This window comes from Loxodonta africana, chromosome 5 (assembly GCF_030014295.1).
Source record: "Loxodonta africana isolate mLoxAfr1 chromosome 5, mLoxAfr1.hap2, whole genome shotgun sequence".
In the NCBI taxonomy this organism is placed as follows: Eukaryota; Metazoa; Chordata; class Mammalia; order Proboscidea; family Elephantidae; genus Loxodonta; species Loxodonta africana.
In genome coordinates this window covers 9,141,236-9,285,414 of record NC_087346.1, presented here as the reverse complement: position 1 = coordinate 9,285,414, position 144,179 = coordinate 9,141,236, and positions in this window count along the sequence as shown.

Below are 144,179 nucleotides of genomic sequence, written 5' to 3'. Positions count from 1 at the left end.
AGCAATTAGGCTAGACAAAGAAATAAAGGGCATCCAGACTGGCAAAAAAGAAGTAAAATTATCTCTATTTGCAGATGACATGATCTTATACACAGAAAACCCTAAGGAATACTCCAGAAAACTACGAAAACTAATAGGAGAGTTCGGCAGAGTTTCAGGTTATAAGATAAACATGCAAAAATCGTTGGATTCCTCTACGTTAACAAAAAGAACATCGAAGAGGAAATCACGAAATGAATACCATTCACAGTAGCCCCAAGGAGATAAAATACTTAGGAATAAATCTTACCAAAGATGTAAAAGACCTATACAAAGAAAACTACAAAGTACTACTGAAAGAAACTAAAAAGGACCTACATAAGCAAAAAAACATACCTTGCTCATGGATAGGAAGACTTAACATTATAAAAATATCTGTTCTACCAAAAGCCATCTATATATACAATGCACTTCTGATCCAAATTCCAATGACATTTTTTAATGTGAAGGAGAAACAAATCACCAACTTCATATGGAAGGGAAAGAAGCCCTGGATAAGTAAAGCATTACTGAAAAAGAAGAAGAAAGTGGGAGGTCTCACTCTACCTGATTTTAGAACATATTATACAGCCACAATAGTCAAAACAGTCTGGTACTGGTACAAAAACAGACACAAAGACCAATGGAACAGAATTGAGAACCCAGATATAAATCCATCCACATATGAGCAGCTGATATTTGACAAAGGACCAGTGTCAGTTAATTGGGGAAAAGATAGTCTTTTTAACAAATGGTGCTGGCATAGCTGGAAATCCATCTGCAAAAAAATGAAACAGGACCCATACCTCACACCATGCACAAAAACTAACTCCAAATGGATCAAAGACCTAAACATACAGTCTAAAATGATGAAGATCATAGATGAAAAAATAGGGACAGTTAGGATCCCTAATACAAGACATAAACAGAATACAAAATATTACCAAAAATGACGAAGAGAAACCAGATAACTGGGAGCTCCTAAAAATCAAACACCTATGCTCATCTAAAGACTTCATCAAAAGAGTAAAAAGACCACCTACAGACTGGGAAAGAATTTTCAGCTATGACATCTCCAACCAGAGCCTGATCTCTAAAATCTATATGATTCTGTTAAAACTCAACCACAAAAAGACAAACAACCCAATCAAGAAGTGGGCAAAGGATATGAACATGGACTTCACTAAAGAAGATATTCAAGCAGCTAACAGATACATGAGGAAATGCTCTTGATCATTAGCCAATAGAGAAATGAAAATTAAAACTATGATGAGATTCCATCTCACTCCAAAAAGGATGGAATTAATGCAAAAAACACAAAATAATAAATGTTGGAGAGGCTGTGGAGAGATTGGAACACTTATACACTGCTGATGGGAATGTAAAATGGTACAACCACTTTGGAAATCGATCTGGCATTTCCTTAAAAAGTTAGAAACAGAACTACCATATGACCCAGGAATCTCACTCCTTGGAATATATCCTAGAGAAATAAGAACCTTTACATGAACAGATATATATACACCCATGTTTATTGCAGCACTGTTTACAATAGCAAAAAGCTGGGAGCAACCAAGGTGTCCATCAATGGACAAATGAATAAATAAATTATGGTATATTCACGCAATGGAATGCTATGCATTGATAAAGAACACTGAGGAATCTGTGAAACTTTTCATAACATGGACGAACCTGGAAGGCATCATGCTGAGTGAAATTAGTCAGTTGCAAAAAGATAAATATTGTATAAGACCACTATTATAAGATCTTGAGAAAGAGTTTAAACTGAGAAGAACACATTCTTTTGTGGTTATGAGAGGGGGTAGGTAAGGAGGGTGGGAGAGTGTTATTTACTGATTAGATCGCCCAGTGCTGTGGAGTCAATTCAAATGACTGATTAGATAGTAGATAAGAACTACTTTAGATGAAGGGAAGGACAACACTCAATACAGGGGAGGTCAGCATACCTGGACTGGACCAAAAGCAAAGAAGTTTCCTGAATAAACTGAATGCTTCGAAGGTCAGTACAGCAGGGGCAGGGGTTTGGGGACTATGGTTTCAGGGGACATCTAAGTCAATTGGCAAAATAAATTCTATTAAGAAAACATTCTGCATCCCACTTTGAAATGTGGCATCTGGGGTCTTAAACGCTAGCAAGAGGCCATCTAAGATGTATCAATGAGTCTCAACCCATCAGGATCAAAGGAGAATGAAGAACACCAAGGTCACAAGGTAATTATGAGCCCAAACGACTGAAAGGGCTACATGAACTAGAGGCTACATCATCCTGAGACCAGAAGAACTAGCTGGTGCCCGGCCACAACCGATGACTCTCTGACAAGGAGCACAACAGAGAACCCCTGAGGGAGCAGGAGAACAGTGGAATGCAGACCCCAAATTCTCATAAAACGACCAGACTTAATGGACTGACTAAGACTAGAAGAATCCCAGCAGTCATGGTCCCCAAACCTTCTGCTGGTCCAGGACAGGAACCATTCCCGAAGCCAACTCATCAGACATGGATTGGACTGGACAACGGGTTGGAGAGAGATGCTGATGAGGAGGGAGCTACTTGCATCAGGTAGACACGTGAGACTATGTTGGCATCTCCTGCCTGGAGGGAAGATGGGAAGATGGGAGGGTAGAGGGGGTTAGAAACTGGCACAATGGTCATGAAAGGAGAGACTAGAAGTAGGGAGAGGGATGACTCATTAGGGTGAGAGTAAGTGGGAGTAGGTAGTAAGGTGTATATAACTTTATACATGAGAGACTGAGTTGATTTGTAAACTTTCAGTTAAAGCACAATAAAAATTATTTTTAAAAAAGGGACAGGAGTTGGTTGAATGGACACAGGAAATCTGGGGTAGAAAGGAGGAATGTGCTGTCACATTACAGGGAGAGCAACTAGGGTCACACAAAAATGTGTCTATACTCTTTGTATGAGAAACTAACTGCTGTAAACTTTCACTTAAAGCACATTAATAAATAAATAAAGAGCTTTGTAACACTTGTCCAAGCAGGGCAGAGGCCAGGCCAATGGGCCAAGGAGCTGAGAGGCCAAGGGCCAGAAAGAAGCTTGCCTGGAGGCACAGCTGAGAAGAGGCTATCCTGATCGAAGAACCGTAACCTAAGTCGTTCCTGATTCTGAACTGTAATCTGTTACTTTTCTAATGAAAACTATAACTGTAAAAAAAAACAACCCACTTAACCATGTTATTTTGAGGAATAAATTAGATTAGGCTGATGAAAAAAGGAAAACAATATGAGGTACAATAACACTTTTTATTGTTATTATTATAAAAACTACGGTGTTCTTTTTGTTGTTGTTAGAGTGTCTTTGAGTTGTTTCTGACTGCTAGTGCCCCTATGTACAACAGAATGAAACATTGCCCAGTCCTGCACCATCCTCATAATCATTGTTATATTTGAGCCCATTGTTGTAGCCACTGTGTCAATCCAACTCATTGAGGGTATTCCTCTTTTTTGCTGACCCTCTACTTTACCAAGCATGATGTCCTTATTCAGGGACCAGTCCCTTCTGATAATATGTCCAAAGTACATGAGACGAAGTCTCATCATTGTCATTTCTAAGGAGCATTCTGACTCTAAGACAGATTTTTTGTTCTTCTGATAGTCCAAGTTATATTTAATGTTCTTCGCTCACACCATAATTCAAAGGTATCAATTCTTCTTCCGTCTTCCTTATCCATTGTCCAGCTTTCGCATGCATAATAGGCGATTGAAAATACCATGGCTTGGGTCAGGGACACCTTACTCCTCAAAGTGATATCTTTGCTTTTTAAGACTTTAAAGAGATCTTTTACAGTGGATTTGTCCAAAGCGAAACGTCATTTGATTTCTTGACTGCTGCTTCCATGTGCATTAGTAGTGATGGTAGTAATAGTAAGAACAGCAGTAGTAATTAATTATAGTAATAATTAAAGCCCATGTCTTTCATTGTCTGCAATAGGGAAACTCCTTCCCAAATGATTTTTCAGATTTTCTTTTCCATGTTGAACTATGGGTTCTGAATTATTTTTCTCTAACAGCGAAAAAAGCAATAGTAATAAAAATTGTAAATTCTAAAATGTACTAAAAATTTGCTATTGAACACATTGATCTAACTACTTTATGTGTAGTAATTCATTTAATCCCCTACAAAACACTAGTCATGTTGCCTTATTGCCATTAATATCCCCATTTTCCTGAGGAGGTATCTGAGGCTTCTAGATATTAAGTGACTCTTCAAGGTCACATAGCTACTAAGTGGCAAGCCATCACATTGGAACCTATTACTCATTAAAGCTTTTAAATAACAGAATCACTTAGAAGAAAAATGAAAGTTGTGATACATGTAACATTCATGTCCTGAGTTCCATAATGAGAAAGACTAGCTACCCCAAACTTGTGTGAAATTTCTGTCTTGGAATTACAAACAGGAAGGGATTTTTTTTTTTCCTTCCTGTAACAGTATTAAAAGAATACAGCAAGGATAATTCCTATATTTAAAAGTGTATAGGAAATTGAGAGACATCATGATGACTGGGTTCCATTTCTTAGTAAATTGTGTCCCAGGTCATCTGCTTCAGTGAAGGTGGAAGCATGGTATCAGAGTCTTTGAAGACTAGAGAAGTAAGGCATATTTACAAGGTAACTCCATCTTTCAAATAAAATTATGAAATTATATGATATTAATAAATTTACTGTGAAGAAAACTGTAATGTCTGATAAAATTACCTACTTGCCTGCTGATGTTATTACTTCATTGATTCAACCATGAACCAAAAATGTTATTTAGGACGTGTTATTAAAAGAGAGGTTTCTCAAGTCCATTCATCACACTTACAACTCACAGGAATTCCAATTTTATCATGTCATTAAAGGTTCATTTTTAAACAGTGTCTTTAATATTTTAAGTATTTGGAGAAATTTATAAACCATCTTATTTTGGCAGAATCATTTTTGTGAAACAATGATAAATTTGTAAACTTTGAGGTAAAATATATAAAAGTACTCAATACCATTTATTCATCTCATAAGCCCTATTTATTCTTATTATCTTTTTTTTTTTTATCAAGCTTAATATAATTATCACAGAATTTATGGACCATGGTAATAAAGTGCTGGGAGCAGAACTAGGTGATGTTGATATCATAAGAAATAATTTAATTCTGTTTATAAAAGATGAATAAAGATTATGAAGAAATATTATGGGGAGCAAGGAAATAATTTTGTATATGGCCAATTGAACTTTGATTCATTAATTTATCTTCAAAAAAGGGTACAATGTAGTTATTTCTCTCCTAGTCTATAAAATATACCAATTAAACATAATAAATACATGAAATGTCTCCAAAAAATCAAGTTCCAGATAGTCTATTGATTTTTTTGATCTATATGTTTTTGCCCAGGTTCCCCAAATTAGCCATAGCTGCAATATTTGAATTAGTGACAAACTCTTCAAACAAATTATCTATACTCACTATCTCTGTTTCCTTTACTCCCATTCTCTTTATCATCTAACTTAATGTTGGTTTCCACCCTTTCCACTCAAAAAGAATGCTGACTCTTAATTTGTTTCCATTTACCTCCACATCACTAAATCTAATGGGCACGGTTAGTTCTTCATCCAAACTGATCTTTTAGCATTAGAGGGAGCAATCTTTCAGACAGCTCAAAGGGCTGTAGATCCTCACCATTCTTCTCACATAGCCCCTGGAGCATAAAACTGGTGAGGGGAGGGACTTCCTAGTCCCTCACCTAAAATGCATAGTGGGCACATGTGGAAAAGTCTGCACATCTACCTGAGCAGCCTTTTTGAGCATAGGAGGGACTGGCTCATCATGGAACTATTTCCTGTTGTGTTTTATCTGCTGTCTGTGAGTATTTAAATAGCTTTCATGTGCCAACACTTTGTGAGTGTCTCCTATGTGTGGCTCAATCAGACCACATGGGCATAACACCCATAGAAGGGTATATACTGCCATTTGGGATCCTCCACCTAGTAGTCTTGTGGCTGTTTGAGATCTTAGGGCTTCCTTGGAAACAACCTGCTCTGCTTGTGTCATGTATAGCATTTTACACTCCATTGACCTTCTTGAATCAATCTCTTCATTTGGCTTCTACGTCACAACAAATTTTCCTTCTACTTTTCTGAAATCTCCTCTTCTCCTTTATATTATTATCTTGCTCTATGCATACATCATATTTTGCATTTATTTGAAGGTTGGCTCTAGGCCCTCTTCTTTCTCCTTATTTTTTCTCTTCTGTGGTGATAGCTTTAGTGATTGTCATATATAAAATAGCTCTCAAACTCAGGTCTTCATCACATACTTCTTTTTCTAAACTTCTGGGATGTATATTCAACTGCTTACAGTACGTCTTTTCTTGGATTCAAAGGTACCCCACACTCAACATGTACAAAACAGAGTACAAGTTGCCATCTCCAGGCCAATTTCACTTCTAGCAATTTGTATATCAGTAAATGGTCCCACCATTCTTAGAGTTATGCCAACTCTAGACATAATATTCAACTTTCACAGCCAGAATCTTCTTAATTTTCTTTCAATTAATTATTTTTTTTTCATCTGCACCATTGACACCCTTATCCAAGTTATGGTCCTCTCTTATTTGGGAAATAACAATCCTTTCTATCCAAGAACATGGTATGTGGCTTTATTTATTGTAAAGGTTTATTTTATTTAACAAACACTTACATAAAGTTCACTACGATATAACACTAAGTACCAGGCACTATTCCAAATAACTTTAAAATATTAAATTATTTAATCTTCAGGAAGACTTTATAAGATATTTAACATTATTATCTCCACTTGTCAAAGGCTACCAAGCTAGTTTAGGTTAAGCAGGATACAATATCAGGCAGTCTTAACTTCATGTATTGTCTCTTGTTCTGTTTACAAATGCAGAGAATTTAGTACTACCTTTTTTTTTTTTTTTTTTTTTAATTCCTGATCACAAAGAATTTTTTCTGGAGTTAATCTTTAAAATTTTACATAAGTAACTCCCAGAATATTCCAGGTCACTGAAGTGTTTTTTGTGCTCACATCACAAACTCTTACTTGTAATGGAGTCTCCATGCCTTTACAATTGTTACTAACACTGTGATAGAATCTATATATCCTTATTTTAGCAATTTAACTGAGTGGATAACCAAACTATGGTTTTGATCGACTGTGAGAATACATTTTTTTCAGAATATAATGGACTATATATTAATAACCTCAAGAGTCTTTGAATATGTCAACATCCTATTGAATTGAAATAATTTAATAAAAAACTGAAATAATTGTAAATTTTTTTTTCTAGGTTTCCCTCCAAATCTTTAATTTATCCAGATAAAATAAACTATATCACCACCTGAGCTTGTTTTAGTTTTCATCATTTTATGAGAAGTAATAAAGTTTTTGCTTCCCATTTATCCCAACTAAATAATTTGCTTTCTATTTATCCTAACTAAACAGTCATCTGAACAATTTAATTTAGCCTCATATTTCATTTTTCAATGTGCAATAAAATGATTGAAACATAAGTTTTAGATACAGAAAACTTAGAACACTGACCAAGCCATGGAAAAATCAAATCTACCTTTCAATGAAAATGTTCCCTAAACAAGAAGACAGTAATAGTATCTTTAAAGCAGATAAATATTTTCTTTAAGTCCAAAATCCTACAATACAATGTGTTTCAGAACTGCTATATTAACTATTGTTTGAGATAATGAGTTTACATCAACAGGCCTGTACAGTGTAATCACAGATGAGCAGCTCCGGGAGTATTACAAAGACTTTGAGACATCCATGGGAAAATAATAAAAGACTTGGCACTGGAATAGATTCAACAGGCCCTTTGCAGTTAACCTTTCAAAATGCCATTTGAAGCTATTGAAAAGAACCAATACAGTTTAAGAAAAACGTGTCATTATGAAATGCTATTCTAAAAAATAGTCCTGATTGAACTTGTTTTTTTCTATCTGTTACGCATACTCATTCAAGTCTTGTCCGAGGTGGGAGAGTATTACTTTTCTGAAAATGAAAAATAAAGGAAAATGTTTCTTGTTTATTCTAATGAAGAACAGAAACGAGATAGAAGCAGTCACCTCTTCTACCACTATTTCTTAGGTGAATTTTATTTCAAGTTTTTCTCTCAAGGAAATCAAAAAAAAAAAAAAAAGAAACTAACTAAATTCACATAATCAAGAGTGCTAAAAGGTAGCAGTATTGGATTGACCTGCTACTTTGAACTGGTCTTTGATGAATCAAAACTGTTCATTCTGCTCTTTTTAAATTATTATTATTATTTGTATCTAGGAAACAGGAACTTACGAAGTAACTGAAATTAATTTTGTACCAAATAATATAAATAGAGTTTATACACAAAGTAAATAGAGGACAGATATTTTCAACAAGGTTAGTTTAAAAGTTTAGAAGTTCTCAATCATCTTTATCTTGGAAAACATTTATCTTACAAAACTGGAGAGCTCTAATAAAAAACAGGGATCTAAAGAATAAGAGTAGAATAAAAATATATATATATATATTTTTCACCTGAAAGCTTAATATTTTTATATTAGCTAATATTTTGTATTTAAAGAAAACAGATAATGATTTTTTTTCTCTACTTTTTTAATTCCTTATTATCTGTATGGAAAACAAGAAACGTTGAAGGTAGTGGTTATCTATGCCATAGCGTTACTGTCATTGTTTGATTCTGCTTAAATCTTCCTGTACCTACAGGTACAACCTTATCATTGAAACACTAATAGTATACAAAAAGTGAAAAGAACACAGAAGGGTTTCCTAGCAACTCCTGGGATCCATCTAAAGTCAGTTAAAAGTGTATAGTACGTGCAATGGGTGTAAATTAGAGTATTAAAGCTTAACTGTATATTTTTAGATGCCCACTATAAAACACAATAACCTATAAGAGGTGCTGAATTGCTCAAGAAGGAAATCACATCATAGCCTTGACAGCTTAACTGTCATTTAAATAATCTCACTTAAATTCTACTGAAAATGTGTAAGTCCAAGAACCAGAACCAAAGGACAGAGCACAAAATCAGAGCTAATAATGTGTCATCAATCTGGTGATGGTTTTTAGAAGTTTTTTTTTTGCCTCCTCCTATCCTCTACACACATACACTTATCATCCTCACCTGAAAAATGTAAAAAATTACTAAAGAAATATATACATGTTGGTATAAAATTAAGAAGTTTTCTGATTTTATATTACATAATCTACTTTTTGAAAAAATATAGATAAAAGATCTTTAAAGTGGAATATTAAATTACTGTAGAAATTCATCAGCCCCTTAAGCTCCTTAAATCACAGTAATCATAAGCAACATTAGTATAACATGTTTCATTTTAAAAGATATTTTTGCTTATGCTTTTATTTCATATTTACAAAATCTCTCTGAGGTTGTGATTATTATTAGCCCATTTCACAGATGACAGCACCAATTTTAAAAGAGAGATTAGATGGTTCATTAAAGACCAGTTAGCTAATAAATGGTTGAGCCAGAATTTCGTATGAGATGTTCTAACCACAAAGATTTTCTGCTTGTCTTCACATCAACAGGTCACAAATTTTCACAGAAACATTTTGAATGAGGCTTTTAAAAAGACATATCTGTCTTTCTATCTCATGATAAATATGGTTGTAAGTTGCAAAAGCAAGAATCCCCATTAAATAGACTGCCTTAATAACACTGTGAAAATGTTTGCTCTTAAGTCACAAAAGAAAGATTTCAAAACAACGTAATTATAAGTAAATATAATTTTTTTGGTATTTTTGAATTTATATTTAAATATATAAATATAATTTTGTGCCTACTTTGAAAAGGCAAGAAAAAAAATATGAGAAGTCCTAAAAAAAAAAGAAAAAGTGATAGGGCCAGGGTAGAAGTAGTTGAGAAGATTTAGGTTAAGAATGCTATTAGGTCTCATCTTCAGGTTGAATCATTTTCGGGTTTTATTAGTGGAAGATTTAGGCCAAATTTGGTAAACTCCTTAGCCAGCCTGAAGCACATTAGCCAATACCTATATAACCTGCTGCCGTCAAGTTCATTCTGACTCATAGAGACCCTATAGGACAGGGTAGAATTGCCCCATAGGATTTCCAAACAGTGGCTGGTGGATTCAAACTGCCGATCCTTTGCTTAGCACCTGAGCTCTTAATCACTGTACCACCAGGGCTCCAAATACCTGTATATCAAAGGGCAAAGAGTTACATATTATTTTCTTGATGAAAAGCATGAGTGATAACACCAGTTTATCTGCAGGGAGAGTAGGTTTTGGTACATAACATTCCATAGAGGTATAAGAGTTGATCAGCTAAAAACAACATTTTATAATTCTAAAGATAGATGCAAAGATGGATAGAAACAAGCAAAGGAAAATTAATATTTTCTTCTACTATCCACACCAGGAGCCAAACCAGTAGTTTAGAATTTCAGATAAAAAGGGAAAAGGGTCATTGAGATTTGACATTCTGCATTTCATATAAGAGATATAATGAGGGATTTTAGCACTATTATCAGGAATACAACAATCAGTTTTAACAATGGCATAGGTGCCTCCCTAAGCAGGGGTGAGAATGTCAAGAGCTGTTTCGTTTTTGAGAACTACGTTCCTCTTCATAGTCATTTTGATACTCATTTCTTGGAGTCCATGGGCAATATTATTTAAAGCACTCTGAATATATTCATTCAGAACTTCGGTATGTGCCATAAGATCTTCTAATCCTATTTGGGATACAAAAACAGAAGCTGAATAATCATACCTTTGAAACTCAAATCTGGACTAACAAGCTCTTAAGAGGGAGATGTCATCTGTAAGAAGGAAGTCAGTTAACATTTGACCTTGGGTACAGTTCAATCCTGTAGCCCATCTGCTAATCCATCCAGGTGGGAGCAAAGGCCAAAGGTTAGAGCCACATAACCAAGATGTGCCATTTGGGCTAGCCAAATTGTAAGAATCAGGAGATGAGAAACATCTTTATCATAGTATACCCAGCATGGTGTTTCAGTTACTGAAATAGCTGATTCTTACATTAAAGAAGGAAAATAAAAAAAAAAAAGATTTCTAATATCTAGAAAATAGAATATTAAACATTAGTAACATTCTCATACAAACTCTATAATAATCCTTCAGTCTACTCAGTCCTATTTTTGTTGTTATTAGGTGCCATTGAATCAATTCTGACTTCTAGCAACCCTATGTATAACGGAACAAAATACTGCCCTGTCCTTTACCATCCTCACATTCACTGGTTTTTGTGCCCATTGCTGCACCCAATGTGTCAATCCAACTCCTTGAGGGTGTTCCTCTTTTTTGCAGACCCTATATTTTACCAGAAAACCCTGGTGGCATAGTGGTTAAGAGTTTAGCTGCTAACCAAGAGGTCGGCTCTTCAAATCTACCAGGTGCTTCTTGGAAACCTATTAGGCAGCTCTAATCTATCCTACTGGGTTGCTATGAGTTGGAATCGACTCAACGGCAATGGGTTGATTTAGGTGTGGTTTATACTTTACCAAGTATGATGTCCTTCTCCAGAGACTGGTCTCTCCTGATAACATGTCCAATGTACATGGGATGAAGACTTGCCATCCTCACTTCCAAGAAGCATTCTGGCTATACTTCTTCCAAGACAGATTTGTTCACTCTTTTGGCAGTCTATGGTATATTCAATATTCTTTGCCAACACCATAATTCAAAGGCATCAATTCTTCTTCGATCTTCCTTATTCATTGTTCAACTTTTGCATACATATGAGGTGATTGAAAATACCATGGATGGGTCATGTGGACTATAGTCTTAAAAGTGACATCTTTGCTTTTTAACACTTTGAAGACTTCTTTGCAGCAGATTTTCCCAATGTAATATGTCATTTGATTTCTTGACTGCTGCTTTCATGGGTATTGCTTTTAAATCCAAGTAAAATGAAATCCTTGACAATTTTGGTTCCCTGTAATTCTGGATCAGAAGCAGCCTGGAAACCCCATCAGCTTCTACAAAAGAGTTCTAGAAATCTTGATTCAGTCCAATAATATCCACATTTGAAATATCATAGAACTTTTCAGAAGTGTGATGTATTTCACTTTCTGTTGAAATATTTGGGTCAAGCATTTTCAGCAAATCAACAAAGTAAAAACTTATCTATAGATGATAAACTTAAAAATGGCTATGGTTAGCTTATAATAATAATTCTTAAAAGTGAAAGATTTGATGGAAATTAATTATAAAAGTAATGCAAAGCAAAATGAAGTCAATTCATAAAAACCTTTAGACAAAAATATCTCTAAACATAATGCCCCCTGAAGCTGCCCCCTTCACACCCTCAGCCAACTGCTTCCACCCCACAGGTCAGGGAGGACCCCACAGAAACAAGTGATGCACTTCTGGTCTTGGAGGGCTTGGAACCCAAGGCTGAGAGCCAGGAGGCTAACACTTGCTCAGAAGAGTAGCTCAGCAACCTGTGCCACAGAGGAGGAGGTGGTGGCCAGCTTCTGCTGCAATCCTCAGCTCCCAAGTTATCCTGAGTACTCTTCCCACTGAAGGACTTGGTTCCTACAGGGTGCTTGAGTAGAGAGGAACAGCAGTAGCAAACTCCCCCTCCTCCCTACTAGGTCCATCCAGCCACTCATGAGCCCTTCTTGGAAGGATTTCCTCAAAATCCGACTCAGTCACCTCTTTCAAATGAAGTGCTACAATGGTGGCTCTGGTGGTGGGGATAGAGCCAGCAAGAGATCTTCTAGAGAGGGGGATGCTTCAGCTGAGAACCCAACAGATATGGGTGGCTCTGTGGGCTGGGAGCTGGATGTGAGGAGGAAACCCAGATTAATACGCAAAACAGTTAGATAGTAGCTTATTTACTACCGTAAATGTGAAATGTCAGGTAATGAGAGAGTCCATAAGTAAAGAGTAGACATAATACCAGAGCCCTGGTATCTCAGTGGTTAAGGGCTCGACTGCTAATGAAAATGTCAGCAGTTTTAATCCATCAGTTGCTCCTTGGAAACCATATAGGACAGTTCTACTTTTTTCTATAGGGTCACTATGAGTTGGAATTGACTCAATGGCAATGGATTTGGTTTTTCGTTTGGAGGTGTATTATTAGAGACTTATTATTCTATCATACAATTTGTGAATTGCACAACACACAGCATGAGACTGGGTGTTGCATCAGAGATGAGGCAGTATTAAGTATTTATAGTCCAAGGAACAAAGTCAGGGAAGTCCAAACGGTTTTGATAGTCTTTTGAATATCCATAAAAATGTCTCTTGAAACCTTTTCTTTCTCAGAATTTTGTTTGCCAAAGAAGACAAATGATGCAAGCCTGAGGGATTTGAGAGTGTACTGAGCAGGCTTTCAGATAACCAGGTGTATGCTTGCATTAAATGCAGGAGTTAAAGTGCAAGAACTGTTGATTATACATAAATCTACAGAAACAAGCTAATTACTATTTCTAAAGGCTAGATTGTTTAATTATCTTAAACTTTTGCCCTGTGAAACCAGGTAGCATCCATGCTCTTCTGGCTGGGCATAAGTGACTCTGTCTTGTTTTTAGCTTCCACAGCCATAGCTAAGACTTTTTTGGAGAGCAAAATGGAAAATATGGAAGTACTTGTTTAAACAGCCAAGCACTATTCAAAGATACTATGATTGGAGTGACTGATAAGGGAGGTTTTTACACTAGGAAAAATTAAATAAACAAACAAAAACAGTTAATTTTCATTAATAACTAATATATTTATCAGATATTTTCCTTGATTCCTTGACTTTAGTGTAGAGTTGTTTGCTTCCAGTAATGAGAAATAAAGACAGTCATAATAGAACCAAAATGAAATTAACATTTTAAATTATTTATTCTTCCATATTTATGAATGTTTTAAGTAACATGGTTAAGAATCTTTGTGCTGAGTGAGGTGTGGGATAGAAGACATGAGACAAAATGTGATGGAGAGTCCCAGGACTCATAAGTGATTTATGACTGGGTCAATCCTTCTTTGAATTGTGGTTTGTACAATAACTATTTGAGTAAAAATGATCAAATTCACTAATTCTATTATTTTATTCATTCATTTATAAATTTAAAAAATATTTAGTTTTTGAATCAATTCGTATTTATTCTAAAGTATCTCAAATGAACAAATAGGGATTTAAGTAAGGAGACACTTTATTTGAAAGGATTATTGCAAGAAGGGGAAAGATATTATTGCAATAGTGGGAGGGGTACTATTGAAATATGATGAAAACCCTAACCATAATAGCTGCAAGTGTTTCAAAAGTTAGGTAGAAAGAGACTTTCCTTTTCTCAGGAGGAGTAAACACGGTTAGAAAAAAAGAGTGTGGGGAAGTGTAATGAATTGGATTAATTCGTGGAGGTAGTTGTGATGGGACCATAGATCAGAGATTGTTTTACTCCGAGACCAACCTCTTCCTAGAAGGATGTCTTTAGTCATCTAGTGCTGCTGTAACAAAAATACCACAAACAGATGCCTTTAACAAAGAGAAATTTATTTTCTCACAGTCCAATAGGCTACCAGCCCAAATTCAGGGCATAGGCTCCAGAGAAAAGCCTCCATTGTCTGTCTGCTCTGGAAGAAGGTCCTTGTCATCAATCTTCCCCTGGTGGAGGAGCTTCCCAGTGCAGGGGCCCCGGGTCCAAAGGATGCGCTATTCTCCTGACTCTTGTTTCTTGGTGGTATGAGGTCCCCCTGTATCTCTGCTCACCTCTCTCTTTTATATCTCAAAAGAGATTGGCTTTAAACAGAGTCTAATCTTGTAGGTCTCAGCATAACAGCCAATAATCCGTCTCATTAACATCATAGTGGTAGGATTTACAACACATAGGAAAATCACATCAGATGACAAAATGATGGAAATCACACAATACTGGCCAAGCCAAACTGATATGTGTATTTTGGGGGGACACAACTCAATCCATAACAAAGGAGCTCTTACAAAGTGGTGGTATCCAGACTTAGGTTGAATGTGTGTCAGAGTTCAGGGATTTGGGGGAAGAAGAAAAGCTTAACCAAAGTTTGGATGACAAGCGTTTGTTCTCATTGATAAGTGATGACAAAACAGTTCAGCTAATCACATAAGAGGCAGAGAACGGAAGTTTCAAGAATGGGTGCCTGGTCTTCTTTAGGTAAACAAGAGGACATCTTTGAATCTTATCTAAGTCACATAGAGAAAGGTGTTTCTTTGCAATAAGTCATTTCCCAGAATGAAAAGTGGGAGAATTTCTTTCACCGTTGCTGGTTTCTAGGTCCACAGGAAAAAAAAAAAAAAAAAACCAAACCCAGTACCGTCGAGTCGATTCCAACTCATAGCAACCCTATAGGACAGAGTAGAACTACCCCATAGAGTTTCTAAGGAGTGACTGGAGGATTTGAATTGCCGACCCTTTGGTTAGCAGCAGTAGCACTTAACCACTATACCACCAGGGTAAATTCAACATTGTCAAGTGCTTTCTCTAAATAGCATAAATGTTGATCTTTTTGCAATCATCCTTTATTTACACTATGGCATTAAATCAGTACTATGAATACTCATTTTTTTTTTCTTTAATGTGCTTTAGGTGAAAGTTTACAGCTCAAATTAGCTCTCATTAAAAATTTTACACAAAAATTGTTTCATGACATTGGTTACAATCTCTGCATTGTGTCAGCCCTCTGCCCCTTTTGCTTTTCACCCTCGGTTCCCCATGTCTGCTCGTCCAATTTTGTTATTCCTTCCTGCCTTCTCAACTTTGCTTTTGGGCAGATGTTGCCCATTTGGCCTCATATCCTTGATTGAACAAAGAAGCACATTCCTCACATGTGTTATTTTTGTTTTATAGGCCTGTCTAATCTTTGGCTGAAAGGTAGATTTAGGAAGTAGTTTCAATTCTGAATTAGCAGGATATAATCTCAGCGATTCCTCCAGGCTTTGTTAGACCAGTAGGTCTAGTCTTTTTATGTGAATTTGAATTTTTGTTCTACATTTTTCTCCTACTCTGTCCTGGACCCACTCTTGTAATCCATGTCAGAGCAGTTGTGGGTGGTAGCTGGGCATCATCTAGTTCTTCTGGGCTCAGGCTTTTAGAGGCTGTGGTTCATGTGGTCCGTTAGTCCTTTGGACTAATACTCTCCTTGTGTCTTTAGCTTTCTCCTTTCTTCTTTGCTCTGGTTGGGATGGGACCAACAGATGTATCTTAGAAGGCCACTTGCAAGCTTTTAAGTTCCCGGATGCTACTCAGCAAAGTAGGATGTAGAACATTTTCTTTGTGAATTATGTGATGCCAGTTGACCTAGATACCCTCTGTGGCCATGGTCCCTAGCCCTCAGCCCCAATAACTTGGTCCCTTCAGTTTTTTGAATGTGTCTAAGAAACTTCTATGACTTTGCCTTGGTCAAATTGTGCTGACTTACCCTATATTGTGTGTTTTCTTTTCCTTCACCAAAGTTACCACTTGTCCATTATCTAGTTAGTGATTTCTTCCCTTCCTCCTTCCCCTCCGTCCCATCAAAGATTCTTTTTTTCTGTGTGTAAACCATTTCTTCAATTTTTATACAGTAGTCTTATACAATATTTGTCCTTTTGTGATTGACCTGTTTCACTTAACATAATATCCTCCAGGATCATCCATGTTGTGAGGTGTTTTACAGATTCAGCATTGTTCCTTATTGTTGTGTGGTATTCCACTGTGTGCATGCACCATAATTTACTTCTTTATAAGTTGATAGACACTTAGGTTGTTTCCAAATTTTTGCTATTGTGAATAATGCTGCAATGAACATGGGTGTGCATGAGTCTATTTGTGTGAAGGCTCTTATTTCTCTAGGATATATTCCTAGGAGTGGGATTGCTGGATTGTATAGCATTTCTATTTCTATCTTTTTAGGGAGGCTCCGTATCGTTTTCCATAGTGGTTGTACCATTTTACATTCCCACCAGCAGTGCATAAGAGTTCCAATCTCCCAGTAACCTCTCCAATATTTGTTATTTTCTGTTTTTTTGATAAGCGCCACTGTCAGAGTGAGATGGGATCCCATTGTAGTTTTGATTTGTATTTCTCTAATGACTAATGATAGTGAGCATTTCCTTGTGTGCCTGTTAGATGTTCAAATGTCTTCTTCAGTGAAGTGTTTGTTCATATCCTTTGCCCATTTTTTAATTAATTGTCATTTTGTTGTTGAGGTGTTGAAGTATTCTATAGATTTTAGAGATTAGACTGTTGTCGGACACATCATAAGCAAACATTTTTTTCCAAGTCTGTAGGTTCTTTTTTTACTCTTTTGATGAAGTATTTTGATGAGCATAAGTGTTTAATTTTTAAGAGCTTCCAGTTAACTTCTGGTGTTTGTATATCATTAGTTATGGTATATATCCTATTTATGCCATGTATCAGGGGCCCTAGCATTGTCCCTATATTTCATTCCATAATCTTCATAGTTTTTGGTTGTATATTTAGGTCTTTGATCCATTTTGAATAAGTTTTTGTGTATGATATGAGGTATGAATCTTGTTTCATTTTTTTTGCAGATGAATACCCAGTTATGCCAGCACAATTTGTAAAGAGATGGTCTTTTCCCCCATTTAATGGACTTTGGGCCTTTGTCAAATATCAGCTGAATGGATTTACATCTGGGTTCTCAATTCTATTCTGTTGTTCTATCTGTCTGTCATTGTACCAATACCAGGCTGCTTTGACTACTGTGGCTGTATAGTAGGTGCTCAGATCTGGTAGTGTGAGGCCTCCTACTTTGTTCTTTTTTCAATTATAGTTGGCTTATTTGGGGCCTCTTTCCATTCCACATAAAGATGGTGATAAGTTTTTCCATCTCGTTAAAGAATGCTGCTGGTATTTGGATCAGGATTGCATTGTATCTATAGATCCCTTTGTGAAAATTTGATATTTTCACAGTGTTAGGTGTTCCTGTCCAGGACCATGGTATGTTTTTCCATTTACGTAAATCTCTTTTGGTTTCTTGCAATAGTGTTTTGTAGTGTTCTTTCTGTAGATGTTTTATGTTTGATATACTCTTAAGTGTTTTATCTTTGGAAACCCTGGTGGCATAGTGGTTAAGTGCTACAGCTGCTAACCTAAGGGTGGGCAGTTCGAATCCACCAGGCGCTCCTTGGAAACCCTATGGGGCAGTTCTACCATGTCCTATAGGGTTGCTAGAACTCAGAATCGACTCTACGGCACTGGGTTTGGTTTTGGGTTTATCTTTTTACTGGCTATTATGAATGGTATTGTTTTCCTGATTTCCTTTTCAAAGTTCTCTTTCTTGGTGTATAGGAATTCTACTGACTTTTGTATGTTCTCTTGTATCCTACTACTCTGCTAAATCTTTTTATTATTTCCAGTAGTTTTCTTGCAGAATCTTTAGGGTTCTCTATTCATAGTATCATATAATCTGTGAATAGGGATGGCTTTACTTCTTCCTTTCCAGTTTGGATGTCTTTTATTTCTTTCTTTGCGTTATTGCTCTAGCTAGCACTCCCAGCACAATGTTAAATAGGAGTGGTGTTAAGGGGCATCCTTGCCTTGTTCCTGTTCTCAGGAGCAATGCTTGAATACTCAGTTTTGAAAAAAGATCTTTATTTTCATAGGGCTTTGAAAAAATTCTTTCATGTGCACTGCATTCTTGACTCAGGTAGTAGGACCTTTTATATCCTTTTTGCAAACAGAAAGAAGAAAAAATGTAGATTTGTGAAAATGTTGCAGTATGGTTCAATAACCTGCTATATACAGCTTCACTGTGGACTTTATTAGCTCTACCTGTATATAGTCCTGAATGTTTACTGATGTCTTTGCTACATACTCACAAATTTCAAATCCAGAATAGCTCATTAAGGCATTTGTTTGCTTCTGGATGATGAAATCATGCTCATTAACACCTGTGGCTTGCTGATGTTGGTAATATGAATAAACAGAAATCTGTTAAAAGCAAAACACCTGCTTTTAGGGGAAAAAAATGATAGGTAAAAATACAGAATACACATTTTCTAAGTGCTTTTCTTTCAAATGTGTCGATTTTTTACCATTCCTATATTGGTCACTGGCAATCCTATATAAATTTAAATAAAGAGGCATGTTGTATATATCATTATGAATTATTTAAACTGTGATGATTGGGTATAGTTATTTCCTCTAATGACTACCCTTGCAAACAGTGCAAGAGGCATAAATTTGGTGCACGGAAAGACAGATGTGTTTGATAAAATACCATAATATTTATCACAAAAATTTTGCATTTTTTTTCTGGTAACTTTTTTTTTACATAATTTTTATTGTGCTTTAAGTGAATGTTTACAAATCAAGTCAGTCTGTCACATATAAGCTTATATACACCTTACTCCATACTCCCACTTACTCTCCCCCTAATGAGTCAGCCCGCTCCCTCCATCCAGTCTCTCCTTTTGTGATGATTTTGCCAGTTTCTAACCCTTTCTACCCTCCTATCTCCCCTCCAGACAGGAGACGCCAACACAGTCTCAAGTGTCCACCTGATACAAGTAGCTCACTCTTCATCAGCATCTCTCTCCAATCCATAGTCCAGTCCCTTCCATGTCTGAGGAGTTGTCTTCAGGAATGTTTCTTGTCCTGAGCCAATAGAAGGTTTGGGGACCATGACCACCGGGATTCCTCTAGTCTCAGTCAGACCATTAAGTCTGGTCTTTTTATGAGAATTTGGGGTCTGCATCCCACTGATCTCCTTCTCCCTCAGGGGTTCTCTGTTGTGCTCCCTGTCAGGGCAGTCATCGGTTGTGGCCAGGCACCATCTAGTTCTTCTGGTCTCGGGATGATGTAAGTCTCTGGTTCATGTGGCCCTTTCTGTCTCTTGGGCTCGTAGTTATCGTGTGACCGTGGTGTTCTTCATTCTCCTTTGATCCAGGTGGGTTGAGACCAATTGATGCATCTTAGATAGCCGCCTGTTAGCATTTAAGACCCCAGATGTCATGTTTCAAAGTGGGACACAGAATGTTTTCATAATAGAATATTTTGCCAATTGACTTAGAAGTCCCCTTAAGCCATAGTCCCCAAACCCCTGCCCTTGCTCCGCTGACCTTTGAAGCATTCAGTTTATCCCGGAAACTTCTTTGCTTTTGGTCCAGTCCAGTTGAGCTGAGCTTCCGTATATTGAGTATTGTCCTTCCCTTCTCCTAAAGCAGCTCTTATCTAACTAGTCAGAAATAACCCTCTCCCACCCTCCTTCCCTCCCCCGCTTGTAACCACAAGAGTATGTGTTCTTCTCAGTTTATACTATTTCTCAAGATCTTATAATAGTGGTCTTATATAATATTTGTCTTTTTGCCTCTGACTAATTTCACTCTGCATAATGCCTTCCAGTTCCTCCATGTTATGAAATGTTTCACAGATTCGTCACTGTACTTTATCGATGCGTAGTATTCCATTGTGTGAATGTACCATAATTTATTTAACCATTCATCCATTGATGGACACCTTGGTTGCTTCCAGCTTTTTACTATTGTAAACAGAGCTGCAATAAACATGGGTGTGCATATATCTGTTCGTGTGAAGCTTCTTATTTCTCTAGGGTATATTCCGAGGAGTGGGATTTCTGGGTTGTATGGTGGTTCTATTTCTAACTGTTTAAGAAAACTCCAAATAGATTTCCAAAGTGTTTGTACCATTTTACATTCCCACCAGCAGTGTATAAGAGTTCCAATCTCTCCGCAGCCTCTCCAACATTTATTCTTTTGTGTTTTTTGGATTAATGCCAGCCTTGTTGGAGTGAGATGGAATCTCACCGTAGTTTTAATTTGCATTTCTCTAATGGCTAATGATCGAGAGCATTTTCTCATGTATCTGTTAGCTGCCTGAATATCTTCTTTAGTGAAATGTGTGTTCATATCCTTTGCCCACTTTTTGATTGGGTTGTTTGTCTTTTTGTGGTTGAGTTTTGACAAAATCATGTAGATTTTAGAGATCAGGTGCTGGTCAGAGATGTCATAGCTGAAAATTCTTTCCCAGTCTGTAGGTGGTCTTTTTACTCTTTTGGTGAAGTCTTTAGATGAGCATAGGTGTTTGATTGTTAGGAGCTCCCAGTTATCTGGTTTCTCTTCATCATTTTTGGTAATGTTTTGTATTCTGTTTATGCCTTGTATTAGGGCTTCTAACGTTGTCCCTATTTTTTCTTCCATGATCTTTATCATTTCAGTCTTTATGTTTAGGTCTTTGATCCACTTGGAGTTTGTTTTTGTGCATGGTGTGAGGTATGGGTCCTGTTTCATTTTTTTGCAAATGGATATCCAGTCATGCCAGCACCATTTGTTAAAAAGACCATCTTTTCCCCAATTAACTGACACTGGGCCTTTGTCAAATATCAGTTGCTCATATGTGGATAGATTTATATCTGGGTTCTCAATTCTGTTCTATTGATCTATGTGCCTGTTGTTGTACCAGTACCAGGCTGTTTTGGCTACTGTGGCTGTATAATAGGTTCTGAAATCAGGTAGTTTGAGGCCTCCCACTTCTTCTTTTTCAGTAATGCTTTACTTATCCGGGGCTTCTTTCCCTTCCATTTGAAGTTGGTGATTTGTTTCTCATCACATTAAAAAAATGTCATTGGAATTTGGATCAGAAGTGCATTGTATGTATAGATGGCTTTTAGTAGAAAAGACATTTTTGCTACGTTAAGTCTTCCTATCCATGAGCAAGGTATGTTTTTCCACTTACGTAGGTCCTTTTTAGTTTCTTGCACTAGTACTTTGTAGTTTTCTTTGTATAGGTCTTTTACATCTTTGGTAAGATTTATTCCTAAGTATTTTATCTTCTTGGGGGCTACTGTGAATGGTATTGATTTGGTGATTTCCTCTTCGATGTTCTTTTTGTTGATGTAGACTAATCCAAGTGATTTTTGTATGTTTATCTTATAACCTGAGACTCTGCCAAACTCTTCTATTAGTTTCAGTAGTTTTCTGGAGGATTCCTTAGGGTTTTCTGTGTTAAGATCACGTCATCTGCAAATAGAGATAATTTTACTTCCTCCTTGCCAATCTGGATGCCCTTTATTTCTTTGTCTAGCTTAATTGCTCTGGCTCGGACCTCTAGCACAATGTTGAATAAGAGTGGTGATAAAGGGCATCCTTGTCTGGTTCCTGTTCTCAAGGAAAATGCTTTCAGGCTTTCTCCATTTAGAGTGATGTTGGCTGTTGGCTTTGTATAGATGCCCTTTATAGATGCCCTTTATTATGTTGAGGAATTTTCCTTCAATTCCTATTTTGCTGAGACTTTTTTTCATAAATGGGTGTTGGACTTTGTCAAACGCCTTTTCTGCATCACTTGATAAGATCATGTGGTTTTTGTCTTTTGTTTTATTAATATGGTGAATTACATTAATGGTTTTTCTAATATTAAACCAGCCTTGCATATGAAAAAGAATACCTGGTATAAATCCCACTTGGCCGTGGTGGATTATTTTTTTGATATGTTGTTGAATTCTATTGGCTAGAATTTTGTTGAGGATTTTTGCTTCTATGTTCATGAGGGATATAGGTCTGTAATTTTCTTTTTTTTGTGGTGTCTTTACCTGGTTTTGTTATCAAGGATATGGTGGCTTCATAGAATGCATTAGGTAGTATTCCATCATATTCTATGCTTTGAAATACCTTTAGTAGTAGTGGTGTTAACTCCTCTCTGAATGTTTGGTAGAACTCTGCAGTGAAGCTGTCCAGGCCAGGGCTTTTTTTTGTTGGGAGTTTTTTCATTTCCTTTTCAATCTGTTTTTTTTGTGATGGGTCTATTTAGTTGTTCTACTTCTGATTGTGTTAGTTTAGGTAGGTAGTGTTTTTCTAGGATTTCATCCATTTCTTCTAGGTTTGCAAATTTGTTGGAGTACAATTTTTCATAATAATCTGATATGATTCTTTTAATTTCAGTTGGGTCTGTTGTGATGTGGCCCATCTCGTTTCTTATTCGGGTTATTTGTTTCCTTTGCTGTATATCTTTAGTCAGTCTGGCCAGTGATTTATCAATTTTGTAAATTTTTTCAAAGAACCAGCTCTTGGCTTTGTTAATTCTTTCAATTGTTTTTCTGTTCTCTAATTCATTTAGTTCAGCTCTAATTTTGATTATTTGTTTTCTTCTGGTGCCTGATGGATTCTTTTGTTGCTCCCTTTCTTTTTGTTCAAGTTGTAGGGACAGTTCTCTGATTTGGGCTCTTTCTTCTTTTTGTATGTGTGCATTTATCAATATAAATTGACCTCTGAGCACTGCTTTTGCTGTGTCCTAGAGGTTTTGATAGGAAGTGTTTTCAGTCTTGTTGCATTTTATGAATTTCTTTATTCCCTCCTTAATGTCTTCTATAACCCAGTCTTTTTTCAGCAGGGTATTGTTCAGTTTCCAAGTATTTGATTTCTTTTCCCTAATTTTTCTGTTATTGATTTCCACTTTATGGCCTTATGGTCTGAGAAGATGCTTTGTAATATTTCGATGTTTTGGATTCTGCAAAGGTTTGTTTTATGACCTAATATGGGGTCTATTCTAGAGAATGTTCCATGTGCACTAGGAAAAAAAGTATACTTTGCAGCTGTTGGGTGGAGTGTTCTGTATAAGTCAATGAGATCAAGTTGGTTGATTGTAGCAATTAGGTCTTCCGTGCCTCTATTGAGCTTCTTACTGGAAGTCCTGTCCTTCTCTGAAAGTGGTGTGTTGAAGTTTACTACTATAATTGTGGAGGTGTCTATCTCATTTTTCAGTTCTGTTAAAGTTTCTTTTACGTACCTTGCAGCTCTGTCATTGGGTGCATAAATATTTAATATGGTTATATCTTCCTGGTCTATTGTCCCTTTAATCATTATGTAGTGTCCTTCTTTATCCTTTGTGGTGGATTTCACTTTAAAGTCTATTTTGTCAGAAATTAATATTGCTACTCCTGCTCTTTTTTCTTGTTGTTTGCTCGATATATTTTTTTCCATCCTTTGAGTTTTAGTTTGTTTGTGTCTCTAAGTCTAAGGTGTGCCTCTTGTAGGCAGCATATAGATGGATCGTGTTTCTTTATCCAGAGACTCTCTGTCTCTTTATTGGTGAATTTAGTCCATTTACATTCAACGTAGTTATAGATAAGTATGTGTTTAGTGCTGTCATTTTCATGCCTTTTTGTGTGTGTTGTTGACAATTTCATTTTTCTACTTCCTTTTTTGTGCTGAGATGTTTTTCTTTGTAAATTGTGTTCCTCATTTTCATAATAGTTGAGTTTATGTTTGCTGAGTCATTATGTTCTTGTTGGTTTTTATTTTGAATTACGGAATTGTTAGACCTCTTTGTGGTTACCTTAATATTTACCCCTATTTTTCTAAGTAAAAACCTAGCTTGCATTGTCCTATATTTCTTTGTTTTCCTCTCCATATGGCAGTTCAATGCCTCCTGTATTTAGTCCCTCTTTTTGATTATTGTGATCTTTTACATATTGACTTCAATGATTCCGTTTTCAGAGTTTTTTTCTTTTTAAAATTAATCTTAATTTCTTTTTGTCATTTCCATATTTGAGTTGATATCAGGATGTTCTGTTCTGTGACCTTGTGTTGTGCTGGTATCTGATATTATTATTTTTCTGACCAATTTCCTTTAGTATTTCTTGTAGCTTTGGTTTGGTTTTTGCAAATTCTCTAAACTTGTGTTTATCTGTAAATGTTTTAATTTCACCTTCATATTTCAGAGAGAGTTTTGCTGGATATATGATCCTTGGCTGGCAGTTTTTCTCCTTCAGTGCTCTATATATCTCATCCCATTGCCTTCTTGACTACATGGTTTCTGCTGAGTAGTCTGAACTTATTCTTATTGATTCTTCTTTGTAGGAGACCTTTCTTTTATCCCTGGCTGCTTTTAAAATTTTCTCTTTATCTTGGTTTTGGCAAGTTTGATGATAATATGTCTTGGTGATTTTCTTTTTGGATCAGTCTTAAATGGGGTTCGATGAGCATCTTGGATAGATATCCTTTCGTCTTTTATGATGTCAGGGAAGTTTTCTGCCTACAGATCTTCAACTATTCTCTCTGTATTTTCTGTTATCCCTCCCCATTGTGGAACTCCAATCACACGCAAGTTATTCTTCTTGATAGAGTCCCACATGATTTTCAGGGTTGCTTCATGTTTTTAAATTCTTTTATCTGATTTTTTTTTCAGCTATATTGGTGTCAATACCCTTGTCCTCCATATCCCCCACTCTGCATTCCAATTCCTCAATCCTGCTCCTCTGACTTCCTATTGAGTAGTCTAATTTTGTAATTTTATTGTTAATCTTTTGGATTTCTGAATGCTGTCTCTCTATGGATTCTTGCAGCTTATTAATTTTTCCACTATGTTCTTGAATAATCTTTTTGATTTCTTCAACTGCTTTATCAATGTGTTCCTTCGCTTATTCTGTAGGTTTCCTTATTTCATTTCTGAGGTCATCCCTGATGTCTTGAAGCATTCTGTAAATTAGTTTTTTATGTTCTTCATCTGGTAAGTCCAGGGTTGTATCTTCATTTGGGAAAGATTTTGACTCTTTAGTCTGTGGAGTTGTAGAAGCAATCATGGTCTGCTTCTTTATGTGGTTTGATATCGACTGCTGTCTCCGAGCCGTCTCTAAGATATTGTAGTGATTTATTTTATATTTGCTCACTGAGTCTTATCTTGTTTTGTTTTCTTTCCATATACATAAATGGGCTACTAGATTGTGCTGTCTTGATTGCTGTTGCCCTTGAATCACTTATGTCCTATTACCAGCTGGTTTGGGCTGTTACTAGATATATAAGTCTGTTCACTATTCTTGAGTACAATCTGATTTTGGGTCATCAAATGTGTGGTGCAGACTGTCACCTATCCACCTGGAGGAGTAGTGGTGATAGTTGTGTGCACCACATTCTAGTAGCAGCAGGGGTTCACACTCCGGGGGGAGGCAGGATGCTGACAGGCTTCCCCCAAGTGCCAGTGAGGTAGGTGTTTCTCTGTTCCTAAAGAATTGATGCCTTTGAATTGTGGTGCTGGCGAAGAATATCGAATATAACATGGACTGCCAGAAGAACGAATAAATCTGTTTTGGAAGAGGTACAACCAGAAGGTTCCTTAGAAGCAAAGATGGTGAGACTGCGTCTTACATACTTTGGACATGTTGTCAGGAGGGATCAGTCTCTGGAGAAGGACATCATGCTTGGCAAAGCCCAGGGTGAGTGGAAAAGAGGAAGACCCTCAACGAGGTGGACTGACACAGTGGCTGCAGCAATGGGGTCAAGCACAACAACTATTTTAAGGATGGCGAAGGGCCAGGCAATGTTTCCTTCTTTTGTGCATAGGGTCTCTCTGAGTCAGAACCAACTCCACGGCACCTAACCATAACAACAATATTTTGAAATTTTTGATGAAACAGAAAATTTCCTGGAAAATGCAGCTTTTAAATCTTGACCCAGGAAGAAATAGAGCACTATAATAATCCTATTATTTTCGAAAATAGGATGTTTACAAACCTTCCCATTAAAAAATAAAATGAACAAATACTTCAGGCCGAGATATTTTCATCAGTAATTTTGTTTTATTTTTTTTTATTGTATTTTAGATGGAAGTTTACTGCTCAAATTAGTATCTTATTTAAAAATTTATACACGGATTGTTTTGTGACATTGGATGCAATCCCCACATTGTGTCAGCACGCTCCCTCTTTCCCTTTACACCACGAGTTCCCAGTTTTCTGTTCCTTCCTGACTTCTGATCTTTTCCTTTGGGCAGGTGTTGGTCATTTGGTCTCATATATTTGATTGAACAAAGAAGCACATACCTGACATGTGATACTGTTTTTTTTTGTAAGCCCTTCTAATTTTTTTTTTTTTTCCTAATATTTGACTGAAAGATGGGCTTCCAGAGAGGCTTCAGTTCTGCATTAGCAGTGTATCAGGTGGCTATAGTATTGGCGGTTCCTCCAGTCTCTCTCAAACCAGTAAGTTTGGTCTTTTTTTTGTGAATTTGAATTTTGTTCTACATTGTCCTCCCACTCTGTCCAGAATCCTCTGTTGTGATCCCTGAGTTCTCTGGTCTGTTCCATTGGTCTATGTGCCTGTTTTGACTACTTTGGCTGTATAGTGTTTTCTGAGACCAGGTAGTATGGGGCCTCCTGCTTTGTTCCTTTTCTTTAAAATGCAACTTTTCAAAATTGATCCAGGAAGAAATAGAACACCACAAGAATTCTATAATTTTCAAAAACAGAATGTTTACAAATCTTTCCATTAAAAAACAAAGCAAGCAAACAAATACTTGAGTACCAGGTATTTTCACCAGTAATTTTATTATTCATTTTTTATTTTGTTCAGTGAAAGTTTACAGTGCAAATTAGTTTCTCATTCAAAAATTAATACACAAATTGTTTCATGACATTGGTTGCAGTCCCTGCAATATGTCAGCACTCACCCCCACATAAGTAAAGAATTGTTGAAGAAAAAGAACAGAGTAGGAGGCCTCGCACTACCTGATCTCAGAATCTACTATACAGCCACGATAGTCAAAACAGGCTGGTACTGGTACAGCAACAGACACAGAGACCAACAGAACAGAATCACCAATAATTTTAAAGACATAATACCAATTTCTTATGAACTTCAATGGACTATAGAAAAAAAGGCAATGTTTTTAACTCATTTTTTGAGGCTAGAATAACTTTGATATCAAACTGTCAAAAAAATGAAAGTGCCAATGGATCTTATTCATGAACATAATCTTAAAACTCCTAAACAAATATTCACTTACCAAAGATATTTATCAAGAGAATAATAATTAATAAGGAAAAATAATAATATTCTTAAATTGCAGAACTCTCCTAACTGATCTATAGTTTCAATTTAATTCAAAAAAAATTAAAATCCAGAACGATTTTTGTATGTATGCACAAAGGGACAGTCTGATTATAACTAACACTCTTGAAGAAGACAGACAAGATTTGGAAATTTTGCTTTATCAGTTATCAAAACTTATTATATAATAATGCAAATAAGACTTGGTGGCTCTGATGTAAAGATAGACAGATAGAACAGTGGAACAGAGTAAAGAAGCAAGAAACTCACACATACGTCGATATGATCTGTGACAAATGGCACCACAGAAAAGTGGGTAAAAGATAGGCTTTTCAATCAACTCTGTGAGATCAATTCAATATCTACAGTTAAAAATGTGAAAAGTTTATGTGCCTCACTCCATAAACAAAAATCAAGTCCATGTGGCTTGTAGATCTAATTGTCAAAGGCCAAATAACAAAGCTTCTAGAAGATATTATAGAAGGGAATCTTCTTGACCTTGGAATAGAGAAAATATTCTAATAGAGGGAAAATAGGCACCAACATTTAAATTTGGACATTAAAATTAGGAAATTCTCATCACCAGATGATGGTAGTAAGAGCCATACATGACTAGCTACAGAGTGAAATATATTTCAGACAAAAATGACCAAAAATAGATAATACCCAAAGTATATAAAAAACTTTTACAAATTGAGAAACAAAATCAGGTCACCCAATAGAAAAGTAGCTTGATGGGGTACTTCATGAAATAGGATTTTCAAATGACCAATACGAAAAAATGTTCAACTCACAGGTAATCTGGGAAATGCATATTAAAATATAGCAATATACCACTGCCATGGCCACGGAATGGATAAAATGAAAAGGCTGACAATACCAAGTGTTGGTGAGCACGTGAAGTAAGTAGAACTCTTGTACAATGCTGGCACTGTGTATATTATTGTAATTACTGTGAAAAATTGTTAGATATTATCCACTAACTTGTAAGGTATGTATACTCTATAAACAACCCATTTTACTCATGGGTGTATACCCAACAAAAATATGTACCAAATGTCGTATACCATAAGTTCATAGTACTGTTTTACATAATAGCTAAAACAATTGAGGTAGATGTCAGAATAGTGTCTACATGTGGAGTACATGGAGGGGAACGTATTTAGGAGGGCCATAATGAGAACTCTGATATGCTGAACTGATGAAGGAGCAAACTAGAAACATTATGCTGTGTTTTGTTGTTGTTTGGCTAGTTAATTTGATTTTTAAATTTTGTTATGAGGAGGATGATAATCCTTGGCTTTCCTGGTCCTAGTTAGTTCATTCTGCACTTAGGTTCTGGCATTAGACTATCTAGGTTTGAATCTTGGCATTGCCTCTAAATAATTTTATGACCTGGTCCAAGTAACTTAATCTCTGTTGACTTTAGGTTAGTCTGTAACATAGATAATAAGGCTTATTGTTGATTGTAAAGACCAATGAGGTGATACATACACACTTTGCCCACTGCCTAGTTCATAGGAAGCATTCAAAAAATAGTATTTATCATATCTTACATTTTGCACTACTTTTTTATTTCTCACATATCAGCAGACTTTAATTCACCAAACTTTTAAAAAGATCACACTTTGACTTTCTGACACTGACCTCAACCTTCTCTTCTTCCAATAAAGAATAATTAAAATCTTATGCCTAAGAGCTGGTCTCTGAAGTCACACTGACCAGAATGTCAATCCTGTATCTGCTACCAAAAGTCCTAAGCCCTTGTGCAAATAATTAACTTGCACACTTCCATTGTTTGGAAATTTTTCATAGTAATACCTATTACCCTCAAGTTGATTCAGACTCATAGTGATCCTATAAGATAGACTAGAGCAGCCCCATACATAGGGTTTCCAAGGATTGGCTGGTGCATTCAAACTACCGACCTTTTGGTTAGCAGCTGTAGCTCTTAACCACTGTGCCACCAGTACTCCTTCATAATAATAAACCCCATTGCCGTTGAGTCAATTTCAACTCATAGCAACCCTATAGGACAGATTGTAATTGTCCAATTGAGTTGCCAAAGAGAGCCTGGTGGATTTGAACTGTGACCTTTTGGTAGTAGCCATAGCACTTAACCACTACACAACAGTACAGTCTTATTTTTTTTTTTTTAAATAATTTTTATTGTGCTTTAAGTGAAAGTTTACAAATCAAGTCAGTTTCTCACACAAAAACCCATATACACCTTGCTACACACTCCCAGTTACTCTCCCCCTAACGAGACAGCCCGGTTTCTCCCTCCACTCTCTCCCCTGTGTCCATTTTGCCAGCCTCTAACCACCTCCACCCTCTCATCTCCCCTCCAGGCAGGAGATGCCAACACAGTCTCAAGTGTCCACCTGATCCAAGAAGCTCACTCCTCACCAGCATCCCTCTCCAACCCATTGTTCAGTCCAATCCATGTCTGATGAGTTGGCTTCAGGAATGATTCCTGTCCTGGGGTGACAGAAGGTCTGGGCGCCATGAACACCGGGGTCCTTCTAGTCTCAGTCAGACCATTAAGTCTGGTCGCATGAGAATTCGGGGTCTGCATCCCACTGCTCTCCTGCTCCCTCAGGGGTTCTATGCTGTGTTCCCTGTCAGGACAGTTATCTGTTGTAGCCAGGCGCCATCTAGTTCTTCTGGTTTCAGGATGATGTAGTCTCTGGTTCATGTGGCCCTTTCTGTCTCTTGGGCTTGTAATCGTCTTGTGTCCTTGGTGTTCTTCATTCTCCTTTGATCCAAGTGGGTTGAGACTAATTGATGCATCTTAGATGACTGCTTGCTAGTGTTTAAGACCCCAGATGCCACTCTTCAAAGTGGGATGCAGAATTTTTTTTAATAGATTTTATTATGCCAATTGACTTAGATGTCCCCTGAAACCATGGTCCCCAGACCCCTGCCCCTGCTACACTGGCCTTCGAAGCATTCAGTTTATTCAGAAAACTTCTTTGCTTTTGGTTTAGTCCAATTGTGCTGACCTTCCCTGTATTCTGTGCTGTCTTTCCCTTCACCGGAAGTAGTTCTTATCTACTATCTAATGCACCTTCCCACCCTCCCTCCCTCCGCTCTCTCATAACCACAAAAGAATGCTTTCTTCTCAATTTAAACTATTTCTCAAGTTCTTATAATAGTGGTCTTATACAATATTTGTCCTTTTGAAACTGACTAATTTCACTCAGCATAATCCGTTCCAGGTTCTTCCATGTTATGAAATGTTTCACAGATTCCTCGCTGTTCTTTATCGATGCATAGTATTCCATTGTGTGAATATACCATAATTTATTTATCCATTCATCCATTGTTGGGCACCTTGGTTGCTTCCATGTTTTTGCTGTTGTAAACAGTGCTGCAATAAGCATGGGCATGCATATATCTGTTCTTGTAAAGGCTCTTATTTCTCTAAGATATATTCCAAGGAGTGAGATTGCTGGATCCTATGGTAGTTCTATTTCTAGCTTTTTAAGGAAGAGCCAAATTGATTTCCAAAGTGGTCGTACCATTTTACATTCCCACCAGCAGTGTAGAAGTATTCCAATCTCTCCACAGCCTCTCCACAGTTTGTTATTTTGTGTTTTTTGAATTAATGCCAGTCTTGTTGGAGTAAGATGAAATCTCATTGTAGTTTTGATCTGCATTTCTTTAATGGCTAATGATAGTGAACATTTCCTCATATATCTGTTAGCTACCTGAATGTCTTCTTTAGTGAAGTGTCTGTTCATATGTTCTGCCCATTTTTTAATTGGGTTATTTGTCTTTTTGCAGTTGAGTTTTTGCAGCACCATGTAGATTTTAGAGATCAGGCGCTGGTCAGAAATGTCATAGCTAAAAACTTTTTCCCAGTCTGTAGGTAGTCTTTTTACTCTTTTGGTGAAGTCTTTGGATGAGCATAGGTGTTTAATTTTTAGGAGCTTCCAGTTATCTAGTTTTTCTTCTACATTCTTTATAATGTTTTATATACTGTTTATGCCATGTATTAGGACTCCTAACGTTGTCCCTATTTTTTCTTCCATGATCTTTATTGCTTTAGATTTTATATTTAGATCTTTGATCCATTTTGAGTTAGTCTTTGTGCATGGAGTGAGGTATGGGTCTTGTTTCATTTTTTTGCAGGTGGATATCCCATTATGCCAGCACCATTTGTTAAAAAGACTGTCTTTTCCCCGTTTAACTGTTTTGGGGCTTTTGTCAAATATCAACAGCTCATATGTGGATGGATTTATGTCTGGATTCTCAATTCTGTTCCATTGGTCCATGTATCTGTTGTTGTACCAGTACCAGGCTGTTTTGACTACTGTGGCGGTATAATAGGTTCTAAAATCAGGTAAAGTAAGGCCTCCCACTTTCTTCTTCTTTTTCAGTAATGCCTTATTTATCTGGGGCCTCTTTCCCTTCTATATGAAGTTGGTGATTTGTTTCTCCATCTCATTAAAGAATGTCTTTGGGATTTGGATCAGAATTGCATTAAATGTATAGATCGCTTTTGGTAGAACAGACATTTCTATAATGTTAAGTCTTCCTATCCATGAGCAAGGTATGTTCTTCCACTTATGTAAGTCTCTTTTGGTTTCTTGTAGAAATGTACTGTAGTTTTCTTTGTATAAGTGTTTTACATCTCTGGTAAGATTTATTCCTAAGTATTTTATCTTCTTGGGGGCTACTGTAAATGGCATTGATTTGGTGTTTTCCTCTTTGATGTCCTTTTGTTGGCGTAGAGGAATCCAACTGATTTTTGTATGTTTATCTTGTATCCTGATACTCTACTGAACTCTTCTATTAGTTTCAGTAGTTTTCTGGAGGATTCCTTAGGGTTTTCTGTGTATGAGATCATGTCATCTGCAAATAGAGATACTTTTACTTCTTCCTTGCCAATCTGGATGCCCTTTATTTCTTTATCTAGCCTAATTGCTCTGGCCAGGACTACCAGCACAATGTTGAATAAGAGTGATGATAAAGGGCATCCTTGTCTGGTTCCTGATCTCAGTGGGAATGTTTTCAGGCTTTCTCCATTTAGGGTGATGTTGGCTTTATATAAATGCCCTTTATTATGTTAAGGAATTTTCCTTCTATTGCTATTTTGTAGAGTTTTTTATCATGAATGAGTGTTGAACTTTGTCAAATGCCTTTTCTGCATCAATTAATAAAATCATGTGATTCTTGTCTTTTGTTTTATTTATGTGGTGGATTACATTAATTGTTTTTCTAATGTTGAACCATCCCTGCATACCTGGTATGAATCCCACTTAAAAAACATGGCGTATTATTTTTTTGATGTGTTGTTGAATTCTATTGGCTAGAATTTTGCTGAGGATTTTTGCATCTATTTTCATGAGGGATATAGGTCTGTAACTTTCTTTTCTTTGGTGTCTTTACCTGGTTTTGGTATCAGGGATATGGTGGGTTCATAGAGTGAGTTTGGTAGTATTCCATCCTTTTCTATGCTCTGAAATAACTTTAGTAGTAGTGGTGTTAACTCTTCTCTGAATGTTTGGTAGAACTCTGCAGTGATGCTGTCCAGACCAGGGCTTTTTTTTCGTTGGGAGTTTTTTGATTACCTTTTCAATCTCTTCTTTTGTTGTGGGTCTATTTAGTTGTTCTCTGTTTGTGTTAGTTTAGGTAGGTAGTGTGTTTCTAGGAATTCATCCATTTCTTCTAGGTTTTCAAATTTGTTTCAGTATAGTTTTTCATAGTAATCTGATATGATTCTTTTAATTTCAGTTGGGTCTCTTATAATATCACTCATCTCATTTCTTATTTGGGTTATTTGCTTCCTCTCTTGTTTTTCTTTTGTCAGTTTGGCCAGTGGTTTATCAATTTTGTTGATTTTTTCAAAAAAACAGCTTTTGGTCTTGTTAATTCTTTTGATTTTTTTTCTGTTTTCTATTTCATTTAGTTCTGCTCTAGTTTTTCTGGTTTTTATTATTTGTTTTCTTCTGGTGCCTGTGTGTTTCTTTTGTTGCTCTCTTTCTATTTGTTCAAGTCGTAGGGATAATTCTTTGATTTTGGTCCTTTCTTCTTTTGGGATTTGTGCATTTATTGATACAAATTGGCCTCTGAGCACCGCTTGTGCTCTGTCCCAAAGGTTTTGATAGGAAGTGTCTTCATTCTCATTTGATTCTATGAATTTCTTTATTCCATCCTTCATGTCTTCTATAGTCCAGTCTTTTTGAGCAGGGTATTGTTCAGTTTCAAAGTATTTGATTTCTTTTTCCTGCTTTTCCTGTTATTGATTTCCACTTTTATGGCCTTATGGTCAGAGAAGATGCTTTCTAATATTTCAATGTTTGGATTATGCTAAGTTTTGCTTTCTGACCTAATATGTGCTCTATTCTAGAGAATGTTCCATGTGCACTAGAAAAGAAAGTATAGTTGGTTGCTGTTGGGTGGAGTGTTCTGTGTATGTCTATGAGGCCAAGTTGGCTGATTGTGGCATTTAGATCTTCCTTGTCTTTATTGATCTTCTTTCTGGATGTCCTGTCCTTCACTGAAAGTGGTACGTTGAAGTCTCCTACTATTATTGTGGAGCTGTCTATCTCACTTTTTAATGCTGATAGACTTTGTTTTCTGTATCTTTCAGCCCTGTCATTGGGTGCATAAATATTTAATATGGTTATATCTTCTTGGTGTATTGTCCCTTTCATCATTATATAGTGTCCTTCCTTATCCTTTCTGATGGATTTAACTTTCAAGTCTGTTTTGTCAGAAATTAATATTGCCACTCCTGTTCTTTTTTGATTGTTGTTTGCTTGATATATTTTTTTCCATCCTTTGAGTTTTAGTTTGTTTGTGTCTCTAAGTCTAAGGTGTATCTCTTGTAGGCAGCATGTAGATGGATCTTGTTTTTTAATCCATTCTGCCACTCTCTCTTTATTGGTGCATTTAGTCCATTACATTCAGGGTAATTATGGATAGATACGAATTTAGTGCTATCATTTTGATGTCTTTTTTTGTGTGTTGACAGTTTCTTTTTCCCACTTGATTTTATGTGCTGAGTAGATTTTCTTTATATATTGTCCTTTCCTCATATTTGTTGCTGTTGATTTTGTTTCTGCTGAGTCTGTATTTTTCCCTTGTATTTTATTTTGATGAGTAGGATAGTTTGTCTCCTTTGTGGTCACCTTATTATTTACCCCTATTTTTCTAAATTTAATACTAACTTTTATTTCTTTGTATCGCCATATCTTCCTCCCCATATGGAAGGTGTATGATGACATTTCTTAGTTCTTCTTTATTGTTTTAATGTTGTCGTCTTTTATATAATAACATCGCCATTACCGTGTGTTGGCCTTTTGTTTTTTTTTAATCTTGCTTTGTTTTTTTGGATTATCATGTCTGGGTTGACTTCTGGTTGCTCTGCCCAGTGTTCTAGTCTTGGGTTAATGCCTGATTTTATTGCTTTTCTAACCAAAGAACTCCCTTTAGTATTTCTTGTAGTTCTGGTTTGGCTTTTATGAATTCCCTCAAATGTGTTTTTCTGGAAATGTTGTAATTTCACCTTCATATTTAAGAGATGGTTTTGCTGGATATATGATTCTTGGCAGGCAATTTTTTTCCTTCAATTTTTTAAATATGTCATCCCATTGTCTTCTTGCCTGCATGGTTTCTGCTGAATAGTCCTAGCTTATTCTTATTGGCTCTCCTTTTTTGGTGACTTTTCTTTTATCCCTTGCGCTCTTATAATTGTCTCTTTTATCTTTGGTTTTGGTAAGCTTGATTATAATATGTCTTGGTGACTTTCTTTTAAGATCTACCTTATGTGGAGTTCAATGAGCATCTTGGATAGATATCTTCTCATCTATCACAATATCAGGGAAGTTTTCTGCCAACAAATCTTCAATGATTTTCTCTGTATTTTCTGTTATCCCTCCCTGTTCTGGTATTCCAGTCACTCGTAGGTTATTTTTCTTGATAGAGTCCCACATGATTCTTAAGGTTTCTTCATTTTTTTTTTTTAATATTTTATCTGATTTTTCTTCAAATATATTAGTGCCAAGTGATTTATCTTCAAGTTCAGAAATTCTAGCTTCTACTTGCTCAGTTCTGGTCCTCTGATTTTCTATTGATTTATCTAATTCTGTGATTTTATTGTTAATCCTCTGAATTTCTGATTGCTGTCTATCTATGGATTTTTCCAGCTGATTAAACATTTCGTTATGTTACTGAATAATCTTTCTAATTTCTTCAGTTGCTTTATGTGTGTTTTCCTTGGCTTGTTCTGTATATTGCCTCATTTCCTTCCTGATGTCTTGAAGGGTTCTGTATATTAAAGTTTTGTATTTTGCATCTGGTAACTCCAGGAATGCACTTTCATCTAGAAGATCCCTGGATTCTTTGTTTTGAGAGCCTGTTGAGGTGATCATGGTCTGTTTCTTTATGTGACTTGATATTGACTGTTGTCTCTGAGCCATCTATAAGTTATTGTATTGGTTTATGCTTGCCTACTGTGTCGTAGCTGCTTGCTTTGTTTTGGTATACCCCTATGGGTTGCTTTAGTGAGCTAACTTGATTATTTTCACCTTTGGAGCTCTGGCGTCCTGTCCCCAGCTGGCTAGAGGTGTTCTCAGGTATATCAGTCTAGGAGTCCATTCAGTTTTCTTGTATGAATTCAGCTCAGGTTCCCAGGTAGCTGATATCAAGTGTGTGGTATGGGCTCTGTCCTACAGTCTTAGAGGGGCAGGTGTGATTGGCATATATACCGGTATCTGATTGTAGCAGGGGGTCATGCTCTGAACAAGGCAGGGGGCTGAGAGCTGACTCCGAAGAGTCTCTGAGGAAAATGCATCTCTGTTCCCGAGAGGGTGCTGGTGGGTGGGGTCTGCAGAGGGACTGTGGGCACCCAAAGTTTTTGGTTGTAAGTACTGGGAGGTACCAGTTATCTTTGGACCTCTGTTGTGGGTGGCTGGGTGACTTGAGTGGAGGTACCAGTCCTTAGGTTCCTGATGTGGGTAGGTGAGGACCTTGTTTAATATACAAAGCAATGTCAAACGTGAAACTCCCACCTCTCCACTGCACAGCTGAAATGGTTGGAGTTTGCCAACAAGGGCCTATTCTCCTGAAATAGGCCCACACACGTCCATGCAGAAGGGTGAGGTGCTCAAGGTCCATGGACAGTTTATTTCTGGACAGGAGCCGATTCTGTCCTAAGCTCCCCCAGTTAATGGAGCTAGCAAATTATCTTTTCCCCCAGTTGCAAATTTTTTCTTTCCCCAAGGCTGGGAGGATGGCTCTGGGCGCTCACCAGGGTCTATCTCAGGCCCAGGGATTCAGCCACTGAAGCCAGCTTTGGGGGGAGGGGCAGTAAGATATACACAAGTACTTAGATTTTGCCAAAAGCACCATTCTCCTCAGGTTCCGGAGGTGTGAGTGGGCTGTGTGGCTGGCTGTTTCTCCCTGAGGAAACTGCAGCCAAATGCTAGAACCAGCCTGCCACTGCCGCCACTCCGGGAATGGTGCCTGAGGGCTCCCCGCGATTCAGGCCTGGTAACTCCTCTCCACTTCTGAATGGCCTCTTCCTCCCCCTGCCCCTCAGTTGGTTGTCTAAGCTTGACTTTGCTGCTCAGGGTTCCCACCTTGTCACAAATATACTTGTTTTACTTGTTTTTTTGGGTCTTTGTTGTGAAGTGGGCTTGATAGAAGCATCTGTCTATTCTGCCGTCTTGGCTCCCCCTCCCTCAGTACAGTCTTAATGGAGTATAAGTGTAGTTTTGCAATGACAATGATGATTATTTGACTTATAGCAGATATATTACCTTACTGACATTTGATTGTCCAAATTGACATTGACTAATACTACTAATTGGGAGCCCTGGTGTCTCAGTGCTTAAGAGCTTGGCTGCTAACCAAAAGGATTGCAGTCGGAATCCACCAGTCACTTCTTGGAAAGCCTGTGGGGCAGTTCTACTCTGTCTTATAGGGTTGCTATGAGTTGGAATCAAGCGGAAGTCAATGGGTGTGATTTTGGATTGGGATTACTAATTGGATTTTATTGTACTATGCAGAATATCATAAAACAAAACAAAATCTCAGACTAAGAAAGACTATGAAAAAAATTACCTCATGAGAAAAGTAGTTAATAATATGACTTTGTTCTTTATGCATTCCATGAAGTTCCAACTAACAGGTTGTTGAGTATCTAACCATTATCCCAAGGTAGAACTTAACTCTGTCATTATGTAATGCTGCTTTACATCAATTTGCCGTGTGAACAAAATGGTTTGCTTTTTGAAAATATCATGATTGGTAAGGATTTTTAAAATTTTGGAACTAGGAATATATCTATTGTACTTTACTGCTCCTGGACAAGTGCTAAGCATATGGACAGGCAAAATAACTAACTTTCAGCCAAATTCTTGTTTGATGGAACAATGTAATATAACCAAAATAGTATAAAACCAATAAAACAACAAAATTTTACTCTTCAGATATAGTATTCATGTTTGTTCACAAAGTTTTTCCCTGTAGTCTGACAGAATTAAAAATTTTAGCAGACATTTTCAAAACATTGATTACAGGTTATTGTGCTAGATAGGAGGAGACAGATATAAAGATATAAGGTAGCTATACTTTGTGATATAAATCTAATAGAAAAGATTTGGATAATGTAAACTTATCACTCTGATAAGACCAGTTTCTCCAGGCTACACTGAGTAATCTTAGATTAAATTAGCAAAATAAATAAATAATAATGACAATCATGTTTGAAATAATAATAGAAAACTGTGTGAAAATGTTTCTGGATAAATTGCATGGAAATAAATCTCGCTTTCTCTCTCTCTCTCTCATACTCTCACACACACACATATGCACACACACAAACACATACCCTAGAACAAACTTTGAGTTATATAGTTAGAACTCCAGAGTTTCGTTGTTGACCAGCTTTGAGAGATGTAAGTAGATGGCTGAAGTAAGAGCAATAGCAATTATTTGTTGAACACTTACTGTGTGCCACACATTGTTCTATGAGCTTTATGAGTACTATTTCATGTAACACAGCAACATGATTCTCTTAACATCCTTATTCTTACAGAAAAGGAAGCTGAAAAATTTCCTTCGTAGAGTTTGAGAAGGGGAGGCACTATTAAGAATTCAGACTTAGGGCCCCTCTTGTGATAACACATTGATTTCCAATATGCTGACTCCAGACCAACAGCATCAGCATCACCTGGAAGCTTGTTAGACATGCATATTCTTGGGCCCCAACCAAAACCTGCTGAATCACAGATTCTGAGGGTGGGGCCCATCAATCACTTTTAACAAGTCCCCCTGGTGATTGCAATGCATGCAATTGTTTGAAATCAACTGCTATAACCTGTTCTCTTAAACGCAATACTACATTATATTAGATCTTACATTTCCTATGACAGGCATTTCCCCAGACGTCTGTGCTTGAAATAATAGAAATTATTAGAGTACCTATTGTTAGAATGGAATTCAACAATATAATAATCCCCAATTTTGAGGCTCAAACACATCCTTATTGCAAGGGTTCAGTAGATCTTCCTCTTATGGACTATCAAAGGAGAAATCTGTGACCCTGGAAAATATTATAGAGATACTACATTTTTATAGACTGTAATACAAAAAAAAGGAAGTGATTAAAAAAATCAAACTGATTTGCACTTCAGCTGAATGGACAAAATTATTAGTTCTGTCTGAAATGTCTCTAATTTTCTGGGTGTGGAAATCCTGTGTGGTTGTTTAAAATCCATATCCACTTTTCTCATGGAATTATTAATTTAGTGAAGATAAAGATGGAGTGCTCCCTATTATTTTAAAACCATAATTGATCATTATATTGTAAAACTATAGAATAGTGAACCATGAAACCATTGAAAGCATAGAGGGAATTCCAAAAGAAAAATGAAAAATTGTAAGAAAATGAGCATAGGTAAAACATATCTTCAAATAATTATGTGTTTTGTGAGCAAAAAGCGGGATTATCAGATTTTAAATGGTAATACTTATTACATGCTTTTCAGTAAGGAATTGCTTGAAGCATTATAAAAAATTATTGTCCATACTTGTTGTGGCAGTTTGTTAAAATTCCAGTTTTTAATAAGAATACTTTTCTGGAAAGCAAATATCTTTATTGACTTAGGCTATTTTGATCCAAAGTCACTGCAGCTCAGTTATATAACAAGCAACGTGGTCTATCATCAAAATGCAATTTAAATTTTAAGGAATATTTTTGTTTTATTTTCAATATGAAGGGTGTATATACATTTTAAAGCAAATTTTGGGGAATAAATTCTGCTGTATTATTCTATATTTCCAAAATCCTCGTGAGCATATTTATGGTTTAAAATTCCTTTTCTGACCTATAATACCATGAAGGTTGTCTGTTTTGGACTATTTATTATGGTTATAAGCTATAACTAGTGGTTAAAGATACACTTTCCATCCACAATGAAAAGTTTTAGCAAGTAAATGTGGGTCTTAAAATTTGAGATAATCTTATTTACCTGGTAAAAAGCTACAGGTAATAGTTAAGTATAACTCACACTGATGATATAATTCATTTACTCAGTAAATATTATTTGAGCCACACTAGGCATCAAGCAAGGTACTGAAGATACAACTCTGGACAAAAGAAGGCAACTATATTAACACTCTAATACAGTGGTCAGAACCCTGGTGGAGCAGTTGTTAAGAGCTACGGGTGCTAACCATAAAGGTGGGCAGTTTGAATCCACCAGCTGCTCTTTGGAAACCCCACGGGGCGGTTCTACTCTGTCCTATAATGTCACTGTGAGTTAGACTGGATGGCAACTTTTTGTTTTGGGGGGCGCTGGGGGGGGGATTTTAATATAGTGGTCACAAAATTAAATAATTCCAGAAGAAATGCAGATAACTAATAGGTGTAGACCTGGCCAGGTATAAAAGAAAGGCACTGTGGAAAATATGAGGTAATAAACCCCATTTAACAGCATTGAGCTGAAGAGTTTAAAAAAAAAAAAAAAAGGGACCACACAATGCAAGTCTTCCCACTGGGTTCTGTCTAAGATTCCATAGTGTTTATAAATAGAAATAGGTTGGTAAAACCAGCAATCATTATAAAAGAAAAAAAAAAATGTTATATTAGGCATATGTATAGGGTCTTTAAGAGTCTGAATTGACTCGATGACAATGGATTTTATTTATTTTGGGTATAGGGACAAACACAGCAGAGCCAGTGGAGCAATAGATGCTAAGTTGAGGGTTGAAAGGAGCAGTTGAGGCTTTTTAGTAAGAGAAGACAGAAAAGCATTTCAGCTACAGAGAGAATAAAATGTGAAATTACTTGGAGACAAAATCAATTTACTGCATTATTGAGTTTTGGAGGAGAGGTGCTAAGAGTTGAAGCTGGAAAGGCAAATAGAGCCTAGATCATGAAGGGCTTCATAAGTCATGTAGAATTTTATTCTGGGAACATTGGGAAGCCAATGATATAGTTTACCAGAGATGTGACATGATCTGATTTGTACTTTAAAAAGAACACTTTGGCTACAGTGTGGAAAATAGATTTGATTTGCAGACTCAACTGGAGGCAGGGACATGAGTTGGAGACTATTATGACAATTCAAGCCAGAGATGCTGGTGGCATGGACTAAAGTATATTAGTGGAAATGAAAAAGAAATGGACCATTGTGAATCATATGTAGGAGACATCCTTATTCTTACAGATAAGGAAACTGAAAAATTTACTTCATAGAGTATAGAAGGGGAGGCACAATTCAGAATTCAGACTTAGGCCCCCTTGTGATAACCCACTGATTTCCAATATGTTGACCCCAGACCAATAGCATCAGCATCACCTGGAAACTTGTTAGACATACAAATTCTTGGGCCTCAACCAAAACCTGCTGAATCAGGAATTCTGAGGGCGGGGTCCAGTAACCACTTTTAACAAGTCCCCCTGCTGATTGCAATTCATGCAATTGTTTGAAAACAACTGCAAGAACCTATTCTTTTAAACACAACACCACATGCTATTAGATCTGACATATCTACGGAAAATAGCCCCTATGGCAAGCACTGAAATTGACACTCATCCTTTAGGTAACTTTACCATAATAGCAGCTTAAAAATACAGACCAACCTGGTTAATCTTCTATTTAACACACTATGGCACTACATGAAATTTACAACTGCACCTTCCTTGCTTTCGCTGGTGAAAATTGATATATGAGGAGCTCAAAGCCATTTTTTTTTCTTCAGTTTCTTCTCTTTCTACACGCAGCAGAGCAAGATCACACAGTCTACCCTGACCCATAGAGGCTCCCAAATATGAAAGTATTAGTTTTAATTTGCTGAATGATCTTTCACAACTGTTGATGGAAACTACGATAATTAACAGAAATTGCTCAGTGGCGCTCCACCCTTTGAGGGGCACTGGGGCTCGTGCCATACCTGTCATAACTTAGATATGCCTCTGACCTTATGATTGATTAGACGTGGAAGACAAGAAAAACAAGAAAGCAAAAGAAGTCTGATGCTATATTTTCTCATCTTGAATGAATGGGTAGATGGCCATCCCACTTCCCTTAAGGAGCGAGAAGTGTTGAAAATGCTAATCAAGCTTACAATTTATCTCTTATGTTACCCATGAAATTTCTTTCATGGCATAATTCAATGGTTCTAAATTCAGCTTGAGGACATCATATGAAAGTTGTGACTCTACGTAATATGCTCACATAAATCTAAGTAGCACATTTTTCACATTTTATTTTTATGAAATAAAGATATCCTGTAATTGATGCCAAAATAAATTTTGCAGGCACTTGGCAGGGGAGCATTGCAATGAAACTAGCAGAGGGGATATTATGGCATAAATTAAACCTATGTGTGTTTGCATTTTCTTTTCTTTAATGAGAATAGTTAATGAGAATACATACATAAACTGAAAGCCATCTTGGAATCACCAAGAATGGCCTTTACTAGAAAGGGAAGTCGCTGAAGTTCCATTCAAGTTACTGAAGGAAGACTCCTGAGGGAGGGCAAGTTTAAGTCCACAGAATCATTGGATATTTCCCCCTCTAAAAACTAATAAACAAACAAACAAACCTGCTGCGGTCGAATTGATTCCGACACAGAGCGACCCTATAGGACGGAGTATAACTGCCCCATAGTGTTTCCAAGGAGCAGCTGGTGGATCCGAACTGCCAATCATTTGGTTAACAGGCAAACACTTAACCACTGGACCATCAGGGCTCCATTTCCCCCTCTAGAGGATAAGTGTTTGGAGAAAAGAAATAAAACTATTCACTTATTAATCTGTGTATTAAAAAGCACAGGCTTCTTGATCTCTTGTGTGGGTAAAAGGAAAGAATATCTGAGAGTTCCTATGCATCTCTTAGGTAGAAGTTGCTGGAACTAATCTTAGTCGCTAGCAGTGAAGAAGTATTTGAGGCTAATGGCAAAAAAGAATGGCTGCAATATTGAGGCCTAAGCGAATGGATTTGTTCTTCCTTGAAGGACAAGGGGACCTTACTAGGATGGGACCAGCAAGAAATCTTCAAATCAGGAAAATCAAACTACCAGTGTTTGATTTTTCAGCTGAACGCAATGTGGCATGAAGTAACGGTAGCAGGAATGAACTAATCTGACTCTAGTATTGACTGGGCATGTGAAACTGATTTGGGCATAGGAGTCCTGGGTTGTTGGGAAATTTACAGAATCTCAAGTAGGCTGCACTGGACTTCTTATTTATAAAGTATTATGTACATTATACTAATATAGTACACAGTTATGACGAGGGAAAATGAAGATTGTTACTACATTATCACTCTGAATTTAGGTGTAGTTTACATACATAACAGGAATAAGTTTTGATAACATTCTCCACATGTGTACCAGTGTGATGTTAGCAGCACAAGAATGTACCTCTTCCAATGATCTTCTCTGCTCTGGACTTACGTGTACTGATTACACACACAGAAAAAAAGTTTAGTTTAAATGCTTAGCCCTAATTCTGGATAACGAAACATTAAAATGCCTTCTTAAAGAATATATGCTGATAACCTTAAAAAGAAATATTAATCTGATTATAGATTAGTCACATATCAGACAATACAATCCTAGGCAAAAAAATCACCAAATATCTCAGATACTTTGGAGTTTTCTTCCCTCTCCACCCTACCCCCGACTGCTCTAAAAGAGCAGCTGTTGCTACTATTTAATTGTTAATCACTTTCACTCGGGTACTTATCATAGAAAGTAAAAATATTCTGATTTACACAAGAAGACGCTTACAAAATAGAAAATCAGAATAGGAAAAAAAAAAAATACCATGAGCTTAATCAAATAGAAATTAAAGACAAACAGGACGTGGGGAATTTTATGGTGAATGTTCATTTGCATAACAGTCTAAAATCACAAACATGAGTTACAAAATATGGTGAAGCCATGATGGTGTGCCTAACCACCAGTGGCCAGAGGGACTAAGAAAACTCTATAGAACCTGATTGTAAACCAGGCTTCGCCTTAAACCTTCAGATAAAGTAGTATGAATAAATGCAAGAATTTTCTTACTTTTAAAGTTTTTTGTAAGTATATATTACATATAGGAGTTCCTGGGTGGCACAGTTAAGTACTCACTACTAACAGAAATATTGGCAGGTAAAATCCAAAGAGGTATGTTGGAAGAAAGGCCTGGTCATATGCTTCCAAGAGGTCACAGCCTTGAAAATTCTATGTAGCAGAGTTCTATTCTGACACAAAAGGGGTCTCCATGAGCTAGACTGAACTCGATGGCAGCCGGAAATATTATCTATAAAGTATTAACACTTTCCCTAATAATCTGTTATTAAAAGGGAGCCCTGGTGGCACAGTGGCTAGAGTGCTAGGCTGCTAACTGAAGGCTTGGTGGTTGGAATTCCCCAGCTGTGCTGCGGGAGAAAGACATGGCAGTCTGCCTCCGTGAAGAACACAGTCTTAGAAATCAGAGGTATGGCCGTACTCTGTTCTAAAGGGTCACTGTAAGTTGGAATCAATCGATGGCAATGAGTTTTGGATGTCTAAAAAATCCTAAATGCCATTTAGAATTAAACCTATGTTTAAGAAAAAATTACATGAGATTTCTTTGCGCTCAGGTGAATTTTATTTCCTTTTACATCAAAAGAAAGCTGAATCTCAGAAGGGGAATCTTAGATTAAAAATTTACAATATTCTGTATCTATTAAACCCTTCAATGTGCATGCTGATGCAGAAAGATACAGAAAGGTCCGGATTAAGCTATAAACTATATGGGAGCTGAGAATAGCTTTGAAATGTCTCAAATCCTCATCTTACTCAAATTCTTTTACTTTTTTAAACAACCGCACTGTTTTAAGGTTGGAAATTCCTCAACAGAGGAAGGTATTAATGTTAGGAATTCACATAGCCCACTCTTTCTCTTCACTAAAAGTTGCTGCTTAAATGCGTATCAAGGAAGTCTCTTCCAACTTGTCTAGTCACACACACACCCACACACCCACACACACAGAAACCACCCTACATTCCCCTGATCCACACCCACACCTCTTTTCTTTCTTAATTTTTATTTATAAAAATTATTACTACTTGACAATATTTATAAAATTTGCATGTATGCAAGTGTTCTAAAATTGAGGTGGCTGGTGATCTGGGGTGGCTGGTTCAGAGTTAGGCTGGTCTCCATCTTGAAACTTCTGCTTGACTCCATTTTGTTAACCCTACTTTAACCCTAACCACGACTAACCTTCGTACAGGCTTAATCATGTCACTGAGGACAAGCTTAAAGGGTATCAGCAGAATGCTCCCTGGGAATCTAAACACAAATGGGCATCTTGTTACAAAATATCCTCAAGAAATGTTTTGCTTTAAGCAAGTTATTTTAACAGCCTGTTCTTGGAAAATGTAACTTGTAACACCTTGTAACCCACCCCCTGCCCCCATTAGCAGGTACTTCTGCAGTAGGTCATTGTAAACAATCCCCTTAATCCACATAGAAACTGTAGACCAATCCTAGCAAAGCCACAGCTTCCAGATATCCTGCCTGTAACTTCCCGAATTACTTGCCTGCCAATCAAAATATTGTACTCTAAGTTCCTGATTTAGCCCTATAACTATGCATGTGTAACTGCTGCTTCCCAGAGCATTGGCTTTCACTTTATGAGATCTAACGTGCCCCCGGCTTGAGCTCTCATTTACTTTCAATAGATCTCTCACTTTTATTTGAATAAAGTATGCATTCCTTACTCTACAACATACACTAACTTGTTTATTTTCTACCTCCTTCCATCAGGATGTTCACAAAATAGGAGTATAGCAGGGACTTGTTCAATACTAAATATCTAAAAGGTCCAGAACAATACTGGGCACAGGGGGTCATCAATGCAAGTTTTGTTACATATGACAGTCAGCAAGGCATCCTTTCCATCAAGAACATCTCTGAAGATAACTAGTAACTACAGTCTTTTTGATAGCCTCATATGCATGTGAAAGTTAGCGAGTGTGATGGCTAAGGTTGTGTGTCAACTTGCCTGGGCCATGATTCTCAGTGGTTTGGCAGTTATGATGCAGTTTGGCAGGTATGTAATGACATAATTACCTCCATGATGAGATCTAATATAATTACCTCTATGATGAGTTCTGCTATGAGCCTTCAATCAGTTTCCTTGGGGGTATGGCCTGCATCTGGTATATATGGACTTTCTGGCAAAGCTCACTGGCTTCTGCTCTGCTCGGGTCCTATATTTGGTTCATCGTTATCTGACCTCCAGTTCTTGGGACTTGAGACGGCAGCCTATTGTCTGACCTGCCAGTCTTGGGTTTTTCAGCCCCTGCAGTTACGTGAATCAATAGAAGCCTCCAGCCTGATGCCTGACCCATGGACTTGGGACTTTCCAGCCTCTACAACCATATGTGCCATTTCCTTGATATAAATCTCTCTCCTTCTACACACACACACACACACACACACACACACACACGCTTCACTGGTTTTGCTCCTCTAAAGAACCCAGCCTAAAAGAGCGAGGAAGGAAGATAGAAAAATAATTGATGTCTTTGAATTGTTGGATTGGTGAAAAATGCTGAATATACTATGGACTGCCCAAAAACCAAACAGAAATACAACCAGAATGTTCTTTAGAGACAAGGATGGTAAGACTTCCACTAGCTTACTTTGAACATGTCATCAGGAAAGATCAATTGCTGGAGAAGGACATCACTTTTGGTAAAGTAGAGGGCCAGTGAAAATGAAGGAAACCCTCGATGAGATGTATTGACCAGTAGCACAATAATGAACTCTAACATTCCAACCATCATGAAAATGGTGTAAGACCAGGCAATGTTTCCTTCCGCTAAACATAAGGTCACCGTGAATCAGAGCCAACTCGATGGCAATTAGTAGGTATTATTATCATTGTAAATTTTGTTATATTTAAGATGTTAACACTGAGTAATAATTATTTACAATAAATGAAATAAACCCACATTTGCAATGCCAGCCTTCTCTTCCTCATTTTTATTATGGCATGCTAAATATGCATCTCCAGCTGGGGTCTGGTTTTAAAAATTCATTTGTGTTAGTTTTTAGACTACTATTGTCAACAGTTTAAGTTCAGACCATTCCTAGCAATCCAAGTTCCTACACAAACTGGCATTCCCTCTGCAAAGTCAACTCCTTTTCTTCCCCTCACTGACTCTGCTCCAGAAAACACTGGCCTCATTGCTAGTCCTCAAACACACCAGATAAGCTCCTCCCTCAGGGATTTTGCACATGCCATTCCTTTGTTTGGAACATTCTTTTCCGTTGCTGACTCTCTCACCTCTTTCAAGGTTTTACTAAAATGTCGCTCTCAGCGAAAGGTTTCTTTACTACTCTATTTCAAATTATAGCATTACTCCAGTCCCCCAGCCCACCCTATGCCCTTTCCTTACCTTATTTTTCTCCATAATATTAATTTTCATCTGACACGTCATATGTTTTTCTAGTTCATCCCTCACTAGATTGGAGGAAATAACCTTAATGTGTTTTGTTCTCTGTTGCATTTTAGTACCCAGAGAGTGCCTAGCACATACAGGGTGCTCAGTAAGTACTAGTGGAAAAAAAGAACAACAAAAAGACCACTGTTAATGGAGCTCATTATTCAGATGAAGTTCTATACAAATATTGTTTAGTTCAAACATTATTCACTGTTTTGTTTAACTGATGAATTATATTCATATTTTATATGTTATATATATAAGCAGATCCAAAGTTCATACTATGTCATAGAAATTCAAAATCTTCAGGGAATCATTAGGAATTTTACAAAGAGTTCATTGTAATCTTAAGTATATAATATTATCTACCAAATCTCAAGGACACAGTCAAATGCAAAGGCCTTATGAAGACATACACCATCAGAATCTTCTTACTGCTTTTTAAAAGCACCTTATTGGTAATTGAAATAAGGTGGTTAAATATTTCTCTGCAATCTATTATTTACCCTGGGTTATAGTTCATTATTTTCTGTTAGAAATTTTATATCCCTGAGTTATTAGCATAATAGACTATAAAGATTTTTCTGGCAATATGTTGGTAGGAGATTACCCATTGATATAATAAAATGAAGTGTTATAATTTTTATTAACATGTCATGATTCCAGTAATGCAGTAAAACCTTCATAAAAACGTTAGTTTTGATGTATAGCATAGATGAGGGCTGGAGAGTAAATACGGAAAGAAAGTGTAAATGATTTAGTTACATAGATGGCTTCTAAATTAGTCATCAACTCAGGGAAAGAAACAGCATAGACATCAATGTGATTAAACAAATGTGGATGTCTGTTCAGTGAACTGAAGTATCTAACAAGACTGCAAATGTGTATGCCAAATTAAAAAAAGGATACTTTTTAAGCACTTTTATAAATGTGTCCTATTTCAATAATGTATTTTATTTTGGTCACTAACATTTCATTACAATTACATAAATAAAAATAAGTAGAAATTTTAAAGAAAAATAGATAGTACCTCAAAGTTTTGTTGCATTTCATATGCTTATTCCCATTCCTTAAAATATATTTATGCTTCTTACCCTAGCTTTGAACTAGTTAAAACCTAATTATCTGTGTAACTTGTCTGTAGGCAAGGAAAAGAATACACAGATATTTTCCTTGTACTTCATGTTTTCCTGATGGTATTTATCTTCATCATTAACATTTATTATATTTTCATGTTTATAAAGATGGCATAAATTACTTAAGAAACAGTTTTTTAATAAGAGAAAGGAATTAATATAATAAAATCCACCCACATATACATCTCCAGATTTCATCTTTATGGATATTCTATTTTCTTTAAAAATATTTTTATGACTAAAACAACAACAACAAAAAAAAACCCATTGCTGTCAAGTTGATTCCAACTCATATTAACCCTATAGGACAGAGTACAACTGCCTATAGGGTTTGCAAGCAGTAGCTAGCGGACTTGAAACGCCGACCTTTTGGTTAGCAGCCAAACTTTCGGTTAGCAGCTGTAGTTCTTAACTGCTACACCACCAGGGCTCCATTTTAATGGCTACATCATATTTAATAATGGTGTAGCACAATTTTTAACTGTTTTTGTACTGTTATAAATTTTAGTTTTTATTTTTTGTCATTGTAAACAATGTCACAATTAAAATATTTTGACATTGTCTAATTTGGGTGCCTCACAAAACAGAGGCAGGACAAAGGCTTGGGTGAAGGTACTCCATATAACAGGCAAACCAGGAAGCAGTACCAAAATAAAACACATTATTGAAAATAAATAGCACACGCTTATAAAGGTATATAGTAATACTGTCCTCTTTTTGATTTGGCATACACGTTAGTCTTGTTATGTGCTTCAGAGTGAGGTAGGGAAGAGAAAAAAGAAAGAGGGTATGTTGTTTCGATCTACCTCTGGTCTGTCAGTTTGTGGTAATATGGCAGCTTGCCTGTTTCTGTGATGCTGGAAGCTATGCTACTGGTAGTTCAAATACCCAAGGTAGACAGGTTTCAGTGGAGCTTCCAGACTAAAACAGACTGGGAAGAAGGGCCTGGTAATCTACTGCCAAAAATTAGTCAATAAACTCTATGGTTCACAATGGAGTATCGTCAGACTTGCTTGCTTTGGACGCATCATCAGAAGGACACAGCTAGAGAAGGACATCACGTTTGGTAAAGCAGAGGGCCAGGGAGGATGCGGGCGACCCTTGGTGAGATAAATTTGCACAGTAGCCACAAGGATGGACATCAACATGCCAGCAATTTTGAGCATGACATAAGACAGAACTATTCATTCTGTTGTACATAGGGTGGGCATTAGTCCTAGTAGACTCAATGACTGCTATCTATCTCTGTTGACTTGATAACTTCTGTGATTACCTGGGACTGTGTAGAATATACTCCAGAATTATCTCTTCTAAGGACCGGAAGATTTGTCCACTTTGTTCCCCATGATGAGGGTTGTCCCTGCCTCTTTCACTTCCTGGCTGCCCTGGGCACTAGCTGATTCACCTGAGGAGGCTAAGGAGGAAGCTTGAGGCAGCAAAGCAGAGGGTCCTGAGCGGTACTAGAATAGGGTGCTGTCAGCAAGAAAGAAAACGTCTGCAGTAGACGCAGCTGAAATGAGAATGGACCCAAGTAATATAGCAGGCAGGAACATAATTTTGAGCTCCAGCAGAGAGCTCCGTGTGGTGAGAGGTGGGGCAATGGAAGCTTCTGGGACCCTCTGGCCAGGCCTCAGGCACTTGTGACTCCAGCCTGTGACCTGATGGTAGTAGAAACATCTTCCTGGCCAGAATCTCCCAGGTACCTAGAATCCTAGCTCTTCCCAAGGCAGCAAGGCCCTTGCCAGTTGAGGCCACCCAGGACAAAGTAATAGAGTCAGGGCAAGAACACTGGCTATAGAAAGCTGTAGAGGCTGTGAGGAGCCTTGAGGCCCAAGAGTGAAATGAGCTGCCACCTCAACCTCAGTCCACGGTCCTGGGGTGACTGCTGTGCTGAAGGAGGCACCACCCCATTCGGGCAATAAGGGATAGAGGCCTCACCAGTTGGAAGTGAGTGGATCCTGGGAATATACTCCAGAATTGTGTATCTTAAGGATCTGAAGATTTATCCACTTTGTTTACTTTGCTGAGGGTTTCCCCTGCCTCTTTTACTTTCTAGATCCTCTGGGCACTGGCTGAGTGATTTGAGGAGGCTGAGGAGGAAGCCCAGAGGCAGCAAAGTAGAGGATCATGTCAACGGGAAAGGAACTACCTGTGTAACTGGACATTCAGAGGCTGTTTGGTTGTTTGGCTGGTTTTCCTTCTACCAGACCTTGATATTGGAAGATATTGGAAGAGGGAAATGAAAGAATATTGTACACATTGGCTAACAGAAAATATGCCCTACCTGGTGGGAGATTTACTGTCCCTTTATAGGAGCTTTGATTATGTAAGATGAAAGAGCTTCACCTCTGCCAACATTTTAAAAGAAAATGTATTTACTTGCTACATCTAGGCTTTCTAAATGTAAATAGTTTGCTGACAATGTAGAATTGTTGTTGTTAGGCGCTGTGGAGCTGGTTCCTTCTCATAGAGACTCTATGCACAACAGAACGAAACACTGCCGGTCCTGTACCATCCTCACCATTATTGCTATGGTTGAGCACATTGTTGTAGCCACTGTGTCAATCCATCTCACTGAGGATCTTCCTCTTTTTCAGTGACCCTCTACTTTACCAAGCATGATGTCCTTCTCCAGGAACTGATCCCTCCTGATAATACGTCCAAACTATGTGAGACGTAGTCTCGCCATCCTTGGTTCTAAGGAACATTCTGGTTGTACTTCTGGTTATATGTAGAACTAGAATTGGAAAAATCACACACCTTGTAAGTGCCATTTTGCTTCAAAAAAAAAAAAAAATCATCCTTTGGAGTGGACTTTGGTGATTGGAATTGTTAGACCACCTCTAAAAGAGACACCAGGAACAACATAAGTCTGTTTTTCCTGTTGGTTAGAGGAAAAAAGCCTTCAACAGTCTACACTATACAATGCTCAGATCTGCTTGTGCCCTACTTTGTCTGACCTGTCACTGCCATTCTTAAAGGTTGTGGCTGGCTACAGCCTCTAAAGAAGACTTGATAGGAGAATTAGCATAATAAGCAATAGTTCCTGCTTCTAAACCTGGTCCTGAGGTATTATCTAATATTCATCACCTGGCTTCTCTGCCATACATTCTAACTTTTCCTTTTGGCCAATATATCTGATTGTTTGCCAATATATCTGATGGTTTAGGTTGAAATCCTGGTGCAGTCAAGCAAATGTTGCCCCTGAAGGTTACCCTTTTCAGGCAACAGATACTACAACTGCCCATTCACTGTTACTGATGGCTATGGATGTGTCTTTTTCCTAGGAGTGCCCTCCCCAACAAGACCTGTAGTTCAGAAAACTCTAAAGATATAGGAATGGGAAATACAAATACTGCAAGAGGCCACTGAGAATAATAGTTGTTGTTGTTGGGTGCTGTTAAGTTGATTCCAATTCACAGTGATACTACATGACACAAGTAAAACTTCCCCATAGGGTTGCCTAAGTTGTTTTTACTGAAGCAGATTGCCAGGCCTTTTCCTCTGTTGAGGGGCTGGTGGATTTGAACTGCTGAATTTTTGGTTCATAACCAAGCGTTTAACCATTGTGCCACCAGGAATCCTTGGTGATAATAGTAAAAGGAGCTAATTCCACTTTTACACCTTGGATATCCAACACATGTATTCTAGCTATGGGGACAAAGCACTATAAATACATTGGCAGACAGTTTAGTGAGCACACTTCATCCTAAAGACTGCTTCACCCTTGCAGACTGATACCTTAGCCAAGCCCATTCTAATACATGGAAATTCCAATATTCTATCAGGTTGATTGCTATTGGGTGATGTTGCACAAGTGGAGTTAGTTACTATACTCAGTTAGTTACTATAGTCAGTGTAATACCTGTTTTGCCATAAAATGGATCCTTTAGCTAGAAGAGAGTTTAGCAGCATTCCATTGAGTTCCATTAGGTGGTCTGTGAACCTTGGACAGCAGTCCAAGCACAGGCATTGCAGCAAGCAGGGCAAGCTTGGACTTGGATGTTGATTAATTAAGAATGAATTACTGATCCCTTCAGAGTGGAAGGAATCAATGTAATCAACTTTGTACCAGTAACTGATAATTTCTTGAGACTCAGCTTCAGTTCTGCTATAGTCAGAATCTAAATTTAAAACTGCGACTTGACTACTCTTCCGTACCAGTGGTAGCTAGGTCAGCCTTGAGTGGAAGGCCATTCTACTAAACCCAAGTGCAGTTTCCAAGCTGGCTTAGCAGTTACAGTTACAGGGTGAGTCATCCTGCTGACCTGGTTGTTCAGTGGTTCTTTTCGCAGAGGATGCACTGTGCTAGGCATTGGCATGAAACCCAAAGATCCTCATTCTTTCAGCTGATTCCCACTGGCCCCATCACATGACTCACCCCCACATAACTTTTTCTTCAGTCTTTCAATCTTGCTCCTTCCATGTCCTTGAATAACCAATTTAGCTATTCAATCTCACCCTGGAATCTGTGTCTTTTTTACCTCAGGACACTCCTTCCGTACAAAGTAGATGGCCAAGTGAAGCTTTTTTCACTGGGAGGATTTTTCCCATCACTGCCCTCCAGGACTCTCCTGAGTGGGACTGCAGTGGGTCAACATTCTATTTTCAGCATCCATCAACGTATCGCCGGCAGTGGGTTTGGTTTTGTTGGTTTGATCCACATATCAGAATGAGTTGTGACCCAAGCCTGAGTGTTATCTTTCTTTTCCAGCTGATTTTGGGGACCATTCCATGAGGACTCAAATGTAAGCAGATGAATAGGGGTAAATGTATCAAAAACAGCTGCAATATTCATAAATTTTTGTCCTAATTATTTTTTTCAGTGTAATTTCCTTACTGGGTCAAATATTACGCTTATTTAAAGGTATTTTATGTACCGAGTCAGAAAAGCCATGCCAATATACTAAAAATAGATGAAAGTTATCAGTGACTATTTTTAAGTAGTTTTACCTATTTCAAAGGCAAATAATGGTATACACACATTTATATTACATTTAAATTAACAAATGTTTTATTACCATTGATGTTGCATATTTTCTATTCTATGTTTATATTATATATTACAGACTATTTTATATTATATATTCACTGTTCTTTTTTCTGTAAATTGACTTTCCTACCTTTTCTTTTTTTATAGGTTTTTTTTCCTAACTGATTTGAAAATGCGTTTAAGTAAAATTACCATTAATTCCTTTTTATGCTTTGATTTTTCAATAATTCTTTCACTTTTTCTTTTATAACTTCATTTTTCTATGTTCTTTATGTTATGGAAATCTACCTTTTTTGCCTTGAACTCTTTTTTTATATTTTATTTGTAATTTTGTTACAGTATTTATCTATGAATACAACTTCCATTATGATGTAAATATATTTTTATATATTTAACACATTAATTTTTGAAATTCACTTTCGTGTGTGCTGTTGTTTCATATTTGAAAACCAATCCTTTACCTAATTCATTATAATATATTGTATATGTAAGCGTTATGTTTTATTTATTTTATTCTACTTATTTTTAGTCAAGTTCATCAGTGCAATAGTATTTAATTACTTCACTTTTATAATACTTAAACAAAATCTCAGAACAAAAGCTTCCGTCATTTACTATTCAAATTTTCTTAGCATTCCTTGCCTGTTACCTTACAAACGAACTTAACAAGTATGCCAGTTTCCAAACTTTCCTCTCTACTTGACGGCAATGGGTTTGGTTTTGGGGGTTTTACTGAGATTTATCCACTAGTATGCAAACGTGACATTTATTTCTCCTATCTTAAAAAAAAAAAAGAAAAAACTCTATTGACCCTCCTTCACCTTTCACCACATTTCTCTTTCTTTTGTAGCCAAGCTACTTGAAAAAAATTTTTTTTTCACTTACTTTCTCAAATTTCTCCTACCATTTTCTTTTGGACATATTTCAGTCAGGCTTTTGCCACTAAACCGCTAAAACCAAATTCACCAGTTACCTCCGTGTCTCTATATCCAATCTCAGAACTCGTCTTATTTGACCTATTAGCAGCATTTGACACAACTAGGTCTCTCCTACTCCTTTGAAAAAATGTTTCACTTGACTTACAGAATACCACCCCCCCACCCCACGCCACCCCACTACATCACTACTACTTCATCTCAGCCTCATATGGTATTTTCGCTCCAACTCCCCAAATTCTAACATCGGTATGACTAAGTCTCAGATCTTGTAGCATATTTCTTTCCAGTATATACCCACTTCCTTTATCAGCTCTTTCAGTGTCCTGAATTTAAATACCATCTGCATGCTCCAGCTCTTGAAATTTATAGTTTTAGCTGAAACTCTACTCTGATCTCAAAAATCATATATTCACCTAGCTATTCAACATTTGGGACCCTGATGGTGGAATAGTTAAGAGCTCCGCTGCTAATCAAAAGGTCAGCAGTTCAAATCCACCAGCCGCTCCTTGGAAACCCTGTGGGGCAGTTCTACTTGTGTTACAGAGTTTATGTGAATCGAATTTGATTCAACGGCAGTGGGTTTTGGTTTTGGTATTCAACATTTATACTTGGTAACTAGTAAGCATATGGACTTTTTGAAACCAATTTCCTGCTTTTTCTCTCCAAAAAAGAAAACAAACAAACCGAAAACTACTATCTTCCACGACTCAGTCAGTGTTTTCTTTATTGCTCCAATTATTAGCCAATTCCTTTATCCCTGTTCTTTTCTCTGTACCAGTAAATTCTACCAGCTCTATCTGAAGACTTCGTATTGACTCTAGGCTACCATCCTGGTCCAAGCTATCTTCTTTCAGTGAGATTGTTACAAATCTCTGACTAGTCTTTCTGCTTCTTTCCATAACTTCCTTTCACTTCATTCACTACACAGCAGTCACAGTAATCCTGAAAAAGCATTATTAGAGTATGTCATTCTGTCAGGACCCTCCAATGGCACCCCATCTCTCTGAGTAAAAGCCTAATTTCTTACAATGGCTTGCAAGAGCAGACACACTCCAGCTTCCTTTATAATTATGAATTTACATCCTATTACCCTTTCTCTCATTTTCCCCTCAAGAGACTCTAGCTGTTGCTCAAACAAGCACATGCTTGGAACATTTCAACCCTCTGGCCGTTGCACTTATTCCTCCCTCTGTCTAAAATGGCTTCTCCAAATTGTCTGCATGGGTCGCAACTTCACAGTCTTCAGTTAGTTCTTAGACCTGCCTTTTTTCCTACTTGCTTGCTCACTCCCTAATACCATTCCTTTTATTATTATTTTTTTTTCTCACAAAAACTATCACCACTTAACATATATTACAACCACTCTATTTTATGGTCTCTACCCAATTACTTGATTATACCTTTCCTGAAAGAGGAGATTAATATCATTTTAGTAAATCTATTTTTTCAATGACAAGAATAATACCTGGAGTATTTTAGGCATTCAATAAATATTAGTGAATGCAGAATTAACACTGATTATTCTATTTCCCACAGATTAAAAATGTGTGACTAACCTATAGTAAATAATCAATGCATATTTTTGTATTAATGAAAAAATAAAATTTTCTATTTTTCAACATGTTTGTTGGTAGAATACTATTGGACAGATGCTTGCTTTATAAATAAAACTCATGGTTAGTTTTTATACAAATTGAAGACATCATAGATATCTGAGTTAGATATTCAAGCCTCTATAAATTTCTTTCTGAATGTGTTCCATGTTGAAACATTTTCTGTAGAGCTTTTGTGCTAGCCTAGATACATAGAAGAAAGTTTATGCTTTATTAAAAAAGAAATGGCATTTAACCTTCCATAACCAAATGACTCCATATTGAGGAAAGAATATACAGAACTGAAATGAAGTAATAAAAATAATGAGTTATTACAGAGTTTTTTAAAAAATCTTTGTCTCCAAGGTAAATGCAAAAATGAAGGAAAATTTGTCTCTCTTTTAAATTTCACTAGTATAACTAGGTGCTAAAATGATTTATATCAAGGTTTGTGTATTTTTCTCTTTCTTTCTTTTAATATTGAATGAATACTATGTCTTATATACTTAAGAAAGCAATTCACTACTTTGTTTAGGATATTCCTAAAATTGCTACTTTATTTCCTTGTAGAAGGCAACTGGGGGATAACATGTCTTGCAAACCATTCTGCAATTGTGAGACAACACTCCAAATCTGCTCGGTGCTCACAGGTTGTGACTGATTTCTAGATAGCTATGAGGCATTTAGAAAAAGGGGACGAATAACTAATATGGATTACTCCATAAACATCAAGTCCTTCTGATCAGAGCCTGAATACATGTTAGCTCGTGGAGAGTAGCTTTTATTACTTACAAGAATCAGACAGACTACAACAGGAAAAGTTCCATCATGAGCAGTGCCCTTTGACTCAAAAGCTGTCCAGGCAGAGATGACAGCTCTTTCATGTACACCTGACTTTGTGCCATGGGTAAAGTACTTAAATGGAAGCGTACATACTGCTGGTCTTTCCCTGGCCAAGTAAGTCCACTTAGGTGGACTGTAAACTTATGCTTTGTGTGCTCCACTGTACCATAGCTGAGGACACCAAGAAAATTTCCTCTCCTAGTGTAAGTGACTAATTGTATCTTTTTAACTCTGCTAAAAAACATCCTACAGCATCATGCCCCATTGACTTCCTGAAGTGGGGAAGGACTTAGCCCAGAATTGTAATTTTTAATCTTGCTGATAAACACTAGGATTCAGTGGGTCGTGATTTATTCTGAGATCTAAAGATGCCAGCATGGAGAGGAACTGAGAAAACCATGGCTACCTAGCTTGTCTGACGGACTTGCTTCTCATAGCAACTATGACAAGAGGAGGTTGAGGGAACTGAGAGTTTCTTTGTCCTGTAAGAAGACAAAGACAGTATTGGGGTGGGAGACAATGCAAATATTGTCTTTATAAATCAACTTTTAAACAACAGTTCAAACTTCAACCAATTTTGGGGAAGGCACACGATGGAACAGTGTTTTGTTCCATTGTCCATAGGGTTACCATGAGTTGAGGTCCGACTTGAGGGCAACTAACAACAAATATAATTCTACTTCAATGTTCATTAGCTTACTCATGACTCAGTAAAATGTGCAAAGAACTATTGATTAATTATTGTAGGTATTTTAAGTTTTCAAGTATTTCCTTTAATGTTCACAGCAAGAAAATTTAGTCAAGTAGGATATACAAAACCAAACCTTAACTACAATTTAATTAAATGATAAATTATCTTGGCAGTGGCACAAAAGTTGTTCTCAGCAATAAGATTATTTGAAAAATGGACCGCCATGGATTTCTTACTGAACTCTTAACTCTCTAAGCTAAATTCATCATTACATTCAGCAAGTGAACTCCTTAGGTCAAACTTGTCCTAGAAGACCTTGGAAGCTAGTCAAAGACACAAAATTTAAAAAGGGTTTTAAATAATTTAGTATGTCATCTACCAGTGAAAATAATAGAAATCAGATTCTTAGTATTGTGACTTTGTTAACGTAAAAATCCATTTATTTTCTAAAGGAACAGCTAATGTTTCCATGTAAATCATCAAACTTTAGATAGTATTATGATGCAAAAATATAACACAAAGCATAGAGCTTTGAATTACAATTTGAAAGAGATTATTTCAAGATGTTTAGAAACTAAAAACTTTAAATAACGAGACCCAGAGTATTATCATTCACCAATCGTATATTTAAATGACAAAATTATTTTGTCCAATATATGCATCTAAAAACCCAGAACCCAGTGCCATCGAGTCGATTCCGACTCATAGCGACCCTATAGGACAGAGTAGAACTGCCCCATAGAGTTTCCAAGGAGCGCCTGGCAGATTGAAACTGCCGACCTTTTGGTTAGCAGCTGTAGCACTTAACCACTACGCCACCAGGGTTTCCAATATATATGTGCATCTAGCTTGTGTAAATGAATTATGCATAAACGTAGAAAATGTTGAATTTGGTAAAATTAAAATTACTAACGTCCTTTTTAAAACATATGTCATCTTGATAATTATTAACTTATTAAAGTTAATAATGTTAAAATATTACCACAGTAGTAATATTTATTAAATTAAATTTTACTGGTATTCTTCACAATACAACAAAGCCACTAAATGATTGCCAAATATTTTATTGCATTTAATTTATTTTACTAGTTGAAAAATAAATAAATAACTTCGAGGTCCCAAATGTTGAACTTTCTACTTTTAGTTAGTTGAAGAACTGTAACATGTTCTTTATTTGAAATGTGTTTTTTTAATAGTCCCTTAAATGTATTGCTTGCAATTCTTTCAATCTGAATTAATTCAATTAAAAGGAGGTTTCACAGCGAAGGGGTAGAGATACAGAGTGGAGATGCCTGGCCAAATGGCATGACACAGCGTGGCCATCTTGGAATAAAGCCAACAGCCTTGCATGAAGTTCACAGAAAGGCATCTTCATGGAAATCCCAATAGGAGACAGAGTATGGCACAGACAAACTCATGGCTAAGTAAGATCACATTTGCTGGCTGTAACTCAAGAAGGAGCCTAGATTGTCTCACATGGTAATCACAGAAATATGCTTCTACAACCCTCAGCCCTTTGGTGAATAGCATCAAGAATCGCCCCCTCCTGATAGCCCCAACTGAGAGGGACACGTTACCAACTCACCCTATTGCCCTCTTCCATCTGACCCCTACCACACCTGCCTTCACACTCCTTGTCTCTCTTCTCTAGTCTACCAACCAGACCCCAGATCTCCTCCTGCCAGCTCCAGCCCCACCTTGCCATGCTCCACAGCCCCAGCTGGAACCAGCCCATACCCCCAACCCCTTCCCACCAACTCTGGCCCCTCCCTACCATGCTCCATAGCCCTGAGGGGATCAGGCCTGGACCCCAGATCCTTCCCTGCCAGTTCCAGGCCTGTCCTGCTGGGCACCACAGCTCAAAGGTGAACCAGCCCAGACACCAGACCTCTCCCCACCAGCTCTGGCCTGACCCACCAAACCCCATGGTTCGAGTGGAAACATCCCGGCACCCAGACCCCTCCTCCCACAGTCTCTCGCCCTGTCCTGCTGCACACCAGGGTCCTGAGCAGAAGTGACCCACTTCAGCCCATGGTCCCGGGCTCACTTCACACTGCAGACAAACCTCCCATTTTCACCCCTTCACCCCCTGTTGGACATGCCCTGCTGCACCAAAGTTGAGTGGCTGACCCTGAACAATTGGGCAAGGTGATAAGAACTACTGTGCCCACAGATAAGCAAGCAACAAAGCACACCCAGCCCACTCACCCAGACATAAACCAAAAAGAAAAATAAAAAAAAGCATGATGAAACAAACAAATCTACAATCAATAAAGAAAATGATACTTAAATGTCTCAGAGACAGTAGATAATATCAAAACATTAAAAAAAAAAAAAAAAAAGAGGACAAGATGATTCCAGCAACTGACTAAAACAAATACCAGATGACCTTCTGGCAGAAGAACAGTCACTGGAATTACTTAAAGTGTAATATCCAGGAGTCCAAGAGATTTGGAAAGACAGCAAGGAAAACACAGACAAAACTAAGGAAAAAATAGACAAAATCAAGGAAAATGCAGAAAACCCATAGAAGAGTTCAGGAAAATGATATGAGAACAAAATGTAAAAATAGATAAACTACTAGAAATCATACAAGACAGCAATTAGAAATCCAAAAGATAAACAGCAAAATTTCAGAAATGGACAAATAATAAATAGGTTTTATGAGCAAATTTGAAACAATGGAAGACAGAATCAGAGAAATTGAAGACAAATCCATAAATGTCACTTTGAGGAAAATCAGAGAAAAGAATGAAGAAATAAAGATCAGAGCAGAAATAAATGAAATAGAGAATAGGAAAACAGCAGAAAGAATCAACAAGACCAAAATAACAAACTTGAAAGAATCTACAAAACTGACAAACCATTGGCCAAACTGACAAAAGAAAAACAGGAAAGGAAGCAAATAACCCAAATAAGAAATTAAATGGGGGCCATTACAACAGACCCAGCTGAAATAAAAAGGATCATAACAGAGTACTATGAAAAACTGTACTCAAAGATGTGGAAAAATATAGGAAATGAAAACACTCTATATACCTACACTAATACAAACTGAGGTAAGAAGTCTAAACAGGCCCATAAAAACAAAAGAACTCAAAAAGGTAATAAAAAAAGAGAAAACGCCCAACAAAAAGAATTCTGGCCCAGAATGCTTCACTGGAGAATTCATTCAGGGAAGAGCTCACGCCACTATTATTCAAACTATTTCAGAACATAGAAAAGGAAAGGATAATTCCAAATTCATTCTATAAAGCCAGCATAACCCTGATACCAAAAAAGCAAAGACACCACGAAAAAAGAAAATTACAGACCAATATCTCTCAAGAATATAAATGCAAAAATTCTCAACAGAATTCAGACCAATAGAATTCAGCATCATATTAAAAAAAAAAAAAAAAAAACCTCACCACAACCAAGTGGGATTCATACCAGGTATGCAAGGATGTTCAACATCAGAAAATCAATAAACATAACCAACTATATAAATAATTCAAAACAAAAGAATCACATGATCATCTCAAATGATGTAGAAAAGGCATTTGATAAAATCCAACACCCATTCCTGATAAAAAATCTCCATAAGACAGGAATAGAAGGAAAATTTCTCAGCATAATAAATGGCATCTATATAAAACCAACAGCCAATATTGCTGTCTCTGGAGGAAGGTCCTTGTCATGAATCTTCCCCTAGACTAGGAACTTCTCTGTGCAGGAACCCCATGTCCAAAGGATGCACTCTGCTCCTGGCACTGCTTTCTTGGTATGAGGTCCCCAAATCTCTGCTTGTTTCCCTTTCCTTTTATCTCTTGTAAGATAAAAGGCGGTGCAGGCCGTACTCTAGGGAAACTCCCTTTACATTGGATCAGGGATGTGACCTGAGCAAGGGTGTTACATCCCACTCTTATCCTCTTTAACCACAGGAAGAGGTTATGATTTATAATACATAGGAAAATCAAAAAATGGAGGACAACCACACAAAGCTAGGAAACACGGCCTAACCAAGTTGACACATATTTTTGGGAGACAAATGTCAAACCATGACATTCCACCCTTTTGGGGGACCTCATACCACCAAGAAAGAAGCACCGGGAGCACAGCACATCCTTTGGAGCTGGGATTCCTCCATGGATAAACTCTTAGTCCAGGGGAAGATGATGAGAAGGACTTTCCTCTATCACCAAGAGAGAAAGGCTTACCCTGGAGCTGACGCCCTAAATTTGGACTTCTTGCCTACTAGACTGTGAGAAAATAAATTTCTCTTTGTTAAAGCCATCCGCTCATGGTATTTCTGTTATAGCAGCACTAGATGACCAAGACATTGCTCTAGCTATTTAACATTGTGCTGGAAGTCCTAGCTATAGCAGCACTAGATAACTAAGATAAGCAATAAGGCAAGGAAAAAAAAAAAAAAGAGAGGGTATCCAAATTGGTAAGGAAGGGGTAAAACTGACCCTATTCATGGATGATATGATACTATATATAGAGAACCCTAAAGAATCCACAAGAACACTACTGGAACTTATAGATTCAGCAGAGTAGCAAATTACAACACAAAGGTAGAAAAACCCATTGGATTCCTAGCCACCAAAAAAAGAACCATGAAAAGGATATTAGGAATGGAACACCATTTATAATAGTCCCTAAAAAATAAAATAGAATAGTTAGGAATAAATCTAACCAAGGACATAAAAGAACTATACAGAAAAAAAAAAAAAAAAAAAAAAAAACTACTGCAAGGAAACAAAAGACAGTTATATAAATTAAAAAAACATACCATGGTAATGAATAGGCAGACTCAACATTGTGAAGATGTCAGTCCTACCCAAAGCAATCTACAAATATAATGGAATCCCTATCCAAATGCCAACAGCATTCTTTAACAATGTGGAAAAGCTAATCATTAACTTTATACGGAAATGAAAGAGGCTGTGGGATAAGTAAAGCATTATTGAAGAAGAACAAAGTAGGAGGCCTCACACTACCTGACCTCAGAAACTACTATATAGCTATGGTAGTCAAAGTAGCCTGGTACTGATACAAAGACAGGTGCGTTGACCAATGAAACAAAATCAAGAACCCAGACATAAATCTATCTACCTACAGCCATCTGATATTTGATAAAGGCCCAAAGTCTACTAAATGGGGAAAAGACAGTCTTTTTTAACAAATAGCACTGGCAAAGCTGGATGTCCATCTGTAAAAAAATGAAACAGGACCCATACCTTACACCATACACAAAACCTAATTCAAAATGGATTAAATATCTAAATATAAAACCAAAAACTATGGAGATCACGGATGAAAAAATGGGGTCAACACTAGGGGCCCTAATATATGGCATAAATAGGGTGCAAAACAACAATGTGCAAATACCAGAAGATAAACTAGATAAATGGAATCTTCTTTAAAAATTAAACACTTAAAAACCCAAACACTTAGGCTCATCAAAAATCTTCACAAAAAGAGTGGAAAAAGAATCTATGGACTGGGGAAAAAAAAATTGACTATGACATATCTAACAAGGGCCTAATCTCTAAAATATATAAGAAAATCCAATACCACTACAACAAAAAGACAAATGATCCATTCAAAAAATGTGCAAAGGAGATGGACACTTCACCAAAGAAAACATTCTGGTGGCTAATACACACAAGAGGAAATGCCGTCAATCACTAACCATTAGAAAGAAGCAAATCAAAGTTATGACAAAATACCATCTCACCCTGGTATTACATGCGTGAATCAAAAAAACAGAAAACAACAAACACTGGAGAGGTTGTGGGAAGATTAGAACTCTTATGCACTGCTGGTAGAAATATAAAATGCTACAACCACTTTGGAAAACAGTACGCCACTTCCTTATAGAGCTAGAAATAGCATTCCCACTCCTTGGAATATTTCCTAGAGAAAAAAGAGCTGTCACATGAATAGACACACGCACACTCATGTTTATTGCAGAACTATTCGCAATAGCAAAAAGACAGAAACAACCCAAGTGCCCATCAACAAATGAATGGATGAACAAACTCTAGTACGTACACACAATAGAATACTATGCAATAATACAGAACAATGATGAATCTGTGTAACATCTCACAACATTGATGAATCTGGAGGGCATTATACTGAGTGAAATAAGTCAATCACAAAATGAAAAATACTGTATGAGGCCATGACTGTACAAACTCATGAAAAAGTTTACATACAAAAATAAACAATCTTTGATTGTTACGAGGGAAGGGAGGGGTGGGGATGGAAAAACACTTAATAGACCATAAAGAAGTGGAAACTTTGGTGACGGGTAAGATATTAAACAAGACTAGAGAAGTCAGCACAACTTGACCACAGCAAGGTCATGGAAGCTTTTTAGACACAGCCAAACTCCCTGAAGGTCCAAGTTACTGGGCTGAAAGCTGGTAACCATGATCTTGGGGGACATCTAGCTCAATTGGCGTAACATAGTTTATAAAGAAAATGGTCTACATCCTACTGTGGTGAGTTGCATCTGGGGTCTTAAAAGCGTGTAAACAGGCACCTAAGATACATCTACTGGTCCTATACGATCTAGAGCAAAGGAGAATGAAGAAATAAACAAGGAAAAGATTAGTCCAAAGGACAAATGGACCACAACTATCACAGCCTCCACCAAACTGAGTCCAGCACAACTAGAAGGTGCCTGGCTACCACCACTGACTGCTCTGACAGGGATCACAATAGAGTCTCCTGGACAAGTGGGAGAAAAATGTAGAACAAAATTCAAATTCACACATACACACACGGAGAAAGACCAGACTTAACTGGTCTGACAAAGACCAGAGAAACCTTGAGAGTATGGTCCCCAGGCACCCTTTTAACTTAGTACTGAAGTCACTCCTAAAGTTTACCCTTCAGTCAAAGATTAGACCAAAAAACCAAAACAAATCCGTTGCCGTTGAGTCAATTTCAACTCATAGCGACCCTATAGGACAGAGTAGAACTGCCCCATAGAGTTCCCAAGGAGCACCTGGTGGATTCGAACTGCCAAACTTTTGGTTAGCAGCTATAGATCTTAATGACTACGCCACCAGGGTTTCCTAAAAAAAGATTAGACAGGTCTATAAAACAAACAATAACACACATGAGTAACGTTGTTTGTAGTTCAATCACGTATACAAGACTAAGTGGGCACATCAGCCCAAAAGAAAGATGAAAAGAGAGGAAGGAAGAGGAAAACAGGACAAGTGGAAATGGGGAAACTGGGGTGATGAAAGGGAGAGTGTTGACATATTACAGGATTGGCAAACAATGTCTTGAAACAATTTGTGTATTAGTTGTTTAATTTGAAACTAATTTGCTCTAAACTTTCACCTAAATCGCAATAAAAAATGTTTTCAGTTTATAACATATAAGCATATGTAGATTAAGAAGGAACTGCAGTAAATGAAGCTATCAAAATTGTCTTCTTCCTTCAAATTCGAGCAATTTTAGAATAACCTTTACCATCTCTATCATCCTACCATTACTCTCCTGATTCGTCAGATAAATTGGTTAAAATATTTCCTAGTTATATAGTATACAAGTTGTTTTCACACACAGCATCTATTATCTCCTGTTACCTAACACCTAATTAGGTAGCACAGGCCAGGTTTTATTATCTGTGTTTAGTGAGAAAGAACAAAGTTCTAGAAGATGATTTGCCAAATTCAAGCTTAAAGAAAAGAAAGTGCCTAAAACTTGGTAGAGTAACTACTGGTATTGTCTTTTGATTTGAGTGTGTATACAACACTATTAAAATAAACGGTTAAGCAAATAATTTAACATCACAAAGTTAATCATAGTTTATGCACATTCTTATTTTAAGTCAGGGATTTTAATTGGTTTGAACATGTTCAATCATGTCTAACAAAGCAGAACCAGGGCAAACCTGATTTGGGTGATCCAGAACATTAACTGGAATGGAAAAAATTAAGGGTCAAAGTCTTGAAATTTGCTTATGGAAGTAGGGGTGATGTACATAATGATTATGAAGTAAGTAGGCTAATTTCTGTAGATACAAGATAATTAAAAGTATAGGAAAATCAATTAAGAGGTATAGGAAAATCCAGAGTAGGAATAAGTTTGAAGGACAGCAATGTGAATTTGGTTATTTTCTTTCCAGTTCATCAAATAAATTGGAATCTTCTTATCTCCAACAATATTCTAGGAATAGGAAAAAATGAAATTATGTTTTCTGCTCTAAATGACTCCCAGTCTTTTGGCTTGAGTTTCCAAGAAGTCCTCCACTTAGACATGTCCAGTAGTTAGTTAGAATGCACAATCAGAAATCTGGGAAGACATCAAATTGTACTAGAGACCCATTTTGATAACTGAACTCAGGAGAATGAGGTATGTTTCCAAAGGAAAGAAGAAAATGAAGAAGAGAGATCACATTTAGAAATTTAGAAATGCCTAAATTCAAAGAACAATAAGGGAACAGGGATTTATCAAGTATTTACATCATTCATTGAATTATTTTTAACTGACCATCAATTTTCACCAATCAATATCCAAGATGCAGGATATCATTGGGTGATTCCGAGATGAAAACAGAGAATCACAATATAGCCATAGAACCTGAAAAACAGCCACAGTCTGGTCTGGGGTGGCGGTGGTCAAAACTCTAAAGGGGAGCTAGAGAAGATTTTCTGGGTTGTTAGATCCCAAACGGAATCTCAAAGGATGGAAAAGATTATTTGAGTAGATACAAAAGGAGAGGATGCTGTAGGTGATAGGGAGACTAGATGAAGCATTATTCAAGGAATTCCAAGTACTTTCATTTGAATGGACCATATTGAAAAAAAAAAAAGGACTATCGGGTACATTATAAGTCTAATACAAGTCTAAATATTGCACAGTCTGATGATTTGCTTAAAATAATGACTAAAGTTGATTGTTGGCATATGTATTTATGGAATGGTTCATGAAAAGAAGTCAATGAAAACTAATTAATTTATCTTAATGACGTCTTTCTTGTGAATGATGCAATGATTATGCCAATTAATGAATATTTTCTTAAAATATATATTTGAAATACTACATGTTTACATTTTAAAATTTATTATGGCAGTCTAAAGGGGAAAAAAGTCTTAGTGTTGCAATGGTTAAGCACTTAGCTGTTAACCAAAAGGTTGATGGTTTGAACTCAAGCACAGCCTCAGGACAAATGACCTGGTAATCTTCTCCTGAAAAGAGTTACAACTCAGGAAACGCTATGAGGTAGTTCTACTCTGTCCTATAGGGTCATTACTAGCCAGAATTGATGCAACAGCACACAACGACAACAAGGAGGAAAATATAACAACCAGCACAAGCCTATAGGTAACATTCCGGTTGATCAGTAAAATATTGGGAGTGGATATAAAACACATCAGTTTTTTTTTTTTTAGAATTACACTATTCTTAGTAAAATTGCAATGAAATCCTAAGAACTATTTACAACTTCTTTGCAAATATACTGCCAAAGCTTTCTCTAAAACTAAAATTTGGTACAAAAATGTACTTCTTCATGTTCTGTTTAAATGTATTAGAAACAATACTGGAAAATAAATGTTTAAACTTGAATAATTATATTTCCAAGATTGCAACATAATCATATTATGAACTTAGCATATAAAATGAGGGAAAATTAACAGTTGAACAAAAACTGATGTATCACTTCTCTTAAGGTCACAGATATCTCCGGATGGAACTTGGTTTTGGCCTTCAGGCAGAGTGGCCACCTCTAGACGTGTAACATCAACCTTCCACGTAGAGCTGGGCTCCCTATCAGATTGGATAGATTACTTTCAAACTCTTGTCTTTTGAGTTAACTGCAAATAATCGACTACTATATTTAGCTTTTTCTCTCCTACAAGTGTTCCGAATTTGAAAAGTTCTGACCCCTCAACAGCCCTTCAGAATAGGCCATTTGCATCCTACCTACAACTACGGGTATGTCCGAGTGGGAACAACAACTCTATTATAGCTCACACTAGAAGATATTTCTTTTCACTTCTTAATCACTTGGAAATAAATTGATACCAAGTGAGATGACCCCACCATAAAATAACTAAATCAAATTCTTTTGTTATTGTTAGTTCGCTAAAGTTACATAATCATACGCATTATCTAGGCTAACATTCAGTGGAAGGACTTTAGCAAAAGTAGTGAAATCTCTATCAATATGAGCTAAATCATTTCCAGGTTTGTTTTGTTGTTGGTTACTTTTGAACAAAAAAAGAATTTTGAGCTAAAGGAAAAATCGTTTTATATAATTCAATTTTAAATAAATTAAACTGATTCATATATTGCATTAATTAGCCATGTCATCGTTGCCATCAAGGTAATCCCACTTTAGGGCACCTCTACAGCACAGAGTAGAACGGCCCCTAGGGTTTCCCGCATTGGAACCTTTACTGGTCCCGTGGAGCGGCTGGTGGAATAGAATTGTTAGTCTTTAGTTTATCAGCATAATGCTTAAACATTGTGCCACCAAGGCTCCCAACAGATTCTAAATTCAAGATATTGCTGTTCATTCACTTGAGGGCATAATTCTGCAGAAAAGGCAAGCGCATATACTTAGCAAAGAAAAGAAATGCAAATTCCATTTCCTTTCAGACATAAGTCTGAGTTTGCTAAAAGAACCCTAATCACTAATATTTCCATTCTGGATGGCACAGTAATGGGTGGAGATTCATTTTTGCTCTCCAATTCCATACTTTAGATGGACGAAGAAGTGAAAGGGGATCTTAGATTGCCCATGATGCATTTGTTAATTTTTTTCTGTTTCACACTTGGAAAAGCTTCAAGGACAAACGTCTGTGGCTTTACAAAAGCCTGAGGTGGTATAAAGAATTATATGACAATCCTTATGAATACATCTTCCATACTACTTAATAAAAATGTTAGTTCATTTCCTTTCTTACTAAGCATCTATTCTGGCATTCACTGCTGTAAGATTTTTTGAGTTTGAACTAAAGGAAGAAAGGTAAATATAAATTTAATAAAACAGTGAGTAAAGAAGGATTATGTTGTACCATCAATAAAATGTTTCCTTTTTTCTTTTAAACATTAAAATAATATAGTGAAGCATAAGCATTTGATGATAAACATTAGTACTGTTAAACGTATTAAATATGAAAGCAAATAAATACGTTTCCTAAAGCATCAACTTACCATACCTTTAAGTTTAATATCAAGTATGTTAAAAATGGTTAAAACTTAGTAATACGGTTAGGAAGATATTGCAACTGAAATTGGATTTACTTGAATAAATGAAATTCAATGTTATTTTTTCTTTAGGAAATATTAATACTTGAAAATTTTAATAATTAGGTAATGACTATGTATTAGAATTACTGATTAAGAAAAACATCATAATTCTCACTTTTTCATTTTAAATGTCACAATGTTCCTTGTATTTTGTCCAGTTAAATTCCTCTATGCATTTTATTTCAACTCTGTGAACTTCAGAGTTGTTGTTAAGTGCCATTGAGTCAGTTCTGACTCATAGCAACCCTGGACCCTATGTACAACAGAACAAAATACTGCCTGGTCCTGCACCATCCTTACAAACGGGAGTATTCACCATTATTCCTTTAGGGTAGAATGCCCTATAGGGTTTCCAAGGAAGAGCTAACGGATTTAAACTGTTGATCTTATGGTTAGCAGCTGAGCTCTTAACCATTATACCACCAGGGCTCCTTCCAATACCTATAAATATGTTTTTTTCTTTGTTATAAACTTTAGATGAATTAGATTTACCCATAGACTCAGGGGAGAGAAAAAAAAAAATCTTTCTAAAACAATTAAATAAAAGAAAAATTTTTGGCTTTTATCTCACTTACCTTTTTGTCCATAGTACCATTCATCACAGATCTGCTGAAAATGGTCACATTTTAGTATGTGAATAGCTAAAATAAGTCTTTACCTAAATTGGTTTTTGCCCTTTCTTCCCATGTGCCCAGCAAATGTAGTAAACATGGAACAATTCTCTATAGTTTTGCTCTAGATGGCTAGGACACAATTAGTTGGCAGTCCCTGTCTTCATTTCTTTCCAATTTATCAAATATTTCTTCTACATATGCTCAGTCATTGACTTTTCACCTTATCTATACATGTCATGATCTAATCCGGGCAACAGTTTTGTAATGGGAAGATTCCTTCGAATGTGATAAGAAAAGTCTCCTTTCTTTACCACTTTCAGTCCATCTTACTTACCATATTAATTTAATTTTTCCCCATGTCTAAAACTTGCACTGCTTTTTACTGCTATTCATATCAATTATTCAACCAAATTCATCAGATGACTACTTCATGAAATGTACACCCTTTAAATAGACACAACTTAACTCCTGATCTTATATGTAAGTTTTATATATGTATATACACATGTTTTTTGTTCAAAATTAAATTCAAAATGTGTCCACTGTAATTACCTAGTTTGGCATAAGGAGGGCAGGGAGACAACCAAGTATATTTGACATGTATAAATTATAGCTAAGAAATGTGACTAAAAGGGATTTCTACCCTTCTTTCACCTCATTCCCTAAACTATCTGGAGGTCTTTACAACAATAAGACAAGTGCCATAAGAAAAAAAAAAAAAAAACCTAAATTAAATTCAGGTTTATGCTGTTAAGATTCAGTATTAGCAATAAAATGTTTCTTTATATTGAGGTTCAAGTGAATTTTTTAAAATAACATACATACCAAAACAGAGAAGCTTCATATACTTGAACACTTTCAGCAATATTGTTATAAGACTAAACTGACAAACTACACTCAAGCAAGAGATGCTCACCAACAAAGGGTTAGTATCAAGTATGGAAAGTACTCCCACAAATAATTTTTAATCGACAAAAATAAAAAGAGACATAATATGTAAAATACATGAAAATGTACTTCACAAAAGATGAAACAAAAATGGCATTTGCATTTTGAAAATATTCCCAATCTCATTTGTAACAAAGGAAATCAAATTCAAATGATAATAAAAATACCAGCATTTCTCATCCAAAAGAGACAAACTCAAAAGTCTGACAATATTAAGTTTTGGTTAAAACATGGAGTAAGAGGATCTTTGATCTTTTACTGGTAATGCATAATTTAAGTGGACATCTAAATAAGCACCATTAACCTGTAAAGAAAATTTTCATTACCAGAAAAATTGAAAAAGCACATTTCATGAAACCCAGCTACCTAAATAATACATCAGTGCATTTTTAGGTCAGGAAAAAGGAGTTAATACAGCTATCCTCATCAGTATCAATAGATGACTATCAAAACCACATAACTGAGTAAATGAAAAGGCAAGTAACAAGGGAATACATACTGTGCTATTTCTTTTCTATAAAAGAAAAAAATAGATAAAACTGTATATATACATATATGTATATATGCAAATATATAGGCCCGCCATTTGTCTGTCAGTTTGTTGTGATGTGGAGCCTTGAGTGTTTCTGGAAGCTATGCCAAAGTATTTCAAATACCATTTGAGTTACCCACGATGGACAGGTTTCAGTGGAGCTTCCAGACTAAGACAGACTAGGAAGAAAAGACTGCTGATCTACTTCTGAAAATTAGCCAATGAAAGCCATATGGGTCACAGCTGAATATTGCCCAGTACTGTGCTGGAAGATGAGATGTCCAGGTTGCTAGGCACTCAAAATACACAATGGCTGCAACAATGGACTTGAGCACATCAATAATTGTGAGAATGGCACAAGACTGGGTGATATTTCATTTTGTAGTCCATGGGTTGCCATGAGTCAGAGCGGAATGGAAGATAACTAACAACAACAACAAACACATGTATATGTATATATGGGGTATGAGAGTAGTCCCTGGGTCCTACGAATGGTTACATGCTGCTGCTAAACGAAAGGTTGGTGGCTCCAGTCCACCCAGAGATGCCTTGGAAGACAGGCCTGGTGATCTAAAAAAAATCAGCCATTGAAAACCCTGTGAAGGACAGCTCTACTCTGACACACATGGGGTCACCATGAATAGGAATCAACACAACCAAAATTGGTCTGATTTTTTTTTTTTGTTTTGGTTTACCATGTATGCATAACGAAACTATAAATATAAGCAATGAAAAAGTAAAACACACATACATACATATATAGCACTTACATTCATATATAATATATATGTTGTTACCTGCCGTCGAGTTGATTCCAACTCATAAAGACCCTATAGAACATAGTAGAACTGCCGCATAGGGTTTCCAAGGAATTACTGGTAGATTTGAACTCCCGACCTTTTGGCTATCAGCCCAGCCATTACCCATTGCACTACCAAAACTCCATACTATATAGAATCTCATTGACTAACATATTTACATTTGCTATCATAGTAAAAACTACTGGACATAATTTTGTCATCTTCATTTTTATGCCTCTCTTTTCCCTTTATCTAGATCTTTTCTCATAGGGATATGCTGCATATATTTTTCTTTTTGATTATTTGGAATATATAATAATGTGGAATAATACATTTATTGTATATTTCAGTCAGAATATCTATGTATATATATAGAGATACACAATAAAAAAATATATATATATACTATATATATGCTATTTTATTGTATCTGTCTGGGAGAACTCAAACCTCCTATCTTTAGATTAGTAGCCAATCCCTTAACTGTTTGTGCCACTCAGGGACATCTTATTTTTAATTATGAGTGAGAAAAAGCTTTTTTTTTTATTTTATTTTTATTGTGCTTTAAGTGAAAGTTTACAAATTAAGTCAGTCTCTCATACAAAAATTTATATACACCTTGCTATATACTCCTAGTTGCTCTCCCCCTAATGAGACAGCACGCTCCCTCCCTCCACTCTTTTGGTATCCATTCGGCCAGCTTTTGACCTACTCTCCCCTCTCATCTCCCCTCCAGACAGGAGCTAACCACATAGTCTCATGTGTCTACTTGATCCAAGAATCTCACTCTTCACCAGTATCATTTTCTTTCCCATAGTTCAGTCCAATCCCTGTCTGAAGAGTTGGCTTTAGGAAAGGTTCCTGTCTTGGGCTAATAGAAGGTCTGGGGACCATGACCTCTGGGGTCCCTCTAGTTTCAGTCAGACCATTAAGTCTGGTCTTTTTATGAGAATTTGGGGTCTGCATCCCCCTGCTCTCCTGCTCCCTCAGGGGTTCTCTGTTCGTTCCCTGTCAGGGCACTCATTGGTTGTAGTTGGGCACCATCTAGTTTATGTCAACCTTTCTGTCTCTTGCACTCATAATTACCTGTGTCTTTGGTGTTCTTCATTCTCCTTTGCTCCAGGTGGGTTGAGACCAGTTGATACATCTTAGATGGCTGCTTGCTAGTGTTTACAAACCCATATGCCACTCTTGAGAAAAGGTTTTTTTTTTAATTTTTTTGGTATATATTTAAACAACTTGTGTTTGGCGCTCTTACTACAATCTATTTGATCAACAGAATCATTAAATGCAGTATTTCTAGGTTTAAGAAGAAAATGAAAAATATTCATTTATAGGAAAACCTGGTGGCGTAGCCGTTAAATGCTATAGCTGCTAACCAAAAGGTCAGCAGTTCAAATCCACCAGGTGCTCCTTGGAAACCCTGTGGGGCAGTTCTACTCTGTCCCGTAGGGTTGCTATGCGTCAGAATTAACTCGACGGCAATGGGTTTGGTTTTTGTTTTGTTAATGACAGAAATTCATATATTTTCCTCTAGCTATCTGAACTTCTATATAGTTTCATGTTTTCAGATGAACTAGTTTAATACTCAACATAGCTTTTATGTCATGTTTTTATCTGGCATTATATTTTGGCCACAGAGGACGTTGTAATCATTTTCACAATATTTTTAATGGTTGAACTGTTTCATTCCTAAAACTATTTCTTTTTCTTATGGTGCATAATAACATTTTATTATGCTCTTCTGTGCATTTTTATTATGTATTTGAAACATAATCATTTTACTGTCATTCACTTTGTTGATGTCAATATTGAACAATAATAAGAATGTAACGGCCTGTTTTAATAAGGCTATTATAAGCATTCATGTATTATAATCTCTAGTACAATCTGACATTCCTAAGTGTAGGATGTTTTATGAGGAGTAAACAGCTGAGTAGTGCTAAGTTTGTAACCTTGGAGATAAAATTATTGCATATGAGAAATAAGTAATTGAACATGAAACACACTGGTGGTCTCAGCTTTCTAGCTCCTGAGATATGATTGTAAGTCCATTAGGCACTGAATTTCATAAGCAGTTAGTGCTAATGGCTTTGTACTGTAAGACATCCCTGGGTATTTGCAGTTATGGCAATAAAGGTAGGTGATATCAAGGCTACACTTGATAAATCTGACTGACATCTGAGAAGAATAGAGTGAAACAGTAATTGTAAGGTAATTATGGCTAATTCTATACAGGAAGTTATAGCAAGAATAAATTTATGGGTTGAACCATAAAAACATATTTAGAATGAGTATGCAAATGACAAATATTAATGACTATTACGTAACTTTGAAGCAGGTGGTTAGAAGGATTAGAATTCCTGATGAATAGTATATTGCAAGAAACCAGAAACAATTCTTCATAGTTCAATAAAAGAAAAAAGAAAAAAAGAGGGATGAAGTATGTATCGCCTTAGACACTAAAAAGGAAGAGGAGGATCCCCAGGCAATGAAAGAATATTACCTGCAATGACTTTAATGCATCCAAGGGTCTCTTACTAATTATTGTCTTTTATTTTTCTGCTTCATTGCCTCCCATCGCAGTTTAAGTTTTTATATGATCACTTCCTTCTACTAAGAATCATTTACATAATTCATCTCTTTGTGCACACACTAAACCAAACCAAACCCATTGCAGTGGAGTCGATTCCGACTCATAGCGATTCAAGGGAATCCAGTCATAAAATATATTATGTGAAAATATCTTATTTAGATAGAAATTAGACATAGATGATTATAAGACTCTGTTTTTAGATGTAATTTATAAAAACGAAAAGCAAAAACTTAAGAGTAACAATATACAAAACGGGAAAAACACTGAACGTTAATATCAAATGCACTATATAATCTATAAAATGTATTTTACACATTATGTATTATGTATAATACATACATAACATTGATATATATTATCTTATATACTATATAAGATATAGCAGCTCTGGTGGCACAATGGTTTAGGGCCATGTTGCCAACTGAAAGTTTGACAGTTTGAACCTGCCAGCAGCTGCACAAGAGAAAAAACATGGCCGTCTGCTCCTACAAAGATTACAGCCTGCAAAACCCTATGAGGCAGTTCCACTCTGTCATATAGGATCATTATAAGTTGGAATCAACTAGATGGCACACAACAACAACAACAACAACAGTATCTCAAAAGGTGTCTATTAAAGTTGCAATTTACTATGTTGTCCACTAGGAAAAAATTAACACCACTTGTTCTTCAATGTGCCATTCAACTCTATTTCATAAGTGGCTTTTGATCTGGCCTTTCATCACCCCACCACTTGGCTGAAATCAAGTCCTTATTCATTTTTCTTCTCACAAGTGGCTGATTTACACCAATTGTTGACTCCTAGTTACTAAAAAGCATAAAACAAAGCAAAACAAAAACAAAAAGCAAAAAATGTTAATAATGTCTCAGATAGTTAAGTGAAGATACTCTTTGTACTAGACATTTCAAACATACTTATGTGGGAAATATTACAAGACTGTAACAATGCATTATAATTTTCTCATTAGCATTTTGTTCCTTTTGATCACATATATGTCACTAGATAGATGATAGGAAATCTTTCTAAAGTTACTTACACTAAATAACACCCATAGGTCATTGGACTACAGTTCTCTTTTTGAAGGCTGTTAAGAAGGTCTTTTTTAATGGAAAACCGCTTTTACTAACTTCCTGGGATTCCAGAAATGCTAATCAGCAGTTCTATTCTGCAGTACATTTATTACATCCTGACATGCTGAAGACAGCGAGTTACAAATAGAACTGCCTCTTGAAAAATGCTGCTCCGGTGTTTTATAATAAAGTGCACCAATTAGATGCATTCATTAGGACAAACTGCTTGTCTTTTCCCATATTAGAGCTTTTTAAAAAGCACAATGTGTTTCATAGTTCAGCCTGCTCTGTATTATTATTAATTGGAAAGAGCACATTACAAAGTTTGAATTCAATAACTGTAAATACATAATGAATAATGTTACCTTGGAGACTGTCAGGCCTGCAAAAGCCCACTTGGTTGCCTACTCCAAGACACATATAGTACAGATTTCATTCTTTTCCAGAAGGGTTCCCAGATATTTTAGAGACATCATTAGAATAAGCAAGAATATTGGATCATTATTTAAAGTTGTCATTTCTCTTAAGAATTGATTAGGATTATTTTCTAAAACATATTTTAATTTTATTAAAAATGAAGATACATAATCTCACCCCTGCAGTCTTTCTTGTATACATTGCCTTAGAGAATTTTAACTTCCGCTTATAAGAAAATATTCTCATACCAATAGAGTTCTGAGGGCAAAAATTTCAAAAGGGAATATGGAATCAAAAATGTGGAATAAGGACAAGAGTCTGTCCCTTTCAGAACTGGAGTTGGCATAGGATTATTAAGCTGCACTGTGAGTAGAACAGAGCAAGATTGATTGGGCATTTTTTTCTGCTAGAAAGAACATTATTTCTTAGTTTCCTACCTATACATAAACACATGCAGGAGCTGGCAGTACCCAGTTTCTCTCTACTGTGGATATAATTTGCATTAGGACCCTGACCCGAATTATAACTCTTGAGCCATCCATTTGAAGGCAGGAGCACCAGAGATGATAATACTCTTGGCCACTCACTTTTATCTATTCATAATTTATATAGTTTATGTTCTTATGCATTACTGGAAAACGGAAACATTCAGCTCTCAGAATGTTCTTCAATTAACTTCATACCAGATGAAGGGAATGAAGACAAAGCATGTCAGTTAATAGAAAATGAGTAATACTCTAATTTTTAGATATGCTCACAAAAACGTGCCACCCAGGTTATCCACAGTGCTTCTGTTTACAAGTATTACCATTTTTTTTCTTTTTAGTTGTTTTGTTTTGTTAACTAGTGCCCCTTGTTACTTCAGTATGAAACAAATCACGTTTTACTTTTTTTTTTACCGTAATTGCAGCCACAGGTCCACACTAATATGTGACAATGAACAACAGTAAAAAATACATTTAACATGTCACTTCAAAACACAGACTATAAAATCATATTTAAAATTTCATAAATTATAGGTAAATTTTATCATACAAAAAAAACTTTTTTTTTTATATGGAATGAAATCCAACTATAAGAATGTATATGCACTGATGAATTTATGTGGGTTCAAAACATAAAAAACTAGTATGGCTACACTGGTGCATATATAATACTGAAGTAAAACTTTCACAAAATCATAATTATCCTTAATATTTAAGATATACTCTTTTTTGTTCTCTTTTTTCCTATTTTAATATAGATTATTTCATTTTGAAATGTAAACCATAAATCACTACACTGATTTCATGATGCATTAAAGGTCTGTTGTTGCTGTTAGGTGCTGTCAAATCACTCCGACTCATAGTGACCCTATGTACAACAGGAGAAAACACTGCCTGTTCCTGTGCTATCTTCACTATCGCTGTTACGCTTGAGCCCATTGTTGCAGCCACTGTGTCAATCCATCTCTCTGAGGGTCTTCCTCTTTTCCGCTGACCCTGTACTTTACCAAGCATGATGTCCTTCTCCAGGGACTGATCCCTCGTGATAACATGTCCAAAGTATTTGAAACAACGTCTCACCATCCTCGCTTCTAAAGAACATTCTGGGTGTAGTTCTTTCAAGACAAATTTGTTTATTCTTTTGGCAGTCCATAGTATAACCAATTTCTTTGCCAATATCATAATTCAAAGGCATTAATTGTTCAGTCTTCCTTATTCACTGCCCAGCTTTAGCATGCATATGGGGCGATTGAAAACACCATGGCTTAGGCCAGGTGCATGTTAGTCCTTAAAGTGACATCTTTGCTTTTTAACACCTGAAAATGATCTTTTGAAGCAGATTCACCCAATGCAATGCACCCTTTGATTTCTTGACTGCTGCTTCCATTGGTGTTGATTGTGGATCCAAGTTAAACGAAATCCTTGACAACCTCAATCTCCTCTCCGTTTATCATGATGTTGCTTATTGGTCCGGTTGTGAGGGTTTTTGTTTTCTTTATGTTGAGGTATAATCCATACTGAAGACTGTGGTCTTTGATCTTCATCAGTAAGCACTTCAAGTTCTCTTCATTTTCGGCAAATTGTGTTATCTGCCTATAGCATGTTGTTAATAAGTCCTCTTCTTATTCTGATGCTGTATTCTTCATATAGCCCAGTTTCTCAAATTATTTGCTCAGCATACAGATTGAATAAACATAATGAAAGGATACAACCCTGATGCACACCTTTCCTGACTTTAAGCCACAGGGTATCCCCTTGTTCTGTTCAAAGGACTGCCTCTTTGTCTATGTACAGGTTACTTATGAGCACGATTAAGTGTTCTGGAATTCCCATTCTTTGCAATGTTATCCATAATTTGTTATGATCCACACAGTCGAATGCCTTTGCATAGTCAGGAAAACACAGGTAAGTGCTATGAGTTCAAACTGACATGATGGCAGCATATTTACTAAAGTTCTAGACCTGCAATTTAACAAGCATTGCATTAGGTAATAACACTATAACATGAAATATTTTAATAATATTTATAACACTTCTTTTTTATAATGACATAGTGAGAATTATGGTCACACAGAATACCTCTTCTACCATCAACTATGTAAAAAATGGTTTAAAAATATTTTACAAATATTTATTGGACCACCTGTAGACACTATGCAAATTATTTACTGTCATAGCTACATCATTAGCATGGTTATAAAGATTTTTTTTTTCTTTATCTATTTTACCTTACGATCCATAACTTAGTGCAATAATTGAGTTATCCTGGTGAGGAAATTATCAAAATAATAAATTACTTTAACTTGGCTCTAGAGCCTTGTCTTTAGTAACTTGAAATTTTCATATGAGATTAAGTATAATTGAAAGTGTTATGTAAAAAAGAGCTAGAATTTTAATCTTGGAAAATTCAAGACTTTTTCACTTTTTAAATATATTGAATACTGTATGAACTTTGTATGTATTTAGTCAGGCCTACATATTTAAGAGATGTTAATATCATTATATGATAAAATGTCTTTTTTGATATTTATTTTGCTATTATAGTATAAAATTTAAACACCGTATTCTAAATTCTGTAAGATCTAAAAGCTTTTCATTTTAATATCTATGCTGAAATTTATAATATAATGCTACACAGATTTTAAAGAGTTTTATTGATTCAAAAGATAAATATTTCTTTCCTTCATGGTGTCAAACAAAGTCACATGCACATAACTATGATGAAAAAATAACATAACAGTGTCTAACGAGCCTTTATATGTCTTTATATTTGGACATCTTGGAGAAAAATATCAAAAGCAAAACAAAGACATAATTGCTGTCACTTTGAATAAAGGTACCAGAAAGACAGAGTCAAAAACCATCTCATTGTCTACTTACTTTTAGATATCTTTAGTTTTGTTCTTCATGATATAACTGGATAGTTTATAATCCTCTCAGGTCAAGCTCATGCAATTATTACATGGTTTCCTGACATTCTCTCTTACAATATTGATTAAATACATCATTATTTTTAGAGACATGTTTCTTTACCATAGATGTACAAAAAAAAAAGAACCCACAAACACACTCACCTATTGATATGGTTAGGTTCCAAAGGCCAGAATGTTATGCAAAAATCAACATTATGCAAAAATGGAGGATAAGCACACAAGATCACAAAAGGAAGATGACTACATCATTACATAATCACCAAATTACATCATTATATAAGGGCCAAACCACTGAGAACCATGAGTCAGCCAAGTTGACACATGACCTTAACCATCACGGCCAGCGTTACTCTTGCCTCACACCTTGGCATTTGTTACTGCCAGACATATATCATTAATGCACAAAATTGTTGGATAGGAGAATTTTTACTATTGTTGTAAATGCGAAATGTCGAATAATGAGATAGTTACCAAGTGAAGAAAGGATGTAAATGCGTATACAGTAAAGCCACAAGCGGTGTTACAGGTCAGGAGCCCCTTTCAGACTTTCAGAGGAATTACAATGGATTTCATGTATTACGATAATGAGGGTAACTATTTTCACCTGTCACTCAATCAAACCTAACCATATCAATAGGTGACTGTGTTTGTGGGCTCTTTTTTTTTGTACATCTATGGTAAAGAAACATGTCTCTAAAAATAATGATGTATTTAATCAATATTGTAACAGGATAAATAACTGCAGTTCTCTCTGGTCTAAGAAAAGCTGAGTCTTGAGAGCATCCAACAGGCACCAACAGGCCGATGGGTGTAAAGAGCATTGACCCCCATGGGAGCCATGGGGGGAAAAAAGTGAAAGTAGTTCTTGATAAACCAAGGAAACAAATGGTAGAAAAAATAAGAAAACAAAACCTTTTGATGAAGATTGGCTCCCTAAATTTTGTGCAAGGATGAAAGCAAAAAAATGAATATTTTCTGTAAACAGCAAAGAGGGCTTCAATAAACCACGAGGTGACAAAATATTATAAGCAAACAATAGATAAAGAAATATAGACTGCCAGAATAGAAACCAATCCTCTAGCTATAAAAAGCCAAAAACCAAACCCATTGCTATGAGTCAATTCTGACTCATAGTGACCCTATAGGACAGAGTAGAACTGCCTCATAGGATTTCCAAGGAGCGACTGGTGGATTCAAACTGCCGACTTTTGGTTAGCAGCCTTAGCTCTTAACTGCTACACCACCTGGGTTTTCCGTCTAACTATAGAGGGCCATAATAAGAAAATATCAGAAATTTAAATCATAAGCATCGTGTATCATGAATAATTTGTTTTATACAAATATGCTTAACTTGACTAACAGTAAATTGTAAATAATCTCAGTCTTTGGTGAGGGCTCAGTAATGTGTTACAAATACTGTTGACATTGTAATACTATGAGGCCTCTACATGTAACCTCCCTCTGCCATTGTTAATAGATTTCTAGACCAGCTGTACCCCTTTTACTGCCACAATTTCACTTAAGAGTCTGATGTCCAGAGAAACAGACTAGGTAAAAAGCACTGCTCTATGTGGAATTGTTGCTTTCATGTAAGATATTTACCCATAATTTGGCAAATAAAAATAATTTATATAAATCACTTAAACTGATAATGCAGCTGCCTTAATGATCAAAACACAGCGCAGTTGGTTTGAAAGAGTTTTATAGTTTTAAAAATTTACCTCCTTCAAGTTTCTTTCCCTCTAGATTTGTTATGGGTTAAATGTACTGCTCAGAAAATACGAAAACAAAAATATTGATGACGAGAGTAATAACTTTAATATTTGTTAAAAATCCCTTCACTTTGTTTCCAAAACCCAGGTCTTAGTGAAGAGCCTCAGGATTGTTTGCTTGTCTACTCAGAATAATCTCCTTGTATATGTGTCTCTCTGCAGATAATCTTCTTCACTATTGTTATGTCTCTAAATTACAAACAGGATTATGTTTTCATGCCCCTGATTATAACATACGCACTATCTTGTGATAGCCTACAGTATGAGGTTGTACAAGCATCATCTTGAATTGTTTCACCTATTTTAAAGTCCCATTTGCCACAGTGACCACAGCCTGCTTCCTGGCCGTTTTAACTACTCAGCATTTACCAAATACATCTTATTCAATCACGGGTACGTGTTTTGCACACGTTCTTGAATTTTCCTGAAATGCATGTTTCCTAACTTTCTTCCTAAGAAACTGTGTCCCTTCCTTCAAAATAATTTCTATGTGAAACTATTGCATAGTAATTATAAGTAATAAATCTATTTGCATGCATTAGATTATTCAAGTCAAGGAATGTTTTAACTCATTTGTATGTTCCTGTGTGTTCTAAAACATTCAATGATGTTTGGTTGACTCTAATGTACTGACTTGCTAAATTCACATTACCTGCATGACTAGAAGTCTTTAACATCTGAATTTTGTTTAGAAATGCAACATGTAGACATGACAGTAATCAACATTCAAGCAAACCGATGAACAAACAGCACAGATCCCCGCCTGAATTGTCTACACTGTGAGGGCAAATTTAGTTTTATAGAGTCTTTGTTATTGGTTTGCTTCCTTCTTAACTACTTTACTTTGAAAACATATGTCATACCACACATTTATTTCAAAGTCTTTTTCTTGAAATAATGGATTGCTTTGCATGTTAAACCACATTAATTTGCTCATCTCTTCAGCAACTCAGTAACCGTTTGAAATTGATGCTGTCAGTATTGACTATATCAAATTCGAGTTGATTTAATTGCTCACTTACCCAATTGCAAGCTAACCTAAGGTTTAAAATTTTACTGAGATTTGTTAAAGTTACACAGTGCATAAAAAAGGCAGATTACATCCATACTCTGTCAAATCTCTTCAGTATGTTGTTCTTTTGCATATTGACCAATTTTTAGCTCAGGCCATTTTCTATAAGTAATTGCAACATTAATCTCTTAAGAATAGGAGAATAAGAATGATAAGAAACATTCACCTAGAGTGTACTGTTTAAAAAATAATCAGTCCCCAATTAAGCTAGCCATGATTCCCCTTGAAGAGCATGTTTTTTATACTAACGTGTGTAAGCTTATATATTACAAGGTAGATTTATAAAGCTTTCTATATAAACAGAATATTCACATTAAAATTTGGAATTTTTTAATAAATTAACATATTTATCTTTTTCTGTAAGCTTGCATAATGGCTTTTCTTACTTTTTTTTAACTTTTTCTTTTCCAATTTCTCTGCATCTACTAATATAGAAAAATAATAAAATAATATGTATATAGCATCAAATATAATATTTTAAAATTCAAGTATAATTTATAAAATGTATAAAAATAAAACAAAATGTATAAACAAACAAAAACCTCACGCTACTTGCAGAATTTTCTCTATCCAAACCAGTTTACAAGAGCCACCACCAAAATGGAGGTGGCGAGCAAGCAGAGACATCCCTGGAAAACAAAGGGGCCCTGTGATTTTAGTGGCTTCACTGTAGATAGCATAAACAGCAACTAACAACGACACTGTAAACAGCACCAATCTTTGAAACACACTCTTGCAAAGGAAATAACAGATTTGTTGGAAAGAGTATTTAAAATAAACATGAATCTTCTGTGGAGACTTCTCAGCTCTCTTCTCTCTTCATTATCTCTTTTCGAGGACATTCTTCGTAAAATGTTCACTAAATATATATTTGTATAGATACATGTATATATGCAATAGTCTCAAAGATGTAATTATATAAAAGAAAAGGCAACGGACTTATATCAGAGTAGGATTATTCAAAGAAATAATTTAAATAAACCATTCAACAAAACTACAGACAGCATGATTTACTAAATAAAACAATACAAAAAGCAAAGTAAGAGCTCAGTGATGAGACACAGGAATTTAAAGAAAAGATACACCATTTAACAGAACTCAGTAAAGAAACAGAAGAATAAGAAGCATACCAAACCCAAAATCCAAACCCATCGAGGTTACGTCGATTCTGACTCATAGTGACCCTAGAGATTAATACAACAGTAAAAGCAAAAAAAAAGTAATAAATAAGTAAAACCATACAAAATGTTGATAAGGTCAAAAGATTTAAAAGTAAATAAAAGATAAACTGCAGAATTACATGGCAAACAAAGGAGTTTCAATGTGCATAAAAATAATGATCCTGTTAAGAGAACAGACACTAATGGAAGAGAAGAAAATGAGATATTAGAAAAAAATGTTTTAGAAAAACGTATGAACAACTCATTACAAAGGCCTTCTTCTACCCAAGGTGGTATGAGAAAATAAAAGTACAGTAAATTCTTATTAATAATTCAACTTCAATATTAAATAATCATATGAGCAAACAGGCAGAAAAAAATCAGGTTAGGAGTGGTATTAGATAACATCTAATACCACTACCTACAAGGTGCAGGGGAGGAGTGGTATTAGTCTGGCCTCATATTTTTTCATAGTAACACTAAATATCTGAATATAAATGAGCAATATTTATAATGTTACAAAGCAAATAAACAATGGCCCGTGGATTTCACCTCAATCTAAAATTTGCTTTAACATAGAAAGATAATGACAGATCAACTAGATTCAATTTATAAATATTTATCTAGGATTTTTACTTATACAATAGTCATCATTGAAATTATCCCCAAATTGTCTCTGATTTTAAGTGGGCACCATAGTTTTCTAGTATTAGAATTAGGGTTCGATCTGTTTATAGGTTGTAATAGTAAACTTTTGATCTTTTTTCTAAACTGCTAAGCAGGCTATGTAACAAATACCTGCTCATTAAAAGCTTGACAGTGTCTATCAGGTGGCTTCTCGCATTGTTAAGGGACAGATTTTTGGCCAACACTTTCAGTGTCTTCTGTGTTTGATGGCCTATTTATGTTTCACGTCTCTACTGGAGTTAATTGTGGTAACTCAGTTTTTTCCAAATTATCATTGTCATCTAGATTTTCATACAATTTACATAAACACATATTTTATAGATTCATTTATTTTTATTATTGTCAACTTTAAAAAAAATTCATAATATTGTTTACTTGCATTTTCTATTTGTATGCCTTCTTTGGGCTGTGGTGGGTATTTACTATTCTTTTTCTCAATTTTGAGTATCTTTTTAATTTTCTCTATTTGGGGATTTTTTTCAGTGATCCATTCAAACTTCTCCAAAGGAGTTCATTTTTCTTCCAGAGGAGAAGTCATAATAATTATTTTTCCACCTTCCCTTGTACTTAGAGCAGAGACATATCATCCAGGATCCACCAATTGGAAACACTTCCAAGAGAATTTAATTTTGTCACGAGAAAAGTGAAAAAGTAGATCTCATTCAGGCTGTAATTATGTGTAGATGGCTGTGCGAGTGGTTGGCTTTTATGAGCCTCAAAAGTGGTAAGATTGAGTTCTTGGTTTAAAAATGTAAAGGTGCAAAATGTGGTATCTATTGCCTTAAGAAGATGGTGGTGTTTATCTCTCCATCACGCTCTATGGCAAGACTTTGGGTTTTTATTTATTAATTTTTGGAGATGGGCCTTAAGTCCGGTCTTCCCAATTAGTCTGTGAGTAATGCAATGTCTTCAAAAGACTGCTATTATAGACTTATTCCAGAGACAACATATATTGCTTCCAGTTAGGGACAGTGGCTAATATGGAAACTGGTACCTGAAGAACCTCAGGTAATGCTGGGAATGTAAAGGCCTATATCGGGAATGATTTGTTTGAGTTTTGTAAACATCTAGATAGTGCTAAGGTGTGAGATTCCGGATGTTCTCATGAAGTTTTAAAAGTTCTTAAAAAAAATGACCCATTATGAAATATGCACAGAAGTTAGGATTTAGGGAATCAAGTAGCTTCTGACACTGCAAATTATAAAAGTCATTAGAATTCAAGGATTAGGAAGAAACTGCTTCCAACTGCACTAAAAACAAACAAAACATTGACAAATTTTTAAAGGAATCAAATTTCTTATGTCAAAGCATAGAATAAAAACTATGACATTTCTGTAACTGTGTAAAGTAAATCTATTTCAATTGTAGTAAAAGATCTAAAAGAAATTAAAATCAAATTCAGAGTTTAATTTTGTAGGTCTCTGTTACAGACGGGAAACCCTGGTGGTGCAGTGGTTAAGAGCTACAGCTGCTAACCAAAAGGCTGGCAGTTCGAATCAGCCAGGCGCTCCTTGGAAACCCTATGAGGCAGTTCTACCCTGTCCTATTGGGTTGCCATGAGTTGGAATCGACTCAACGGCAATGGGTTCGGTTTTTGGTTTTCTGTTGCAGAAACCCTAGTGGCACAGTGGTTAACAGTTCAGCTGCTAATCAAAAGATCAGTAGTTCGAATCTACCAGCCACTCCTTGGAAATCTTGTGCAGCAGTTCTACTCTGTCCCCTATAGGTCACTATGAGTCAGAAGGAACTCAGTGGCAACAGGTTTGTTTTTTCTAGTTTTGTTTCTGAGTTACAACAACAATGGAACTAACAGCTATTTCTGGACTCTTCTTCGAAAATTAGGACGTTAGTCAGGAAAGTGTAGGGTCCAGATAATTGGATGAGGACACATGGGAGAATCTGGATGACGTGGTGGATACAGAAACATCAAACCCTAGTAAGTTCCTTTTACTACAGACTCAGTCAGTTTTCCCGTTTCTTATGGATGTTTTTCTGATTTGTTCAAAAGCTCTGTAAAAACCTTGATACAGAGTTTCTTTGTAGGTGGAGTAAACACTCATCATATGTCATTCCCACCACTTCTTATTTTCCCAGAATTCTGAGGATGAGAATCCAGCATGCCCCAAAGGTGACTGTTTCAAAGTCAAAATCAGAAGAAATAAATTTGCGTGCTCAAAAAATTTTAAGACTTTGCTAATTAACATTATTAAAAACTTGGAGAAAATGTGTGGGGTTAGTTTTAACGTATCAGAAAGGGGAGAAATACAATATACCATCAAGTCTAAAATATCTATATAGCAAAACTTACAAGGACGTTTAACTTCAGTGGGCTGACTCAGTGTACCACGAGTGATTCTAGTTAATTTTTTGTTATATTAGTGACACTTTGATTCAATTAAAAAAAAAATTGTCATCAAGTCCATTCTGACTAATAAAAAAAGACTCATAGCGACCCTATATGGCATAGTAGAACTGCCCCATAAGGTTTTCAAGAAGTGATTGGTGGATTCAAACTGCAAACCTTTTCGTTTGCAGCCGAGCTTTCAACCATTGCAGCACCAGGGCTCCGATAATGGTCCAGGTAAAATATCAGTTCCACTGAGAGAATTTCTTTGATAGTCTATTTTAAAAAAAGTTTGAGCCATGGAGAAGGCTTTGACTGAAGGCCTCTTTTTAAAGGTAAAAACCCAAAGTTTAAAGATTTGGACTCTAACCATTAGACCTAACAATGTAATTGTAAATTTTGATTCTCCAGCTCTAAATGAATGCTTCGAGGTCTTACTTGTGTGCTTTGCCATGCCTAACTCACAATAAACTAAACGAGTTTAAGCATGACAATACTGAGTATGTCTCTACTAATTTTCTAAGATAAAATCTTAACATCCTAACAGAATAATACAAAAAATAAACAAGTAAATGAGATTATCTAACAACTCACAGCTGATAACAAATCACATTATTTTGCATAATTATATTATTTTGAATAAAGTCCCCAAACCAAAAAACCCAGTGCCGTCGAGTCGATCACTTTAAAATTTTTTTAAATCTTATACCATCATAAACATTTACATATATATTATCGTAAATGGTTTGCATTCCTCTACTAACCTAAAAGTTGGCAGTTCAAACCCACCCAACAGCACCATGAAAGAAAGGACTGGCAATCTGCCTCTTATGACCCCATTGCAATGGTTTTCTTTTTTTCATTTGATAAATATCTATAAATATTTATCTATACTTATTATATAAACAGTCAGTCTACAATGTTTTTATTGAAGTATTTTATCTAATGGTACACAAAACTAAATCAATTGCCTCCCAAAAGAGTCAACAATTACTTTTATTGTATAAACATTCAATTGTGTATCCTAAAATATTTTGTAATTACACTTTTTTTAATGTGCTTTAAGTGAAAGTTTACAAATCAATTCAGTCTCTCACACAAAAACTTATATACACCTTGCTACATAATCCCAATTGCTCTCCCCTTAATGAGACAGCCCGCTCCCTCCCTCTACTCTCTCTTTTCGTGTCCGTTTTGGCAGCTTCTAACCCCCTCAACCCACTCGTCTCCCCTCCAGAGAGAACATGCCAACATAGTCTCAATTGTCAACCTGATCCAAGAAGCTCACTCCTCATCAGCATCCCTCTCCAACCAATCCCTGCCTGAAGAGTTGGCTCTGGGAATGTTTCCTGTCCTGGGTCAACAGAAGGTCTGGGGGCCATGACCACCAGAGTCCTTCTAGTCTCAGTAAGGCCTTTAAGTCTGGTCTTTTTATGAGAATTTGGGGTCTGCACCCCACCGCTTTCTTTCTCCCTCAGGGGTTCTCTGTTGTGTTCCCTGTCAGGGAAGTCATCAGTTGTAGCCGAGCACCATCTAGCTGTTCTGGCCTCAGGCAGATGTAGACTCTGGTTTATGTGGCCCTTTCTGTCTCTTGGGCTCATAATTACCTTGTGTCCTTGGTATTCTTCATTCTCCTTTGATCCAGGTGGGTTGAGACCAATTGATGCAACTTAGATGGCTACTTGCTAGCGTTTAAGACTCCAGATGCCTCTCTCCAAGGTGGGATGAAGAATGTTTTCTTAATAGATTTTATTATGCCAAGTGACTTAGATGTCCCCTGAAACCATGGTCCCCAGACCCCTGCCCCTGCTACACTGGCCTTCGAAGCATTCATTTTATTCAGGAAACTTCTTTGCTTTTGGTTTAGTCCAGTTGTGCTGACCTCGCCTGTGTTGTATGTTGTCTTTCTCATCACCCAAAGTAGTTCTTATCTACTCTCTAATTAGCGAATACCCTTCTCCCACCCTCTCTCTCTCCCCCTTCTCGTAACCATCAAAGAATATTTTCTATTCTGTTTAAACTATTTCTTGAGTTCTTGTAATAGTGGTCTTATACAATATTTGTCCTTTTGCAAATAATTACACTCAGCATAATGCCTTCCAGATTCCTCCATGTTATGAAATGTTTCCCAGATCCATCACTGCTCTTTATCAATGCACAGTATTCCATTGTGTGAATATACCACATTTTTTTTATCCATTCATCTGTTGTTGGGCGGCTTGGTTACTTCCATCTTTTTGCTATTGTAAACAGTGCTGCAATGAACATGGATGTGCATGTATCTGTTAGTGTAAAGGCTCTTATTTCTCTAGGATATATTCCAAGGAGTGGGATTGCTGGATTGTATGGTAGTTCTATTTCTAGCTTTTCAAGGAAGCACCAAATCAATTTCCAAAGTTGTTGTACCACTTTACATTCATACCAGCAGAGTATAACTGTTCTAATCTCTCCACAGCCTCTCCAACATTTATTGTTTTGTGTTTTTTGGATTAATGCCAGCCTTGTTTAAGTGAGAAGAAATCTCATTGTAGTTTTGATCTGCATTTCTCTAATGGCTAATGATCATGAACATTTCCTCATATATCTGTTAGCTACCTGAATGTCTTCTTCAGTGAAGTGTCTATTCATATCTTTTGCCCATTTTTTAATTGGGCTATTTGTCTTTTTGCAGTTGAGTTTTTGCAGTATCCTGTAGATTTTAGAGACCAGGCACTGATCAGAAATGTCATAGCTAAAACTTTTTCCCAGTCTGTAGGTAGTCTTTTTAGTCTTTTGGTGAAGTCTTTGGATGAGCAATAGGTGTTTAATTTTTAGGAGCTTCCAGTTATCTAGTTTTTCTTCTACATTCTTTACAATGTTTTGTATACTGTTTATGCCATGTGTTAGGACTCCTAATGTTGTCCCTATTTTTTCTTCCATGATCTTTATTGCTTTAGATTTTATATTTAGGTCTTTGATCCATTTTGTGTTAGTTTTTGTGCATGGAGTGAGGTATGGGTCTTGTTTCATTTTTTTGCAGATGGATATCCAGTTATGCCAGCACCATTTGTTAAAAAGACTGTCTTTTCCTCCATTTAACTGTTTTGGGGCCTTTGTCAAATATCAACCGCTCATACGTGGATGGATTTATGTCTGGACTCTCAATTCTGTTCCATTGGTCTATGTATCTGTTATTGTGCTAGTACCAGTCTGTTTTGACTACTGTGGCAGTATAATAGGTTCTAAAATCAGGTAGAGTAAGGCCTCCCACTTTGTTCTTCTTTTTCAGTAATGCCTTATTTATCCGGGGTCTCTTTCCCTTCCATATGAACCTGCTGATTTCTTTCTCCATCTCATTAAAGAATGTTGTTGGGATTTGGATCGGAATTGCATTAAATGTATAGGTTGCTTTCGGTAGAATAGACGTTTTTAATAATGTTAAGTCTTCCTATCCATGAGAAAGGTATGTTTTTCCACTTCTGTAGGTCTCTTTTAGTTTCTTCCAGAAGTGTATTGTAGTTTTCTTTGTATAAGTCTTTTACATCTCTGGTAAGAGTTATTCCTAAGTATTTTATCTTCTTGGGGGCTACTGTAAATAGTATTGTTTTTGTAATTTCCTCTTGGATGTTCTTTTTTTTCGTGTGGAGGGATCCAACTGATTTTTGTATGTTTATCTTGTATCCCGATACTCTGCTGAACTCTTCTATTAGTTTCAGTAGTTTTCTTAAGGATTCCTTAGGGTTTTGTGTGTATAAGATCATGTCATCTGCAAATAGAGATACTTTGACTTCCTTCTTGCCAATCTGGATGCCCTTTACTTCTTTATCTAGCCTAATTTCTCTGGCTAGGACCTCCAGCACAATGTTGAACAAGAGCGGTGATAAAGGACATCCTTGTTTGGTTCCTGATCACAAGTGGAAAGCTTTCAGGATCTCTACGTTTGGGATGATGTTGGCTATTGGCTTTATATAAATGCTCTTTACTATGTCAAGGAATTTTCCTTCTATTCCTATTTTGCTAAGAGTTTTTATCATGAATGAGTGCTGAACTTTGTCAAATGCCTTTTCCGCATCAGTTGATAAAATCATGTGATTCTTGTCTTTTGTTTTACTTACGTGATGATTACATTAAGTGTTTTTCTAATGTTGAGCCATCCCTGCATACCTGGTATGAATCCCACTGGTCACGGTGAATTATTTTTTTCATATGTTGTTGAATTCTATTGGCTAGAATTTTGTTGAGGATTTTTGCATCTATATTCATAAGGGATATAGGTCTGTAATTTTCTTTTTTTGTGGTGTCTTTACCTGGTTTTGGCATCAGGGATGTTTTGGCTTCATAAAATGAGTTTGGGAGTTTTCTGTCCTTTTCTATGCTCTGAAATATCTTTGGTAGTAGTGGTGTTAACTCTTCCCTGAAAGATTCATAGAACTCTGCAGTGAAGCCGTCCAGACCAGGGCTTTTTTTGTTGGGAGTTTTTTGATTACCTTTTCAATTCCTTCTTTTATTAAGAGTCTATTTAGTTGTTCTACCTCTGTTTGTGTTAGTTTAGGTAGGTAGTGTGTTTCTAGGAATTCATTCATTTCTTCTAGGTTTCCAAATTTGTTAGAGTACAATTTTTCTTAGTAATCTGATATGATTCTTTCAATTTCAGTTAGGTCTGTTGCAATATCGCTCTTCTTATTTTTATTTGGGTTACTTGCTTCCTCTCCTGTTTTTCTTATGTCAATTTGGCCAATGGTTTATCAATTTTGTTGATTTTTTCAAAGAACCAGCTTTTGGTCTTGTTAATTCTTTCAATTGTTTTTCTGTTTTCTATTTCATTTAGTTCTGCTCCAATTTTTATTATTTTTTTTTCTTCTGGTGCCTGAGGTTTCTTTTGTTGCTCTCTTACCATTTATTCAAGTTGTAGGGATAATTCTTTGATTTTGGCCCTTTCTTCTTTTTGGATGTGTGCATTGATATAAATTGACCTCTGAGCACTGCTTTTGCTGTGTCCCAAAGGTGCTGATAGGAATTGTTTTCATCCTCATTGGATTCTACGAATTTGTTTATTCCATCCTTAATGTCTTCTATAATCCAGTCTTTTTTGAGCAGGGTATTTTTCAGTTTCCAAGTGCTTGATTTCTTTTCCCTGCTTTTTCTGTTACTGATTTCCACTTTTATGGCCTTATGCTCAGAGAAGTTGCTTTGTAATATTTCAGTGTTTTGGATTCTGCTAAGGCTTAGTTTATGACCTAATATGTGTTCTATTCTAGAGAATGTTCTATGGGAACTAGAAAAGAAAGTATGTATGCTTGGTTGCTGTTGGGTAGAATTTTCTGTCTATGTCCATGAGGTCAAGTTAGTTGACCCTGGCGTTTAGATCTTCAGTGTCTTTATGGAGCTTCTGTCTGGATGTGCTGTCCTTCACTGAATGTGGTGTGTTGAAGTCTCCTACTATAAATAGGGAGCTGTCTATCTCACTTTTCAATGGTGATCAAGTTTGTTTTATGTATCTTGCAACCCTGTCATTTGGTGCATAAATATTTAATATGGTTACATCTTGGCATATTAGCCCTTTAATCGTTATATAGTGTCCTTCCTTATCCTTTATGATAGATTTAACTTATAGTCTATTTTGTCAGAAATTAATATTGCCACTCCTGCTTTTTTTGATTGTTGTTTGCTTGATACATTTTTTTCCATCTTTTGAGTTTTAGTTTGTGTCTCTTAGTCTAAGGTGTGTCTCTTGTAGGCAGCATATAGATGGATCTTGTTTTTTAATCCGTTCTTCCAGATCAGTCTCTTTATCAGTGCATTTAGTCCATTTACATTCAACGTAAATATGGATAGGTATGAATCTAGTGCTATCATTTTGGTGTCTGTTTGTGTGTGTCGTTGACTGTTTCTTTTTCCCACTGAGTTTTATGTGCTGAGTACGTTATCTTTATGTGCTGTCCTTCCCCATATTTGTTGTTGTAAATTTTGTTTCAGCTTAGTCTCTATTTTTTTCTTGTATTTTATTTTAATGAGTAGGATAGTTTTTCTCCTTTGTGGTTGCCTTATTATCTACCCCTATTTTTCTAAATTTAAAGCTAACTTTTATCTCTTTGTATTGCCTTATCTCCCTCTCCGTCTGGAAGATCTATGACTACATTTCTTAGTCCCTCTTTATTGTTTTAATGTTGTCTTCTTTTATATAATGATATCGCTGTTACCCTGTTTTGAGCTTTTTTTTTTTTTTTTTCAATCTCACTTGTTTTTTTGATTTCCCTGTCTGGGTTGACTTCTGATTGCTCTGCCCAGTGTTCTAGTCTTGGGTTGATACCTGATGTTATTGATTTTCAAACCAAAGAACTGCTTTTAGTATTTCTGGTAGTTTTGGTTTGGTTTTTACAAATTCCCTAAAGTTCTCTTTATCTGGCAATGTCCTGATTTTGCCTTCATATTTGAGAGACAGTTTTACTGGATATATGACTCTTGGCTGGCAAATTTTTTCCTTCAATTTTTTATATAAGTCGTCCTATTGCCTTCTTGCCTGCCTGGTTTCTGCTGAGTAGCCCCAGCTTATTCTTATTGGCTCTCCTTTGCAGATGACTTTTTGTTTATCCCTAGCTGCTCTTAAAATTCTCACTTTATCTTTGGTTTTGGCAAATTTGATTTTACGTCTTGGTGACTTTCTTTTAACATATACCTTATGTAGAGTTCGATAAGCATCTTGGATAGATACCTTCTTATTTTTCACAGTATTGGGGAACTTTTCTGACAAGAAATCTTTGACAATTCTCTCCATATTTTCTGTTATCCCTCCCTGTTCCGGAACTGAAATCACTCATAGGTTACTTCTCTTGATAGAGTCCCACATGATTCTTAATGTTTCTTCATTTTTTTTTAATTCTTTTATCTGATTTTTCTTTGAATATATTGGTGCCAAGTGATTTATCTTTAAGTTCAGAAATTCTGGCTTCTACTTGCTCAATTCTGCTCCTCTGACTTTCTACTGAGTTATTTACTTCTGTAATTTTAGTGTTAGTCTTCTGAATTTCTGATTGCTGTGTATGGACTTTTCCAGCTTATTAAATTTTTCCTTATGTTCCTGAATAATCTTTTTAATTTCTTCAATTTTTTCATCTGTGTGTTCCTTGGCTTGTTCTGTGTATTTCCTCATTTCCTTCCTGATATCTGAAAGCGTTCTGTATGTTAATCTTTTGTATTCTGCCTCAGTAATTCCAGGAATGCACTTTCATCTAGAAGATCCCTTGATTCTTTCTTTTGAGAGCTTGTTGAGGTGTTTGTGGTCTGTTTCTCCACGTGACTTGATATTGACTGTCTGCAAGCCATCTATAAGTTATTGTATTAGTTTATGCTTGCTTACTGTGTTGTAGCTTCTTGCTTTGCTTTGTTTTGATATGCCCAAATGGGTTGCCTAAATGAGCTAGCTTGATTATTTTCACATTTGGAGGTCTGCCACCCTGTCTCCAGATGGCTAGAGCTGTTATCAGGTATACCAGTCTAGGAGTCCCTGAACTTTTTTTGTATTAATTCAGCTCAGGTGTCCAGGTAGCTGATCATTAAGTGTGTGGTACAGGCTCTGTCGTACAGTCTTAGAGGGGCAGGGGTGATTGGTGTATGTACCAGCATCCAATTGCAGCAGAGGGCCATGCTCTGAACAAGGCAGGGGGCTGAGAATCGACCCCAAGTGTCTCTGAGGAAAGCGTGTCCCTGTTCCCTAGGGCGTACAGGTGGATGGGTTCTGCAGACAAACCATGGGCACCCAATGTTTTTGGTTGTAAGGACTGGTAGGTACCAGTTATCCTTAGACTCCTTTCGCAGGTGCCTGGGTAACCTGAGTGGAGCTACCAGTCTTTAGGTCCCTGATGTGGGTAGGTGAGGATCCTGTTTAATAGGCAAAGCAATATCAAACATCAAACACCCACCTCTCCACAGCACAGCTGAAATGGTTGAAGCCTGCCAACAAGGGCCTGTTTTCCTGAAATAGGCCCACACGGGTCCATGAGGAGGGGAAAGGTGCTCCAAGTCTACAGACCATTTATGCCTGGACAGTAGCTGCTTCTGTCCTGAGCTCGCCCAGTTAGTAGAGCTGGCAAATTATCTTTTTCCCCAGTTGCAGTTTTTTTCCTTCTCCAAGGCCGGGAGGATGGATCTAGGCGCTTAGCAATGCCTATCTGAGGCCCCGGGAATTCAGCCACGGAAGCCAATTGGGGGTGGGGGGGTTGTAGTAAAATATATGCAAATACTTAGCTTTTGCCGAGAGTGCCGTTCTTCTCTGGTTCGGAGGTATAAGTAGGCTGTGTGGCTGGCTGCATCTCCCTGAGGAAACTGGGGCTGAACACTAGTACCAGCCCACCACCGCCACTACAGGAATGGTGCCTGATTGCTCCCTGAGATTCAGGTCCAGTAACTCCTCTCCACTTCTGAGCCGTCTCTTCCTCCCCTGCCCCTCTGTTCATTTTCTAAGCTTGCCTTTGATACTCAGGGCTCCCAGCTTGTCATAAATATACTCGTTTCACTTGTTTTTTCACATCTTTGTTGTAAAGAGGGCTTGCCGGAAGCCTCTGTTCTGCCATGTTGGCTCTGGCTCCAGGAATCTCTGTAACTACATTTTTTAATGTTCAGCAAAGTTAATAAAATAATCAATATTTTCATATTTACAATTTTATATGAGATCATGTTGCTTCAATTTGTAACAAGGTAACATTAGGAAAAAAAGGAACTGAGTATATCACGAAATACAAAAGAAGACATCAAAAGATTTTCCACAAATAGCTACTGACATTAATAAAAAAAAATTTAATTGAACTTGGTAATTATCATTGACATAATGATGTTCAAAGAAAATGTTCCTGAGTTTTACTGATTGTATAGTAAATCATAAAAAATAATGTTATTTACTTTAAGTCAGAGACTAGGTCTACACGTTCCTTTTCAAATACATCTATTTGTATTTGAATGTACTTGTTAACTTATTGGAATCAGTGTTAGTACTATTAGTTTCAGTTATAAATGCAAAAAATATTAACATGTTTAAGTATTAAGTGGTCTTTAAAGGACAATCTTGATTAAAATAATTAAAATCTGATTTAATAATACATTAGACACATTCATAGTATAAAACATGCAATATAATGCTATTTTTGTGATACAAATAAAATATAGCTGTATTTTTGAAAGTTAAACTTTATCATTAGAAGAGATCTCATTGTCAATGATAAAATGGCAACAAAACAACCAAAAAATTAACAATGTCCAAATAAATTACTACTCATTTTTGCATATAATCTGATTTTTTAAATGTATGAACTTGCCCTCCAACACAAATCTACATGGCTATGCAAGCAAATATCAACTTGACTTAAAGAGTGTTGATTTTAAATATGCACCCTTTTGATTTCTCCAATTGTTCATTCACCCTTTAGAGGTTAGTTAATTCAATGTTTCAATTAATAGATAAAGATAATGCGAAGCTAAGAAGGTACTAATTTATAGGTTGAGATATAGTAAGCAAATAGCTGACAAAAGTAAATCTTAAAATTAAATAATTGAAATTTTTATGTAGCTTGGAATCTTATGCAGCCTGATTCCCCCAAATTTTTCAATCATTCAAATTTTCATTTCTTTCTGGGACTCACTAAGAATGCCTATAAATAGAAAAACAAGTCTTACTGCTATCTCTTGTCTAGTTTTCTCATTACTAGCAATTTTTTCCATGAGAAAACCAATTGAGTTTTGTATCTGTGCTCAGAAAGTTTATCTAGCATTGCATTTTTTTTTTCCATAATGAACTTTGATTTAAAAGAAATAAAGCTTCAATTTTAGTGTGAAAATATAGACTGGAATTTTTTAAGTTAGGAAATATTTCTCAAAATACAACTTTCCAGCAACTCTGAGTCGTAGACGTGTAACAATATATTTGAAAAGTACAGTGATAGGCTGTCAAATCAGGCTTTCTAGTCAGACATACAGCTTTTTCATCCACTCATTTTCCCTGTACATTCTCATCAATCAAACACAATACTTGGCTTTATATTCTACCTACAGACTTTTCTGACATTTTTGAATTTCATTATTGTTTTTTTTTCTTTTCTCTTTTCTTTATTTATTTCTCAAATATTTTTGGTTCATGTTCACATACAGAAGATAAACAGCATGTACTCAAGTTCTCCAGAAATAAAAACTAATAAAGACAGACAAGGTGAGTTAGGATACTTTCAGCTACGAATTGCAAGACTCTCCTGAAAATATTTTGAAAGAATATAAACTGTATTATCTCACACAAGAAGAAATCCTAAGCAGGTTGGTTCCGGCATTCTTTTGTGCAAAGACATTATCAAGGACCCAACGTGCTACCTGTGTTATCTGTTAGGCTGGTTTAACTCATGCTTTCTACCCAGCTGATAGAGTTCCTGGTGTCTCATGTAGTCAGAATAACATCCAGAAGAAAAATATTTACTATTTAAACCTTTCTTTTCGTTTAACAAAAGCTTTCTTCAAGCACCCATCATTTGCAGGAAAATTGGCTTGAGGTGATTAGTATTTACTCTTAGAAATTTAGAGGGTACCAACCAAAATAACCATGGTAAAACCTAAAACAGGCACATTGGCATAGAAGTAAGTTTTACTCTTGACTTTTATCTTCTCCTTTGCCTTATATTTCAAATTTAAGAGTAATTTTTAAGAGAAGGAAGTCAGTTTGATAAACACCTGATGTAACTAGTAAAGTATATTGAAGTAGCCTGGATTGAGGGCTCCAGTTTGTTTACAATCTAAGTTTTAAATCATTCAGAGTCCTGATATCCAAACAACAACATCAATAACTAAAGAGTCAATTGTTAGTAACTTATTGGCTACTGCTAGTGTAACTGGCTTAGAGTTTTCAACCTCTCACTTCTCAAAACAAGCCTTCTTTCTCATTACTAATTACTTTTCAATCCACTGGAATCCAATGCTCTTAAGCAGCTTTTGGGAATGCCAAATTTACCAGCCTTGCCTGCTTTCCACAGTTCCCCATCCACTGTTAATATCAAAGCTCCTATTTCTTTATATTTACTGGTCTAATTTTATTACTAAATGTAACACATCATTAAGAGATTTGACTGACCAATAAGACTTAATGTTTTTGGCTGGGAAGCACATTTAAAAAAATCCTTATATTAAATATAATGGGTTTTTAATTGATGAAATTGGAAGGAGAGGTATCTATATGGATGCTCCTCTTCAGTATTTCCTGATTATCCCAAAATAAAGATAGAAGATTATTTCATTTCTGTTGAAAATTTTTTATGTTTCTGATTAATCTCAGATTCTAGAATGCTTGATAAGGACAAAACACTATTTTGACAAGATTTAAGTGAAATTTTTCTTTAGTTTGTTTAAAAAAATTGGTATATTTAATATTCCAGGGTTCATAATTTAATACAGACAAGGAAAAGAATAGAGATTTTGATTGTTGTTACCTGTTTGTTGCTGTTGAGTTTATTCTGACTTATGATGACCCCATGTGTTCGGAGTAGAACTGCTCCCTTGGGTTTTCAAGGCTGTGACTTTTTGGAAGCAGATCTCCTGACCTGTCTTCTGACATGACTCTAGGTGGGTTTGAACCACCAATCTTTGAGCTAGTAGTCTAGTGCTTAATTAAGCATTTGTACCACCCAGGGACTCTTTTTTTTTTTTTTACCACCCAGGGACTCCTAGAGACTGTGAGTAACAGTTGTTAGAATTTGCTTTTTATTATTAAATATCTTGCGTATGAAAATAACAGCACCCTCTTCTGGGTACATGGACATGCAGGGATTTGTCAGGGACACCACCACCAAATTCATAGGATTCATGGTTTTGTTAGGTAGATGACTCTCTTACTCATTGGCATACACACAATGTCAGGTGTTTATCACCTTTCTCTTACGGTTGTTTCATAGCCAAAGAGATTTGCATCATTATAGACAGATTTTATATGCCCTTTCCTTTTTGGCTTCTGACTTTGGACAAATCAAAGACAGGTTAGTTAAAGGGGAAAAGGCTCTACACTTTATTTTTAGTATAGGATTAATATTTAAATATTACATGTTTTACTCTCAGGCGCATAAGTTTTAATTCCTTATTTACAGGCCCAAGAGCAGCGAAATTCACTGGAAGTGAGAGTCAGGATTACAAAGTCATCTCCATTCTCCCTGACAGTTACCTTGAATCCTTGAGCATTCTACAAAGAAGAAAATGCAAGAAATTATAAGTGACTTCTACTTTCTCTTACCCATGGTATTATTTTAAGAATAAGTCTCTACCCATTGGGCCACATTGTAACAAAGTATCATTCCCTGAAGTATGTTTAGAGCATTATTTTGCATTTAATTTATGTGACTGTTATCTCACTGAGCATTCTGTGAAGTCTTCGATGTCAGGCACAGATTATTTTAAAACTCTGCTATTTGCTTTAGCATGTTCTCTCACATAAAATAGGCACTCATTAACTCTCATTAAACTTTCCTTTAGATAATTAAAATAATATAATAAGCATTATTTTTCAACTTCAAGAGGTCACATACTATGCCAATTTCCATTTTAAATTATTGCAAATAAGGCCTAAGATTTTCGATATATTTATTATCTGATATTCCTTATAATAGGGAGAAGTCTTCTTCTTTAAACTAGGGTAAGGTATTATTTCCAACGTAATTCTTTAACCCACATTTATCTGTTAAGCAAATAATTAGAAAATACTAAACATCAACATACTCTTGACTAAGAGTGGAAAATTACTTGTGAAAGAGTGGGTGCAAAAAATACAGATAAAATGATCCAGTGTTTATTTTCAGTTGTGTTTTGGAATTGAGACTTTGAGTAATAATGGCCTTGAATAATTTATAGAAATCATTAATTAAAAGTGTTTTCTCAGCAGACATTTGGTTGATTGCCTAACACCAGCGTTAACCTTAAAGAGTTTTCTAATCAAATTAGACTCTCCCTTCAGATACTGGGTGAACAGGTGATAGGTCCAGGCAGTCAACTGGCTTGGAAATTTTACAAAATTAATTGGATCACTGTTCATATTTTGCAAAATTGCTCTGAAAAAAAAAAAATCAGACATTCGACACATCAGAATTGAGAAAAAAAAAAAGAGCAGCCCCTAAAATTCAGGAGTTGGCCTGTCCATGTCATTGTCTTATCAGGTACAATCTCACATGTTATAAACCTCAGCCAATGTTACCCTGAGACCATAATAAAAGGAGACGAAGCAAAGCCACTTCAAAATTTTGCCTAAACACAAACAAAAACAGTGTTATTGTGACACTCACAAATATAAAACATCCCCTCCCTTGGCCAAAATGAATGACTGTTACCTCTTAACCAGTTATCACTTAATCTTATGCTAGTCTCCCCTTCCTATAAAAAAAAAAAAAGATTTATTGAGTTCCTCGTTCCCAAAATTATCTTTGCTTTCTGACAACATCAGCTCTAGGGTGAACTCCAGCTTTCTTTCATCTTCCTTCAAATTACCCAGTCAAAACTCAAATCCTATAACAGTTTCTATTCCTATAATTACTTCTTACTGGGGAACTCTACGGTTCATTGTAGTGTGTATCTTCCCTCACTACCAAGAGTAATGACTGCAATTAATTTAACTACAGGTGTTTTCTCTGGTGGTCTTTGACTTAAGGACATTATGTCAAAGTGGCATTTTTAAGTAATGTGGCAAAGAGAAAACAGCCGTGGTCATAAAATATATAAAATATGCTTGCTATCTCATTTGAAATGATCTTGTCCCTAAAAATAAACATATGCACACATAGACAAAATTTTCTTCAAGAATTAAATTCAGAGGGGAAAAGAGAAGAAAATGACACAGATTCACCATCATTATAAGAAATAAAACCCTGAGTCAGAGATAATGAGAGGAAAATTGCATGCAAGTATATATTTGTGGGTTTGTGTAAATAGACATTTTTGAATTTAGAAAGAAAAAATAGTAAAATCTGTGTCTTCCTAGGTATTTTCTGCTTATAGGAGCTTGGTAGATGGATATGGTAGGCCGAATAAGCTTCCCCCCATGCCCAGATCCATACTCTAATCCCTAAACCTTTGAATATATTACATTTCTTTGTAAAAGGGGCATTTTTAGATGTAGTTAAGGTTATGGACCTTAAAATAGGGAAATTATTCTGCATTATCTGAGTGATCTCCAAATAAACACAGGAGACCTCAAAGCAGAGAACATTCTCTGGGTGGAAGCAAAAGAAGTGTAGCAAAAGTAGTAGATGGAGAAGTTCAAAGTGAGAGAAAGACTTGATTTGCTGTTACCGGAGGGAACCACCTAGAAAGCATGAAAAGGAATGTGAGCAACATCTAGGATCAATAACTGCCCCTGCAAACCCCACCCCCCTACCCTTCCTACAGCTGGCAAGGAGATGGGAATCTCAGTCCTACAAACACAAGCAGAAATTGAATTCAGACAACAACCAGAATGAACTTGGAAGGGTATCCAGACCCTCCAGGAGGGAACGCTGCTTTGCTGACACCTTGGTTTCAGCTTTATTCAACTCTAAACAGCAGATGCAGATGAGCTGTGCTGTACCTGGCCTTCTGACCCACAGAACTGTGAAGCAATAAATGGGTGTGCTTTCTAGCTGACAAATCTGCAGTATTTTGTCATCACGGAAACACTGGTGGCGTAGTGGTTAAGTGCTACGGCTGCTAACCTAAAGGTTGGTAGTTCAAATCTGCCAGGTGCTCCTTGGAAACTCTATGAAGCAGTTCAACCCTGTCCTATAGGGTCACTATGAGTCGGAATCGACTTGACTTAACAGCAATGGGTTTGGTTTGGGTTTTTTTGATTTTGTCGTCACAGCAATAGAAAACTAAAAATTATGTTTGAAGTCCAGGGCTAAACAAAGCAATTTTTGCTCTGCACCCTTTTGGGAATAACCCTTTTATCAAGAAAAAGGTGACTCTTAAGCTCAATATTTACTTTTCTTCATATGTCCTTTTCCTTGTCTTTAGAATCTAAAATACACTTTTGTAATTTTCTATATAGTATTTTTTTATGAGAAAGGAAATAAAGACATATAACCCCTGCCTTAACCAAGAATGTAGGGAACAAGAAAGGGTTATACACAATTAATTTTTGTGCAAATTAATATATGTGTAGATCCAATTTCATTATACTTAGGCAACTGCATACACAGAGAGAAAACTCTCAGAACTGCTGTAGCAAATCGTGGAGATTAATGAATCCTGAGAAAGACACCAGTCATTTGAACATGATGAAAACAAGGAAATAGAAAATACTGAATCCTAGTTATGCACAGCTATCAAATCCTGAGGGAAGAACTTTGTTGAAACAAATAACTCATAAACAAGATGTGTGTATTACTTCTGAGTATAAACAAACATGAATACATATATGTATACATTTTATACATTTTTAAAAATTAGATTGTTGTTGTTGTTAGGTGCCATCAAGTCAGTTCCAACTCATAGGGACCCTAATACAACAGCAGGAAACACTGCCCGGTCCTGTTCCATCTTCATGATCACTGTTATGCTTGAGCCCATTGTTGCAGCCACGTGTCAATCTGTTGCATTGACAGTCTTCCTCTTTTTTGCTGACTCTCAACTTTACTAAGCTTGATGTTCTTCTCCAGATGTTGGTCCCCCTGATAACATGTCCAAAGTATGTGAGACAATGCCTCACCATCCTTGTGTCTAAAGAACTTCCTGGCTGTACTTCTTCCAAGACAGATTCGTTCATTCTCTTGGCAGTCCATGATATACTCAATACTCTTCACCAACACCGTAATTCAAAGGTGTCAGTTCTTCTTTGGTCTTCCTTATTCATTTCTCAGCTTTCCCATGCGTATGAGGCAATTGAAAACACCATGGGTTTGGTCTTGCACACATTAGTCCTTAAAGTGACAGCTTTGCTTTTTGACACTTTAAAGAGGTCTTTTGCAGTACATTTATCCAAAACAATGCTTCATTTAATATCTTGACTGCTGTTGCCATGGGCATTGATTCTAGATCTAAGTAAAATGAAATTCTTGACAACTTCAAACTTTTCTCCATTTATCTTGAAGTTACTTATTGGCCCAGCTGTGAGGACTTCTATTTTCTTTATGTTGAGGTGTAATTCATACTGAATGTTGTAGCTCTTGATCTTCATCAGTAAGTGAAGGTTGTGTCATCTGCTTATCACAGGTTGTTAATGAGTATTCTTCCAGTCCTGATGCCCCATCTTTCTTCATATAGTGCAGCTTCTGGGATTATCTGCTCAGCATACGGACTAAATAAGTATGGTGAAAAGATACAACCCTGACACATTTCCTGACTTTAAAACGCACAGCATTCCCTTGTTCTGTTCAAACAATGGCCTCTTGGTCTATGCACATGTTCCTCATGAGTATAACGAAATGTTCTGGAGATCCCATTCTTCACAATGTTGTCCATAATTCATTACTATCCACAGAGTCAAATGTCTTTGCATAGTCAATGAAACACAGGTAAACATCTTTCTGGTATTCTCTGCTTTCGTACAGGATCCACTGACATCAACAATAATATCCCTCATTCCATGTCCTCTTCAAGATCAGGCTTGAATTTCTGACAATTCCTGATCAATGTACTGCTACAACCACTTTTGAATAATTTTCAGCAAAATTTCACTTGTGGGTGATATTAATGATATTGTTTGATAATTTCTGCATTCTGTTGGATCACCTTTCTTTGGAATAAGCATAAATATGGACCTCTTTCAGTTGACTGGCCAGGTACCTTCTTGGCATAGATGAGTGCGCACCTCCAGGGCTGCATTCATTTGTTGAAACATCTTCATTCGTATTCTAAAATTCCCCGGAGCCTTGTTTTTCACCAATGTCTTCAGTGCAGGTTGGACTTCTTCCTTAAGTACCATCAGTTCTTGGTCATATGCTACCTCCTGACATGACTGAATGTAGACCAATTCTTTTTTGTACAGTGACTCTTTGTATTCCTTCCATCTTCTTTTGATGCTTCCTGTGTTGTTCAGTTATTTTGCCCATAGAATCCTTCAGTATTGAATCTCAAGGCTTGAATTTCTTTTTCAATTCTTTTAGCTTGAAAAATGCTAAGTGTTTTCTTCCCTTTTGGTTTTCTAACTCCAGATCTTTGCACATGGCATTATAATGCTTTACTTTGTATTCTTGAGCCATACTTTGAATTATTCTGTTCAGCTCTTTTGCTTCATCATTTCTTCCTTTCACTTCAGCTACTCTATGCTCAAAAGCAACTTTCAGAGTCTCTTTTGACATCCATTTTGGTCTTTTCTTTCTTTCCTGTCTTTTTAATGATCTCTTGCTTTCTTCATGTATGATGTCCTTGATGTCATTTCACAACTTATCTGGTCTTTGGTCATTAGTGATTAATGAGTCAAATCTATTCTCGAGATGGTCTCTAAATTCAGGTGAGATATACTCAAGGTTGTACTTTGGCTCTTGCGAACTTGTTCTAATTTTCTTTTACTTCATTTGAACTTGCACACAATTAATCGATCCTTTGTTCCACAGTCAGCCCCAGCCTTACTCTGACTGATGATATTGCTTTTCCATCATCTCATTCCACAGATGTAGTTGACTGATTCCTGTGTATTCCATCCGGCAAGGTACATGTGAATAACCTGTTGTTGAAAAAAGTTATTTGGGATAAAGAAGTCATTGGTCGTGTAAAACTCTATCACAAGACTTTTAGCATCATTTCTATCACCAAGGCCATATTTTCCAACTATGAATTCTTCTTTGTTTACAATGTTCACATTTCAATCAACAGTTATCATGAGTGCATCTTGATTGCATGTTCAATCAATTTCAGACTGCAGAAGTTGGTAAAAATCTTCAATTTCTTCATGTTTCCTTAGTGGTAGTTGTATACATTTGAATAATAATCATATTAACTGGTTTTCCTTGTAGGTGCATGAATATTATTACTGAGAGCATTGTATTTCAGGAAAGATCTTAAGATGCTTTTATTGATGATGATTGCAATGCCATTCCTCCTCAATTTTTCATTCCTGACATAGTACACCATCTGAGCATTTAATTGAAAATGTCTAATACCATTCCATTTCAGCTTACTAATGCCTAGGATATTGTGTTTATGCATTCCATTTCATTTTTGACTATTTCCAATTTTCCTAGATTCATACTTTGTACATCCCACTTCCCAGTTATTCATGGATGTTTGCAGCTGGTTCTTCTCTTTTTGAGTCATGCCACATCAGCAAATGAAGGTACCAATAGCTTGACTCCATCCACATCATTAAGGTTGACTCTAGTTTGAGGACATATCTCTTCCCCGGTCATATGCTGAGTGCCTTCCAACCTGAGGGACTCATCTTCCAGCACTATACCAGACAATGTTCCACTACTATTCATAAGGTTTTCACTGGCTAATTTTTTTTTTTTTTTTCAGAAGTAGACCACCAGGTCCTTCTTCCTAGTCTGTCTTAGTCTGGAAGCTCCACTGAAACCTGTCCCCTACAGGTGACCCTGCTGGTATTTGAAATACTGGTTAGTTTCCAGCATCACAGCAACACACAAGCCACCACAGTACATCAAACTGTTAGATGCATAAATTAGATATTACCCAAAGATCTATATAAGATTCTCCAGGATTTTTTTTGATTACTAACTGGTTAATTTTTTCCCTAAATTATCAAGATAGAAAAACATAAGTTTTATATACTGAAAATATCTGAATATAAAGAGACCTAAGCTAGTGTATGGAAAGGATCACAGTTTTGTCCTATCAGACATAGCTTCCTGTTTGTTAGGTGATTACACAATTGCTGTGCAAATATTTTTAAATTGATTTGGCAAGAGTAAAATGTGATGTTTTACTTAAGAAGACCTTCTCGATTTGTTTTCTGGCATGATATACATGGTAAAATAAGTGAAACATATTTTATTTTTCTTAATTATATTAGAGTTTAATTTCTAATGAAATTATACACCTTTGAATTATGACGTTGGTGAAGAATATTGAATATACCATGGACTGCCAAAAGAATGAACAAATCTGTCTCGGAAGAAGTACAGTCAGAATGCTCCCTAGAAGCAAGGATGACAAGACTTTTTCTTACATACTTTGGACTTGTCATCAGGAGGGATCAGTCCCTGGAGAAGGACATTATGGTTGGTACAGTAGAGGGTCAACAAAGAAGAGGAAGACCCTCAACATATGGACTGATACAGTGGCTGCAACAATGGGCTGATTGGTAACAATGATCATGAGAATGATGCCGGACCAGGCATTGTTTTCTTCTGTTGTACGCAGAGTCAGTGTGAGTCAGAACTGACTCGATGGCACCTAACAACAACACAACAATGAAATCTAAAAACTGCCCTCTCCACATTGAATCTGTCTACAGAAATGTGCTAATTGAGCTTATAGTTTTTTCCCCAATGTTTAGAGATTTTATTCAGCTCGCCATTAAAAAAAAAAAAAAAAACCTGACTAGATTTGTTTAATAAAAGTGGATTTTTTTCTACCTACCAAGTCTGAAAGTTGTGCTTTAAATGTTCCATTCACCTTCTATCTTTTAGCTATAATACCTTCAGCCTGTGGTCTTCTCATGAGTGTGAAGTGTTCACAAAAAAACTGCAACTTTTCCATTTATTTTTCTGCATGACACTCAGAAAGAAGGAGAAATAATAAGCAGGAAATAGTAAAAAAAGAAAAGAAAAGAAAGCTTCCCCAGAAAATTTATGTTTTTTTTTCTAGTTGGCCAGAATGATATTGGAGAGCAGGGTTCTTGCTCACAGGCTATAAATACTGATGAATCCCACGATTGGCAGGCAAGACAAAAGGCTTCTCCTGATTCATGTAGCTGCAGGGGCTGGTAAACTCAAGATCAGCAGGTCAGGGAGCAGGGCTCTTACTCATAGGCTGTGAAGGTCAATGAATCCCAAGATCCATAGGCAAAATCACAGGTAAGCTGCTAGATCAAGTCCCAAGAACTGGAGGTCAGATGAACAGGAGCCAGCTAAAGGATTCAGAGCAGGCAAAAGCCAGCACGTCCACTTATATTCAGATGCAGGCCACACACCCGAGGAAACTCCCTTTCAACTGATTAGCTACTGCCACAGCAGATCCCTTCATGAGGGTGATCAAATCTCAACAGGGAAGTGATCACAACATTGTCTGATTGCCAAAACACTGGATCATGGCCCAGCCTAGTTGACACACAATCTTAACCATCACGCCTGGGCATATATTCACCCATCAAGGGACAAATGCAAGTATTTTTCGTATTTGTTGTTGTCTAAGAAGTACAACATTTTATTGGTGGTTATTACTACTTCCATATTTTTCATCAACCCCTTAATAATTATTTTTTAAAGGTTTAACTGGATCTTTGAACTCAGTCTTCAGGTCTAAAGGAGTTAATGTCTGGTAAGCATATATAGATAAAGTGGATAAATATTTAAGAGATAAATTTTAAAATATGTTAGACTGAAGTTGCATCTACACAACAGTGGGCAAATAGGAGACTCTAAGGAAAAACATGGGCAATCCAAGTGAAAGTAGCAAAGAATTTTTTTTTTTTTTAATCCAGGCATGTGGTATAGTTAATTAAAAAGTATAGAATCAAAAAGGAATTTCAAGTGGATTGTTATTCCTAAAAAACTCAATTTATAGAGAAAGGAAAGTAAAGGGGATGGAAATTAGTCAGCAGTGCCAAAAGTTGAGAGTGTTTGTAATGTGAACTATTGAGGTTAATTATTAGTATACCTACTCCTCACTTATCAATATTGCTAAGTTCTAAACACCAGGACGTTATGCGAAAATTGTTGTTATGTGAAATACTCATATTTTCTGCCCCAACCTCTCCTTCTCCTGGGCCCTAGCCCTCCCAGCTGTGTGACTGCAGCTCCTCTGTACCTGCCATGGTCACAGGCTTGGCCCCACTTTGCTGGCCAGAATCCAAATTCATGCTGCAGGCTACTGGTTGGGCATCCTTGGCAGCCCAGTGCCCCATCTCAGGCTCCGTGGTGCACTCGGTGAGGGAAGCAGGCCACTCCGGCTAGGCCATGAGCAGTGGCCTGGGTTAGAGGACGGCTCCACAGAGGTGAGTGCCGCCTGCACCTTCTCCCACTCTCTGCACCTATCTGCCACTGCCTGCATGAGAGGCAAGCATGGGGCAGAGGGTGGAGTGCACTGGGAAACAGCCAGGAGGAGGGAGGGCAGGTATCACCCAGGACGAGCCAGAACATCTGGCACCTGGAGGGTTCCAGACTTTGGTTAAATACCTGGGGCTGCACCATTCTTCCCTCTGCACCCTGACAAGCTGTGCACAGTGACAGTGCGTGGATTGCCCATGTTAATGTGCAAAATAGTTGGATAGTAGATTTTTTAGAATTGTCCTAAAGGCGAAATGATGAATAACGAGATAGTAAGTGAGGGGTAAGTGTACTTTTATGTTAAGCATGAGTTACTTTTAGGTGTTTGGATGTATGGGAATAGACTGTAGCAGAGAGTGTTGTGTTGGAAACACCCGACTGAGAGCCACCATAGGTAGTCAAAGCCATGGAGATCAATTTATTTACCAGAGATTATGAGCAAAAAGAAAAAAAAAACAAAAACAGAATTTAAAGCTCTGAAGAATAGTCATGAAAGGGACCCGAGAATGTCAATTAGATAACAGCAACAATCAAAATAGCTAACATTGAGTGCTTGTTATGATCCAGGCTTTTTTTTTAAAAGACATTGCATCATTTAACAATAATTTCAATGGTTTTAACACATACAGTTTTAGAGCAGATGAACAAGAATTAAGGTCATGATGTCTGAATGGTATCCAATATATGAACAGATTTTAAAAATATAAACTAGTCAACAATGCCAAAATGCAACAAGAAAAATAAGATGTGGAATAAAACGTGCTCTTAAGTTTACTATATTTCTTCATATTTAAACTAACCGATAAAAGATAATTTCATAAAAACTTCATTACATACAGTATTTTTCCTAATTTTGAAAAAGCCAGCAAGATATATTTTTTCCTGTTCCATTTCATTTCTCTATCTTAATGTCCACATGAGAAATATGAGGAGAGAAATTTCTCGAACAAATTCCCAGAGTTTATGGCAGCAACAGATAATGCAATTTATCCAGCTCATTTACAGTTTCTTTCCACCCTTAAATATGGGTTTTTAAACTATCAGAAAAACTTAAAAGCTAAAGAAGTTTGGTGTTATTAGGAACGTTTTCCAACAAAGTCATCACATTTGAAAGGCTATAAGTTGTCATCAGAGCATTATTCTCAAATTTAAGTAAAATCCTTATAATTTTCTCTCTCTGGTTTTCAAATTTAAAATATTTATATAGAAGATTAAAAGTGGATTGTATTTCAGTTATTCAATACTTTGTTTAGATGTATAAATGAGATTAACAGAACCTTGTAAATAAACACGAAACCTTTTAATTTAACATGGCAGAAAGAACAAAAGTGTTTATGTAGCTCGTGTAATTTCTTCAAAATTATGGTGAAGGTAGGGAAGCAGGGCAGTTGAAATCACAGCCTGGATTATTACCAAAGAGAATGGGTGGCATCAAAATGGGGAGAAATCTGCCCCAGAGAATTCTGGGGGATTGGGAAGGATAAGAGAGTAAGATGTTGTCTGACTACAGGGATAGGCCCTCCTCCCAACTCTTGTTCACCCTGTGTCTAGAATAGCAGCAGTTAGATATCTAACAGCATGCAAAAAATAAAAATAAACAAACAATACAAAAAAGGGAATTATTTTCTAATAATAGAAGTTATTGAGGGCAACTGAGAACTCTAATGTTAGCATTGGCCCTCTCTCCTTCTGGTACTTACGGCATCCCCAACATGACAGTAGATTCTTTTCTCACTCATCTTAAGGCAAAGTTGGCTATGCCCTAAGCTCTGACATGTACACAGAGCTCACAGTTATATTTTCTTAATTTTTTTTTTTCTCTACTTAAACATTAGGTTAGAGCTTGGCTGCTATCCTAAAGTTGGGCATTTTGAATCTACCAGCTGCTCCACAGGAGAAAGATGTGACTGTATGCTTCCTTAAAGATTATCCAAAAAAACCAAACCCGCTGCCCTTGAGTCGATTCCAACTCATAGTGAACCTATAGGACAGAGTAGAACTGCCCCATAGAGTTTCCAAGAAGCACCTGACGGGTTTGAACTGCCAACCTTTTGGTTAGCAGCCGTAGCACTTAACCACTACGCCACTAGGGTTTCCTTAAAGATTATAGCCTTGGAAATCCTAAGGGGAAGTTCTACCCTGTCCCGTAGGGTCTCTATGAGTCAGAAATAACTCCGCAGCACACAACAACAGCATACTTGAATATAAATGACAAAGAAAAATCACAAAATCTTTATAGAAACGTAAAATAAAAGGACCAAGAAAAATATACGGAAAATCAACCTTGGAGGAGAAATCTTTAAGGAAGATCAGAGATTTAAAAAACAGAAGAAATCAAAACAGGAGGGGAAAAAAAATTCTAACAAATAAACCCAGAAAATTCAAGAACGCACAGCAATCACGGAAAGAACAAGGTAGTGAGACAATAGAATAAAGCGTAAGAAAGAACTCTAAAAAATTAAATAAGATTGCCACAAACACAACAAATAATATTTAAAGATAGCCAAAATGAGAACTAATTAACTAAATAAATGGTAAAAAGAGTGAAAAGCAATACCTTTCATGACTCGGAGTGAGAAAGGAGTGTTTATTTATTAAAACTAGTAGATTTTCTTTAACTAGAAAAGTAATTTTTTTTTACTTTTTTTTTAAACTTCAGATATATAAAAGTACATTTATTACTAATATTTTATCATAGTGCAAAGCTCTTCCTCCTTATTTGAGTATAGGTATGCATCAGTTAACAAGACCACAAATATATCCCCTTTCATACAACACACTCAAAGTGTAGCTTCCACAATTTCCATTATTAGTTTCTTTAAGCTGAAGCGAGAACTTTACGTAAGCTGTCTAATACCAAAACAAAACAAAACAAAAAACAGAAACCAAACCCACCGTTGTCAAGTTCCTTTCAATTTATAGTGACCCCATAGGATTTCCAAGGCTTTTTTTAAATCTCTACAGAAGCAGACTGCCCCATCTCTCTCCCTTGGGGCCACTAGTGGTTTGGAACCACTTTAGCAGTTGCTCGCCTTAACCGCTGTGACACCAGGGCTCCTAATTCAACTAATATTTTCAGTGCCTCAACTTTGTCAAAATTTTTAAAAACATATCTTGTTTTCACAAATACAGCACTCTATTCATGTTCAATATTTTACAGAGTTTCTGGATGGTACAATTGGTTAACACACTCAGCTGCTAATGGAAAGATTGGAAGCTTAAGTCCACCCAGAAGTGCCTTGGAAGAAAGGTCTGGCTATTTACTTCCAGAAAACTCAACCATTGAAATTCCTGTGGAGCACAGGACTACTCTGACACACCTGGGGTCGCCATGAGTCAGAATCAGCTCAACGCCAACTGATACTGTATCCTTTGTTACCAAGGAAAGAAGCACAATATAAGTTACGACGGATGCTAATTGGGAGTTTCTGCTGTTGAAACTTATGCGTATCATTAGGTTTTTGCCCCATGTATATTTTAGTAAAGCTGAAAATCAATACAATATTTTAATGAAAATGGAATGAAGCCCAAGTGCGTGCCATTGTCACACATTAAGTGGGAAACCTTCATCTTCCTCTACCTAGTCACTGAGGCAGTGACTGTGATCTCTCACCTCATCGCCTTGGTGTTTCTTATCAATATTTTTCTAATACTATGCCCACTTTCTGAAGACCAAAGATTACTATAGAGTTTAAATTTTAAAGAAATTATCTAATTAATTTCAGCAAGCAATAAATATTTTGAAGAGCTTAAATAAAAGTGTACATTATAAGGAAAAGTACAACCTGGGATTTACCTGCACCTAATTTCACCTAATTTTATTTGTAGTTTAGGAGATTTGATATGTTTAACACAGATCTCATTACTTCCTGGCAAAATGATATGCCTTTTTAAATGGCTTTTTTTTCTCCCTCTCTCTCTACTGAGAAAATAACTATGTAAAGTCAGTGTTTGATTGTTCTACCTCCCTCCCCTTCATGTGAAATTTGATGCTTTATTTTTTCACTAAGAGTTCATGCCTTCCCATAATCTGTGAACACATCTATTGTGAATAACAATATGATGTAGCAGTATAATAACTAAGGATGTTTTTAATACATAGAATCCCATTTTAAGTGACATTACAGCTTGATATGAATAAGATAGGCTCACAATTCTTACTATAATTTATTACCAGAAAAAAATATATTATCAAACATCAGTGTTTTGATGGGTAACGAATGGCTAAAGACAAAGATAACTGAAAATTATACACTAAAATCTAGTTAGTAAATTTGTTTCTCACAGAGGTATGGCTTAGAAATTTTGACACTACTTTTTGTATGATGTGATTAAAAAATAAGTAAATTTTTTGTAGATAATGAGAGTTGGGTTTCTACCGTATAGAAAAAGGAAAAAGGGGAAAGTTAGTAAGAACTCAGTGGTACTGAATTGTAGTTGGAGGTTATAATGTTGATCAAACCACACCAGCCAATAGGGTAACTCCTTTTTTTAACTTGTTGATTCAGAGACATGAGGTGCCCAAAGTGGCCAGGTAGGGTTCTTAATTTGCATTTTAATGGAATCAGTGCTGTATCTGCTGGAGGGAATAATCCTCCCTTTGGAACTAAGACTTCTAGACCATCAGAACACAGAGTAGCAGTGACAGAAAGCAAAAATTTTAGAAGTGGGTCACTAGGGGGTAATAGTGCATGGTGCCACTCACACTTCCACTCCTTGATTTCTTGTCACATTTCACAAGTTTTATTGAGTCGTGTTCTCATTTTTATTTAGCTTTAAAAAGTTGAGATTTTTTTTGAACAATTTATTATTTAGAAATGCATCATTAATCTCCAAATACTTAAGGATTTTCCACTTAGCTTTCTGTAATCGATTTCTAGTTTAATTTCACTGACAACACACTTTGTATGATTTCTACTCTATGTGCTAAGGTATGTTTTATGGTCCAGAATGTGTCAATATTTGTGAGTGTTCCATGTGTGCTTGAGAAGAATGTTTATTCTGCTGCCGTTACATGGAATAGTCTATAAATATAAATTAGATCAAGTTAATTAATAGGGACATTCAGGTCAACTATACCCTTACTGAATTTCTATCCTTTTGTTTTATATTTGGAAACCCTGGTGGCATAGTAGTTAAGTGCTATGGCTGCTAACCAAAAAGGTCAGCAGTTCAAATCCACTAGGCACTCCTTGGAAACTCTATGGGGCAGTTCTACTCTGTCCTATAGGGTCACTAAGTGTCAAAATTGACTTGACCGCAATGCTTTTTTTTTTTTTTTTTGAGAGAGGGGTGTTGAAAACTCTTACTGTAATAATGGATTGGTCTTTTTTTCCTTGAAGTTCTATTAGATTTTTTTTTTTTGCTTCGTGCATTTCGATTCTCAGTTGATAGGTTGCAAACCCATTACTCAGTTTTATGTATTCTTGGAGAATTGACTTCTTTATCATTCTGCAATGATTCTCTTTTTCACTGTTAATTTTCCTTGTTCTGAAGTCTGATTTTTTTTTTAATTAATGTAACTATTTCAGTTTTCTCTTGATTAGTGTTAGAATGGCATGTCTTCCTCAATTCCTTTATTTTTAACCTATCTGTGTATTTATGGAGTACCTGGGTGATGCAAATAATTAAGTTCTCGACTACCGACAGAAAGGTTAATTGTTTGAACTCACCTTGAGGTCCATTGGAGAAAACCTGGCGATCTGCTTCTGAAAGGTCAGAGCCTTGAAAAACATATAGAATGCATTTGTACTCTGTAACGCATGGGGTCACTATCAACTAGATGACAACTCATGTCTTTATAATTTAACTAGATTTCTTGTAGACAATATGTAGCTTTTTAGGCACTCTGATAATCTCTGTCTTTGAGTTGGTATATTTAAGTATTCAAATTTAAAGTAATTATTGATATATGTGGTTTAATATCTGTTATGATAATAAATGTTTCCTACTTGTAGCACTTGGTCTTTGTTTCTTCTTTTTTTTTTAACATTTCCTTCTTTCTTTGACTTGTCTGGTCTTACTGAGCATTTTATATGATTCAATTTTCTCTCCTCCCTTAGCATACCAATTATACTTTCTTTTTCATTGTTGATATTTACCACAGAGTTTGCAACATACAAGTTACCTAAGTTCACTTTGAAATAATACTATGCTGCTTCAAGGTTAATACAATACACTACTCCACTCTTTCTGCGTTATTGTTATAAATGTTGCTTCTACTCCACTCTTTCTTCTCCTTCTAGTGTTCCAATTATACACATGTTACACTTTTTAAAAATGTCCCACAGTTTTGTTGTGGATTTTGTTTTCATTTTTTCTCTTGCATTTCAGTTTACAATGACTCTGTTGATAAATGTTCAAACTCACTAATTGGTTCCTTAGCTGTGTGAAGTCTGCTGAACACATCAAAATTCTTTCCTCCTTGTCCTAATAATATTGTTGCCATTTCACTCATCCATATAGTATAAATCATCAAAAAATACACTCTATAATTAGTTAGAACAAAAGATTATCTTTGAAATCAATGAACAATAGAAAAAAATGAAAGATTTTACTTTTACCTTCACTTATTCCATCTCTGGTACTCTTTTTCATTATGTAGATCTAAGTTTTTGATCTACATGATTTTCATTCTCTCTGAAGAATTTCTTTATCATTTCTTTCAGGGCAGGTGTGCTGGCAATGAATTCCATCAGGTTTTGTTTTTCTTAGATAGCTTTTAGTCCTCCATTTTCAAGCATAATTTTTCTCAGTATAGGATTCAAGGTTGTTGTTTTGTTGTGCTTTTTGTTTGTTTTTGCTCTCAATGTTTTAAATATCCCACTCTACTCTCTTCTTGCTTTCACGGTTTCTGAAAGGGGTTTCAATGTAATTCTTATCCCTGTTCCATTATAGTTAAGGTGTTTTACTTTCCTTTCTGATTTCTTTCAATTTTTTCTTAATGTCTTTGGTTTTCTGCATTTTGAATATGATATGCCTAGGTTTTGGGGTAGGTTTTTTTTTTGTGTGTGTGTGTGGCATTTATCCTGTTTGGCATTCTCTGAACTTCTTGGATTTGTGGTTTCGTGTCTGACATTAATTTTGGAAAATTCTTTATTATTATAAGTGTTGCTTCTACTCCACTCTTTCTTCTCCTTCTAGTATTCCAATTATACACATGTTACACATTTTAAAATTGTCCAGCAGTTTTGTTGTGGATTTTGTTTTCATTTTTTCTCTTGCATTTCAGTTTAAAATGACTCTGTTGACAAATGATCAAACTCACTGATTGGTTCCTCAGCTGTGTGAAGTCTGTTGAATACCTCAAAAGCATTCTTTATTTCTGTGAGAGTACTTTTGGTTTTTATCATTTCCTTTTTATTTTTTTTTCTCAGAGTTTTCATCTCTCTGCTTACATTACCAATCTATTCTTGAATGATGTCTACTTTTCCCATCAGAGCCCTTTACATATTAATAGTAGTTATTTTAAATTCCCTGTCTGTTAATTCCAAAAGCTGTGTCAGATCTGAATCTTATTCTCATGCTTGCTTTGTTTCTTTAGGCTGTGTTTTTACTTGTCTTTCATCATGTCTTATAATTTTTAGGTTAAAGACATGATGTATTAAGTAATAGGAATTGCGTTAAATTAGTATGAAGTTTTAGGTTAATCTGATTATGAATTGTGCTTTTTTTAAATGTTTTTTTGTAGCTGTAAAGTGCCAGAGGCTCCAAATTCCTCTAGTCTCCCTTGATTATCCCCTTGCTGTCATTGGGTTTTCCAAAGAACTCACCCTTAGAGTTTGTATCTCTGCTCTCTCAGTTTTACCCAACCTTTACTGTACTGGAATCTATTAGTTGAAATGGTCAAGTATGGGGAAGAGGAAGCATTTTATAATTGTATGATTAAATTTCAATCATTTAGTGGTCCTGCGTCCCTGGAATGTGACCTTTATAAGTGTTTCTCAGTTCTCCCCTTACTGTTTAAGTGATTTAGGTAGGCAAGAGGATGGTAAAGTTGGGTTATTGCCTTTCCCATATATTGGATAATACACTGGTAAAGGCTTTTTCCCTGAAGAGTAGACTTTATTATGGTGAATTCTCTGGGCATGTTTCCAAATGGCTACTTTTTCCTCTCTCTTGCCAGAAACAACAGACTTTTCTTGCACTTGTACCTTGAGAATCTGGTGAGGTCCCTGGAGGTAAAACTCAAAGGAAGAGTGGTGGCTTCCCTAAGACTGGGATCCCATATTTCCTTATTCTCAAGCTAATCCAAACTTGGCCTCCAAAAAATCATCAAAATTATCATTAAAGTTAAGTGATAGAATGCTTGCCTTCCATGTCAATCTTAGTTCAGTGTCCAGCCAACGCACTTCGATCACAACTACCATTCATCTGTCAGTGGAAGACTGTGTGTTGCTGTGATGCTGAACAGGTTTCAGTGGAGCTTCCAGACTAAGACAAATTAGAAAGAAACACCTGGCTGACTACTTCCAAATATCAGACAATGAAAACCCTGTGAATTACAGCAATCTGATCTACAACAAATCAAGGGAATGACATAGAACCAAGCAGCAGTTCGCTTGCTTCATTGTGCGTGGGGTTGCTATGCATTGGGGGCTGACTTGACTGCAGCTAACAACAGCAACAACAACCAGTTTGTGACTCCAGCCCCCTCTGCTTCAAGTAAGCTGATGTCGGCTCTGATTTTCTGTATTACCTTTCTCTTCAAAATTCAGGATGGTAATTTTCCCCATGATCCCAATTCTTAGGTGGTTCTAAAAAGCCATTTATTTTTAATTTGTTCATCTTTTCTCTTTTCTTTTCTTTTTTATAGGAGGCACTGGCAATTTACAAGTTCTTTACATATTACAGTTGACACTAGCTATTGTAACATAATATTTTCCTACCAGAATGGTGTTCTATGTGTGTGCTTATTTTGTGATAATAAATGAATAATTTCTTTCATAAGGATCAGCCCAAAGCTGGTAACTATGAGGCAGAGGTTAAAGACGTCCCAAATGTTCAACTTTTCCAAACTGTTGTACTACCACTCCATCATTTCTAACATCAACTACTACCTCTCCTTTCAGTACTCTCCCTCCCATCTTTGGGTTCACTAATTTGCTGCAATGTCTCACAGAACTCACAAACTGTGCAAAGGAAATGTCTCAAGTGGTTGTGGAGGCTGGCAAGTCCCAAATCTGTGGGTCTGGCATAGTCGTCTCCCGACCCACTTGGCTGCAGGAGCTGACGAACACAAACTGGCAGTTCAGACCACAGGCTGCTGGCTCACAAGGCTGCGAAAACTGACAAATCAGGTCAGATTATAGGCCCCTGGCACACAGGGCTGTGGAGGCCATTGAATCCTGGAACCAGCAGGTCAGACAGTAGGCCTGGCTTGAGTCCCAAGAACCAGAGGTGAATTGATCATGAACTGGACACGGAATCCAATGAACACACCTTTCTTGATTTTAAACCATGCAGTATCCTCTTGTTCTTTTTGAACAACTGCCTCTTGGTCTATGTATAGGTTCTGCATGAGCACAATTAAGTGTTGTGAAATTCCCATTCTTTGCAGCATTGTCCATAACTTGTTATGGTCCACAAAGACAAATGCCTTTGCATTGTCAATAAACCACAGGTAAACATCTTTGTGATATTCTCTGCTTTCAGCCAAGATCCATCTGACATCAGCAATGATATCCCTCATTCCACATCCTTTTCTGAATTCGGATTGAATTTCTGGCAGTTCCCTGTTAACATATGGCTGTAGCTATTTGTGAATTATCTTCAGCAAAATTTTGATTTTATGTGATATTAATAATATTATTCGATAATTTCCACACAAAGAAAGGAGGACGTGGCGATCTACTTTCAGAAAAAAAAAAAAAAGCCAGTGAAAACCTTTTGGATAGCAGCAGAATACTGCCTGATATAGCGCTGCCAGTAAAGCTACAGTTTAAAAAACTGACAACCAAATATTGGAAAGAATAAAGAGCAACTTGTATTTGGAAACACTGTTGGTGATAAATTCTTCAAATGTATTTGGTCAATTTGTTTTATCGATCACAATTAAGAGGCACTTATTTTACACAATCAGCCTACTTCTATGTAAAAACACAATAAAAAAATAGTGTATATGTACATCAAGAGACTTTATAAGAATGCTCAGAACATTCTAATAGCTAGAAGTTAAAAAAATACCCTAAATGTTCATAAGCAGTAAAATGAACAAATAAATTCTGACATAACTACACAATACTGCATAGCAAGGAAAATGAACAAATTGCAGATACAGAGCAATCTGACTAATCTAATATTGAGAAAAATAAGCCAGACACAAAATAATACATTCTGTAGCTTTCCATATGTATAAAGTTTTAAAAAGAAGTAAAACATAATCGGTAGTGTTAGAAATCAAGATAATGGTTAATTTTGGGGAGGAAGAAGAGGAAGTAGGAAGAAGGAATGATAGGAAGTAGGTAAAAGAAGTCCTCTGAGATTCTGGGAGTGTTTCATTTCTTCATCTATTGGTGGTTACATTGTGCTGATGCTGTGGCAATAAATTAAACTGTATACTTTGTGTTGTTCACTTTTCTCTATGTGCATTATCCTTCAAACAAAAAGACTAAACAACCCCTTAAAGTTGATATTTGAAAATGCAAAAGGCGTAGTTTCATTTGCCTTTCAAACGGTGCAGTTTCATTCCTATAAGTCCAGTGAGGGTAGATGTATCAGATGTGCTATGGAGATCCCAGGTATATTTGGGGGTAAGTTACAGCACTAAGAACTTTCCTAAGCCTGTGGGAGGCAAAACACAGAGGGACAATGGGATATATTTTAATATTTTTTATTTGACTACCTTTGTGCCCACAAACTGGTACTTCCTAGAGAAACTTGGGTTCCACTTGGAAAATAAATGCAGTCATTAACTTATTTGAAGTTAGATTTTGTTTGTTTATTTTATGTTTGTTTATTTGTCAGTGGACTCAAATGAATATTCTAAATAACCTCTTTTATAAAGAAGATAAAAGCCAAAAACTACTCAATCTAATCATTTCATTTTCTTGATAGTTCAAGGTGATTCGTTCATGTATGATTTTTGTCTGTTAATAATTTTGCCAAAGCAAGTCAATGGGAGAATTGAAGTAATTTGGCAAATTGTCTTGAAAGTAGTATTGGTGCCCTCCTCAAATACCCCTGAAAGCTAAGCACTCCTTCCTTAGCAATTCCCAAAATACCCCGGGCATTTATAAAAACAGTTATCACAGCAGTCTATACTGGTCTGCCTCTTCAATGCAATAACTTATTTCTTTAACCACCCTGGATAGCATAGCATGTATACTGTATCTGTATTCAATTACATTTTGTTAAATATCCAATCAAAAATTCTCCACTTTATCTCATTTTTGCCTTGAATTTTTCTGAATCTTTCATCATACACCTATTAATAAATGATCTAAATGGAATGCCTCTCTCTTTTATCTCTAATTAGAACATTGTGGGAGAATGTGTTCAAACTGATGAGTGCAGTGATGGAATATAAAAGTGTAAAATCAACATTTTCCCTTTAGTTCGGTCATCTGTAGACACAAAAGAAGTTAACCATTAAAATATATTGTTTCAAAAAATATAAGAGGCTCCTCTGTGCATTTTGAACATCCCACTTTAGTGTATTTTCTAGGGACACATAAAGTAAGGCAGAACAGACATCACAAGTATAGTTCATTGGTATGTTGATAAATGCTTACCAACTGGTTTGGGGCAAGAGATGATTTGTGTCATTTGCTGAGTTCTACACTACAAATAAGCCTAGGAAACACTGTGGGACAGTTCTCCTCTTTCCTGTAGGGTCCCTGTGAGTCAGAATCAACTTGATGGCATGCAACAGCAACAGTACAAAAAACCCACAACATGGCTGATTAGAAATTATGAATAGAATGTCATTGAGTGCAAAATTAGAAAGATACAGGCACGTTTGCTCTAGAGAGGCTACCGTTTCAGCACATCATCTTCTGTAATTGGAAAAAAAAAAAAATCAGTTACAGGTGGTATAATAGACAAAAGAAAGCTCTCTTAAATTATTCTGCTTCAGATTTCACATTAAATCATAGTCAGAAATTTAATGTTATACTTTAAAAATCGTTTTTCTGTGAAACTAACATTTAAAGTTCATTCCTAAGGGATGATCATACTAAATCATTTTAATTCCACCAACAGTTTCAAGTGTATTTGACAAAGGGGCAGATGGCCTAAAGTGAGGAATAGCTGTACGTATTACATAAGGAAGCATGCAAAAAGATAGGAAAATGGCCTCAGAAAAGCTACACTTCATTAATTTAGGCTTTGCCTCCAACTACTCTTTTCATAGTTATAGGTTTGTTTTTCAAATATCCTTCATGAGGGCCCTAGGACAAGAATTGCAATAGAATATAAACGACAAAATACCATTTTAGTACAAACTGTGTCTGGGTAAACGTTTTCACCATTGTTTTTCATTGTCTGTTATACTACATAAATATGTATTTTGACGTATGTCTTTGACCAAAGGACTTTAATGTGGAGATACTTTGGTAAGTTTTAAATACCTTGTCTTTCAAGTGAGAGTGGTATCTACGGACATATGAAATACATTGAAGTTTATTACGAAGAAATAAAACATTTGCACATCTTGCTCCAATTATATAATTCAAGGAACCTCTTCAATTATCATGTATTCTCCAGTGGGATGGGACAATTTGCTGGTGGTTTCCTGTGTGCCTTCCATTCTTCTGTCTGTGCGCAATTCATTGCACGGGGAGGAGATGCATTCTGAGGGAAGAGCTGCTAGTAACTTCTAGCGTTACCTTCCAAGGAGTAGATTTTACTCTTGAATATTTAAAAAAAACCAGAGCATTAATCAAGCAATATGACCCTTGTGCTGAAGGCAGAATACTTCATTGATTTGGATAAAATAAAAACTCATGTAAAATGTTATTATAATTGTGTAGACATTTCTTATTTGAATGGATTTCTTCCAATTATTTAATATAAATTAAATTGAACTTTAGAGAATTCTTATGTAGTGTCAGCATTGGGTTAGGTTCTAGGGATGAGTTCTCTAGCAACAAAGAGGTGATTTCAGGCAGAAAAGAGCAGTTTACTCTTCAAAAAAGGGGAGAGCATCATAGTGTGCCAATAAAGAATTAGTGCTGGAGCACAAATTTCAATATACCAACACTTAGAAAATTCCATCTTTGACCATATTAGTAACATGTTCCAGCTGAGAAAAAAATTACACACACAAAGCCTGAATGATCATTTAAAGACAGCAGACCAGATTGATAATTGAGGTGAATAATTTGTGTAATAAAGTGAATTTATTTAAGGGCCTTGACTACCAATCCTCATTATCTGCCTGATGTGAAGTGCTGTACTTTCAACTCTGCTTTAACTAATGAGAATACCTTTTTAACCTAAGATGTTAAAATGATCTTCCTTAAAGACTTAATTTGTATGTGTGTGTGTGTGTTAGCTGCCCTGAGTACTAACATATATGCTTCTATGATATTTTGAAATATTTTCCTGCATTTGCCTTATCTCTGTTATTTTCCTTGCCTTTTCTGTTTCTTTGATTATTTTCACAGGAAGGATATGAGACAGGACAACAAACACAAATTGTCTGTAAGTTTTGATGTTTGCTTACAAAACCCTACATTCCTTATGGGTTTTTTTTTTTTTTTTTAGTTTTTATTGTGCTTTAAGTGAAAGTTTGCAAATCAAATCAGTCTCTCACACAAAAACCCATATACACCTTGCTACATACTCCCAATTGCTCTTCCCCCAATGACACAGCCTGCTTTCTCACTCCACTCTCTTTTTTCCTGTCCATTCTGCCAGCTTCTAATGCCCTCTACCCTCTCATCTTCCCTCCAGGCAGGAGATGCCAACATAGTCTCAAGTGTCCACCTGATCCAAGAAGCTCGCTCCTCACCACCATCCATCTCTGTCACATTGTCTAGCTCAATCCCTATCTGAAGAGTTGGCTTTGGAATGGTTCCTGTCCTGGGCCAACAGAAGGTCTGGGGGCCATGACCATCAGGATCCTCCTAGTCTCATTCAGACCATTAAGTCTGGTCTTTTAATGAAAATTTCGGGTCTGCATCCCACTGTTCCCCTGCTCCCTCAGGGGTTCTCTGTTGTGTTCCCTGTCAGGGCAGTCATGGGTTGTAGCTGGGCACCATCTAGTTCTTCTGGTCTCAGGATGATGTAGTCTCTGGTTTATGCGGCCCTTTCTGTCTCTTGGGCTTGTAATTACCTTGTGTCCTTGGTGTTCTTCATTCTCCTTTGGTCCAGGTGGATTGAGACCAATTGTTGCATCTTAGACGGCTGCTTGCTCCCATTTAAGACCCCAGATGCCACTCTCCAAAGTGGGATGCAGAATGTTTTCTTAATAGATTTTATTATGCCAGTTGACTTAGATGTCCCCTAAAACCATGTCTCCCAAAACCCCTCCCCTGCTATGCTGGCCTTTGAAGCATTCAGTTTATTCAGGAAACTTTTTTGCTTTTGGTTTAATCCAGTTGTGCTGACCTGGCCTATACTGTGTGTTGCCTTTCCCTTCACCTAAAGTAGTTCTTATCTACTATCTAATTAGTGAATACCCCTCTCCCAATATCCCTCCCTCCCCACTCTCGTAACCATCAAAGAATATTTTCTTCTCTGTTTAAACTATTTCTCCAGTTCTTATGATAGTGGTCTTATACTATATTTGTCCATTTGCAACTGACTAATTTCATTCATCATAATGCCTTCCAGATTCCTCCATGTTATGAAATGTTTCACAGATTCATCACTGTTCTCTATCAATGTGTAGTATTCCATTGTGTGAATATACCATAATTTATTTAACCATTCATCCATTGATGGGCACCTTGGTTGCTTCCATCTTTTTGCTATTGTAAACAGTGCTGCAATGAACATGGGTGTGCATATATCTGTCGTGTAATGGTTATTAATTATCTAGGATATATTCCAAGGAGTGGGATTGCTGGATTATACGGTAGTTCTATTTCTAGCTTTTTAAGGAAGAGCCAAATCAATTTCCAAAGTGTTCGTACCATTTTACATTCCCACCAGCAGTGTATAAGTATTCCAGTCTCCCCACAACCTCTCTAAGCTTTATTATTTTGTGTTTTTTTGATTAATGCCAGCCTTGTTGGTATAAGATGAAATCTCATTGTAGTTTTGATTTGCATTTCTCTAATGGCTAATGATCATGGGCATTTCCTCATGTATCCCTTAGCTACCTGAGTGCCTTCTTTAGTGAAGTGGCTGTTCATATCTTTTGTTTTTTAATTGCGCTATTTGTCTTTTTGTAGTTGAGTTTTTGCAGTATTATGTAGATTTTAGAGATCAGACACTGATCGGAAATGTCATAGCTAAAAACTTTTTCCCAGTCGGTAGGTAATCTTTTATTCTTTTGGTAAGTCTTTGGATGAGTAAAGGTGTTTGATTTTTAGGAGCTCCCAGTTATCTACTTTTTCTTCTGCATTGTTAGTAATGTTTTGTATACTGTTTATGCCATGTACTAGGGCTCCTCACATTGTTCCAATTTTTTTTTCCATGATTTTTATTGTTTTGGATTTTATATTTAGATCTTTGATCCATTTTGAGTTCATTTTTGTGCATGGTGTGAGGTATGGGTCTTGTTTCATTTTTTTGCAGATGGATATCCAGTTATGCCAGCACCATTTGTTAAAAAGACTGTCTTTTCCCCATTTAACGGATTTGGGGCCTTTGTCAAGTATCAGCTGCTCATATGTGGATAGATTTATGTTTGGATTCTCAATTCTGTTCCATTGTTCTATGTATCTGTTGTTGTACTAGTACCAGGCTGCTTTGACTACTGTGGCGGTATAGTAGGTTCTAAAATCAGGTAGAATGAGGCCTCCCACTTTGTTCTCTTTTTCAGTAATGCTTTACATTTCCAGGGTCTCTTTGTCTTCCATGTGAAATTGGTGATTTGTTTCTCCATCTCATTAAGAAATGTCATGGGAATTTGGATTGGAATTGCATTAAATCCATAGATTACTTTGGTAGAATGGACATTTTTACAATGTTAAATCTTCCTACCCATGAGCAAGTTATGTTTTTCCACTTATGTAGGTCTCTTTTGGTTTCTTGCAGTAGTGTTTTGTAGTTTTCTTTCTGTAAGGCTTTTACATCTCTGGTAAAATTTATTCCTAAGTATTTTATCTTCTTGGAAACTACTGTAAATGGTATTGATTTGGTGATTTCCTCTTCGATGTTCGTTTTGTTGGTGGAGAGGAATTCAACTGATTTTTGTATGTTTATCTTGTATTCTGATACTCTGCTAAACTATTTCTGTAGTTTTTTTTGAGGATTCCTTAGGGTTTTCTGTGTATAAGATCATGCCATCTGCAAATAGAGATACTTTGACTTCTTCCTTGCCAATGTGGGTGCCCTTTACTTCTTTATCTAGCCTAATTTCTCCAGCTAGGACCTCCAGCACAAAGCTGAATAAGAGTGGTGATAAAGGGCATCCTTGCCTGGTTCCAGATCTCAAGAGGAATGCTTTCAGGCTCTCTCCATTTAGAATGATGTTGGCTATTGGCTTTATATAAATACCCTTTATTATGTAGAGAAATTTTCCTTCTATTCCTATTTTGCTGAGAGTTTTTATCATGAATGGCTGTGGAACTTTGTCAAATTCCCTTTCTGCATCAATTGATAAAATCGTGTGATTCTTGTCTTTTGTTTTATTTATATGGTGGATTATATTAACTGTCTTTCTAATGTTGAACCATCCCTGTATACCTGGTATGGTGACTTATTTTTTTGATATGTCGTTGAATTCTATTGGCTAGAATTTTGTTGAGGATTTTTACATCTATGTTCATGAGGGATACAGGTTTGTAATTTTCTTTATTTGTGGTGTCTTTACCTGGTTTTTGGTATCAGGGATATATTGGCTTCATAGGATGAGTTTGGGAGTATTTCTATGCTCTGAAATACCTTTGGTAGTAGAGGTGTTAACTTTTCTCTGCAAGTTTGGTAGAACTCTGCAGTGAAGCTGTCCGGGCCAGGGTTTTTTTTTTTTTTTTTTCTTGGGAGTTTTTAGAATACCTTTTCAATCTCTTCTTTCATTATGAATCTATTTAATTGTTCTACCTCTGTTTATGTTAGTTTAGGTAGATAGTGTGTTTCTAGGAATTCATCCATTTCTTCTAGGTTTTCAAATTTGGTCGAGTACAATTTTTCATAGTAGTCTCATATGATTCTTTCAATTTCACTTGGGTCTGTTGTAATATCGCCCAACTCATTTCTTACTACGGTTATTTGCTTTCTCTCTCTCTCTCTTTTTTTTTTTTTTTTTTTTGCCAGTTGGGTCAATGGATTGTCAATTTTGTTGATATTTTGTTTTCAGAGAACGAGCTTTTGGTCTTGTTAATTCTTTCAATTCTTTTCCTGTTTTTTTATTTCATTTAGTTCTGCTCTAATTTTTATTATTTGTTTTTTCTTGTGCCTGAGGGTTTTTTGTTGTTGTTGTTGTTCCTCTCTTTCTTATGTTCAAATTGTAGGGATAATTCTTTGATTTTGGCCCTTTCTTCTTTTTTGGATGTGTGCATTTATTGATATAATTTGATCTCTGAGCACCACTTTTGCTGTGTCCCAATGATTCTGATACAAAGTGTTTTCATTCTCGTTGGATTCTATGAATTTCTTTGTTCCATCCTTATGTCTTCTATAATCCAGTCTTTTTTGAGCTGGGTATTGTTCAGTTTTCAAGTGTTTGATTTCTTTTCCCTGCTTTTCCTGTTATGATTTCCACTTTTATGGCCTTATGGTCAGAGAAGATGCTTTTTAATATTTCAGTGTTTTGGATTCTGCTAAGGCTTGCTTTATGACCTAATATGTTGTCTATTCTAGAGAATGTTCCATGTGCATTAGAAAAGAAAGTATACTTGGCTGCTGTTGGGTGGAGTGTTCTGTATATGCCTATGAAGTCAAGTTGGTTGATGGTGGCATTTAGATCTTCTGTGTCCTTATTGAGCTCCTTTCTCGATGTCCTATCCTTCACCGAAAGTGATGTGTTGAAGTCTCCCACTATTATTGTGGAGCTGTCTATCTCACTTTTCAATGCTGATAGAGTTTGTTTTATGTATGTTTCAGCCCTGTCATTGGGTGCACATATATTTAATATGGTTATATCTTTATATAAAAAACAGAATTAGTGTCCATTTAAACATTATATAGTGTCCTTCCTGATCCTTTATGGTGGATTTAACTTTAAAATCTATTTTGTCAGAAATTAATATTGCCACTCCTGCTCTTTTTTGATTGTTGTTGCTTGATATATTTTTTCCATCCTTTGAGTTTTAGTTTGTTAGTGTCTCTACGTCTAAGGTGTTTCTCTTGAAGGCAACATATAGACAGATGGTATTTTTTAATTCATTCTGTCACTCTCTGTCTCTTTATTGGTGCATTTAGTCCACTTCCATTCAGCGTAATTATGGATAGGTATGAATTTAGTGCTATCATTTTGATGTCTTTTTTGTGTGTGTTGTTGACGGTTTCTTTTTCCCACTGAATTTTGTGTGCTGAGTACGTTATCTTTATGTGCTGTCCTGTCTTCATATTCGTTGTTGTAGATTTTGTTTCAGCGGAGTATTTTTCTCTTGTGTTTTATTTTAATGAGTAGGATAGTTTTTTCTCCTTTGTGGTTGCCTTATTATTTCCACCCATTTTTCTAAATTTAAACCTAACTTTTATTTCTTTGTATCACCTTATCTCCCTCTCCATATGGAAGATCTATGACTACATTTCTTAGTCCCTCTTTATTGTTTTAATATTGTCTTCTTTTACAGAATAACATCGCTGTTTCCCTGTTTTGAGTGTTTTTTTTACCTTGTTTTATTTTTTGTGATTTCTCTATCTGGTTTGAACTCCGATCGCTCTGCCCAGTGTTCTAGTCTTGGGTTGATACCTGATATGATTGATTTTCTAACCAAAGAACTGCCTTTACTATTTCTTGTAGTTTTGGTTTGGTTTTTACAAATTCCCTAAACTTCTGTTTATCTGGCAATATCCTAATTTCACCTTCATATTTGAGAGGTAGTTATGCTGGATATATGATTCTTCACTTGCAATTTTTCTCCTTCAGTTTTTTTTATATAAGTTGTCCCATTGCCTTATTGCCTGCATGGTTTCTGCCAAGTGTTCCGAGCTTATTCTTATTGACTCTCCTTTGTAGGTGACTTTTCTTTATCCCTAGCTACTCCTAAAATTCTCTCTTTATCTTTGGTTTTGTCAAGATTGCTTATAATATATCTTGGTGACTTTCTACTAAAATCGTCCTTATGTGGAGTTCTATGAGCTTCTTGAATAGATATCTTATCATCTTTCACGATATCAGGGAAGTTTTCTGCCATCAAATCTTTGACAATTCTCTCTGTATTTTCTGTTATCCCTCCCTGTTCTGCTACTTCAATCACTCATAGGTTACTTCTGTTGATAGAATGTGGGCAGCTACTAGAAGTTGGAAAAGGTAAGTAAAGGGATTTTTGCTAGAGTCTCAAGAAAGGATTGCACTCCTGTTGACACTTTGATTTAAGCATAAAACTGTTATCATAGAATTTATTCGAACGTATAGTCACCATAGGTGTATCAGAGTTAAACTGTGCTCCACAGGGTTTTCAGTGGCTGATTTTTCAGACCAAGACCACTAGGGCTTTCTTAGCAGGTAATGCTGGGTGTACTGCAACTGTTTGGATAACAACTGACTGTTAACTGTTTGCATCACCCAGGGACTCTGACCTAAGCCTGTTATTATCGATTCCAACTCATGGTAAACTTATCTATGCACAACAGAATGAAACACTGATTGTTTCTGCATCATCATTACAACTGTTCCTATGTTTGGGCCTATTCTTACAGCCACTGAGTAAATCCATCTCACTGAGGATCTTCCTCTTTTTTGCTGACCAAGTACTTTAGCAAGCATAGTATCCTTCTCCAGGGACTGGCCCCTCCGTATAACATGTCCAAAGTATGTGAGACAAAGTCTTGCTATCTTTGCTTCTAAGGAGCATTCTGGCTGTACTTCTTCAAAGCAGATTTGTTTGTTATTCTGGCAGTTCATGGTATATTCAATATTGTTTGTCAACACCATAATTCAAAGGCATCGATTCTTTTTCAGTCTTCCTTATTCATTCTCATGTTTTCACATGCATATGAGATAATTGAAAATACCATGGCTTAGATCACGTGCACCATAATCCTCCTCAAAGTGATATTTTTGCTTTTTAACACTTTAAAGAGGTCTTTTGTAGCAAATTTCCCCAGTGCAATAAATCATTTCTTGCCTGTTACTCCCATGAGCATTGATTGTGGGTCAGTGTAAAATGAAATCCTTGACGAATTCGGTCTTTTTTCCCTTTATCTTGATGTTGCTTATTGGTCCAGTTGTGAGGATTTTTGTTTTCTTTATGTTGAGGTGTAACCCATACTGGTGCTTGTAGCCTTTGATCTTCATCAGTAAGTGCTTCAAGTTCTCTTAGCTTTCTCCAAGACAGGTTGTGTCATCTTCATATTGAAGATTGTCACTGAGTCTTTCCCCAATCCTAATGCCATGTTCTTCTTCATACAGTCCAGTTTCTCGGATTATTCGCTCAGCATTTAAGTTGAATAAGTATGGTAAAAGGATACAACCCTGATACACACCATTCTTGATTTTAAACCACACCGTATTCATTTGTTTTATTTGAATGAGTGCCTCTCAGTCTATGTACAGGTTCCGCATGAGCACAATTCAGTGTTCTGGAATTCCCATTCTTCACAATTTTATCCATAATTTGTTATGATCCACATAAATGCCTTTTCATAGTCAATAAAACACAGGTAAACAGCTTTATGGTATTCTCTGCTTTCACCCAAGGCCCATCTGACTTCAGGAATGATATCCCTAGTTCCATGTCTTCTTCTGAATTTCTGGCAGTTCCCTGTCAATGTACTGCTGCAACTTTTTTTGAATTTTCTTCAGAAGCATTTTACTTGTGTGTGATATTAATGATACTGTTCTTTCCACATTCTGTTGTATCACCTTTCTTTGAAACGGGGACAGATATTGACCTTTTCCAGTCGGCAAGGTAGCTGTCTTCCAAATTTCTTGGCACAGGTGAATGAGCATGTCTAGCATTGCATCCGTTTGTTGAAACTTCTGAATTGGTATTCCATGAATTCATAGAGCCTTGTTTTCCCAATGCCTTCAGTGCAACTGTACTCCTTCCTTCAGTACTATCAGTTCTTAATCATATGCTACCTCCCGAAACGGGTGAAAGACAATCAATTATTTTTGGTATAGTGACTCTGTATATTTTTTCCATCTTCTTTTAATGTTTCCTAGGTTGTTGAATATTTTGCGCATAGAATCATGCAATATTGGAACCTGAGGCGTGAATTTTTTTGTCTAGTTTTTTCAGCTTAAGAAATGCTGAGCATGTTCTTTCCTTTTGGTTTTGTAACTCCAGGCCCTTGCACATTTCATTATAATACTCTGTCTTCTCAAGGAGCCCTGGTGGAGCAGTGGTAAAGCATTTGGCTGCTAATCAAAAGGTCAGAAGTCTGAATTCACCAGCTGCTCCTTGACAACCACATGAGAGATTTCTACTCTGTCCTATAGGGTCACTATGAGTTGGAATCAACTCGATGGCAATTTTTTTTTTTTTTTTTTTTGGTCTTCTCAAGCCACCCTTTTTAAAAAATTTTTCTTTATTGTGCTTTAGGTGAAAATTTACAAATCAAGTTAGTCTCTCATACAAAAAGTCATACACACCCCACTGTGCACTCCCAGCTGCTCTCCCCTTAATGAGACAGCACATTCCTTCTCTCCACCCTGTATTCCCTGTGTCTATTCAACCAGCTCCTGTCCCTCTCTTGCCTCTCATCTTGCCACCACACAGGAGTCAACCACATAGTCTCATGTGTCTACTTGAATCACAAAGTTCACTCCTCACCAGCATCATTGTATATCTTATAGTCCAGGCCAATCCCTGTCTGTAGAGTTGGTCTTGGAAATGGTTTCAATCTTGGGCTATCAAAAGGTCCAGGGACCATGCTGTCAGGTTCCCTCCAGTCTTAGTCAGACCATTAAGCCTGGTCTTTTTATGAGAATTTAAGATCTGCATCCCACTGTTTTTCTGCTCCATCAGGGTCAAGCCAGCCTTTTTTAATCTTCCTTTCAGCTCTTTTACTTTAGCATTTGTTCCATTCACTTTAGCTACTGTAAGTCAAAGAACAAGTTTCAGGGTCTCTTCTGACATGCATTTTTGTATTTCTTTTTTCTTTCCTGTCCTTTTAATGACCTTTTTATTTCTTCATGTATGATGTTCTTGATGTCATCCCACATCTTGTCTGGTCTTTGTTCATTAGGTTCATTGTGTCAAATCTATTATTGAGATGGTCTCTAAATTCAGGTAGAATGTACTCAAGGTTGTACTTTGGCTCTCATGGACTTGTTCGGATTTTTTTCAGCTTCAACTTGAACTTGCATATGAGCAATTAATGGTCTGTTCTGCAGTCAGCCCTGGCCTTTTTCTGACTGATGATATTGAGCTTCTCCATCGTCTCTTTCCACGGATGTCAGTTTGATTCCTGAGTATTCCATCTGGTGAGGTCCTTGTGTATAGTCACTGTTTATGTTGTTGTAAAAAGGTATTGGCAATGAAGAAGTCATTGGTCTTCCAAACCTTTACTACAGTATCTCCGGTGTCATTTCTTTCACCAAGGCCATATTTTTCAACTACCGATCCTTCTTTGTTTCCAGTTTTTGCATTCCAATCACCACTAATTACAGTCCAGGCCAATCCTGGACTAATCATTTAATTATCAATGAATCTTGATTGCATGTTTGATCAATTTCAGACTGCAGAATTTGGTAAAAATATTCAGTTTTTTCATCTTTGGCATTAGTGGTTGGTGCGTATAGTTGAATAATAATCATATTAAATGGTCTCCCTTGAAGTCGTATGGATATTATCTTATCACTCACAGCGTTGTGCTTCAGGATGAATGTTGAAATGTTCTTTTTAACAATGAATGTGACACCATTCCTCTTCAATTTTTCATTCCTGGCAGAGTTGCCCATATAATTGTCTGATTCAAACAACCAATACCTGTCTACTTCAGCTCACTGATACCTAGGATATTTATCTTCAAGCATTCCATTTCATTTTTGATATCTTCTAATTTTCCTAAATTCATACTCACTACATTCCATGTTCCTATTATTAATGGAGGTTTGCAGCTGTTTCTTCTCATTTTGAGTCATGCCACATTAGCAAATGAAAGTCTCGAAAACTTTACTCCATCAATGCCATTGAGGTCCACTCTACTTTGAGAAGACACTTCTTCCCCGGTTGTATTTTGAGTACCCTCCAACTTGAAAAGCTCTTGTTCAGGCGCTACGTCAGACAATGTTCCGCTGTTATTTAAAAGGTTTTAACTGGCCATTATTTTTTTAGAAGTAGATTGCCATGTCCTTCTTCCTAGCCTGTCTTAGTTTGGAAGCTCCACTGAAACCTGTCCACCATGAGTGACCCTACTGGTATTTGAAATACTGGTGACATAGTTTCCAGCATCACAGCAACATGCAAGCCAACACAGAATGACAAACTGACGTATTAGTGACGGGATTCGAGCCTGTTGTTGTTTAGGTGCCAGTTGGTTCCGACTCATAACCATCCTATGTACAACAGAAGGAAACACTGCCTGGTCCTGTGTCAGGCCTACAAATGTTGTTATGCTTGAACCCACTGTTGCAGGCACCTTGCCAATCCATCTCCTTGAGGGTCTTCTGCTTTTTCGATGACCCTCTACTTTTCCAAGCATGATGTCCTTCTCCATGATCTCTACTCATAATATGTCCCAAGTATGTAAGACATAGTCTTGCCATCCTTGCTTCTAAGGAACATTCTGGCTGTACTTCTTCCAAGACAGATTTGTTCATTCTTTTGGCAGTCCGTGGTATATTCAATATTGTATTCAATATTCTTCGCCAACACCACAATTCAAAGGCATTCATTCTTCTTCTGTCTTCCTTATTCCCTGTCTAGCTTTCGCATGCCTATGAGGAGATTGAAAATACCATGGCTTGGGTTAGGCGCACCTTAGTCTTTAAGGTGACATCTCTGCTTTTCAGCACTTTATAGAGGTCTTTTGCAGCAGATTTTCCTAATGCGGTGCATCATTTGATTTCTTGTCTGCTGCTTCCATGGGAGTTGATTGTGGATCAGAGGAAAATCATTTATCATGATGTTGCTTATTGGTCTAGTTGTAAGGATTTTTATTTTCTCTATGTTGAGGTGCCATCCACAGTGAAGACTGATCCATCCTACTGAAGTCCATTTTGGACTTCTAATCCTCAATACTATACGACGATAAATTTGTGTTGTTATAACCCACTAAGGTTGTGGTAATTTGTTACAGCAGCAATAGGAAATAAGAGGGTTGTCAGGAAAGTGGTAAGAAAACAGAGTGAATGGCTTTGTGCTGAGTTTAGCAGAGGGAGGATTGTGAGTGTAACAAGTCAATGAATCTGAAGGGTTACAGTATAAGAATGATGGATTTCTCAGTGTAGGCAAAGGCTAGGTGATGACTAGATAAATCCCCTTCAAGTCTTACTACTATAAGTGTCGTAGGAATTAGACACAATCCTTTAAGGACTTCTAAGGAAAACTGAAATTATATTTTCCTGTCAGTCTCATGGGAAGAAAGTTTTGAAATAAAACTTATATTATAGAAAACAAAGAAGTAATATTTTTCACATACCTGAGTTTTTAATCATAATCACCCTGTTGCATCTTTACTACTTTGATGTATGCCTTTCCTTAGTCTTTTTTTCTTTTTTAGTCTAAGTTAAACTATAATATGCTGAGTCCTTTGCAACCACATAGTAATGGGATAAGTAAAAACATGAATTAAGAGAGGAAACTACAGCAGATTTATACTTGAATTTGTAAATAAATGGGATTACTGCTGCCGGTAAAAGCTTGAAGAATTTTTAGTCCTTAATAACTTGACACAACTTCTGGAAAAAGGCTATTGTAGTTGGTATAGCAATAACAATTGATATTTCACCTGCATTGAGAAATCATTCTTGTATTATAAATAGACTAATTCTTGTCAGTCAATAAACTATTAAATAACAGAGGGGTAAGGTTTTTTGTGTGTGTGTGTGTGGGGGTAAGAACAGTGAAATGGTCATGTGAGAAGCATTGACTATTTCCCCCAATAATATCTACTTACCAAAAAAAAAAAAAAAAAAAACCAAACCCACTGCCGTCGAGTCGATTCTGACTCATAGCAACCCTACAGGACAGAGTAGAACTGCCCCATAGAGTTTCCAAGGAGCACCTGGTGGATTTGAACTACCGACCTTTCGGTTAGCAGCCATAGCACTTAACCACTATGCTACCAGGGTTTCCAATATTCTTTTTAAGGCAAAGGGCCAAGAAGAACCTAGGTAATTTTGAAGAAAAGGACTAAATGGGATGACTTAATAAAACATGTATGAGTACTTATTATAAGACTATAATAATTAAGACTGTGTGACTGGTCGAATGATGTAAAATTTGACTAACAGAAAAAAATAGAGATTTTAGAAATAGATTCAAACATATACGCAACCTGACTTGTGAAAAAGATTATACTGTAGTGAATGAGGAAAAGGTGTTCTTTTTTTTTTTAACTGCAGTGAATGAGGAAAAGGTGTTCTTTTTTTTTAATGAATAGTACTGATTTAATTGAATATTCATATGGAAATAAAAATGACTCTACCCTATCATATACAAGAGGTCAATTCTAATGGATTAAAAAACTGAATGTAAATGATAAGAACTTTTTTCAAAAAAAAAAAATACCTTCATTATTGTTTGATAGGCAAAGATTTCTTAAAAATGCACAAAGGCACTGAACTTTAGGAAAAAATAATAACATAAGCAACTATAAAATTTAACATTATTTTCATAAACAAAACGCAAAATTAAGAGAATAAAAAGGCAAGCCACAGATTTAGACAAGATACTTGCAATATTTCAAAAGTAATCGCAGCAGTACACAAACAAAAAACTGCCAGAAATTCAAGGTGAATTCAGAAGAGGGCACAGAACTAGGAATATCATTGCCAATGTCAGATCTTGGCCGAAAGCAGATAATATCAGAAAGATGTTTATCTATCTTTTATTGACTATGTGAAGGCATTTAACTGTGTGGATCTTAACACTGGGAAGGATGGGAATTCTAGAACACTTAATTATGCTCATGTGGAACCTGTACATAGACCAAGGCTCAGTCATTTGAACAGAACAAGGGGATACTGCATGGTTCATTATGATTCAATGACCCTTTTGTGCCCAGTGATACATATGGTGACCATGAACTTTTTCAGCCTCTGGAGTTTATTGGGAAGCTTCTGTACCATTGATAGTGTGTGCTGCTGCAAAGCAGGGGCCTTTGTGACATTTTGAAACCAAGAAATAGACATTAACCACAAATTACTGCCTTTGTAGGGTATTATATGAGTCTCTGAATTTTTGGTTGAAAAAATATAAATTTTGAAAATTTTTATTTCTTACACATGTACCAGTAGGGACTTTGGGGCATAATTAGTGGAGCTTCATGTGTACCCGTAAACACTTAGGGTAGGGTTGTGAGAAGGAGCAAGAAAAAAAAAAATACCTACTATCTACCAAAAATTCAGAGACACTCAGTGATTTAGCTTTCATTAAGGCAAACACAGCTACCAATAAAAATTCAAAGCAGAAAATAATTGGGTCACCAAGGCATTAAAACCAGGAACAGCATAGGTCAGGGTTGTATCATTTAACCATACTTATTCAATCTGTATACTGAACAAATAATACAAGAAGCTGGACTATAGAAAGAAGAACACAGCATCTGGATTGGAGGAAGTCTCATTAACAAACTGCAAAATGCAGATGACACAGCCTTGCTTGCTAAAAGCGAAAAGGACTTGAAACATTTATTCATGAAGATCAAAGCCCACAGCCTTCAGTATGGATTACACCTCAACATAAAAAGAAAAAAAAATTAGAACTAGACCAATAAGTAACATCACTGTAAACAGAGAAAATATTGATTTTGCTAAGAATTTATCTTACTTGGATCCACAATCAATGGTCATGGAAACAGCAATCGAAAAATCAAATGACATATTGCATTAAGCAAATCTGCTGGAAAAGACCTCTTTAAAGTGTTAAAAAAGCAAAGATATCTGTTTCAGGAGTAAGGCATGCCTGACCCAAGCCACGGTATTTTCAATTACTTCATAAGCATGTGAATGCAGGACAATGAATAAGGAAGACCTAAGAAGAATTGATGCCTTTGAATTATGGTGTTGGCAAACAATGCTGAATACATCACAGACTGCCAAAAGAATGAACAAATCTGTCTTTGAAGAAGTACAGCCAGAAGGCTCCTTAGAACCGAGGATGACGAGACTTCATCTCACATGCTTTTGACGTGTTATCAGGAGGGACCAATCCCTGGAGAAAGACATCATGCCTGGTAAAGTTGAGGGTTAGCACAAAAGAGGAAGACCCTCAATGAGATGGATTGATGCAGTGGCTACAAGAATGGGCTCAAGCATGACAGCAATTGTGAGGGTGGTGCAGAACAGGGTGCTGTTTAGTTCTGTTGTACATAGGGTCTCTGTGGGTTGGAACAGACTCAATGCCACCTGACAACAACTACAACTTGCAATATAACCAGTCCAACAATTAAATTTAAAAATCAATATAAAGAAAATATACATGGACAGAAAACTTGAAAAGTTACTTCATTAATGAGGACACTAAAATGGTTAAAAAATGTAAAAAATTACTAGTTTCCTATTGTTAACGATTACCACAGACTTGGTTTCTTAAAGAAAAGCAAGTTTATTATCTTATAATCCTGTAGGCCAGAAATCTGACATGCATTTTATGGGCACAAGTTAAGGTGCTGGGAGGGATGACTGCTTCTGGAGACTCAAGGGAATAGTAACTTTTCTTTTTCTTTAAAGCTTAAAATGACTGTCCTTATTCCTCGGTTCATACACTCTTATCATGTCACTTTTTCTCCCCCTGCCTCTGTGATCAAATCACCTTCTACTGACTCTGAACTTATGCCTCCCTCTTATAAGGACACTGGTGAAAAATCACTCCTTCTCACCCGGGATAATCCAGGCTAATCTCTGTACATCAAGATCCTTGATATAATCACACCTGCAAAGTCTTTTTTAATATATAAGGTAACATACATCCATTCTGTGGATTAAGGCAAGGACATTGTGGGGGGAAGCATTATTCTGTCTACTATATCATAAGTAAATAATTTTATAAGCTCAATACGGTACCATGTCACAGATATCAGAATGGCTGAAATAAATAATGCCTAACATTTTTTTTTTTTAACATTGACAAGAATGAGGAGCAATGAAATGCTGCTAATGGGAAAGTAATTCGTTACAACCAATTTGCAAAATGATTTGACAATGCTGACTACAGCAGACCAGGAAAATTATGGGAAGACATCAAAGGTATCACACACGAAGAAAGTAAAAGTCAGTAAAAAAAAAGAAAAGAAAAGAAGGAAAAGACCAAAATGGATGTCATAGGTGATTTTGAAACTTCGTCTTAAGTGCAAAGTAGTTAAAGCCAATGGAAGAAATGATGAAGTAAAAGAATTAAACAGAAGGTTTCCAAGGGCAGCTTAAGAAGACAATATAATGTACTATGGTTAAATGTTCAAAGTCCTGGAGTTAGAAAACCAAAAAAAAAAAACATAATCAACTATCAAGCTGAAAGAATTGAAGAGAAAATTCAAGCCCAGTGTTATAAAATTGAAGGATTCTGTGGGCAAAATATTGAATGACAAAGGAAGTATCAAAAGAAGATGGAAGGAAAACAAAGTCACTATACCAGTTGAGTCACACACAAGAGACACTTACACAATGTTGACAAAGTGAATATAAGACCTGTACAGGGAGGGCTTCCTTGTCTTCCTATGGTGTAAAATGTGGCATGCATAGAGGAGTCTCCATCCTGCTCAGACAGCCTTCCAAGCCCAGGAGGGGCCAGCTCACCATGAATCTGTTCCTATTATTTGCTGTCTGTTTTCTGTAAGTAATAAAATGGTTTTCACTTTGCCAACATTGTTTAGGTGTCTCATGTGTTCTACTCAGTTGGACTAGATGCATATAGCAGTCATGTAGGGGAAATGCTACTGGTTGGGGTCCTTGTTCTAGTAGTCTTGTGCCTAATTGAGATCCTAGAACTGCCCCTGAGGCAATCTTCCTGTGCAACATATCAGGAAAGACCAATCACTGGAAAAGTGCAGCCTGTTTGGTTTAGCAGAGGGTGAGTGAAAAATGAGGAGGACACTTAGTGAGATGAATTGACACAATATTCACAACAATAAACTCAAATGAATACCAATCAATGCTAATACAGTCAATTCCAATGATCATGAACATGGCAAAGGTCCACTCAACGTTTTGTTCAGTCAATCATAAGATTGCCATGAGATGGAACTGACTCAACAGCAACTAACAAAAACAGTAAATCTAAAGCAGAACATACATATATATAAGCTAATGCAAAGGATCCGATTATTAAATAAGAGTCATAAATATCACGGAATTTTACTGAATATAAACCTTTACTAATTATCCCAGATTCAAATATAGATTTTATTCATTGAACAATAATGAGCAAAGACCAGATGAATTCTGGAATGACATCAAGGACATCATGCATGAAGAAAGCAAGAGGCCATTAAAAAGATAGTAAAGAAAGCAAAAACCAAAAGAGATATCAGAAGAGACTCTGAAACTTGCTCTTGAACGTAAAGTAGCTAAAGTAAAAGGAAGAAATGATGAAGTAAAAGAGCTGAACAGAAGATTTCAAAGAGTAGCTCCAGAAGACAAAGTAAAATATTACAATGAAATGTACAAAGACCTAGAGTTAGAAAACCAAAACCAAAAGAAGTACACGCTAGGCATTTCTTAAGCTGAAAGACTGAAGAAAAAAATTCAAGCCTCGAGTTGTAATGCTGAGGTGTTCTACTGGGAAAATATTTAGTGACCCAGGAAGCAGCAAAAGAAGATAGAAGGAATACACAGAATCACATTACTGAATAGAATTGGTCAATGTTCAACCAGTTCAGATGGTAGCATATGATCAAGAATGAATGGTACTGAAAAAAGTAGTCCAAGCTGCACTGAAGGCATTGGTGAAAACAAGGCTCAGGAACTGGAGGAATACCAATTGAGATGTTTCAACAAAAGGATGCAGTGCTGGAAGTGCTCACTGGTCTATGCCAAGAAATTTGGAAGACAGCTACCTGGTGAACTGACTGAAAGAGATACATATTTACACCTATTCCAGAGATAGATGATCCAACAGAATGTGAAAATGATTGAAAAAATATCATTAATACCACAAGCTAGTAGAATTTTGCTGAAGATCATTCAAACATGGTTGCAGCAATACCTTTACATGGAACTGCCAGAAGTTCAAGCCAGATTCAGAAGAGGATGTGGAACCAGGGATAGCATTGCTGATGTCAGATGGATCATGGCTGAACTCAGAGAAAACCAGAAAGATGTTTACCTGTGTTTTATTGACTATGTAAATATGGCATCTAAAAACAGCAACTCTATTGATAAAAAGTATAAAAATACAGATGAAGCAAAGAGATGTCTAGGAAATTAAAGTTAACTCTCCAGTCCCTACCAACATTAGTCAAGCACTCTCAGCACCAGAGTCACAAATGAGCTCTCTGTTGTTGTTGTTAGGTGTCATCTAGTCAGCTCCGACTCATAGCGACCCTATGCAAAACAGAATGAAACACTGCCCAGTCCTGCGCCATCCTCACAATTGTTGCTGTGCTTGAGCTCATTGCTGTAGCCACTGCATCAATCCATCTCTTCCAGGGTCTACCTGTTTTTCACTGACCCTCTACTTTACCAAGCTTGATGTCCTTTTTCAGGAACTGGTTCCTCCGGATAACATGTTGAAAGCATGTGAGACAATGTCATGCCATTCTTGATTCTAAGGAGCATCCTGGCTACTTCTTCCAAGACAGATTTGTTTATTCATCTGAAGGCCATGGCACACTTAACATTCTTCATCAGCGTCATAATTCAAAGGCATCAATTATTCTTCCATCTTCCTTATTCATTGCCCAGCATTCCATGCATATGAGGCAATTGAAAACACCATGCCCTGGGTCAAGCCCACCTTAGTCCTTAAAGTGACATCTTTTGCAGCAGATTTGTCCAATGCAATGGGTCATTTGATTTCTTCACTGCTGCTTCCATGGGCATTGATTTTGGATCCAAGTAAAATGAAATTCTTGACAACTTCCATCTTTTCTCTGTTTACCATGACATTGTTTATTGGTCCAGTTGTGAGAATTTTTGTTTTCTTTATGTTGAGGTGTAATCCATAATGACGACTGTAGCCTTTGATCTTCATTATTAAGTACTTCAAGTTCTCTTTGCTTTCAGCAAGCAAGGTTGTGTCATCTGAAATCTCAGGTTGATAATGAGTCTTCCTCCAATCCTGATGCTGTGTTCTTCTTCCTATAGTCCAGCTTCTTGGATTATTTGTTGAGCATACAGATTGAAAAACAACCCTGACACATATCTTTCCTGATTTCAAACAACACAATATCTCCTTGTTTTGCTTGAACAACTGCCTCTTAGTCTATGTACAGTTTTCTTATGAGCAGAGTTAAGTGTTCTGGAATTCCCCTTCTTTACAATGTTATCCATAATTTGTTGCCATCCACACAGTTAAATGTCTTTGCACAGTCAATAAAACACAGATAAACATCTGTCTTAGTAATCTAGTGCTGCTGTAACAGGAATACCACAAGTGGATGGCTTTAAAAAAGAGAAATTTATTTTCTCACAGTCTAGTAGGCTACTCATCCAAATTTAGGGCATCAGATCCAGGGGAAGTCTTTTCCTCTCTGCTGCCTCTGGAGGAAGATCCTTGTCATCAATCTTCCCTTGGTTTGGGAGCTTCCCAACGCAGGAACCTCCAGTTCAAAGGACTTGTTCTGCTCCCAGCACTGTTTCCTTGGTGGTATGAGATCCCCTCATCTCTCTGCTTGCCTCTGTCTTTTATATCTCAGAAGAGATCGGCTCAAGGCACAATCCAGTCTTGTAGATTGAGCACTGCCTCGTTAACATAACTGCTGCCTATTCCACCTCATTAAAATCATAGAGGTAGGATTTACAACACAAGGAAAAATCACATCAGATGACTAAATGGTGGACAAACACAATAGTGGGAATCATGGCCTAGACAAATTGATACACATATTTTTGGAGGACACAATTCAACCTATGACAACATCTTTCTGGTATTCTCTGCTTTTGGCCAAGATCCATCTGACATCAGCAATGATATCCCTAGTTCCACATCCTCTTCTGAATTCAGCTTGAATTTCTGGCAGTTCCTTGTCAATGTACTGCTGCAGCTATGTTCGAATGATCTTCAGCAAAATTTTACTTGTGTGTAATATTAATAATATTGTTTGATAATTTCTGCATTCTGTTGAATCTCCTTTCTTTGGAACGGATGCAAATATGGATCTCTTTCAGTGGGTTGGCCAAGTAGCTGTCTTCCAGATTTCTTGGCAGGGACAAATGAGCGCTTCCAGTGTTGCATTTGTTTGTCGAAACATCTCAGTTGGCATTCTGTCAATTTCTGGAGCCTTGTTTTTCACGAGTGTCTTCAGTGCAACTTGAACTTTTTCCTTCAGCACTATTGGTTCCTGATTATATGCTACCTTCTGAATTGGTTGAACGTTGACCAATTCTTTGTGGTAGTGTGACTCTGTGTATTCCTTTCATCTTCTTTTGTTGCTTCCTGGGTCGTTAGATATTTTCCCAGTAGAATACTTCAGTACCGCAACTGGAGGCTTGAATTTTTTCTTCAGTTCTTTCAGCTTGAGAAACGCCTAGCATATTCTTCCCTTTTGGTTTTCTAACTCTAGGCCTTTCCACATTTCATTACAATACTTTGCTTTGTCTTCTGGAGCCACCATTTGAAATCTTCTGTTCAGCTCTTTTACTTCATCATTTCTTCCTTTTTCTTTAGCTACTTTATATTTAAGAGCAAGTTTCAGGGTCTCTTCTGACATCCATTTTGGCTTTTTCTTTCTTTACTGTCTTTTTCATAATTTCTTGTTTTCTTCATGTATCGTGCCCTTAATGTCATTCCACAACTCATCTGGTCTTTGGTTATTAGTGTTTAATGACCAAATAGAGTCAAATCTGTTCTTGAGATGGTCTCTAAATTCAGGTGGACTATACTCAAGGTTATACTTTTGCTGTCATGGACTTGTTCTAATTTTCTTCAAATTCAACTTGAACTTGCATATGAACAACTAATGGTCTGTTCCACAGTTGGCCCCTGGCCTTGTTCTGACTGATGATATTGAACTTCTCCATTGTCTCTGAGGTAGTTGATTTGGTTCCTGTGTATTACATCTGGCGAGGTCCATGTGTATAGTTGTTAGTTATGTCATTGAAAAAAAGTTAGAAATGAGTAAGTCCTTGGTCTTCCAAAATTCTATCATGTGATCTCTGGTGTTGTTTCTGTTGTCATGGCTATATTTTCCAATTATCGATCATTCTTTGCTTCCATCTTTGGCATTCCAATTGCCAGTAATTATCAATGCATCTTGATTGGGTGTTTGATCAATTTCAGACTCCAGAAGTTGGTAAAATCTTCATGTTTGACACAAATAGTTGATGTATAAATTGGAATAATGGTCATATTAACTAGGTTTCCCTGAAGGTGTATGGATATTATCTTATCACTGGTAGCATAGTATGTCAGGATAAATCTTGAAATTCTTTGTAGAACAATGGGTTCCAACTGCCATTACCATGAATTCAATTGTTTTGTTTGTTTTTTCCTGGCCTAGGTCACTGCTCACGAAGGTACTCTGGTTCTGTCCCAGAGTTCTTTGTCTGCAGGATTCATCTTGTATTTTTCAAGACCCTCGCAGTTGGTTATTGAAGGTATTCAGAAACGTTTTTAACATAATTATAAAATATGAAATAAACATTTTCATAGTAAGAATAAATGAAAGTTTATGGAAACAAATTATGATAATGTATTGATAGAGTATTAGTGATCATTCAATCTAAATTTTCCTTTTAATATGAAAGGAGATTGGGATTGAAAAATGTATTGACTTTCCAAAGAATTAGTACTCTCTAAAAACATTTAGAAATAAAACAAATGACAACAACAACAACAAAAACTTTATTTTCATTTCAAATCACGAGGTCAATACATTGATTTTACACATACATATTTTGCATGTAAAGATGACAGTTATTGGTGTGGTTTTCAACTCTCACCTAGACAACTTAATAAGTCTTTGGGCCCAGAACATTCCTTAATAATGGAGGCAGGGAAATGAATCTCTTTCTCTGTCCCAGTATCCTCTTCCTTATCAGGGAAACTCCTTCCCTGTTCTAGGTACACAATCTGCTTACTGCTTAGGCATGTGCATCACAAGGTATTTGGTCAACCTCATCATTATATCTGTTCCCAATGTGGACGGAATGGCGTCACTCTTCTGCAGCACAAAAGAGGTGAATGAAGTCCATCATTTCTGCATCACCTGCTACAGGGCATGACCTGCTAGCCATAGGGGAACCTATGTCCACTACTGAAGTTGACCAATCTCTGTCTCTTCTTTATGTTCTTTATGTGAGTAAAGGTTGTTCCATCTAATGCCTGTGTGTTAAGTCTTGTCTTTCTTGGTGACATCAGACCTCGGCTCAACAATGTTATTTGCACACAATGTTTTCTTTGAGTATTGCATTATATGCAAAACCTTGAAGCATGTGTTTTGTTAAAGCTGGCTTAATGCAATTTCCCAAATTGTCATCGTATACTTGACTACAAAATCAAATAAACATGTTAAAGATGTTTGCTCTAGATTACAAATGGAGAAACACACTATATATTTTTACATTTTTCTGTAATCCCTACTTTCTACACTTTTCTGTAATTCCTCCTTCCAGGCTTTAACACTGCAGAAGGAAAAGCGATGTGAAAGATTATAATGAGTGGGAAAGAGGAAGAAAGAGTGATTAATGCCACCATGCTCTGCTTCCTCACTGTGCGTCCTTGAGTTAAGAGATCAAGTATGAAATGAGGAGATCGAAGATAATTTGATCAAATTTGATATCATAGTTTTAAATTGGTTAAGATACAAGAAAGAAGCCATCCAGAATAGAAAGTAAAAAAAAAAAAAAAAATGCTGGGGTAGCCTTAAAAACACTGATTTTAACAGCCCTGTACTAAAAAGGAGATGAGGTCTTGAATTCACTTAAATGGAAGTATTAGAGCTTAAAGACTATATAAAGTTGTGTTCCTCATACAAAATCCAAGCTTATTCAGTTCAATGATAGTCTAAGAAAAATAAAATTAAACTGGAGACAAAGAATGAATAGAAACGGGTATACTATCTAGTCCTCCACTGAAGCTGAATTAAAAAAAAAAAAAAAAAAACTCTCTGTCTTAGATTGAATTGCGCCCCCCAAAATATGTGTCAACTTGGCTGAGCCATTATTCTCATCATTGTGTGATTATACTTCACTTTGTGATGTGTAATAAATCCTAACCTCTGCCTGTGGTTAATGAGGCAGGATTACATTGTCAAAAAGGATTAGGTTAGGTTTGTTATGTTAATGAGGAATGATTAGGGTACACCACAACACCCTTACTCAGGTCACAGCCCTAATCCAAAGTGAGGGGAGTTTCCCTGGGATGTGGCCTGCATCCTTTTTCATCTTAGGATAAGCCAGCACAGACAGAGAGTGACCAACTACAACCAAGAAAGAAAAGCCTGGAATGGAACACATCATTTGGATCTGGGGTCCTTCCACTGAGAAACTCCTAGACCCAGGGGAAGATTCCTACAAGGTCCTTCCTTCAGAGCCAACAGAAAGACTAAGGTTTTCCCTAAAGCTGGTGCCCTGAATTCAGACATCTAGCCTCCTGAACTGTGAGAATAAATTTCTATTTGCTAAAGTGATCCACTTGTGGCATTTCTGTTATAGCAGCAATAGTCTACTTAGACACTGCCCATATGTGGAATCATAGTGTTGTCATCACAATGTTTGTGGTTTAAATGTACACAGCATGCATGGTACAATAACCCTAAAGATCAGGGATTTAAAATAAAGTGGACTGAAATTGGAGGTGTCTAGGTACACCTGGGAGAGGTAAACACAAATTCCCTCTGAAGGAAATCACCCTCCACATATAACCCTCTCCATTGCTAAGCATTTAGATCAGTTAA